At 39.9% G+C, this 130,108-nt stretch overlaps 6 protein-coding genes and 1 non-coding gene across 8 annotated transcripts; 3 read left to right on the top strand and 4 right to left on the bottom strand.

The window, feature by feature from the left end:
* Positions 1-17,980: 17,980 nt before the first annotated feature.
* Positions 17,981-18,053, bottom strand: Trnaf-gaa (transfer RNA phenylalanine (anticodon GAA)). Its single transcript has one exon. It is a non-coding gene; the product is annotated as a tRNA-Phe (tRNA).
* A 12,265-nt stretch (positions 18,054-30,318) lies between these two features.
* Positions 30,319-38,399, top strand: LOC131668124 (uncharacterized). Its single transcript, XM_058942009.1, has 3 exons — positions 30,319-30,524; positions 30,849-31,200; positions 31,895-38,399. Exons 1-3 carry the CDS (start codon positions 30,319-30,321, stop codon positions 32,147-32,149), a joined length of 813 nt encoding a protein of 270 aa, XP_058797992.1. The 3' UTR covers positions 32,150-38,399.
* A 404-nt stretch (positions 38,400-38,803) lies between these two features.
* LOC131668100 (large ribosomal subunit protein uL16m) lies at positions 38,804-54,456 on the bottom strand. Of its 2 annotated transcripts, none has more exons than XM_058941956.1 (6): positions 54,321-54,456; positions 40,301-40,381; positions 39,909-40,075; positions 39,711-39,839; positions 39,139-39,249; positions 38,804-39,069 (listed from the first exon to the last, which is right to left on the bottom strand). In XM_058941956.1, exons 2-6 carry the CDS (start codon positions 40,338-40,340, stop codon positions 38,854-38,856), a joined length of 663 nt encoding a protein of 220 aa, XP_058797939.1. In that variant the 5' UTR covers positions 40,341-40,381; positions 54,321-54,456; the 3' UTR covers positions 38,804-38,853. The 2 variants fall into 2 exon arrangements, with proteins under 2 accessions (XP_058797939.1, XP_058797938.1); XM_058941955.1 differs by lacking the exon at positions 54,321-54,456 and adding an exon at positions 40,465-40,622.
* On the top strand, positions 42,451-44,735 carry LOC131668099 (rRNA methyltransferase 3, mitochondrial-like). The gene is made up of 5 exons (XM_058941954.1): positions 42,451-42,587; positions 42,718-43,231; positions 43,311-43,552; positions 43,629-43,778; positions 43,865-44,735. The coding sequence occupies exons 2-5, from the start codon at positions 42,750-42,752 to the stop codon at positions 44,404-44,406; spliced, it is 1,416 nt and encodes a 471-aa protein (XP_058797937.1). The 5' UTR covers positions 42,451-42,587; positions 42,718-42,749; the 3' UTR covers positions 44,407-44,735.
* Positions 54,457-84,051: 29,595 nt separating the features above from the next.
* On the top strand, positions 84,052-89,055 carry LOC131668095 (7SK snRNA methylphosphate capping enzyme-like). Its single transcript, XM_058941949.1, has 5 exons — positions 84,052-84,210; positions 85,013-86,326; positions 86,488-86,706; positions 86,875-87,125; positions 87,488-89,055. Exons 2-5 carry the CDS (start codon positions 85,013-85,015, stop codon positions 87,714-87,716), a joined length of 2,013 nt encoding a protein of 670 aa, XP_058797932.1. The 5' UTR covers positions 84,052-84,210; the 3' UTR covers positions 87,717-89,055.
* A 180-nt stretch (positions 89,056-89,235) lies between these two features.
* LOC131668094 (echinoderm microtubule-associated protein-like CG42247) lies at positions 89,236-117,632 on the bottom strand. The gene is made up of 16 exons (XM_058941948.1): positions 116,979-117,632; positions 115,341-115,816; positions 114,485-114,662; positions 97,099-97,383; positions 96,635-96,751; positions 94,057-94,291; positions 93,327-93,622; positions 93,097-93,261; positions 92,926-93,021; positions 92,718-92,855; positions 92,386-92,646; positions 92,052-92,309; positions 91,817-91,979; positions 91,565-91,747; positions 91,391-91,486; positions 89,236-91,299 (listed from the first exon to the last, which is right to left on the bottom strand). Exons 1-16 carry the CDS (start codon positions 117,390-117,392, stop codon positions 91,031-91,033), a joined length of 3,630 nt encoding a protein of 1,209 aa, XP_058797931.1. The 5' UTR covers positions 117,393-117,632; the 3' UTR covers positions 89,236-91,030.
* An 8,059-nt stretch (positions 117,633-125,691) lies between these two features.
* LOC131668093 (muskelin) lies at positions 125,692-129,783 on the bottom strand. Its single transcript, XM_058941947.1, has 12 exons — positions 129,513-129,783; positions 129,202-129,271; positions 128,992-129,134; positions 128,719-128,923; positions 128,448-128,640; positions 128,118-128,353; positions 127,776-128,056; positions 127,524-127,692; positions 127,229-127,432; positions 126,962-127,153; positions 126,622-126,864; positions 125,692-126,546 (listed from the first exon to the last, which is right to left on the bottom strand). The coding sequence occupies exons 1-12, from the start codon at positions 129,620-129,622 to the stop codon at positions 126,322-126,324; spliced, it is 2,271 nt and encodes a 756-aa protein (XP_058797930.1). The 5' UTR covers positions 129,623-129,783; the 3' UTR covers positions 125,692-126,321.
* Positions 129,784-130,108: the final 325 nt, after the last annotated feature.

Here is a 130,108-nt window from a genome sequence, read left to right as displayed (position 1 = left end):
GTAGTTCACGAGCATACTATTTTATATCGTAATTTGTTAAAGGACGATGAAGTTATCTTACTTCGAAGTTTTTTTTTCGTCTCGCTATTTTCTTTTTCGTATTCTTTATATTTTTTTCACTTTTATTCAAAATCAAATCGATATTCATGATTCCAGTGTTCTAATTCTTGTAAAAATCGGTATAAGTGCTGGGAAAAAATCTCCTAATTTGGGTATCGGCAATACACTTATATTTTTCTTGCCACCAACATTTTCCAAAAGTTTACGTGTTGCATTTAAAGCATTCTATAAAAAATTTCAAATAATTGCAGAGAGTTGTATTTTTTTTATCGTACTGATCAGTTTTTTCAAACTCAAAGTTTTTGTTTTTTTTTTCTCAAAGTTTTTCTTTCCTTGTAACGCTTCTACCCGAGCCCCATTCCAAAAGACGATTTTGCCTTCATGATTTTTTTAACAGCGTATACTTTTAACAGCTGCTTTTTCACCTAAACTGCGCATCAGAACTATGAACAAGTTGCCAAGTTTTTTCAGCTAACACTCTATCTGCAGCATTTCTTGCTTAAATATTTTTATTTTTAGAGTAAGCCATGTTGTTATTTTTATATGCGGCATTTAAACTATTAATGTCGGAATCTTCCCAAGCCAACCGTTCATATAGCTTTCTTTTAAGTCCACGATACTGATAACCAGGTATGTGAACCTTAAAGGGTAGATTATTTATTAAGTTATTTAGCAAACTTTTTCCATTTTCTTCTTCTTGTTTTTTTTTTTCTGATAGACTGTCATTATTAGACGAGTGTTCTCTGACAAATGAGTTAATGTTTATAATATGAATATACGAATAATTTGTCTATAGTGCTAATATTCTTATATTCTACATGTGAAAAGTATAAAACATAATTACCGTCAGTGTTTATGACTTAACCACATACTTATACCTTGATAACATAAAACGTCAACAGTTGTAATAGCTGTCAGTACAAAAACTCAGTATACGGAGCATAGGATATCACATTTTATTACCGACTCTGATTCATCGAATCGATTGGAAACACAGGCACGGGGTATGGAGCATGCGGGGGAGTGCTCGATAGAGAAGCAGAAACGTCAGTAGAACCGCACGAGAGTCGCTAACGAAAGGACATGGGGCCGGAGGTATCGACCAGTTATTCAACCGATAAACTAGCATAGAGCCATTGGACCCCCCCCCCCCCCCCCCATATACCGAGTTGGTACGCTCATTAACCGTAATATTACCGACACTGGGGGTATGGGCCTGATCGATAAACCAGCAGGGCGATACCTCGGCCGATAAAGTAGCATCGACCTACAGGCTCAAAGGGACTGATAATGTTACCGAGTGTTTGTAAGGAATGAATCGAATACTGGTATGGTAAGTAGCTCAGATTCTCCATGCTCTATCTACTATAGATGTTTTCAACTATAAAATATAGTTTATTCAAATGGTACCTTCAAGCTTTATTGACATTTTAAACTTATTTGAAATTAAAACAAACCAGAAATGATTCAACCACTTGATTCAGAACAATTTCATTTGATTTTAGCAGTACTTGCTTTGACTGCGCTAAAAAATGAAAAAAAAAGAGAAATTGAATTAATCGCGAGAAAAATAAAATCTCTACGTCAAAGCAAAGTGCCTGCGAATTGTTCATTAAGGCTCGGTTAAATTAACGAAGTGCTGCGTGCTGAGGCACGTGGAATTATATTAAGCGAGTCAACTCACCTTTTCCTCGCAGTGGCCCGGAACGAAGCTAGCCGCAACACCTGCAACGAGAAAAAACGGGAGCATTGAATCAAGTGCTGAAAGAAGGGAAGGGAAAAAAAAAGAAGCTCATACTCCGCGAACAATGTAATCGTGACTAAAGGCAACGCCATTCTCTATCAATTTACTTGGCTTTTACCTTGCAGAACGAGGAGAGGATATAGCTTATAGTGTTTACAAGAGCTTTACTCCAGCGCCCCAGCAAAAGCGTTCCGGCTTTTTTCTTGTTCATTACATTCTCTCGCACAAACAACTTTGCATTCAACGAGCCGTCTTGCGCATAATTTTTGCTAATACTGCCTTTTAAGAAAACCATGGAGATAATTTCGTTATTAAAAGTTTGTATGCAAAGGGATCCTCCGATACCTTCTTTCATCGAGTTACCCATTTTGTGAAATATTTTTTAACTTTATGAAAAGAAGTAACAATTCAATTGACCCAAAAGTTTAAAACTTTTAAGTCCGTTCAATTAATTATCTGTTATAATACAACTTTTGATTATACAATCGTCTACTCGGCCGAAACTTCATTTTACTTTTGTCCGAGAGAAACCACTTTAATTTCTAGGTACCAGTGGTAGTGGACAATAATTTCATAACGTTAAATATTGTAGACACTTGCAGTCGAGGGAAAAAAAGGAATGTAAAGCCTAGGGGATTCGGTAGAAGCTTCTAGGCCGTAATCGTAATCTATCGAGCGAGTGAACTTTTGCATGCGGAACGAGGCAAGTTTCCGAGGGAATATGGCCTGGCTCGAAGCTCTCGTTAGGACCAGTTCTTAAGCGTTATTACGCCCGAATTGAGAGGGAGAGAGGGAGGGAGAGAGAGAAAGAGAGAGAGAGAGAAAAAGCTTCTTCTTCGTTATACTCATCGACACTCATTTTTTTCTTCGAGTTCTTAGTGTGATAATGGACGGTCCTTGAACACGCGAGTAGTTACACTTGGTTTTATTTATCGGAATGTATTTGTTGAAGTATTCAAATATATGAAAATGTTTTCTCTTATGTAAAATAATGTTTGAGATTCTTTATTTTCGATTCGCATACATGATTTATGAAGCAAAAACAGTTGTATTGACGATTAGTTCAATTGAAATCTGCATTCGTAAAACACATTTTAATTCGAGCGCAAATAGAACATAAAAAAAACGCACGTGGAAAAATTAAAATAAAAGCAGCGAAAGCTCAAAAAGTAACGCAGCTCAGCTTAAAACTGCATGAAAGTTAGGAATCGCGGTTCTCGGGCCCCGCGGGCTATTTGACCGCTCGCGCTCGGCTGTTTTAACAAGGAGCCATAGTGACATTTACACGCGTTGCGCGCCTAACGCCAAAGCAAGCGGCATACGGCACTGCAAGCGTTCACGATTGGCATACCTCGCGTGGTTTTTCGTGCTCCTCTGGGCGATATCGAGCATCTGTTGTTGTCGGCCACTCATTTCGGCTCGCGCGCTCTGCATACGTTTTCCCGTGGAAAATTCATTAGTTACCTTTTTGCGCACCCACCTCATATTTCGCGTGCACACTCGAGAACCGCTCGCACGTCGCTGTTTTGTTTTGTTTTTTTCTATTTTTTTTATCGCTGTGAAAGGTTGCACACACGCGCAATGTATACGGAATCGCCGTGCAGGTTATTCGCTTAATTAGCTTTACGTTTTTCATCGAGCTGAAAAAAGTATTCCGAGTCCGCAATACGATCAAGCGTATAACGAATTTGAAAATAAGCTAATTTGCGAATAAGATAATTAGTTTAAAATACCTACAGTGACAATAAATCATGCGGTAACGAGGGGAATCATCTGGATGTAAAGTAAATTTCCGCCTAATACATATGCGAAAGGATTCCTTTTGTAATAAGATCTTCTTATAATGACAGGAAACAACTTCGTACCAAAACTATTTTAAGTAAAATTAAATTCTTGGTATACGTGGTCGAACTGTAACATATTCTTGAATGATCAAATTAAATACTTAAAATCACAAATATAAACTAATAAACGTTCAGCCGGCCTATTCATCCATATTGCAGTTGATCACAACAGCAACTCAAACGTAACGAAAAAAAGAATTGTCAAGTGCATACGTATTGTTACCGTCAAATGACGAAAATTCCGCAGTACAGCAGAGCTCGGAACCGCTAACAATCAATGACTGGAATGATTGATCATGGCGTACAATGCACGCCTCAAAAGCATCACGCCAACACGTCAAAGTGTCGCCCCGGAAAACCACTTGACGCGTCAATGCCAAACGGCCGAGAGAGGATCGAAGCGGGATAAATCGCACGCGACAGCGAGAGAAAAGCTATATACATACAGGGCGAGGTGTTTAAACAACCGCAGCGCGCGGAATCCAAGAGACAAAGGCCCCGAGTACGTGCCGCGCGGGAGAGGTGAGAAATTGAAGGCGATGGCTCCGGTTCGAGCAAGCTGCGCCTACGCAGCACTTGTGCCGTTGGCAAGACTATTTGCGGTGCCCGCTATGATATTTCAACCAATTGAATATCGAGAACCAACCGGAAATAATTCTGTCTCTTGAGCTGCGTATATTAATAACAAAAGTATATTCAAAAATACTAAATCTACCCAAGCTAACAAAGCAATATCTAGAGTAGCAGTTATCGTTCCATTCAATTTCAGCGTATTGATAGCCTTGCATGAAAATATAAAAGTCGATTCGAGGGTAATGCAGAAAATATAGGGAGCACAAAATTAGCCGTCAAGCATTATATAAATTAGCAGGTGTCCGAAGCAACGTTCGAACACACCTGCAGCGAAGCAGAGAGAGAGAGAAAGAGACTTACGAGAACGACACACACATGCGTATAATACAGCTCGCTAAATCCACGCCATGATCGATGCAATCGACGCGGGCCTTGCGTGTCGCTGCGGCTGACGGAACGTCAAGCGTTTCCCTTCAACGGCTTTGCAAATTATTACAACGCTGACGTCGCCGACTTACCACCGATGATTTTGTTGGAAAATATTTATTTATTGACTTGTTTGGATTCGCTAATTATATAATTAATTTTTACCCGTTACTCAGTTTGTTTTGTGTTTCGCAACCATTTCAACAGTATACAAAGCTCAATTGATTTAAAATACTATGCAAAAAGTTATCAGATGAAGATAATCATAAAAAATCATCAGTCAATTAGAAAAAAATATGTCCCGGTTGTGTCAAAGATAGAAGTAACAGCGACTGTTATCAATTTTGAATAAAAAAAAAACTTGTCATTGATCTGAACCGCATCATTGTCACTGGAGAACTGGAATACCGCAGGTTATCAATTTATAACATGCTATACTAGGATGTGGATTTCAGCGGTTCGGTATAGCCTTATTCAGTTAGAATAACCAATCGGTCTATCAATTATTTTTATTTTAAACCCTTCTGCCGATGCTATTTGATAAACAAAATCTGTTAATAATAATAATCTCAAAATTGTCGACATTCTCATGCTCAGTTTTATTGTATTCTTAAATTGAAATTTGCCACACACTGCAATTTTAATTCAATACAATTATATAGTATATATACTGCAAGAAACAATGTTACCTACGTACTGAATATCCCGACAATCCCAAGCAGCAGATTGCTATTGTACATGCACGCATTATGAATATATATGCGTACCTATATATATGTATATATAAATGTATATCGAAATGGCGCGCATGGTCGAGTATAGATATATATAGGTGAATAGTTATCAAGTGGCATCGCTCTGGTTGCAGTGCGGAGCTCGGCGGCGCCGACAGATAGCCATCGGCGCTTTGCGCTCTATCATAATGCAAGATCGCCTCGCGATCGTTATCCCAAACGAAATATCCAAGGCGCATTGCAAAGCCGCGTTTTCGTCCTGGAAAACCTTAGCCAAGCAGCAGCAGCAGCAGCACCAGCCAGCAACTGGCCGAACGTATTAATGTGTTGCAATCCTCTTTCTCTCTCCCGCTCATTGGCTCCCTATCTCCCACTCTCCATTTTAGTAGGACGGTAAGCGTATTTACGAGACCTGCATGTATACCCATCGTTTTGCCGCGCGCCGTCGATTCCTGAAATTCATTGATGATCACACACTGCTCGTGCATTCCACGTGTATGTATACGTATACGTACTTTCCGCGTGCCCTGTTGTTTTCGCACGCTTCTCGCCGATTATTTCTCGCGACTTGCGACATTCAGGTTATTTCGCCAATAATTTTAAATCACCTTGGTCTCATCGCTAAACTCGCGTTCCGTAAACCCACACCGCTCTAGTAACATCTGACCTGCGAGTTGTATTTCAAATCTACATCAACAAATTCCTCCCTGCGCGCGTATATATACGAGTATATCCATTGAATTGGACGCGAAAGCATACGCACGAGACAATTAATCAACGAAATATTAGCACGGCAACGTCGGCCAAATCGAGAAAATCAATTCTCTCGCGAGCTAATCACGCCCAGCGAAGTCATAAATTGATGCGTCATCACAATTCAGCTCTACGGTTGTATCTATAGCACAGCTACACAGATATATGCGCGATTCGTATCGCGTATGGAACACGTGAAATCCCGCATAGCGCAGCGACGAGAGCTGCCGGATGATCGATCGCAGCGATTGCCCATTAAATTTATCGCAAACGAGAGAGCTTCCCAATTACGCCTCTCTGCCGCCGAAGCTTCTTATACGTGAACGCGAACGTGTTGCTGGATTCGACGTCTCCATTAACGTTGGAAAGCTTTGACGAGCTGCTCGCTCGCGACATTCTATGCGCTTGATTGACGGCTCGCTTGTTTGCTCGCGTCAATCGGGTTAATCATTTTTGATCGTCACGTTCTATACTCTCTTATTGATGTCATGCGGGATGTTATTCTTAAAAGTAGCTTTGATCATTTTGGCGCTGATGTGGTGACGGCAAGAAGGGCTGATGGATTTTTAATGTAGACTTAAGTGCTCAAGATCTGCATTCGTAATTTCAATTTACTTTGTTGTATGAAATTAAAATTTTTATGGATACATAAAATTAACACATCCATTAATGATATATTATGTGACAAGTATGCATTTTCAAAAAAGACTTGCTTGTCAATTAAATGGCACCTTTTTGTTACGTCAATTAATATACATTCTAATTGAAATCCGGTATCCTTTGAATCGAGAAGAATCGATTCAAAAGTAATGTAAAATTTCTCAAGGCCGTGTCTTAATTACGGAATAATAACGAAAATCAACCTACTTTTAAGCAAGCATCTCTGCTTTGTAACAGCTACTTTGATATTCATCAGAAAATCAAGTATCAATGGTGTGAGAAAAAGGAGCCCTAATAATAGTCCTCGCAGTTGATGCGTGATATAATTCATCAGATTGTAAGTATGAAATAACAATAAAACGAGGAAAAAGATAGTACCCAATGCATTTATTTCTTAGATAGTAATACTCAATAATTATGTTCACTGTAGAAGCCAAAGTTATATCAAAACAATTGATTTCTGAAGTTCTATTTGATAGCCCATCTCATATACAGTAATAATACATCACTTATATATATAAATAACTTTTTCTTTGTAAATAACTTCATGATCAAATTGCCGGTCGCACTGCGTGCAATGCGTGAGATTGCGTGTGTGCCCGTTTTGAAAACCAACGTATTTACGTGTCAGTAACCGGATCATCACTCCAGCTTATCACCTGGATATTCATCAGTGCGTTGGTGCAAGCGGATGGCTATAGAAAGGCTATAAAATAAACGGAACTCACCCGCGACGATGTAATACCATGTTTTACCGGCGAAAACGTTGTAGGTACAATTCGAAAGAGAAAAGAAGCTTGTTAATCAATAAACCTGATCTCCTTTAAATTTCGACCCACTTACACGTAAACTTTTGATTTTAATCTCATGAATGCAAGATACCTCCGGGCATAAAGGTCGATAATCACCGAAGGTTGAAAATGCGAAGAGCAAACCGTACGTGCGTCTTAACCGGTGAACTGTTTCGTGCAAGGTCTGCCAGCGGAAAATCGGATGTTGAATTTCACGTGCTCTACTCGGCTGTGACTGAAGACATAAGCTTCGTTAGGTTTTTTGGAAGACCAAGAGCGCCCACGTGCACTCACGCCATCTTTCAATATAATACACGTGAATCATGATTTTCATACATTGTCTTCGCGTTATGACGCCTCGATTTCTAGTAATTCGAGCCATCCAGCTCTTATGCTTGAGGAAGTGAGCGTTTCAGTGCTCAAGTTAGATTGATCACGACAGAGCTGATAATACGTGGAAATGATCTTTGGGAGTCGTTAAGGATTTAATCATTTACGTAGACGCTTGCGATGGAAAATCAAATTGAAACTTGCCTTTTTTTCATTCCTAACATATGCCGTGTCCATGTGACGAATGCAGTTTAACATCGTTTAGGAGAAAGAGATCCAGTGTGACAGCTGACAACCTTGTTACAAATATATTTAGGAAGTAGACTTTATTTCGAATCTCGTTGCTGCATATATATACAAATTTTAAAATTCATGGTGTCGCGTATATTAACGTTAATTAATTTCGTTGTAAAAATGATAATTCTGACTGAAATTAGAAAGTTGAATATCTATCGGACGAGCGAATCGTGAAATGAAAATGTAGTCCGAGCAATAGATGGATGCAAAAGTCCTGTTCTTAACATTTAATTTGAAAGAAAAAAATATACTCATACAAGACAGCGATGGTACAGTGGATAAGCCATTGAATTTAGAACGGGTACTATATCGATCTCGTGAATAAGATTGCGCGCGAGAAGGTGAACCGAAGATCGCGGTGCCTCGTAGGCGCGCGCAAGCGTGAAACGACGCAATCCGGAGTATATAATGCCCCGCGTGAAAGTGACTCGAAGATAATAATTATCGCGTGCGCCTGATGCTTCTACGGTTGATTCTACACCGTCTTGTTGTCTTGTCGATTTAAAGGATATATATATATATATATATATATATATATATATATGTGTGTGTGTGTGTGTGTGTGTGTGTGTGTGTGTGTGTGTGTGTGTGTGTGTGTGTGTGTGTGTGTGTGTGTGTGTTATTTTCTAGCATACTTATCTAAAGTTTTTGAAAGATCATATTTTAATTTACGAATTCTTGAAACTGTTAAAAGAATTAATTCGTTGAACGCGAAATGTCATTTATGACAATCACTGATTTTATCCATATAACTTTGTGTCAATGACGTTTTCGTTGGCGTATTTATTACTCACGGTCACTGCATCTATCGTCATTATCGTGAAACATTAGAACAATAATGACGACATAACATTGATCGTTTGTCGTATCGTGAAATCTTTAGTGACGCAACCGGAGGAATCAGGGAAAGGTTGAGATAGTGATATTATAAACTCATCTATGAATTTGATGGATACTGTAAAAATATTTATTTATTGATCAATATTTATGTTGTCCCCTTCAAAGTAATCCCCGTTAGATATAATACACTTGTGCCAGCGCTTTTTCCAATCATCGAAGCACTTTTAATAATCATTTTGAGGTATAGCCTTGAGTTCTTTCAGCGATGCAGTTTTTATCTCCTCAATCATTGAAAATCGATGTTCTTTCATGGGTTTCTAAAGTTTTAGGAAAAGAAAAAAGTCACTAGGAGCCAAATCCGGTGAATATGGAGGCTGAGGCATGACTTGTGGTCTTGATTTTGGCCAAAAAATCTCTCACAAGCAACGACGAATAAGCAGGTGTATTATCATGATGCAAAATCCACGAATTGTTTTTCCAAAGTTCCGGACGTTTTTTGCGTATTGCCTCTTGCAAACGACGCGAAACTTCAAGGTAGTACTCCTTATTGACCGTATGACCTTGTGGTAAGAATTCCTCATGAACTACGTCAGGGTAATCAAAGAAGACAGTGAGCAAAACCTTGACATTTCATCGAACTTAGCGTGCTTTTTTGGGTGTTGGCTTTTCTGGGGTCTTCCATTGGGACAATTGGACTTTAGTTTCGACATCATAACCACATACCCACGATTCATCACCAGTTATAATCCTTTTGAGAAAATCAGGATCTTCATTGACTTAATTCAACATCTCCTGAGCGATGGTCATGCGGTGGTTCTTTTCATCCAAATTAAGCAATTTTGGAACGAATTTCGCTGACACACGTCTCATGCTCAAAACATCTAAAAAAATATCATGGCATGAGCTAACCGATATACCAACATCTTCTGCAACTTCTCTGATGGTGATTTGACGATTTTTTAACACAATTTCTTTCACTGCTACAACGTTTCCATCTGTTGTTGATGTGCTGAGACGTCCAGGGCGAGGTTCGTCTTCAACATTCTCTCGGCCTTCTTGGAACAGCTTATACCACTTATACACATTTTTCTTATTGAGAGTAGACTCACCGTATGCAATTGTCAACATTTCAAGAGCTTTAGAGCACTGGATTCCATTTTTCACACAAAATTTAATGCAAACGCTTTGCTCTATTCTTTTCGATAGAAGAAAATCGCCGAGCACACCAGACACTTCTAACCTCTGACGCCTCTGCCAGAAAAACAAGACGTGCTATATAGTCAAAACTGAATATATGATCGTGGCGAGTATACCAACACAACAACAAAAATTCAAAACTTGAATGTACGTAGCCCGTAAAAATTGAAAAGTCACCTTACTTTTTCAACACCCTCGTACGCTCTTAGTTCGAAGTACAAAACTAGACTGCCTGCCTAAAGGAACGCAGCCCTTATATACCCGTTTGAGGGCGTCCACGAGGAGAAAAAGCGACAGAGGCACTTTTTGCAATTAGAGTCGTCACTTTCACTTTCTAAAAATGAGTTATAGGTTTTTAGAGTATCAATCAAAATTATAAATTGAAATCAGGATGGGGACTCACGTAGTTCCTATGTGCGATGCATTGCCATTAGGATCCCTCATCAGCGGGGTACTCGACAGTTGTTGCAATTACAATAACAGTAAAAAGAAGTACATCAGCAGCGATATGTATTTATCATCGATATTTATGCTCACAGCTCCTAACGACCAGGATAATCATAAAACTAAGATTAAAGCATCGAAAGGCGAAGCAAGAGCATCGAATTCCTCTCGTATCCCCCTTCCCTTCCCTTCCCTTCCCTTTCTCGATCAATCCTGAATCTCATAGAAACATCGCGCAGAGTGTAGAGGAAAGTTGTAGCACAAAGCACAAGCCCGACAATCGACGTAAGATCAGCGTCGGCAGGCGCATTGTCCGACTAAACTGGCGACGCTCGCGGCGTTTATAAGGTCATATTTTCTGGCCGCCGCAAGAAGACGTTCTCCGTTATGTTGGGCTGCGGCTTGCGAGGTCACGACGAGCGATCGACGGCCTCACCGTCGCGGCGCGATCCCCTTGACTTTTACCCGCGCGCGAGACAGCAGAGTGAGAGCGCGGCCGAGGATTTATACATTCATTTGTCGCACTCTCGCTCGCTCCAACGATATTATTATTATTCTTTTAAAATAGCGAATTCAACGCGAAACTTTACGATTTCAATGTTTCATCTTTGCGTATAAAGTAAGCTTCGCGCTTTTTTTCACGATCGTAAAACATATTCTCACGAATGGAAAAAACGTGTTATCCGTTCAATAAATCGACAAGTCATGTCGAACACTCGATACCTTTTTTCAACGTCTATATAACAAATAATATCTTTATTCGAAAGAGCCTATTGAAAGTTTTGGAAAAAAATATTTTTAATTATACGAAAAATAAATATCATGTATATATACATTAGCGTGGAAAGTGAAAGAGTCTCGCACTTATCCCACGGTCTAGACGAGAGATGAGAGGTGACGACGATGACGATGCCCGATGATCAGAGATGTATGGTAACGAGCTACGATGACGATGCATCGAGACACGATTGTTATAATAACTCGGATAACATCGGAGGGCCTATGTTGTCGACTTCATAATTCAATTTATTTCATCACGAAAAAATCAGTATGCTGTGACAGGGAAATTCGACTGAATGACGGGTGTTAACCGTAGAATGCCTGTTTCTCTTAAAATGAAAGTTTAACGAATATCGCATGAGTATTAAATTATATAAATACTTTTTCAAACAAATTTTGAGACTAGTCCACTGTGATTGCACTATTATAGTTTATTGAGTCATCAGCAGCTAACCGTTATCTGCAAATCTTCAATTCGTCATCATATCTCCTTGAATTCATTTAATCTTTAATGCAATTGCTTTTAAGCGTGGCTCCATTATATAAATCAAATAATATCTCAATGACAAAAAAAAAATTACATTGTCACAGCCGAGACATTATAAACACTCGTATATTTCACAATCGCAAACAAATGTGTTTTTATTGGTTTATTGAATAATGTATTACCTTCAAAACGTGATGAAGATTACGAAATTCAATGCGCCAATCAGGTAGCTTGCAATTAAAAGGAAAATACACGAAGCTCGTGTTGGATAAAACAGAAAAATTAATATTTACCTCCGTGACTTTCGGCTCGGTTTACCCGAATGAAAACGATTCCTCGCTTTCGATATCGAGGATTTTTCACTCAAGCGTCCTCTCCTCGCGACCCTATATATAACGCTCGGCTATATCTCGTTACTTAAAAGTTACGCAAACCCCCATAGACGGCAAATAAAATCATCTTCATAGACCTTCTCTTACATTCTACTCTCCCTTCATATTTGATTTTTTGAACGGTTTGAACGCGTTATTTATTTATCGTTAGGTAGGGAAAAGTGCATTTTTTTGCGAGCGTTGCTCAATGGTTTAACGGTAAATTTACTCCGTACATAGATTACTCATGTGCAAACGGTAAAATTCAGCGTGCAAACAGTGATTATTTGATCATTAGTAACAATTAAAGATTCGTGACGGATCAATTTGGAGCATCCACGGCGTGTACGTGTAAGTCATTACAAATCTCTCGCTTGCACAAAGCTTCAATTATTCATTGCGTAGTGTGCTCATAAACCTTTTACCCGAAAATATACATAATGGATTCATCCATATATGACAAACGTGCGGTAGGCAAAACACTTTGACATAAAAAAATAAGAAAGCAAATGAAAGCACTACAAAAATTTAATAATCGATAAGCCGAGGTTCACGATATTGAATCACCGAACGCAAAATGTAATCTGAGACGAAACTCCATACGCCGTGAGGAAGAAAAAGCTGTTTGATCAATGAATGCTGTTTGCGCTGTACGTTCTCTCCCTCTCTCTCTCTCTTTTCATTTTCTTGCTCGTTGAAGGATAGGAATGCATATACCGAAGGAAGCCTTTTTCCAATAGGCGCGCAGACAAGGATGAACTGATGAGACCGCATTACCGCGCCGTAGCTGCTTTCGCAAGCGCACGCGTAAATCAGGAAGCATCGTGCAGCTTCACCAACCGCCGCAACTGTCGGATAATGCATGAAGCGCGCTACATGTATATTCCTACGAAGAAGGAGAGGCGCAGCTCGATCTCGATGCTCGCGCGAGTAATAGGAGCATCGACACGTCTGACGTTGTGTTCACCGGAAAGAAGTTTCATTGTCACGGCATTCTATTTTACGCGTAGAGATCCCCTTTTGCCTCTGTGCATACGTGATGGATGAGTTTTGATATTCGCGGCTTACGTAATATCTCCTTGAAAAATATTATTCCTGCATATACGTCGGATAACATTATTCTTGAATTTTTGAACGGGAGGATAATGCACGAGGAGAAAATACTGTATATAATACCCCATTAAACAAATGTTCGTGCTTTATCTTAATTAGAAATGTACGTCGCTAAGCGTTCATTTTGAACAATCGGCATTTGCAAAGTCATTAAACGAAGACTCTTTGTTGCCCGTGCAGACAGCTAAATGAAAGAAAAAAATATTCGAGCACTCGCGGGTCGAAGCAGTAAAAAAACGTGGAAAATCCGTGTATCGTAGATAATACGATCAGCACCTTGCTCGCGGGTACACACCCAGACAAACAAAATTACCTCATTATCTCTTATTACTCTAGCGCGAGCTAAACATGGTAGCGGCGTCGATGAGAAAACGGCTTTATAAATAAAACAGCCAGTGACACGCGCCACTCAATTAAGCCGACAGTATCGCATTGTATACCGGTAGAAGAGAATAAGCCAGATACAAAGGGAGGTGACCTTTGCGCGATTTACCCCGATGTGGTAATACGGCTGAAGGTAGAGCGCAGCGCGCGCGTGTCGAAGAAATCTCGTGTCTGCTCGTCAATTATAAGCGCGCCTCCTCACCCACACGACTAAGAAAGCGAGAAAAAGGGAATTTCGCGGCCTTGACGAAGGCGCTCGCAATACAGTCGGCTTCTATTCTCCGTGTTTTCAATAGCTTTCAGATGCCCGGACTGTTGCACGGTAAAAAAAAAATAACAAAAGACCAATTGTTTCCGCCTAGCCGCTTATTAGAGGGAAACAGACTGCAGTTCGCCAGTGCGCGGAATCGAGCGATCTTCTGTTTACGGAAAGCCCATAAACGAGATTCGAGCTGACGAGGGCCTGTTGTTGTGTTTATCTTGTGAGTGTTTTTTTTCTATGGTAGAGAAAAAATATCGTGCAACGAGTATTGGTGGAGTGTATATAGGATTTTCATGATGCAAGATTCAATACAATACATATGTACCATTATAAACAAAAAGTAAAATTGTTCTCTTAAGAAAAATTTCTGATAACTACATGGAACGATTAGTTTTACTATAGTGCACTATTTAAGTATACTTAATTGATATAATACACTGATAGGGGGGAATATTTCGAAATCAAGAAACCATCCTACATAGGTATAAGCGTTACGACAATTAGTTAAAACGACAATTAGTAAGCCGAAGATTTATGCAACTCTATGGAAATACGCAACTTAATTTGTGCAAATGAGCAGGCACTTTTAATCCAAACCTTTCGTCAGTGAAATCCTGGAAAAAGATAAGGAAGCAACTTGACAAAAGAGAGGAATAACCGAGCGTTGACGAGTGAGCCAATTAAGTAAAATAAGTAAAAGAGAAAAAAAAGTAGTTTTGTACTGATCCGTATACGCAGAGAAGGGAAAGGAGATCGAGAGCTAGCCAAGTTTTCAGCCATTACTTAAAACAATCGCCTAGAGTCGTTGAAAAAGTTCGAAGAGTCAAGAGAAAAGTTCTCGCGGCTATGTCGGATAGTTAGCGCGCAAGCACTAAGAGCCAAGTTGCAGAGCGTAAGACGAGAAGATATCGTAATCTGTAAAATGGCCATCGGCCACCACTGCTGCGATGCGGTGCTCAAGCTAACGGCGCGAAAATTTGCGCGATCGATCGTACGATCCGATCGCTGAATAAGTGCTGTGTTGTCCCCCTGGCATCATTCCTTTTTTGCCTTTATTAAAGAGGTGTGAAGTGCTAGAATTGCAGCAGACTGCGCTGAGTTTTATTGGAGACCAATAAATTTTTGTAGGATCAAATCGCGCTCTATGAGTTCCAAGACTGCTCTTATAATTGAATTTCCAAAGAGATTGACATTCTTTCTTTATACGTTTTATTATGACATTTCTTCGTCGCTTTTATAATTGTAATTTTCGTTATTTTCAAGAATTATTTTCATTCCATTTCAATTTATCAGATATAAATTCTATGCATTAGAAATTCATTGAAGTAATTTTTAACACCTATTGCAACGAAGACCATTCATTATTTATTATTTCATTTATTTTATGATTCCAATGGCTCATGCCTAAATTATATATTCTTCGAAGTTCAATTTGCAATTTGATCATTTTGAATTAATTACTATTAGATTCTTTGTAATCAAAGAATAATGTAAATAATGTATGTATACACTGAAGCAATTTAACTGATTCAATCGCACCAGTGATATGCGTTACTTATTATTTGTGTTACATCAAAATTGCAGCTGCATATTTGACATGTTTTGATAAATTCAATCTGCCTAATTTTCTTTTATTCATTGGCTGTTTTCGACTAATTTCAATCCACAAAATGAGGAAAAGAATTTATTTGTCAGACCAATTAAAACAATTTGATTATACTTCAGAAAATTCATAATGTTATCCTCAAAACTATCAAATATCCGATACGATTATGTTTTTAAAATAATACGTTGGTTTTATTGGACGAAATTTCATTAAAAATTCACTAAATACTTCACTAGTAAAGCACTTTTCAGAACTCAAAACAGTAGTACAAGAATAGAAGACATTTACCCGCAGAATAAAAAAATCGTCGACCTTGTGCCACTACCGCAAGACAAGTAAAAATATTTTGCGAAAGAGCAACGAGCGGAAAAAATATATTGCCCGATTCATTCCACGTAGCAGACGTGCGTCTACGCGTACGCGCGTACAGCCGCACAAACACAGAAAGCTCTTACGCATAGGTTGCAAATAATTTCGAGGCGGAGTAAGAAAGAGCGAGAGACAAAGGTGAGCGCGGGCAGAAGCCGAGTTTCCCAATTTTCGTGCAATTCCATTATCGCGTTCTTGATCGTCACGGCACACGGAGCGCCCCTAAAAGAGAGAGAGAGAGAGAGAGAGAGAGAGATAGACCTACATTGTACCGAAACGAAATTTCCGGCGAGCATCCGTGTGCACTGCGTGTGCCGGCGGCGTAACTTAACCTTGAAATTAGCCATTAATCATTTAGCCAGTGATATTACAATGGGTCTCATTAGGCAATGATCAATAACAAAACAGAAAGAGAAATATCCACATGCGTTACTAATAGTTCCACGCGTGTTCTAGCTTCACTAAACTCGTGTATGATTTAATTTGTAGCATTTCAAGAGATTTCAAGGGAATATTATGAATGAATCTGTTCTAGATAGCCTTAATTGCCCCTTTACGATCTAACTTGGAATATGACGAGAGAAATACTAGCTACTTCATCCGCTTTGTAGAGTTAGTTTTCAACATCACATAAAGGCGGCTATGAAAATTTTCATGACACCTGTTCATCTTTACTCATACCTATTGAATAAAATTGCCGTGCTATTCCATTCAAAATATGTTTAAACAATAAGCTGCTTTCTGATACGTCCATAGTAGTTGCAAAGTATAGATGTTTGAATTTGATGAAATAATTTTTGCAAATTATCGGCTTTGAATGCTGTTTCATCCTAAATGTTCACAACACTTTCTAAATTATTCAACAGCGTATCCTCATGAGAGCTGCAATATCATAAAATTATTATCTCAAATAAACTATATCATTTCATCAAAATTCAATGCCAAAAATGAACTTTTTCCCGTCTTCACATATAAGCTGTTTATGAAAAAGTTAATACACATCAACTTTTGGACTCGAGCTTTACACTTTACTGGCATAACAATAAGTCACATCAACATCTCTCAATTTTTCAAAAGCTAAAACAATAATACTTACATAGCAAGAGGAATAGCTTGAAAATCATTGTTGCGATCGGGGCGCCAGCGCGAAGCCTGAAAAGAAATAACGAAACGTTAATAAAAACTTTCATACTTGCTGCGTACAATGATTTAAGTGGAAATCGTATCAAAAGTATGCCTCAAGTTGGATACTACAAACATATTGCAATCCGCCTTAAAAATGAGTCATAGTAATGCATTTTCTATGATAAATCACGAAAGATAAGTATTCTGCACTACCACACTTTTACTATTAAATGTTGAAGATGTCGGCAGAGTAAACGAATAAGAAAAAAAAAGAATTCGCAGCAGCTAAGAGAACAACCACGGAAAAATGTGACGCGACAGCTGTATAATATGATGTGTTGATATCGTTACAGAATATGGTTGACTTCCATTATCGTGAAAAAATTGAATTTGGTGACTTGGGTATACGGTGCAATAATTATGTTAATTTGAAAGTAGGGTGAACTGCAAGGTAAAATTTTACAACTTCGACTCGATAATGACATAATGTATTTTGCCTAAAGCACAAACATATTTTGAGAAACTAGAAGGTTGCTATAAGTTTTTTAAATTATTTTAATGGACAATATCATAAGAAAATTTTATTTTGTTACTTTTTAATTTTGAGAAAAAAGGACATTGGGCTATATTTTCCTACAAATTCAATAATCGATATCTAATAAAAAAGTAATATTTTTTCGATTGTTAACGATGAAATAAAAAGTCACTTTATTAAAACAATAACTCACTATATACTATAAATTGCACAACTAAAGAACAGAAGGAAAAAATTTAAAAAAAATTTGACAATTGCCGAAACCCGGGATTGAACCGGGGACATTTAGATCTTCAGTCTAACGCTCTCCCAACTGAGCTATTTCGGCTTGTCAAGTAGTTTGTTGCCGGCCTTACTTGGTGCTTGCCCCACCACACAATTGCTCCCTCTCTCGACATTCAGTGATGTTACGTGTACTTTCACGGGCTATTCCCCAGGCTAATTTCAGACTGTATCGCACGTGGCCTCCGTAACGGAAACATTGAGACGACAGTTTCTATATTGTTATATTCTGGATTATTATCACCTTGGTATTTAGTTTTCTCGCATATAAAATATATTGTAGCATCTTACATTATTCAATTTAGTAATTTTCGATTATCGAATTATTATTATTTATATGCAATCCAGTCATTGGTAATTCTCAAATAAATATTATCTCTAGAATTTACAACATTTAATTTATATAAAATAACGTTCCGTTTTTTCAAAGTTTCAACGTTAATTATAACACGTGTTTGATGAAGAAATTATCTCGATAACTGCACGCGCCGCAACCACATCGTTAATCCGTTTTAAAGCAATTCAATTATAATGCAGCGCATTATTTGAAAATACAAGTTGAGATATTAATAAAATCGATAACTGTAAGAACCAATAATTCGATTATTACGCAAGCAGTACATACGACTTTAAAGATCTAGTTAATAGTGCAACATTCCATATCATTTCCACCTAATCAAATTGATCTCATCAGCAGATACATACGTAATCTCGGAACTTCAATCTAGATCAAATTAATCATTCGCGCACATCAAACACATAACTAATCCATCGTATAGAGTGTAAAGACAGCCGCGAGGGACAAGCATGTATGCATGTATATATAGGTATAGGAAAGACGACATACGTGTACAGAGTTCGATGCCGGAATGCTTTAATATTTCACGGAAGACGAGCAGTCCCAGCGCCCGGCGCTAATTGAATTGCAGATTGCGCTCGGTCCGCTGGCTCGCTTAAGCGGCCGTTATACATGTTATATATACGCACACCAACAACTTACAAAATATGTCTTTCCCATTCCGTCTCTACAACCCTTCTCATTCTGTTTATCTTTGTGTGTGGTATAATGTTGCTTTTTAGAACTTGTTAGGAATGTTCCGCTTTTCGAATTTCGCTGCGTAATCATAACACTTGATGTGCTCACTGAATAGCCAAATTACAAGTAGAACATGCTCTGTAGCACAAGTGTGGTTGCCCATTTAATTGTGGATTATACGAAGATAATTGGATGTCATTGTGGAAAATAATAGTCATCTTTAGATCAATTTGTAGATCAACTTTTCGAGTTTAAAATATTACTAATGTTAGTTATGGAACTGTAAGTTCGGCTTTCCTCACAGTATCCAATAATACTGAATAAGGGCATCGACATCACCATTGATAGTAGTGGAAAAAATTATATACCGTCAGAACAGACTTACACTAGTACACTCGGTATCCTAACGAGGAGAAACTCGTTACCCTGTCGAAGAAAGGAGTAAGATCTACATTCTGAATACTTTTCCTCAATATTATAGCCATTAAAGTATCGATATAACGGAAATGTTTTGTATTTTTTTTTTTCATTTTTTTCAATATGCGTAAAAATCTACTTTTTATTGACTGCTTGTAATCTCACTGAATTTCATACCAAAGATCACAATGACGGCACGACCAAAATAAATGCCTGTGTCAAAATATTTTGAAAAAGAGAAGCAGTTTCCGCGATGGACGACAGGCCTTGTAAAAAGTACTTAGGAATGCACATTTGAAGATTAGAAGTATTAATGTATGCAACTTATAGTAACAATTATTACACAGAAGTATATCACCTTGAAACGGTTTATTTTTATTGTCTGCCTAAATAGCAAGTACTCGTAAGTAGCTTTAAGCATCGTCGAGAAAATTATCGTAATACAGAAAATTTACAGTGATTCACAAAGATATATTTATTTATAAATTCTCAGAGATCGGGATCAGCGCTCTTCACTTTACAATTGAATTGAGTAAGTCAATAATTTATTACGAAGTTTAACAAGAACCGAAGCGTTAAATGCGATAATGAAAGCTGTAATACTCTTATGCACGTGCACGTACACAAATCCAGTAATATAACACCAAGATGCGCGCGATATATACGATCAAAAGTGGTGACCGATAAGAGAAAGTCCTTCCTTGAAGCATCATTAAGATGATCGACGCATTAACGCTTGGAAACCCGTTTCTTGAACCCCACAAATCGCGTCGTTTATAGATAGCCATCACACATACAACAAGCTGGTGGTAATTCGTCGATGGGAAATCTTTTACATAATTGTCTTTTTTTCATAATTCGCTTTTGTATTTATTGCTGATAAATTAACGTCGAGTGCAATGAAAAAAAAATCTCTTCTTTACGTTGAATTTGCAGGGACGCGCGGTGCGATGACGAAACATAACTCCAGGCCTTTTTCACGCTGTTAAAAAGTTGATGGGGTAAACTGGCTTTTATCTAAGCGACCGCTAACTTTCCAGTTGTTAAATTTCTGAAGAAGCTTTGTGCGGCATTATTGTACCTCATTGAATCCTGATAATTAGATTTTAATTGATTGCCGCGTTACCAGGAAAAGCATGACAAATTGACGTGGCATCGGCAAAAATCTCACGACAAACTTTCGTAACTTGTTGAGTTATATCTAAAATTTGTGCTTTTCAACAGGAAAATTAACTCGGAAATCGTAAAAATATTTTCATTTAGAATATAGTTTCTAGTTCTGGTCATCGTTATGTTTTTGATGAAACGTTACAAGGTGCTGAATTTCAAATTGAATGGTAAAATGAATCTTTGAGAAAAATCAGCCGCTACATTTTACGAATCAGCAGTAAAAATCGAGAGTGCAATGCACTTCATAAATAATGGGATCCCATTGAAAAAATAATTTCAAGAGTTTGAGACATTAGCATACAGAAAATTAACATAAGAATCCAACAATAGCCACGATCTCGAGAGCATCCCAACAAATCTCTTTGTCAAAACAATGCACATAAGGCAAACCGCAGGACATATATAATATACGATATAGTAGCAGACCCCTTATATATGCATGATGTGATGCACTGTGCGTGGTGACGAGACGATGACGAATGGAGCATGGCTAGCGCGCGCGGGTGAAAGTGCGTGCATTTATAATGCAAAATGTGCAGCTGCGACGAAGATTCCGGAAAAGACTGCTTAGACGCTAATGCGTCGCGATAAATCCCGAAATTGCGAAGGGGCGGGAGAGGAGCGGGGAGCCGAAAGACTCCTCTTTGCGCGAGTGGGAGTTCGCATTAATTATGCGAGGAAAACAAGAATTTTATCCCGACAGAGAGAAGTGCAGCCCGGACTATTTGTTTGCTGCTCGACGTGAAAGTTTTGTTGTGCGTACTGCGATTCTGCCTAACGACGCTGAATTATTGCCGTTGAATTGCCAGCGATTATTCGCCGGCTCGATGCTGATTGAGATTAGGATTAATGTTGCATTATGAGCCGCAGAGATACACATACACCCGAACGTTTGATGGATAATGTTATTCGGAATGCTTATCGTATCGGCTCTCAGCTCTTCGTAGCTGTCGTGTAAAGAATTTGCGTAACAAATCATTTTTACGCACAGCGGTTTGACGCATCTTTCTCTCGTCCCCGTAACGCGGCCAAGCGTAATTTCAGTTGTACGTTTACGCAGGTGGCTTTGATTGAAAATTCTCATTACGCTTGTTTATCTAAACTTTGAGGAGGATGTGAAAGTTTTTGCCAAGGCGCCTTGACGATGCAGAATAATTACAAGAAGAAAATTATTATGCAAGTTGCGGAGTTTATTATCCCTGCCCATTAATTTTTCGGCGGACTTTCATGCATGCATAATATTCGTCTATAATTATTCAATTATTTATGTATTAAGTAGATACGACGAAAAAAAAGCGCCAGCATTTCGTGAGCGACATATTCATTCGAAGTGTGATGAAAGCTAGACTACGCTAAGAAAAATCAAAATTGCAGCACTAATTATAGAAATCAATATAGTTACTTTATTCCAAAATGTGCACTTGCGCAAAACTCTCTGCACGCTGGCGCGCATGCATGAACAACGTTCTTATTGACAAATCAGATATGCGCGTGGTCGAGTGGCAAACTCGTCGAGAATGTTCACCTTGTCAAACAATTCATATTGATCAATTGAAATCTGCGACGGGCGCAAACACAATGAGCATCGTCGCAATGCTCCACCATCAATCATGTAAAATGCCGCTCATTTCTCTCTCTCTCTCTCTAAATAGCCCTCCGAAGCAGCGTGCTCCGGATTCGTCGCCTACTACATACGGATATGTGCCGCGATTATTTCCGCGTTGACGCGTATACGCTCACGCGGAAAACGCGAGCTTATATTGCGCATACGCATGCACACACTCACGGTTATGTGCATTATAGTAGCTGTGCACTTTCAATGCGCGCGTGCGATGCCTTTCTAAGAGAAGTCAAGACGCGAGCGATTCCACTTGTAGCCTACTGTGTGTATATACTTATATTTCTTCTCTACAGTTGCGCGAAAAATACCGTGTGAAAAATAGGTGAACAGCGAACAGCAATCGCTCGCGGAGAAGCTTTAAAAGCTTCTTCGCGAGCGATTGTTCGCCTGTGGATACTTATATGTAAAGTTGGTAGGAGTTGAGATAAATTTTCCGTAAGGCATAAACGTTTGTAAGTAAATGTTCCAGGACAATAATGGTTATTTATAAAAGAATTGTCAATAGTAAATACCGAGTTCAATCCTTTCCACGTAAGTAGATGAATTGCGATATATGTTGTTAGTATATTTAAAAACATTTAATTTGTTCAATCAATAAACGAGCTAAATAGATAGTGTATTTCCAATATCTTAGTAAAAAAAGAATAATTGACATTGTTACCACGTTAAAGTTAATAAAAGCAAATAATTTAACGAAATTTATCAGCTGATTAAATTTACATACATAACGGAAAAACGAGCTGATTACCGTCCGCTTATAATTGCTCGTGCCTACCGCTAAAATTACAAAGTCAACTAATCGACACTCGCTCAATAGCGAAATTATGAGAGCCGTCGGGGCGGGCGCGCGCGCGTGTATCGTTAATTTTCCGGGGACTCCATCAAATGGACGGGGAATCGGTGATGTATCGGACGCGAGGCAAAACGAAATTAGCCCGATAAATTAAGGCACGCGGCACGGACGGTCGGCCGGTCGCGTGGTGCAACAGGCGCGTAATTGAAAGTGCAGAAATTATTCGTTTAACATAACTATGTATAGTCGCGTGGAGCACGTGGAAGAGGTCCGCGTAACCGAGCGCTTAATTAACGCGAGTGCAGCGCCCGCCACGACCGAACTTATAATGAACGAATCTCGCGGAACCCCTTTATTAACGCACACATCATGACATTGGGCGGAGGACAATTTTTCTCTTTTTTCTTTTTACCTTTAGAATGATATTTAATAGGAAAAAAATAGAGCAATTTTATTACCAAAAATAACACAGCCCTGTTAACGACTGTTATTATTATTAGTGTCGACACTATATTTTCAATGAGTGTTATGTTTCGACTAATATATTCAACTAACTTACTTTAAATAACAATAAACAACTGTACAAAAAATTTGCAAATTTCATTCTAGCTTTCGTCATGCCGTCGAAATTCTTGTGAATTTTGTTCTAAATACCGTTGTTTCAATATTGTGCAGCTGTGTGAATAAGAAAGACAAATAATAATTAAAAACGAGAGTTGCTAAACCGAGTGAAAAAGAAAAAAAAAACACAAGCTTCGCCACGGTGACGCCGACGCATTCGAGCTGGCATCGAGCAACAATGCTAGTAACTTTTTACACGCGTACAAGAGGAGGGATTCCCTCTTGTTTCTCATTATGGTTGTTGTAACGAAATCAGCAAGGTGCGTGCTTTACGTGCACTGCTCGACCAGCCGGATATTACAAAGAGTTGATCCTGAAGAAACGCCTAATTAACCTTCGAATCAAAGTTGTGACGCTGCGTTTCGGGATTTCTGTTTTTTTTTTTCTTTTTTAACAAGTAAAAAGCTGACTGGCTGTATAAAAAGTATAATCTTACTACACTACGGCTAAAGGAAGACCTATGGTATTATTTCGATTTTATTGGGCTTTTGCGTATTTCCGGAAGGCCCTCTCTTTTGAAATCCATGCAAATGCATACGATTTTGTAATTTTCAAGTTTAGTAACACGCGCACGCGCACGTGCTCGAAAACTCTATAATTTGCTTAATTATCAACATGGTCGTTGTGGTTTTCATTTTTGCGTCGAGCGTTCACATAAATTTTATAAATTTTAACCGACCTTAATTGAATTTGACTGAATCACTATAATCAGAACAAATAATGCAGTCATTTTATAAACTTGCTATATTTTTATTCGACAGGAACTGCTTAGTCGAGCACTGAAAGCAATGAAAATCAGATAATGAGTAAAAAGTAGAGGTATGTAGATCGCCCCTTTTAACGATCAAATTATTAGAAAGGTGGCGGTTTAACAAGCAAGAGTTTTACATCTATTTTTGTGAAACCCGAATTTTAATTTATACAATTTGTATACCACGGATAATTTTTTTTTTTTTTTTTATTTATTGCTATTAGGAACTACAGAGGTTATATAGCAAAGTACAAAGAAAGGAAATGGTGTGAGTATTTACAAGAGGAGTGTGTGCTTGTTTATCTTAAATTTCTAGCTTACATTCTATGAAGTACTGATACAGCGTTTTGTATATAAAAGGATTGGTATTACTAAGTACGTTTTTTACATCATTAAGCGGATTGACTTTTAATTTTTTTAGTTCCTTGGCTAGCTTTTTTCTTTGGTCTTTATAAATCGGACAGTGCCAGAGTATGTGGTCTAAGTCTTGATCAGCTGTTTCACATTCGCACGACGGGTCGTTTATGATGTTTATTCGGGCAAGTGAGGCACGAAGATTATAATGATTGGCTCTGCACCTGTTTATTGTTACGATGTTCGCTCTTTTTAGATTACAGTTATTGAACCAAGGTTTTCTGTTATTTGTATGGTAAAACATAAAATAATCGATTCCTTTTGTCAATCCTTTCTCTCTCACAGTGTTGTCTGTTTCTAAATATGATTCTGATTTAAATTTTTGTCTTAAGTCAGTGAAAGGTATGCAGATTGAAATATCAGGTGTATTGTGAGTTGCATCTTTAGCAAGTTGATCAACTTGTTCATTACCGCTGATTCCTATATGTGAAGGTATCCAGGTGAATCTAATTTTACTGTTATTTGTACTAATTTGGGAGAATTCTATTACCTTTTTTTTTATCTCATAGATAAATGAATTTGTTCTGATTTCGAAGTTCAGATGTTTGAGTTTTTCTAGTACACTACGGGAATCAGTGAGAATGACAATATTTTTATCGGTATTTTTTAGTGCTATATTGAGTGCGACTTTTATTGCTAGGCTTTCTGCGTATAAATAGATGCAATTTTGTGGATGCTTATTTTTGTTGATACATTTAACTGGCTAGAGAGGCAGGCTGCTCCAACTGATATGGCATCTACATTTTTACTACCATCGGTGTATATGGGTACTGCTTTTTTTTCTTGTAAGTATGAATTAATTAAGTTGTTGCAATTATGAGAATTTTTGAGTAGCTTTCCAAATTCGGTGTCTATATCAATGGCGGATGTAATTACATTATAGTCAGTCAGAAAACTGTTGAATTTAGATTTGATTTCGACAGTTGTTTTTAACGGATTGATATCATCTATGCAGTTAAGAAGTAGACTTTTCTTTTTATATTTTTTAAAATAGTAATATACTCTGTTGATAGTTTTACTTACAGGTAGGCTTGAGTTAGATATTACTTTGGATAAGTAGTTCATACATAGATACTTGGATCTGTCTTTGATGTACATAAGTTTGGACTCGGCTGTGAGGATATTGGTGGGGGTACTAATTCTGAAACCGAGGGCGAGACGAATTGCTGCATATTGGATGCGTTCAAGTATATTAATATCATTTGCTCTTTTTGAAAGGTATATGAAAGATGCAAAATCAATAATTGATCTAACGTATGATTTGTATACAGTGAGAAGAGTGCTGGGGTCCGCACCCCACCAAGTTCCTCGCACAAATTTAATAACATTGAGAGCTTTAAGAGATTTATTTTTTACATTTTCAATCTGGTGTCGAAAAGATAATTGATAGTCGAATATTATACCAAGATATCGTGCATATTCTTGTGAAATAAGAATATCATCGTCGAGCTCAATAGTAACATTTCCTGGTTCGATTTTTTGATTGTTAAAATGAATTAGAGCAGTTTTTTTTATCGATATTTCCAGACCTATTTCGTATAGATTATTTTTAATTATTTTTAAACTTTTTTGCATGAGCGAGGTACAGGATTTTAAACTTTTTCTTTTGATTAATAACATAATATCGTCTGCATATTTAGAAATAATAACAGACTTTGGAATATTTTTGGTAATTTTGGCTATATACAGATTGAACAGGAGGGGACTAAGGGGTCCACCTTGGGGTACGCCTTTATAAACTTTTCTATGAACATCTGTGTTTAGATTAGTATAAATAAGCCTTTCGTAATTAAGGTATTTTGCTAGTTTTATTACCTGAATTGGACACTTTATGTCTGCTAGTATTTGAAGTAAAATCTCTCCAACGACATTGTCATATGCGTTAGTTATGTCTATGTAGGCAGCAAGACAATGCTGATACTTTTTAAACCCTTCTTCAATATTTAGAGTTACCTGCGTAAGATTATCATGGCATGATTGACCTTTTCGAAATCCTGATTGGGTCTCTGGTAATAAGTTATTGCTTTCTAACCACCACTGCAGTCTATTTTTTATGATTATTTCAAAAAGTTTACATGTACAGGAAGATAAGGTGATTGGGCGAAAACTTTCACCATCTGGTTTTTTGATAAAGGATACAAAACAGTTTTTCCAAGCAGGTGGGAATTCACTTTTTGCAAATATTTCGTTAAAGATATCTAGTAGTATGAGTTTATATTTTATTGGTAATTTTTTTAGAATTTCGTAATCAACTCCGTCGAGGCCTGGAGAAGAACTATTGTCTCTAGAATCAAGTGCTAGATTAAATTCTGTAAACTGGAAAGGTGTACTGAAAAACTCGTTTTTCTCACATTTAGGGAGCCAATCAGGATTTGTTTCGGCCCATGGCGGACTAATTTTGTTTAACGCTATTTCTACTTTGTCTCTATTTGTGTCGTCAATATTGCTGGGAGATTTTACTTTTACATATTTATTTTTGAAGGTTTTCATAGTATTCCAGACATATGTTTTATTGGTTGTAAGGTTAATTTTTTCTACAAAGTTTTTGTAACATTCTCTTTTTTTGTGTTTGAAAATTCTTTTAGCGAGAGCGTTTTGTTTTTTGTAATTAATATAATCTTCTTCTTTTTTGGTATAGCACCATTTTTTAAAAGCAGCTTTTCGTATTCTTCGTGCTCTATTACAATCTTCGTCCCACCATTTTACTGGATTAGAGCGATTTTTGTTTTTGAAGTTTTTGGGCATTTGGGGAGTATTAGATATGATAGCTTTACTAATTAAATTAATAAAAAGTTCGTATTTACCGACAGCGGTTTGATCGCAAAAAGAATTTTCAAAAAATTGTTCATAGTTTTCTTCTAATAAATTATAGAATCCTTTCCAATCAGTTTTTTTAGTTTTAATTTTAAATGATTTTTTTTCATAAAAAGTTTTGTTAACCTTAAGAGTGAAAATTATTGGGAAGTGGTCTGATCCGTATGTTTCGTCATATACTCTAAGATTAGCAATTTTATCTGTAAGATTGAGAGTGGAGAGAATTAAGTCTAGATTCGATTTTTTACCTGTACTAGGATTTATTCTACTCTTAGATTCAGTATTATGAATAATTAGATTTTTTTTTTGGATGGAGTTCAGAAAACGTGAGCCGTTGGCATCATTGTGTTCACAGTTCCAATATAGGTGATGCACGTTGAAGTCTCCAGTGAACAGACAGTATGAATCATCTCTGATGTTATTAACCAAGTTATCCCATACTTCCTGTGAGAGAGACTGATTACCGGAAGGTGAACGGTAAACAGCTAAAATGTCTAATTTTGGAGTAGTGTTATGGACTTGAATTCCAGCTATTTCGTATTTATCCTCGTTAGGATCGTTAATTTGAATAAAGTCTGCGGTTAGGTGGTTTCTGACAAGAAAAAGAATACCACCTCCTCTTTCTTCTTCTCTATCTTTATTATATGCTTTAAAACCAGATATTTTGAGTACTTCTTCTATTGTTTGGTCAGTTGGTGGTGTTTTTAACCATGATTCGACGCATATAAAAATGTCTATTTTGTTTTCTTCGTCGTTAAGTATTTTAGGTAGTTCAGACGTGTGTTTATAAATACTTCGAGCGTTCCAAAAGAGTATTTTTAAGTCTTTAGCGTGTTGGATCATTATTAGAGTTAAGATTTAGGTACTGATGTTTGAGGTTCGTAGTTGTCTTTTTGATCTATGTACATATCTTCATCTTCTTCTTCTGTTTCTGAAATTTCACTAGAAAGTTGTTCTGTTGAATTTATAATTTGATTGATTTTATTTTTAACTTTTGTTAGTCTAGTTTTGGTTGGTGAGTGAGAAACTGAATCGTATGCTTTTTCAATTATAGCGGGTAAAACTGAGATGTCATTAACTATTTTTTTTGCTTCTACTTTCAGGTCAGCTATATTATTGTAACTTTTAATGAAGTTACAAAAAGTTGCAAAATCTATTGGCAAATTATTGGAACTAGTAAATATTTCAGCGGCCGGGTTTAAGGCTAATTGCAGATTTTCTAAAGTTTTTTGCCTTTTTTCTTCTGTGATTTTACGTATCTTCTTAAGTCTTTTTTCAACTTTGATTAGTTTTTTTGGTTTAATAAAACCATCGGCGTCATTAATTTGTTGGGTTGAATCACTAACAGTTCCATCTAGAGATTTGGAGCTGGCAGTATCTGACAGGGCTCTTTTGTTGCTATTTACTTCGTTTGGCGGTACGTTGAGAGATAATTTGGAACTTTCTATCTCTCTCAGTATATCTGTGGGTTTACTGGTCGAGTTGTTAATAATATCTGTGACGATTGGTATTGATGAGTTGTCGGTATTTTCTATACTGGGACGAATCTGAGCTCTTAAATCAATCTGCGTACACATTTTCGCGACGTGACCCGTTTGTTTACAAATGAAGCATAGAGTTGAACCTGTAGAGAGGAAAAGTCTGTATGTTATATCCTCAAAGCTTACTTGTATGCTTTCTGGAAGGCTGTTTATGTCTTCTTCTCTTATATAGACCTGTCTTCTGAGCGATAATATATGTGTTCTATTTGGCTTCGAAAAGCTAGCTTTGATGTCGGTTATCGGCGATTTTATTTTAATGTTTTTTTCTTCTAGCGTTTTAACTATTAATTCATCCGGTATGAAAGGCAACACGTTTGAGATAACTACGCGTTTATTGTTGTTTACATATGATCTGATTGTAAGAGTATGATCTTTAATTTTAAATGATTTATTTTTCACTTTATTAACTAATTCTTTACTTGATAGAAAAATTAGAAGTTTTTTAGAATGGTAATGTGATAGAACTCTTATATGACTTTCATGAAGTATTGTTGACAAACCGTCAACGTAATCATCATAGGTGAGACCTTCGATTGCGTCAATGGTTATTCCTTCGTATTTTGTTGGACGACTTTTATTAGCAGTAACTCTAGCGTAAGATTCGAGTGGGTTGTTCGATTCACTGTTGACTGTAACTTTGTTTGTAGAAATTGAGGTAGAAACTGGGCTCTCGATGTTGAAGGCCATTATGAGAAAGCGTGTACTCTTGAGCACACACTCACTCGCCCGTCGGCGACGATCACTATAAGTGCGTCACCTGTACTGTGTTGTCAATCACCCGTACACACGACCGAACTCGATGGGTGCTGAGCACCGACTGTGACAATCTTAGATAATGTAACGTTAAATCGATAAAATAATTACTTTCGATTGTCGCCTGTCTTTCATGTGTCAAATATTGAATTTCAAAAGTTGGCGCGGCTCAAATTTTCGGCGTATAGTTTAATATTTAACGATGCTTTTCTAAAAGCTTGGATCTTCTACTACAGTTTTCTTCATTTTTTAGAAAATTTAGTTCCGTAACACATCGACATGTAAAAAATGTTGAAACGTAACGAAATTTCCTTTAAAATCGGATACGCAAGGTCCGAGTTACGAGCAATCCGCTGGCAACCGAGCCGGAAGACGAGACGATGGACCTGGCAACGAGTTTCGACAACCCAAATCACGTGGAGCTACCGTCGGCAAACTTGCACACAAATAGCGCATCCTCGAATGAGCGCTCTGGGCCCATTGACTCAACCACCTACTGCAAGCGCGACAGAACGCCAAAAAGCTTCGCCAAGAAGCACCACCCCGGCAACAAACAGCTCACACCACCGACGTCGCAACGAAACGAGTTAGTATGATTTTCTTCCTTTGTTTTTTCCCGAATTTTAATTTTTTACGACGAGAAGCCTTTTCACCGAATAATCTGTTCACATTTCAAAGTTTTAATATTGTGCTGGCGCATGAATGAAAAGTGCGAATGAATTAAAACAAAAAACTTTTTCAATTACTCGAGTGGCATGTCGAGATAAACTTCGACTCGACTGTGTGTGATTGTAATATAAAATTTGACTCCCGAAAATTGCCGAACGCGCTTCAGTCGCAACTTATAATTATCAAACACCTCCAAGCTTATTTTGCCAACCGAATTTTATTGAAACGATGAAATTGTCAGCAATAACAACGTACCCCCACCGCTGCCACCGCACAAACCATCGCTGGCAAGCAGCAACGGCAACGACAACGGCAACGAGGATTACAAGCCACCTGTGCCGCCGCACCGCAACACCGGCGCAATGGCCCGGAATCCCGAAACACCAAAGCGTCGTCATCATCATCAGCGAGCGAACAGCAGCGGCGAGCACGTGAGCAGGCGACACGGCGAGTCTGGCAAATTGCATCACCACCATCGAAAATCAAGTCGCTCGAAGGCCGGCAGTAACAACGCCTCCTCGTCTGCAGGCTCGGCCGCGCCGGTTCACGACTTTTCTAAGGTCGCCGACAATGATAACGATGATTTCCTAGTGGTAAGTAGTCATTCAGTGATAGCTCCGTTACTCTCGCGCAAAGCTCGACGAGCCACTGATCTCTCAAGTATGTGCGTAAGTGGCGCTGGAAATTAGTTGGGCGGCAAATCGTCGCAAGTGCTTGGCTTGGAGAAACATCAAGCTACTGTATTATTTGCAGTGGGCCATGAAGTCGGCATACGGCTGGACAAGCACCAAAACGTGGGACGAGGAATTAGATAGACGATATTTGCGCAGGAAAGAGTTAAATCGTAACCCAAATTTAGAGAGGGAATGACGAATTGTAAACGAGTCGCCGTACGAGATCGTTCAAGTACAAAAAGTAAATTTATATGCAGCCCCAATAATGAGAATTCATCGTTCACTACATTTGCCACTTAGACGATCGCCAAAAACATTCATTGCTGTTAATCATGATGAATGCAGTCGTTGTAGCGCATAAGTCATTCTTATTTCAAAATGACAAATAATTTGATGTGAGGGCCCGATGTATAACATACAAATGCATTTTAGTATTCATAGATGTAATCTCAGATCCGCTATATCGAATTTTGTTTTTTTTTACCGTCATCTTCAGGCATTAGACAGTTTTTCTGATAAGATAGTTCTATAAGTCATAAAACATGCTTCCGATGCACGTGAAAATAAAACTCATCAATTAGCCAATGTATCAATCGGATTTTTCTTCTTTTAGCAGGTGCGCAACAAAGATCCGGAAATCCGCCACAAGCGAGGTCGGTCGCGGGAGATTAAGCGTGCCACGGTAGTTGGCAACCCAATGTTCTCGTCGTCATCCTCCAACTCGTCTCACGACGATCAAGCGTCCGAGGAGCAGCAGCAGAAATCGACGTCAGCCGCATCCGGTGCGGCCCTCGACGATCTCAATCTCGGCATGGATTACAATCAGATAATGCAGTATTTCGAGAACTTGAAAGAGTCGAACGCCTAGGGCAGGGGGGATGGCAGCCCCACAAGCAGCCGCCACCGCAAACGCAGCAGTCTACGCTTATTCTTCAGCTCGACGCAGCCCTGGCAGCCGGACACGGAGGCCGTGTAGACTCGTTTGCCTTAGGCACTCTCTGCATAAGACGTCGGACGTCGCACATTAGCGCCGAGCGTGGGCACAACTGTGAAAATCGCTTGATTGTTTGCCATTAGCTTGTCAAAGGCTTGTGCCTAATCCGAAAGAATTATTTATAAGATGTCTCTTGATTTTATAAGCTAACGTCAAACAACCAATTTATTTTTCCACCTCCGTGTACGTTCTGCGTCTGTATCCCTCGTCCGATGCTCTCTTAAATGTAAAGTCTCTTACAAACACTTTTGATTTGGAGGTTTTTTTAAGCCAGTGATTATCTCTCTAATTATTTTTATTCGAAGGAATTGGTTTTTGTTTGGTTCGTTCGCGCATCAATTAGCAAATATCGAGTTTTAGCAGACAGAGAAATTTTTTGTAAATAGTTTCAAAGATTGGCGTCTTATGTCTGCATTGCAGTTACTTTTGGTAGTGATGCACTTTTGACATAAAGAGAGTGTGATTTTTTGTGCTTTGTGCTTTAGAAAACCAGTGTGAGATGGAATTAGTGTATAAAGCATTAAGGAGATATACTCACGGTCCCGTGTACTCTTCCGGTTGCACACGCTGTAATTCTGACCAAAACTCTTAACGAAACTTAAAGAAAAACACGTTTAAACGTGACCAAAAAAAAGAAAAAAGCAGAAAATGAAAAACGTTTTTGATTTGAGTGCGAGCACAACGGAAGGCGTTCCTTGAGAATATATTTCTTGATGCGAGAGTGAGCAATAAAAAAAAGTTTAAAACGAGTCGCGGTGAATCGAACGGCAGCTGAGTGGCTAATTCAACTGTCGCGTGTTAATTATTATTCTAGTCAGCTTTGATAGCGCCATGCATAAAGAAGAAGAAAAAGGAAATTTTAAACGATAAGGAAGAATCAATGAATAAACGTAGTATTTGCATCGAGAAGATTTCACATGACACACGTAAACACACACGCGCATTTAATTGCATGCTCACGCTCTCAACGCAAATAAGTGTGTATATATATATATATATATATATACACACACTCACACACACACACATATACACATATACACATGTAAAATGCTAACCGAGACAGACTGAGTGGGTATTGCTTTTTTATGAAGAAGTATTTCTTTCTCAAGCGCATGTCTATAATACCATAATGCTATACTATAAACTAAGATTTAAGATCTTTTGTAAAGAAGAAAAAAATTTTAACTTGAGTCAGTTCAAATTAGCACAAATAACATAAACAACTTCTATTATTTTTATCGTTGTTTATTATTTTTTTTATTGTTGTATTGTTGTACAATATTTTGTCAAACTTCTATGCTGTATCAGTTTAATATCACCAAGTTTACTCACTATGTTTTTTATACACTTTATTCAGTAGCTTATTTATTTATTTGTGTATATTTTATCTTGATAAAGAGGTTACTAGCTGCTGCTTCTATCGAGAGCGATTGATATGATTGTATTAATAAATATTGATAATGTATATATAATTTGAATTTTAATGCAGCTGCGCATAATTAAGGTTATAATATTAAAAAAAGAAAGAAAACTTGTAGCGTGCTAATGTTAAATACAACTCAATACGTATGAATCAAGTCTACGATTTATATAATGGAGGTCGAGGCATAAAGAAGCGTAAACTTTTTCACATTGACGTTGCTATAAGAATGACTCGAAATCGTAACAAATGACGTGGATCACTTGTGTACTATAAGTTATAGTTCAAATTTAGGTCGACGTTGATGTCGGTTAAAATTCAATTATCAAGATTTCAATTTATCAAGAAATTTTTCTGTCTCTATAGCAAATACACAGTCATATTTTTATCTACGGGTCTCTACTGCTATAATTATTTATTTGTTTTATTCGAAAAGCAATAATTTAGTTTTGATGTTCTTTCTAGCCTTTATATGTTTTAATATTTTGTTTTATCTACACATAACATATGATGACATACATGACAGTATTGAAAGAAAAATAGTGTAGAAAAATTTCTTTTTGTTGGATTACATCATGCAGTAAATACAATACAACAAGGGGCTCGTGCACTAGACAGATGTAACCACAGAAATGTAGTATTTTTTCAACCACAATGAAATTTACAGATCAAAATTGCGAAATCAGTTAAAGCGAGTTGAGTATACAAATAATTTTATTGTGTAGTCATTCAATCAGTCATTTTATTTACACTTTGGTCAAAAGTGCCATATTCTGTGTCTGATAATGTTGATCGGAAGATTTTGATTGAAAGATATTCAAAGTGTATCAAGAAACATTATACTCGATTTATATGAGGTTGAGCAATGCTGTGCAATGCTCAATCGGAACTGCACTGCCGTTCATTCTGTTAAAACAAATAATAAATAAACCTTTCAAGATGATGCCGCTTTTTGAAAGAAACATGTTTTACTATAACTTAAAATTTCTTTTTTAAAACAATAGTCTAAATTTGTCAGTTACAAGGGTGGCTATACCTTTAAAATGCATGTAACACTCGTTCGATGATAGTGTATTACTCATATATATTATATAATCTACCATGCAATGTGGTATAAATTTTTTCTTTACAAGACTGTGTACATAACTATTTTGCATGCTACGCTCACGTACTTTGCAAGCAAGTTTATGAGAGAATACGCCAAAATTGATATATTTAATCTTATCGCAGCAACGTGTTCTAAAAAAATGAAACTAATTCTCAATTAGCCAACTCTAATAATTTGAAACTTCAATATTATCTGCTGTATGTATTAAAAAAAATACTTTTGTAACTGGAATGTTTGCGTTTAGACGAACTGCATTACTAGTTAATTACTTGAAAAATATGTCTTCCGCACTACTTACGATATTGAATTTTTCACATAAAATATTTTCCACTTATAGTTATTTGTGTTTATCTCTAAGCATACATTACGATCATATCTTATTTCATGCTTATTATGATTTCTCAAAAAGGAAAATAATTTTGCCAAGGTATTGATACCTGTAAGCGCGTTTTTGCACCGTAAATTAAACTCAGTACGTTAGAAGTAAAGATGCACGTTTAAATCAGGAGAATGAGTTTGTTTTTGTAAAATTCAACGAAGTCGATAACGCGAAACACGTAAGAATAAAAACAGTAGAAATGATAACAATAATCGTAGAACTGATGTATCATAATCTACGATAAAAGCGGTTGACGGGAAAACGAAAATAACAGTTAGATAGAGCAAAGCATTATTATAAATATATATTGACCCGCTATCCTTCCCAGAGTTGATTATTTTTGCGCAATGATAATATACGAGTGAGACGAATAAATAGTCGTAAATATACGCATAAGTATACAGCGGAAAATGTCTAAAAGTCTAAAGTGTCAGGAGCTGGTGACGGCGATAATTGAATCCCCGAATTACGTATTGAATTTTCGCTCTACGTAAGCTCATTTTGCATATCGTTAGCATGCCACCTGTGAGTTGTAAATGTCTCAATAGTCTTTCTACGTAATGTTTTTTCACGCACTGACTTTAGTATTTTCTGTACAAATCTTCAAGTCTTCTAGATATTTCATCGAGTACTTGCAAATACCTCTTTAATATTGAGATTATCCAATAAGCTGTTTATAATAGTTTGCAACGTATTACTTGAAAAGAAAAACGAGATGCTATAATGTTTTTGTCTGAGCGATTTATTCAATCATAAAAATAAATTAACTAAGTGATTCTGCGAAAACAATGGTTGAAAGTAAATTTTAAGGAAATCGTATATAGGAGATGAAAAGTTTGCATCAATATTTTAATTAAAAACTACTTTCATCGAAAACTGTAGCATGAAAGCGTGTATTTAGTAACACATTTTTATTCTACAAACGACCAATTTTATTGCAGTAGCTTATTCGTATGTGGCCATAATTTGCGAAAAAGAGTACATTTTGAAGAGTGCCGTTTTCATCACTCACATGATCGGAATTAAACGAATGAAACTAGTGTTGTTTGCCCCTAAGAATTTGTGAATTTTGCGTTGATATTGTTACAATTGATAAATATATTCGTTTAATTTTATATCCCGTAGATTCTTATACTTGTTATATTCTGTCTGTAGTATTTCTTAAATGTTCCTTATAGGCATTGGATTTAGTGCTGTTCCGATAATTTTACAAACGTTCAACCCGACCTTCGCACGATTTTCCACTAATTTGTATATGACTAATAGTTAAAAATAAGCTCGAACTTGCTTGAAGTAATAGCAGCACGAAGTCCGAAGACGTTCGGTTTTCTGCCTATATAGAACACATCGCTTACAAATTTCACAAGAGACAAATAAAACAAATGCGTTTCTATAGTTGAAAAAAATTATATAAATTATATATTATATATCATACACGAGACTCTAGTCCCGCAGCAAAAGCAGCAGCAGCAGCAAGTATCATGTGTGCGGCGTGACAATTTGTCCGTCCACCTATCCGCGCGATTTCATATACATATATTAAATGATAATGATACAAATGAAGGGAGAGCAGAAAGCGAAAGGTAGAAATAAGCGAATAAGTAACTTAAATGGTAGATTACAGTGTCGTTGTAGTCGCGCCTCTTTATGTTTCTGCTAATCGTAGCAAGTTGTACGACAACTCGTTATTATATATTTATGAAATGAGAAAATACGAATCCTCCTTTCGCTTAGTTGTACGTACCGCGACCTTCTGTAATTAGTTTCTTGCGTTAGCCTGTATTAATTATGATTACTAGATAAGTAATTGTATATTTTCGAGAATTGATTGAGTATTGTTTTATTTTTATCTTTCGTCACATGAAGATTAAAAAAAACTACGGATTACGTATGTTACTCAATGAGTAATGATTATTCTTAAGGATTTACCGTACAGTGAAATCTGAAAGAAACAAAAGGAAATGATTTTTATTCATTTATGACTTACCTCATGTTATCGTTACCTGCATTGCAACAAATTTTGAATAAAAGTTACATTGGATGGAATATATTTTTGTATAAAGTATGAAATATGAAGTGTAAATATAATTACTTTAAATATATATCATTTTATTGGAAGATTTATTGAGTAAAGAATACAAATGAGAATTTCATTCTACGGTATAATCCCTTCAAAACAATTGTATTTTAGCGCTTGTGTGGAGAGAAAGTATTTTCCACTGAAAATTAGATAAAAAAAGAACAAATATAAAGAATGAAACTGCAAAGTGGCAGTGAGCGTTGACAGCCTTGAATTATATCCTGACAAAGTAAAAAAGACATATCGTTACATGAATTTACGTAGCAAAAACAGATGTAATTTTCATTTTATCCATAAACAAATCTGCTCGCAAATAAATATGTGTTTAAAAGCTCTTGATCGTATAATATCGAGCCGACAAAGTAATTATCGATAAATAACTTGAAAACGAATCTATCATTGAAAATAAATATTAATTTTTAAAAAATTCTCAAAATAAATTTGATAATTACTTCGTTGACCTGAAGCTATCTGGTAAGAAGAGAAGAAAATTAAAGCACTTTAAAGGTCGCGTACGAATTTCCCCGTGTTCTTGTATCGACGCTCGATTCTTTGATATTATGAAAAAAAAGAGAATAATATTAAGAAGCTTAATAAGCAGCATATCGAGATGTGGAACTCGAGCGAGACGATAATAATTAAAAAAACAAGAGAAGACTAATTTAATCATTCCTCCGTCGCGATTCGTCGCGCGCATACCTAATACAAGTAAGCGAGAACAAAATAAATAATGAAACAAAATCAATAAATCTAAATAGCAACAATTATCGATATGCTATTACAATGCTCTGAGAATATTAATTTGTCGAAGACAGCGACGACGATGCTTGCGCTTCTCACTACTTCTATCCTCCTTTTTTGAATTTTTCGTTGTCGTTGAATAGTACAATTTTTAGTCTTCACACGAGTCATTGATCATCATCGTTGTCATTGTGCTACTACTTTAGTAAATGATGTATCGCCCGCATTAACCATTTAACTGTCGCCCATCGACTTCGTCGTCGTCGTTGTCGATGTCACTCGAATCGTCACTAAATATTAAGATACAACTATTGCCTACTCAATGTACAATATGTAGTATTTACCTGTTGTTACCACCGAACCGTCGTCAAAGATATATAAAATATTGTCATTGTATCATACGGTATTGTTTCATTTACAAACCTTTCCTAGTGGCACTTTCTGTTAAATATAATAGATCTCAATTTTTATATCTTATAGGGATTCAATTTATGTCAAATATTAATTGAGTTAAATAATTTGATAGGACATAACATCTTTGGATCGATTGCATCAGCGAACATTTTTACTTTCGTTAAAATTATCTATATCATTCAAATTCATCATGCAGGTAGTTTAATTAGCATATTTATATGTTAATTGAATTATAAGTTTAATTTTTCATTTATTACTTTAATTCATTTTTTAAATAATTATTTGTTAATTATTCAATAATATTAGATTTAGTGATGAAAAGAATTTGATGAAATAGAAGTTGAAAGGATGTAATTTATGAAGTTATACTTTGAGTTTGTCATAATTTTTTATTAACGCAATAATGTTTTTAAAAAAACAAGTATAAATCTGTCTATCTATGTTTGCCATACCAGTATTTGTCTAGTGGACTTATCCAGTTGTGACAACCACCAAGATTGTTTTGGATAATATATTTAAAAGTGAATGGATTTTCATTGTTATCTGCGAGATACTTTTCATCTTCATGAAGTTGGTTTAATGATTCTTGAGTAACTGCCATGGCTTTGAATGGTAACATATTAGCAATTGATTCTATTGCTTTTTTTACCTAAAAAATGAAGATTTCAGTAATGGTTTTTTTTAATTTGTTATGATAAAGATAAAAATTATAAATCACCTCATCATATTCTACTGGCCCTCCAACTTCTAATATAACTCTTCTAGCTCTTATGGGTGTTACATAATGATCAATTGCACCTTTTCCACCCCCCATTCGCTGTCCAGCTCCCTATTTAAGAATAAATTAAGTTTATTATCATCGATGCACTTCAAAAATAAACTATTTTCATCTATACACTTCAAAAATAAATTATTTTCATTAATTTCAAATAAATTTCTAACATAGTACTTTTAAAAGTGAAGGTGTTTGAAAGTAATTTTTCAACACTCCGTGCGGAAAGTGCGCTTTTCTCGCACGCTCGGCAAAAAACGTGCGTTGAAAATCGCACTTTCCACACGTCGTATTAAAAAATATGGTACGGCACATGTTCGGGAAAGAATTTCTTGTCTCGTGTACCTTTCCACCCCCGCTTCGCTCGGGCGTAAACGCCACACGAGACAAGGATCTATTTTCCCGCACTTGTATCGTAATGTACTATATTATTAACTTACTTTTTAAATCGCATTATGCGTTGTATACCTAATAAAATATTTTTCAAACCATATAAATATAGCTACACAAAATTATACCTTCTTTGTAACAGGTTGCCACGGTGGATCCACTCTATACAGTGAAAAAGCCTTATCAGGCAAGTATTTGTTTACAGTCCAACGCATCATTTCAAAATGATTCCATTTCAATCTACCACCAATCAATGCCTAGAGAAAATTAATTAAACTATAATACTAATTAAATGGAAATACATTTGATAAATAATTAACACGTACTATAACTCCATACTGTTTATGTATGAGTTTGTTCAAAACTGTTTCTTCACCCCTCATAAGTTTCAGTTTCTTTTGCATTTTAAATGGTTTCATTGTAGGAGGATATGTTGGGACTCTTGGATATATTGGCAGCTTTTTCCCTCGTGTATCAGGAGGTATTTCCAAATCTATGTAAAGATTATAAATCACACTTTATCACACTTATTGCATACATGTATTGATACATATTGATAATTTTATAATAAATTGGTCTTTTAATTATTCATTTAATTTCATTTAATAACTCATTTCAAGCCTAAATAAAACAATTAATAAATTAGAATAAATCAGTATAAATAAAAATAAAAATACAAAATGTTACACTTTTTGACAACACATCTATTGGTACTTACCATAAACTGGTGGAGGAGGAAAATATCTAAGTCCAGCCATTTGTACAGAAATTCCAAGAGGATTGGTGCATGATGGATTACCTAATAACATTCAAATATATTAATAAAACTAAACAATTAAATTAGTTTCTCCTAGAGTTGAAAGTTTACATTGAATCAGTCACCTGTTTGACAAAGACAAGACAATATTGTTCGAGAAAACATGTTAATGGCTTTCAAATAGGATATTCTAAGCTATTCATAAACTATCTTTTCAGAGTTTATATATGATTTCTAATGTTTTATTCTTAAACCACGGAAACTGTTCCGTGATACATTCGTTTAGCCGCTGATCACCTGAACAAGGTTATGTTATTTTCCATAGACTATGCGAGTGCAGTTGTTGCAGACGATATTTCACAATTTATATTCCGCGCGAGTATGAATTGGGTCTGATAAGAAATGTATAAAAATAAATAATTAACTCAAATAAAATATGCACAACTGATGCATGAATAGATATAAGATAAGTGTACCGATTCCCGACGATCATAGCAATCAATGTGTCAACTACGGGATCATTAAAGCTGTATAATGTTTTGAAATACCAAAGGAAAAAAAGTAATATCAATATTTTTTCAACGTATACTGCAGCACAGGTTTGATAGTTTATACGACCGAAGAAAAGAAAAAGAAGTCCAATTATTTGCGTTTGTTTCATGGTCGGTTAATGGTCTGAATGAAAAAGGTTGACGTACCAGTACCCGACCACTTTTACAATGTGTTAAATAAAAAAAATGTGTTAAATATAAATAGATTTGATATTTTTATGTAACAAAACAAGTTCAAATGGTTCTAAAAGAATCTATACAGTAGTATCAAACTAATTATTTTCTTAAATTATAGAAATTGATTAATTATAAAGTTAAAATTCGTATACTAGGTGGTCAGGCACTGGTGCACTCACCCTATTCCGCTCTTAAAATATCTTTCTAAGAGTATCTGGCAAGAAAAAAGAACTATTCCTTTGATGAATATATATGAAGCGCTACAAATATTCATCTTTGCTATTCAGCTTGATATTTTCATTTTATGACCTAAATTGCTATAATGACATTTTACAGTTTATTTTGAATAAGATAAATAACAAATTTGAATAAAAAGCTTAAATATAGCTGGTAAAAAACACAATATGAAGTTTTCTTTCAATTTTATGCAACTCCTCCGAAAAATTATTAATAAATAAAGTACTTGAGTAATTCACTGTATATCAATTATTATACATGAATTACTTACATTTAATTCAATGCATCTGCTGCAATTATTATACATTTGGAATTTCGCTATAGTGTATTTATGAAGATTAAAATAGTTTTTAATAAAGGCCATCAATATCGTTAAATTATATTTATAATTAACTTAAATAAGCATAGTGTAAAAAATTCAACACAAATTAAAGTGACTAGCGGAGGTCTAATAACGATTTTTAAATTTTTCTTAATGGCGGTGGTGTAAAATGTAGCCTATTATAATCATATCGTTATGAAACTTTTTCCATTTAGTACTCCGCTGCAATATGTTTTATATATCATCCTATATTGTACCATTTGTATATATTTTATTTATAATATAGCTTTCCATCGCGCTGGAATTTGTGCTTTGGACTGGTCGGAGTCATTTTTCAAAAAAATTATCTTTTCATATTTCGAATTTTCAAATTTTATTAGAAAAAGAAATTTCTCATTTTGGAAAATCTGGTTTTCAAATAAAAGATAAACAGATTTAAACGTCTTCGTTTTTTTAAATAAGCTCTTTAAATATTTAAATATTTTCTTAAATAAGCTCTCCTAAGATGATTTTCGATCACGGCAACGCTCAGAAAAGCGTGACAAACTAAAATTTTTCAAAAAGTAAGATGTCATGCAAACCGTTACTTCGTGGGGACTGTGATTGAGATTTTTTTGAAATAAAGAAAATTTGGATTATTTGAAACCTATTTGATGTACTTTAGAATAAAAACAGTTTTATGACGATATCCGTATTTAGGACAAATTTTATCACGTTCTTAAGGAAACTTCAAAATATCACTATTTAAAACGATTAAATTTTACGCGCGAGTTACGAGCGGATGCCGATTTGTCACGTGGTATAAGCACATGCGGTCGGCAATTGTAAGTTTGTATATTTTGAAGTGAACGTTTTCAATACATGTAAAAGAATTCATTCTTAGAACTGTGTGAATAATATGTGATTCTCGTAAATATCGCTAATTGAGAATAATACTGATGTTAAATTCATCAAGTGTACGGTAGGTACGAAACTAACATACCTATCAATCGATTCACATTCTTAATAATCTAACCTAAATGGATGTTTGGAAAGAGCAATTTAATTAATATTAATGAATTAATATTAATTCATTATTAATATTAATTCAGGGACTTATTCATTCATCCTTGACTATAAAAAAATGTTCAAAAGTTTTCAACTAACTGTGAGGAATTTGCGTGGCATAACTCATGCTGTCAGCCGCGAAACACTTTTAAACATTCAGACGAGAGGTTACAGTAGATTTCATCCTAGACATGCAACTATTGTTAACGAAGATGAACTTTTTGACGTCAATGTAAATAATATTGCTCCAAAGCAACCAAAGAAAATAAAATCCCGCTCGATAAGACAAAAAGCTCAAGATTATCAAAAAGAATTTGCTCATTTAGAGGAAGTAAACATTCCTAGAAGCAAAGATGGAGGCTACAATGAATTTGAAAGTTCAGATGACTTGGATGATGAACAATTTCAGACTGACTCTCAAAAAGTTGACTTGAAGAAAGCTAAAGTAAAGAAGTCTCAAAGTAAAAAGAAAAGTAACCAACATATCCAAGAGGAAGGTATGATTAGAGATAAGAAGGTGATTTACACAAAACTAGATGAAAATGATAAAATAGTTTCGTAAGTATTATAATCTGTGACTTCATAAATAATGAGTATTTGCAGTTTAAAGTATACAAATATTATTTCAAAAATATAGCTCTCTTATAATGAATCTGAAAACTAAAAAAGGAAGAAAGAAGCAAGATCAAATACTTGTAGAAGGAGTTCGTTTTATCAAAGATGCTGTAGAAGCTGGTCTACATCCTGAATTTATTATTTTTAGCAGATGGGAGGACGTAAAGAAAATTGATATTCCTTTAGACAACATAAAATGTTACAAAGTGCCATATCAATCGATTCAAATGTATTCAACTTTGACTACATCACCTGGTGTCATGGGTAAGTTTAACAAACTTAGTTTCTTTAATGTTTCAAGATCTCAATAAATACTTCTACTACTTTTATAAATTCACAGGAATATTTGATAAACCTAAGCCAAAATCCAAAGCTGAAAATTGTTTACCTATTACAATTATTTGTGATAATATTCGAGATCCTGGGAATATGGGTTCAATACTGAGAGCAGCTGCTGGAGTTGGATGTGATAAAGTAGTGTTAACAAAAGGTTTGTTTTTTTAGCTATGTAAATGGCATCTTTAATTTTGATATTGATCATGAAATATTGAAATACTAATTTACACCATTTTACAGGTTGCGTTGATTTTTGGGATAGTAAAGTTTTGCGGAGTGCAGCAGGAGCACATTTCAGAATACCTATTCATGGACCAATAGATTGGCCTGATATAAAATCATTGATAAAAGACCAAGTTAACGTTTTTGTAGCTGACAATAGCACTAATAACTTTGATGAGGATCCAACAGAATCTGAAGAAGATTTTGAAGAAATCATTGGTAAAGACATAGAAAATGATGATGAAAGAACAAAATCACAGAGAACTAATAATAAGCATAAAAGTAGACAAATTTCATTTATAAAACCTGATTTTCCTTTGGTTCCATACTATGCTGTAGATTATACACAACGAAATATAATTTTAATTGTTGGTGGTGAAACACACGGTATAAGCAAAGATTCTTACAACTTAGTAGCAGAATACAAAGGAATCAGAGTCAATGTTCCTTTAGATAATAAGATTGATAGCTTGAACGCAGGAATGGCATTGGGTGTTATTGCTTTTGAAATTAAGAGACAGTTTGCGCTTATTCAGCAAAAATTAAACAAATTGCCTTGAATTGAATTACGTTGATTTACCTTTCTTTTTGTAATAATTCAAATTTTTAATTTGATTCTTTTAAATACAATTCATATAATTTATGTAATTAATACATTTGTAATTGTTTATAGATTCGTTTGTAATCTTTTATAATGTTTATATTACGTTTCTTGATTTATCATGAAAGCCATTTTCAGTATTTTCTGAAAGGTGACAGCACTTGCTAAATCTAGTTTTCATATATGAAATGGACTTTTGTATAAACTCCCTACGGTGTTTATATTTAGATTGAATGAATTTGTAAAAATGTATTTGTACAAAAAAGTGCTTAAAATAGAGATTTAATTACTAAGAACAAACCTCATGATTTTCAAGTTCATTTTTACCTTTTTAGTTTTTTCAAAGATTTTATTTTTCATGTCTCGTCAAGTTTAATATTATAAATTTGTATAGTAATAAGAATTCGAGTGTGTATACAAAATACACACCAGGATCAACTAATTTATAATTATTCAAGATAACTCTTTCACTGCAACTGAATTGCTTTCATATATGATCATTATTAATGTGTAAATACTGATTGTCAAAGAGTGATAAAAGTGAAAGCTTCTGCCAACGAAACGTTTCAAAAACGAACTAATTAAAAAAAGGTGCATCATTTTTTCAGAATCATCTGAGAATTTCGGAACATCAAATTGTAAGTAAGAGAAAGCCGAGATGTTTCCAGCAAGAATCCTCATGCGTGTTCGATATTCTCGGTCCCATCGATTTTGGAAAGTAGTTTAATCGTGAAACCGTATTCCAGTTATATTATTCAGAGATATCCTTTGCGACGCGATGGGAATTCTTCATAGGCTCGTTTTGGAAGCGTATTCGTTTTCTCTTTCGTTTCTTCGTCAAGCTTTATTTTGAAAAATCTCATTCCGAGCTATTTAATTGTTGCTCTTTGAATAATTTTAATTCGTGTATTCGTATAATTTAGTGTAACGTATTATGCGCAGCCAATAGTAATAAAATTGCTGCAATCTTTCATATTCAAGTGTAAAGAAAAAAGTACATCTCGCGACGGATATTAATTCAGTTTGAAAGCCCACCAGTAAAGTGTGCGCCAACGAAAAGGCCCGTGAAGAAGCTTAGAAGGGCAAACATAACTTCCATGAAAAGAAGACGAATGCTCAACACGGAAGTCAGGGCACGAGCGATGAATTTTCAATTATCGGAAAGAAAAGCGCGGTAGGCATTGGTATCGTCAGCTCCAAGATGTAGAAGCTTATAGACGAATATAGAACGAGAGTCTGGTCGCGAGAAAAGGGGGATCGGAGTCGAGTTGGCTTTGCCTCGTCGTCGTGGTCGTCATCGCGTTGTACATATCGATTCCGGGGAAGACCGCACCCTGCTCAGCCGGTTTCTCTCTCTCTCTCTCTCTCTCTCTCTCTCTCTCTCTCTCTCTCTCCTCGTCGCCTCCTCGCCTCGCCTCGAGCGCGCACTCATCCCAATTCCTCTCGCATGGCGCGTCGTCGCGCGTTTCTCTCTTTTGCGCGCGTTCTTACATTGAATTTCACTGGGGGAAAATTTTTTCGATGGCGCGCAGAGATAACAGCTGTCGATTATGGCGAGAGAGAGCCGCGAATTCATACGTTTTTGCCCAAAATTGTTAAATTTTATTCACGATCGAAGAGACATAATTATATATTGTAATTCTGGCGACTTCTTTCAATTTTGGTCGTGGAATTGTCGATACGGTTCGTCCCAATTCACTGATTTGCTCGGAAGGTACCGGTAATTAATCAAACGTTTCGTCGAGTGTCCCATCGTCAACAGAACTTGGTAAGCGAAGGCAATTAGCCGTGACAGCGAAAGGAGAAAGAGAGCCCAGCCACCCCGAGAGCACGCCGCGCGTCTCGATATTTCACCTGCCTCCCCGCATTCGAGCGACACAACGCAGCTGCGGCAAATTAGGCTACTCGCGCTACGACGAAGGAAGCAAAAGCCAGCGCGCGTGCGCGCGCGATCGATCTCGCGCATGACGTATACCGAATCGCATGTCCCGCTAAAATAAAGTTAATTAATGAGCGCTCCCGTCGGAGCGCACACGCGACTTTATGCCTTAACGCGATTAAAAATTGAAATTCGCGCGGGCTCGTCTTTCGCCTGTTGTCTGCGTGCGTGTAGCCTCGTTTCGCGCTCACCCCTCTCCGTGCCTCGCCGGAGAGAAGGGCTGCAAATTGCAGTACGGCCAAAAGACTTTGCATTGGGCTTTTTACGAGCGAGTCGCGCACTGAAGACTAACTAGTCTAGTTGGTCGGATTTAATGAGCTTGCGGGCGACTGTATATAGGAGACGAGCGCGAGGCTTAATGGGATTGTGTGCAGTTATTTGCACAATTGTCTTTTTTTGCTTCTTCTTCTTCTTCTTCTTCTTCTTATTTTCTCTAACTGTTCGTTTTGGTGTCTCTTTTCGAGCCGACTGCACGTAGCCGAGGCGTGTTTAATATCGTTAATGCGATTTTTATGTCGGGGCGGTACACATCATTAATCCCCGATTCGAATGCCAGTGCGAGCAGTTGTCTCTTTTATTTTTCTTTTAATTAAATGAAAATCTTGTAGTAGCGTAGGCGCGTTAAACGACGAGGAAATAGAACCGAGGAGAGGAGACATTTCCGTGCAGGGACTCCCGAAGCACCGTGGCGCAAGAGTAGGTGTGGTGAAGGAGAAGCCCGAGCGTGCGCGCAAAAGTTGCAGGGGATGACGTCTACCCACGCCCCCCAGCCACAGCATCCCCCTCTCTGCCGATGGACCGACATCGCAAGCTCTCCAGCAAAATGGCGGCCCGATCTCGTGTCGTTCTCCGAGCTCTCGATGGAAAAAAAAGGCAGGGACGTTCTCGTTGTTCTTTCTCGATCCGCTCGCGTTAACGAACGTTACACCCCCGCGCCGCTTCGGCCGTGGAAAACCAGGCGCCGGCAAGAGGAAAGAAATAAAGAGAGCGTCGATTTTTCGACGTCCAAGATCGACAGCGACGCTTTCATAAATTTCAGCGATACGCTCGAGTGATTTAGCGCGATGGTTTCGCCGGCTTAATTAATCCCTCGATCCCGGCGGCGCTCGCGTCGAGCGAGAGTAATGAAAATGTCGAAGGTGCGAGCGAGAGCTATATTTCGTTCTCGTTTCGCGTTTGCCGTTATCGTGCGCTTCTCGATTAAAAACTTTCGAAAGCCAATTTTTCTCCCTCTCGCGCGCGCAGATTAATGATTCTCGCGTTGGCCGACACGCAATTTCACTCGGTATACATTCGTCGGCGCAGTTACGGGCCGGCGATACGCGGTCGATTGTAATCGCGCGCGGGCGCGCGGACTTTCGAAAAGCGAGCGCGGAGGAAGGAGAGCAGCGAAGCGGCCGCCCGCCGGTCGATGCGGTGACGTTGCGCGCCGCGCTTTACACGGCTCGTCGAGAGAGCAAAAAAGCTCGCGGAGATAGAGATAGCCGCGGCTGTTTACGCGGCCGGCGGCGCTGACCCGTGGCGCGCCCTCGTCATCGGCGTCGTCGTGCGCGGAAGAGCGCCGATAACCCCCCGGCGGCGGTTCGAGGACTCGCTCATCGCGCTCTCGTTATTTCTCGCTGTTTTTTTCCAGCTACCACGACCGCGCGCCATTTCTTTCGATTGCTCTCTCTCTCTCTCTCTCTCTCTCTCTCTCTCTCTCTCTCTCTCTCTCTCTTTCGCGATTTGCCAACCAGCAAATTATTTTTCAAGCCGCGCCTCGCGGTGCTGCGTCAGTTTCCGAGTTGAATTTACAAATTACCGCATCGCATATGCAACGCTATCTCGTTTTTTTCCTTTCTTTCCTATCTTCCCGTCGACTTATCGGGACCCATGGAACGTTTGGTTCCCAAAGTCAAACTGATAGGCGAACCCAGGCTGCATGCCATTCAAGCTGAAAACCCGTAGCTTCATCTGCGAAGATTCGAGTCTCGATTGGCTTGCTCGCGGCTTTCCCTCCTCGATCAGTTTGGATCCGCCGTCCATCTGCGTTCGTAACGCCCAATCGCAATCTCACGGCGTACGATCGTCGGGAAACGACGATGCCGGCGCTGGCGAGTCGGTGGTGCGAGCCGCAAATGTCCGCACAGCGGAAGAAGCTCGCGCGCGTCGACGCAGCATTGGCGTACACGGCGGGGGCATCAGGCGCGCAGCGGGAGAGGCCACGGTATCGACCACGACGGCGGGCTTCGTCGGGCTCATCCTCGCCGGCTCGATCCTGCGCGAGCTCGCCGACGAGAAGGATTCGGCATTACGAGTCAATCCGCGAGGAGCGCTCGCAGGATGTATATACGTGCGGCGTCGTCCGCGCGCCAACGCGCGTGTGCCTGCGTGCTAGCGGAAGCGAACGTATGTACGCGTGTGTGATGCTACCCGTTGAATATGTAGGCTCGCTTGGCCTTCGACCTCGCATATATGCTTGGTTATACATATTCAAATGGACGCGGGTTTTAATGCACGAACCTTCTTCCTATTATTATTATTGTTATTATTGTTATTATTATTTTTATTATTATTATCATTATTATTATTATTATTATTATTATTATTATTGTTCGTTTTCGATTGGGCGACTTTACGTTTCCTTGCTGTGAATTGGCGAAGGAGCAGGTATGCAGGACAACGCTGGAACGAAGGTTGCAAAATCGAGAGAAAGAAAGAAAAAAAAAATAATGGTCTCGCAGGTTTGGCTTTTCACGTGGGACGAACACGCGCGTGCCCGACTCACTCCTAATAATAGCTTTCAAAATCAAAACTACTCGCGTGCAAAATATATATATCGTTTGCGGCTACGATGGCGAAGCTTGCGAAATCGTTTTTACGCAATACGCGAAAACGTGGATGAGGTTTGCGGGGAAGAAAGCTGCGCTCTCGAATATCTTCCGTTGACAAGAGCGATAAAAATACAAATATTTCGACACACGAGCCGCACGTATAAGTCACTCGAGCAACATCTATTCGTGGACGATTGAGAAATCTACGTCTCGATATCGTCCATAAAACATGCAACATTGTCGTGCGCTAATCGGCAACTGCGGCAGCTGTTGGCGCGCTCGTTTACCGTTATCACAGCCGGGAGGCAGCTCGTTCTCGTCTCGGTCTTCCGAAGCCACGAAAACCGGCCATATCCTTCAAGGGTATGCCCAGCGTAGAGCGCATCTCGTAAACAACGATTAGACTTGGCGATGATTATGCCCCGACTCGGCGCGCTCGAATATGTATCACCTTGCATTTTGTTGCTCGTCGAGAATAAGCGTCGAAAAATGAATTCGATGCCCGACCGAGCGTGTAATAATGGGCGAAATGCGGAGTATTCAATTGAGCGCGACTGCAATTACGAGCAATCTTCGTTCGGATCTTCACCGCGGGGCTCGAAACGCTCGACTTTGAAAGGCTCGCCTCGTTGCGGGATCGCCACGAGGATCCACGCTGTAATCGCGTTAAATGGTTTATTTGCGTTTTTGCAGCCGCGAAAACAGTATCCCGGTGCAACCAAAGGAAAAAAAATCCTAATTAGACCAATATATCTCACGCTCGGTCGAGTAGCTCGTCAATCGAGACCAATTGCAGTCGACGCTCGTAAGGCGAATAGGCGAAAAATCAAAAGCCCAAGGCAGCAGACGTCGGCGCGGAGGCGCGCGTGCGAGCGAAAACGCAACGAGAGAGAGAGAGAGAGAGAGAGAGAAAAGGCGAGCGCTACGGAACGAAGGAAGGCGAAAAGGTGGACCAACCGGTCGGTCGCGAGCGGACTTGCGCGCGCCTTCGGTATATATAGCAGCGAGCGACGCCGCCGCCTGCCGTCTCCTCGGAGTCAACGAACCCGCGGAGTCCAAGTATTAAGCGCGCCGAGCGTGACACTGACCCCTCTCAAAGGGTAAACGCTCTTTCTCCGATTAATTTACGACCCGAGTCCATCGGTCGGCTTTTCCCGACAAGAAAAAAAAAGCCCTTTTCCCTGCGTGGCATTCCTTCCAACTTTATGTCCCATTGGATATTTACGCGTATGAGGGAAAAGCCCACGTATATGGCTTTCCTTGCTCGTCAACGGCTCTGTTTTTTTTTTTATCTTTCTTCGTGCGCGTTTGGGAATAGCGCGTATTTCACGTTTATACTTCGCGGAGCTTGAGAAAAATGCGTATAATGGCTTCTCTTTTTATTTTTTTCTTTGCAAAGCAGGTTGATTTTGCGATGCAAAGAGACTTGGGTGCATGTTTAGTGCGTGGCACGCTATACGAAAATCGCAAGCGAACAAGAGCCTCTGATAAGCAAGTGAGGCCAAAATTGATTTATTGCCCAAAGTTGGGAACCGACGTTCTCGATTCTTCTTTCAACGAGCAACGATCATTTGGGTACCAAGTTTCAGTTTTCAATGGCTGTACGCCTGTAAATCGATTAATGCTTGACAGTTTACTTGAACAACTGCTACACTGATATTAGTTTAATAATGGCTCATTATATGAAAGATATATCTCGTGAATTATTTCCGAAACGATTATTAACAATTTATTTACGTCCATATTTTATTTCAATGACGAATACGATGCGTCAAAGAAAAAAATTCACCGCTAATAAACTTATTTATCTAATTTACATCGCTGAATTTCATTGACTTTATGCCAGCGAACATATGTTACACTCAAGAAGCTTGATTCGAGAAAAAAATGTAAAACTTAGGAAAAAAAAATAGAATGGAGTCAATTATTCCGTCTACCGGTTTAAGCGCGAGCAAAAGGCGTTTAATTAATAAATGTGCGAACGCGAATTAATCGCGAGCGACCCGTGTTCGGAAATAAACGCCTATTGTATTCATCAGTAACACATAGATTGGTTCCATCGCGCATTGTCAGTCGCATTCGTCGCACGATTTGCAATAGTCGTCAGCTGAATTACACGAAAAGTAGTGTCTAAGCGACAGCGCGCGTGAATGCCAATCGGCGCAATGACGACGACCACGCTACGACGACGACAACGACGACGACGACGACGACGACGACGACGACGACGACGACGACGACGACGATCGCGCTGTTCGAGCGATTAGCATACAGAGGAAAAGAACGAAGAAAAACGGAGGATGAAAAGTCGGCATTAGCAAGTTAAAGATAGCGCCAAGTCACCGTCCACTCGATGCGCATACGAATGCAAAACTCAGTCCGTCGTCGCCCTAAGTATAGATATCCAGCCGTATAAAACTATACCGATACGCGCTCTTAATGAAACGAGCGCTATTGCGCCGCTGTCCTCGCGCATCGATTATACGAACGGAGCGGCGACGTCAATTGCGCGGCTCGTTTTCTTCTCGCCGCGACGTGAGCCCGATGATCGCGGTGGCGCCTTTTCTTTGAGAGAGGCGCGATATGGATCGTCCACGGTAAATCCGCGGCATTGCGGACAAACAGCGAACGACGTGTCGCTTGCGAGGCGAGCATCGGTCGTCGATCGTCGCGCTTGCGGCCAGCTCGTCTTCTCTCTCCGCGCGAAGGAGGAGGAGGAGGAGGAGGAGGAGGAGCAGGCGGCTGGAGGACGTATGTGCGAGCCGCCCTCCTCGTCGCGCAACGTAATTACCTTCGCATGCTGCGCCGCGAGAGCCCCGAAGGTGCCAGAGAGTCGGCTCGGGATTAACTTTTGACAGTTATAAGAGCGGTTATGTATGAGAGCCAACACTTGTTTCCTCCTTTATTTCGTTTCGGCCTCCGGCAAGTTGCTTCGTTAGTGAAGATTCAATTCTGATCTGGGAGAAAATTTGAGGCGCGCCTCGCCGTTGCACGGGCATACGCACGAGAAGTGCGCATTCGAAAAATAACAAGAAAATAAGCAGTTAGGTAGAAGGCGCTGCAGCGACAAAAGCGCGAAACAGTATATCGCGTGCGCGTTGCGGAGTTTGCGTATCCGATTGTGTATTCAAATGAACTTCGGAGAGCGAGCGACGCCTCTGCGGGCCGAGGCGAGCAGCACGGCATCGAAAAAAGTGCTTTGGCGCGAATTGCCGAGGAGGGAAAGCGTCGCGATCAACGGAACGACATAACGCGGGCGACAAAGGCGCGGCGGGAGCAGCCGCGCACAATGGCTCGGTCTTGGTCTATGCGTGCTGCGCGCAGAGAGAGAGAGAGAGAGAGAGAGAGAGATCGGTCTGGCCGATCGCCTTGGTCGATCGTATCGCATCGGCCATTTTCCATAAATACAAATGCAATGCTAATTCTATTGCCCGAAAATCGAAATGAACTCCGATGCCTCTTGGCAGAGACTTTCAAAGGGCTTATGAATAAATATTCAATTTGTCACCCTTTTCGCGTTCGTCCCTCTCTTTCTTTCTCTCTTCGTCATCCACTCTCGAGACAGCGAGGGACAAGAAAAATGTACTACTCCACGATATATGCGCTTGTGTACTCGGTCCCTCTTCTTGCCGGATTTCCTCGCGTAATTGAGTTTAACGGATCGAAAATTTATCTCCGCCGCTGCTGTTGCGGTTCAACCATGCTTATTTTTAATTTTTCAGCTGTCACTGCTCCGCAGCGAGCGCTGGGCTTCTCTTTCATTCTCGCGTCGGGCAAACACACATATACATCTATTCGGTTGCCATTGTCCTTGCAACATTTTCATTTTCCCAAGCGCTTTTCCAATTTCCATCGACGGCTGCTGCGCATGGAAGTGCATGAGTCATGGATGTTTGATCAAGCATGTGACGCACAGAGTATCGATGTCGATTTGACCTACTTAAAAGCATATTTCACCTCATTGCAACTGTTGAACTTTTAGTCGAATCGTATCGTCAACAGGAATGAAAAATATGTTTTGTTTTGACACGTGCGCGCACTGCGCGGATCTATATACCCTTTCGATCCAATTTCGAAAATGAAATTATTACTCGGTCTCCAAAGTTTCCATTTGACCACAAGACCACCGATAAATAATCATCGCTTTGCAAAGCGTCGGGGACACCGAATCTCATTTCTCGAAAAAACCGCAAAGCGAGATATCATAAGAAAAAGAAGAAGGCTCGAGATTGATGCGAAACGGCTTGCGCGCGAACGAGCGAAGGGAGAGAAAGAGGGAGAGAAAGAGAAAGAGAGTATGCGCCGTATATTTAGACGAGAGAACTATTCGACAAAGGTCTCCGGAGATCATCGTAAATTTGCAAGCTGTAATGAGTCAGCACGGATATTTCCAACATGCTAAATGTTTTATTTTTTCTTTCTTCCTTGCGTCGTGTGACAATGAATTCGATCTATTTCTTTCATACAGTTTGCCCTCGTGCAGCGAGGTGCTTCCGCTGAGCCTTGCGAATTAACATTCTTCGTTGTTTTTCGTTGACGCATTTTTTTGTTTTTTTTTTTATTTTCGTTTCGAGCTTGTTTATCACTTTTCCTTAAGAGCTTTACTCTGAAAAAATATCAACGTGAAAATGAAACTCGACGGTCTAATGAATTTTCGGTAGAGTCGTGATGAACCCGTATCACGAAGAGAACGCTCCAACGCCTTCATTCATCAAGTCTGAAATAATCCTTCATCATTGAGAGCAAGATAAAAAATGAGCGATTACGTTACAGCTGTTCTTTGTGTATACAAAGGGCCGATTAAGGTATAGATGATTGACAGTCGTAACGACCCCTTCTCCATCATTCGCACTCGTAATTTAGACAAACAATCCCATTCTCCATTAGCAGCGCGTAATAAAAGGAAATGCAACGAGCATTAAAATCTCTGCTCAGCCCTTCCGTCGACGGGAGCTTATTTTTCTGCTCCTCGTTCCCGTTAAAAATATCTCTCTTGAGCCCGTCGCGCGTACGGCATGTATTGGATATCCTGCGTGATAGTGTGCCGAATGATGGATGATTTTCAGGCGTGCAATGACAATTATTCATACGTAATGATTTATTGAATAAGTTAATATTTACATAAGGCAGCTTTGTGCACTAGTAGAAGCGATCGAAGCCACAATAACGGCGAACGCTTTAAAGGTCAGTTTTGCGCGAACCGAAGAAATGCCTAATCAATCTCTGGCCGTCCTTGAGAATCATATTCTTCTCGTTGGTGCACAACTTCTTGTACTCGATATTGACGGTGCTGCCGTGTTGTCTTCCCCTCTTAACGATACTCTCGATGCACTTTTGCAGTTGCTCGCTGTGTCGCAGGGACGACTCCGAGCCGGGCAAGCCGATGGACCTTTTCTCCTTCAGTTCGATGGCTTCGTCCATTTTCTCGAATCTAACGAGTCTCTGCACGAGCTCCCTCTTGACTTTGTCCTCCTCGAGCTTTGCCAGCCTGTTCTCTATCTCGGCGTTTTCCTTCTTCCATAAATCACGAAATCTTCGCAGATCGCCTTTGACTTCGTACATCTCCTCTTTCATCTGCCTCTGGCTTTCTCTTATTTTCGTCATGTCTCTAATTATCTTGCGCAGCATTTCTTTGATTTCCTTCAGCTCTGTCGTTACTGTCATTTTTTAAATAGCGCTGCTATATTTTTCTTGGAATTCAGCTCGAAAATATACGCACAGATAGATCGAATAGTCGCTCAACGATCAATTATAGTTCGGCTTCGTTGACATTCATCTCTATTGTTGTCTGCGAACCTGAAAGATTTAAAGTTCAAGCGTGAGCGTTATCAACGGATACCCCCTGTACGCATTCGAGCCGAGTGAGAACTAACGAACGTCGGACAGTCGAGGCGACTCCAAATCAAGTGCCGATCGATTAATTGCAAGCTCGATGCACGCAGCCACGTCATGAAATAAGCAAGCCCTCGCGAGCAGAAGCACGCAGCGTTCAACTGGCAGAGACTGCTCGGAGAGGGCGGCCCTCGGAGAAAGCAACGATCGCCCGGGTCGACTCGTGCACAATGGACTCACCTGGAAATCCAGCCATGCGCAATGCTCGAGGCTAGATTATCGAGTCGCTGCTGTGGCGCGCGCCGCTGGCTGCTCGATACCACCGTCGCGCCGTCCATCCCAAGTCCCGCGCGCGGGGGCGACATTCGCGCGAGCATTTCCCACAGCGCCGACCGAACGCACAGCAGGACGAACGGAAAGCAAGAGAGAAGGAGAGCGGCAGCTAATAATCTCTCGCGCTGGCTGTTGCCGCGCGGCGCACCCCCGACCCGGGCTAAATTGATTGAGCCGCGCCCTGCTGCTACTACCACTACTGACGCTACTGCTGGCGAGGGTGTTGGCACGGCCGACCGACGACGACGCCCCTTTTCGTCGTATTATAGGCGCTGCTGTCGTCGCTCGGCGAGCTCTCTTCGCTCTCTCCTTACCCCTCCCAAGGCACTCGCGTCGTCAACTCTGCTCGGAGATTTGCCGAGTTGGGCTCTAGCTCGCCGCATCTTTCCCGAGTGCCCGCTTGCTTTCACTTCAAATCATAACGGATGTCCTTTGGATACTGCGAATCGCTCGATTTTCAGCTGATTAGCCGCGTTCAAGGTTATAATCATTCGTGCCATTGCCATGTCCCTTTAATACATGTGTCTATTTTAATTCAATTTCACGTACAAATCAATACACGAGGAATCAAGCCGAGGATAGAATGTCAAGCTTCGCTCGAGGTAGAAGAAAACACACGCACATACGCGTACGTACAAAAAACGAGTTGAGCGAGCACCTGATGGTAAACACAAGAGTAGGTCGATTTGACAGACGATATACCAAGCGCAAACTGCCCCCACCTTATTTTTTGTTTGCTCGCTTCGGACGAGCTCGTTTAAAGTTGTACGCCGACTTTAGTCACGGCTAGCACAATGGAATTGTTGGCTCAACAAATTACAAAGCACCACGCGCGATGAAAAAAAAAAAAGAAAATTGACGAGAATATCGGCTATGAAAATAACTCTTTAACAAGCCAGGCATTTATCCGTAGAATGCAAGATCGCCTCGACCAAAAGATAGGCTGGCACTCTACCGGCAAAGTGTTGCTCGTTCGTTCGAGAGTTGTTTACTTATATCATCGCCAAGGTGTAAACGCTTGCATCACTGCCCGTTTTTACCTATATATAAACTCCAAATGGCTGTTTTTATTCGCGCGAGAACAAATAAGCTGATCACTCTAAACGCCATTTTTTCTTTCCACTTCGCAAAACATGTAAAACTTTTCTCAAGGTTTCGCGTAAAACTTCATTTTTTGCAATTCTAATACCGTGAATACGTAAGTTTTTTTGGGGGTTACACTCGTTCGCTTTGAATTTTAAATTCGCCAGTGCGTATGTATAACGCGATCTTGGAGCTTTCGTTCAGTACTTTAGTTAATTATCAGATAAATAACACGAAAGGAAAGATTTTTGCAGTGAGCAACGTGCATATGTATGTTTGATTTGATCGATGGATCAATCGGACGACCTACATTGCTCGCGATCAAATATTTTTCATTCGCTGCCTCTCAATGGTGCGTCTGTCGGATCGATCGATTCTTCGGATCAAAAGAAATTAACCCATTAACGTGTAAAAGTTGAACTTATCAAATATACAATATTTATTCTTGCTGTTTAGCTGAAATTCAATTTCCTTCTTTTTTGTTAAACTCTTCTTGCTTTCCGTTTGACTTGACGTATGAAAATAATCTTATTTAAAATTCGTAGTACTTTGCGTGACTTACATACATAGGTGAATAACTTACTGTACTGGTAGGAAGTTTAAAAATGTTTCTTAGACTTGCTGGGTAGCAACGGCACGTAAGAAACATTACAGGCATATATTTCAAAGTTAAATAGAAATAAAAGTTCAGCGATAATTACCATTCGGATATAAATGTAAACGCGTCCAAGAGAAAAAAAGCCGCGGGTTACGCGGGCACAAATTTAATCGTGCGACGGCACATGCCTGGCGCGCGGTCGCGAGCCGGTAGGTTCACGTGAAGCGCAGTAAAATAAAAAAAAAGCAAAGGGATGAACGCCGGCAAAGGGAGAGAAGAGGAAGAAGGTGCGTGGGCGAGACACGCCACGTGGTGTGCCGGGGAAGCATTACGAGTGGTCGTCGTCGTCGGCGGTCAACTCAACCCCGTGCTGAGAACCAGTCGGGGGGTTGTCGAACTCGGCAGAGGAAAGAAAGAAAGAAAGAAAGAAAGAAAGAAAGAAAGAAAGAAAGAAAGCTACGTTAATTAATAGACCAATGCTGCTGCTCCCTTTTTTCATTTGCTTCCTTCTGCCGAGACTCTTTAACCACCAGAAAATGTCTCTCTAATTGACTCGTACGTCTTTTTTTTCGGGGGTCACTTTTATTTTCATGCAGTTCACAGTTAAATCATACGCATCAGTTTGTTTAGTAATACATTCGTTTCACATTGAATCGACCTTGCTTGGCTTTACGATTCGATTGTAAAGGTCCGCTATGTGGAATTAGGAAAGTAAAAGGAAAGAACGAGTGTACGAATTCTCATTGGGTATTCATGAATATTTATAAAAAAGAAAAAAATAATACAAGGCTTTTGCATATAAGTTGGAGCGTCTAGCATTACCCGTAAAGATTAACATAATCTATAGGTACTTAAATGAAATTCTCGTGTAAAAGCTATATGGTATGTCGCACGAAAGACTTTCTGGTGGTTGCATAACGCGAGTTTAAAGGTTTTTATACAGTTTCACGTTGGAAGAACACAAGGCATTTTTGAATTCGCTTAATTAAATCAGCAAGTAATGCTTTGTCGGCTCGATCTAGACCGATCGCATGCACGTTCGATTCCTCATTATTAGGGAAAAAAGCTTAAATACTTTATGCAAACGAGCAGCTCGCCGATTAACGAGTATTATGAGATGGACATCGGCTTTTTGGTTTTTTGTTTATCTTTCTCGACGCGTACATTTGGCAACTCAGCCCATTTGGTTTTACGCTAATGCGAAAGTTGAAAGCATCGATTTTCCCGTAGCCGCGGGTCTTTCAAAAGATTCACACCGACTGCAACGCGCTAAAAAAAATAACTTTCTAAAAATGCAATATGGCAATCAAGCGAGCGAGGTGTTGTTCGAAAGAAAATGTATATGTCTTAACGGCAAAGTTTGCTCAGGTGGAGTAACATTTCGTACGTGTTCAAATGAAAATTCTAAGTTAGGCAGATGCTATTTACGGATGAATCGCATGATTTTCCTGTTAAATCAAATTCATGACTATGAATTTCAAGAGAAAAGGCATTTATTCTCGTTCAGTTTCAATATTTACGAAAATTTCTTAAGAGCTCCCTAAAAAAAAAAAAAATAGATCGATTTCGTAAAAAGCGATTGTCACTCATCGCACTACACTCCCACAAATAACCTGCCACGGAAACACGAGTATGCACTAAAATGCCGAAAATGCCCCTAATTTTCGTTAAGTGCAGCGCGCGCGCGCGTCTGCTGCGGGTTAATGCGGCGATGAGCTCCCACCTCGTCAAGCACACGTCAGCCGAAGCTGAAAATTGTGAACGTTCTCTCACTTTGGGGCGTAAGAGTCCTATTAATAGTTCTGGAAAGCTAAATTGTATTTTAGTCGTTGCCTTCGTTGACAACTCAACTTGCGCGCGCTCCGCTTAAAAATAAATCGAGATCTCTCTCTCTCTCTCTCTCTCTCTCTCTCTCTCTCTCTCTCTCATTTCGATTCCCCACTCACCCACAGCTCTTTTTCGAAATAAAATTAAAATATATATATATATATATATATATATATATATCCTCCAAGCAGAGGAACGTTCTCTCTCCCATCGTGTATGAAGCCGGATTTTCGAAAGACAGAGAGAGAGAGAGAGAGAGAGAGAGAGAGAGAGTCCGAGGCAGCACCTTGCCGAGTGACCTCCATGCGAGAGCAACGTTTTCAATATAGATCGAAGGTCGACGAACTTCTTCGAGCTTTGCCAATTTCGTATTGGGAGGGTCAACGAGGAAGATAAAGGCGAAAGTGCACGAGGTGCGATCTAGCCAAAGCAGGCGCACGCACACGCGCGCGCGCGCGTACACCGATTAATATTTGCTCAGAGAAACACTGTTGGGTTCAAGGTCGATACTTATAAGCCACGGCTAGACGCCCAACTGTGTTCCAGAGAGATTCACAAGCTGCCGCTGCCGCCGCTGTCTCGTTGCTCGAGGAATTTCTTTTGAACTGGTTTTTAAATATTTTTAATTTGTTTTTTTTTGTTCGACTTATGATGATGAATCTTATATTTCTCCTTGGCCAGGTGATTCTGATGGATTATGAAGATGTTCTGTTTTATTTATTAATCACGAGAACGTTGAAGCTGAGACCTGTATATTCTGATTATTCAATGAACGAACGCAATTCGTTTTTGCTTCACGATTACCTTCACCAATTATGTGTAATTTCCTTTTTCTTTTATCAATTTATAATCGTATGCATCACTAAATTAGCAAGAGACTAAAAATTCTACGGAAAAAAACGAGTCTCGTGATTTTTCAAGTGGAATGCATATTTAGAGCAATTATCTACGATTTCTGCTGAATTATTTATCATAAATTTGTTTCTCACGAACGCCCTATAATAATGCAATCATCCGACAGTTTTTTTTCAATACCGATCCAATAAAAATTCGTAATAAATCAAATAGCTCTTGCGGAATGGACAATAGAAAAGGAAAGAAATAAAAAAAAAATCGCTACGTCGGTTATTGTATGTAGCTAAAAATAACTCATGTGGTAGCCTTATAGCCGATCGCAATAATAGCTAGGAGACTACGAATATATTCGACGCATGCTTGAAGAGCAGAGCAGGACGGGTAGGAGTCTTACGCATGATCAGAGATGGTTTTGATATTGGAAAAAAAGCTGCTCATCGCGGATCGCCAACTTGCCAAACCAGCAGATTGAATGTCGCGCAACCATTTTGAAGTCTCGCGAAACTGGTTTCTTTACGGAAGATAAACTTCTAAGTGTAATACACTCACACGGGAGCAGCAGCGGCCGAACGCGCGCATGTGTGTGCGCGCGCGTGTGACACGCTTTTGGAATAAAATGCACAGCATGTTGAAAAAACTCAGTCGACTGTGCGGCTCGAATCGAAAGCGATAAATATTTCTGGACGCTTCTTTTGATTGATTGCGCATAGTGATTTTCATTCCGAAATCGCATTATAGGAGCTAACCCAACCCTATGCATCACGCGGGACTGACAATTATTTTAATTGTATGAAATCTCTAATCTCATTGGCGATCCTTCGATTATTGTATCGAATGATAATGGACTTGAAAATGAAATGCCATCTCGCACGAGAGTAACCGTAACATTTCATTAGCGCCGCACATCGAAATCCACATGTTATTCGCTGAAAACGTTTATATTCTCCATAATTTGCGGTTTATATATATATAAACTATCAGTTCGGTAGAGAGAGAGAGAGAGAGAGAGAGAATTGAAGCACGTGTGTCGCATAGCATAGAAGCAGCTGGTCAAACAACTCTGCTGCCGCTCGCTCGCTGCTCTTCAAAGTGAGAAGAGGAGCCGAGCTGGCGCGGGGCCCAGATCTTCTCTCCCCGAGGCCCAGCTCTCGACCGTCCGCTAATTTCCGCTCTTATCCAGGCGCGCTCGCTGCTTCCTTTTTCGCAGCCTGCGCGCGACGCATCGCGCGTGTAATTTCGCTGGGCGCGCTAAGCGCATTCGTACGAATGTTTCGGCTTGAAGTTCGGGACGGCATGTGCGAGGCGAACGATAAATTCCTGTGCGAGGCTGCAAGCATTCTTCTTCGCGCTCTCTCTCTCTCTCTCTCTCTCTCTCTCGCTGTAACTTATTTCATCTCTCTCCTTTCCTTTCGCCTTTTTTTTTCTTTTCTTCTCCTTTCGTTCAACATTCACATGCATTAACTGGCTTCTCCTCCTACTTTTATCTGCTTGCGCGCTCACGTGTTACGTTTTTAGCGCGGTGGAAGGAGAGAGAAAAGATTCCTATCTCGCTCTCCCGGCGCCTTTTTTTCTCCCTCTTGCTCGACGAATAATTTATGTATCATTCGCAACTCTCCGTCAAGTCCTCCTCTCATTTACGATTACTAGGTATCTTATCAATATTTCCAATATATGTTTATACCGACGAGTAACGTTTCTTTTTCTTATTCTTTTTTTATGCTTCTTCGTGAGTCAGGCGTGAAAAATTGCTCGAGCGATATCCGTTTTTTTTTTTTTTCTTTTTTTTTTGACGAGGGAGCAAAAAGAAAAAGCGTTCGAGATAATTTCGATCCCGATAGCGACGAGCGATGTGTGCGAGTACGCGTTGTTACCCTGTTACCAACAAGAAGCTTTTAATCATGTCATTTGTGAATGAACGATCAAGAATTGTTGATGTTAACAAGAGTTGGTTTTTCATTGGCGGACGTGGCCAAGTGGAGGAGAAGAGAAACGTTGGAGGTTCGCTGTGGGCGTACAAACGCACAACGATCGATAAGGAAGATCGCTGGTAGTGCTGGGGTTACTGTCGTAGACGCGCGGCAAATGAAACTCGGTAAAAGTGAACGAGAAGCTGCTTGTCGCCGAATTGTTCGCCGACGAGCGACCCGATTCGGGCAAACGTCGCGAAAGAGCGAGGGAGCAAAGAAGGCATGATCCTGTCGAAGCGCGAGCGCGCGCGAGGAAGGGGGAGGAGGAGGCACCGAAAAGTCGGCGCGGCTTCTCCTCTCGCTCTCTTGCGCCCGCGGTCGTCGTCGTCGCGCGCCGCATGCTGTTGCCAGGCGAGAATCGGCGGCCCGAAAAACGAGAGGCGCGCGCGCGCGCCGGGCGCACCAGCATCGAGAGCAACCGCGCCAAGTTCCTCGCGCCCGTCCCTCGTGGGCCTCGACTCTGCCAATGAGCGATCGCTGCGCGCTCGCCACGACGTGCGCTCGTCCGGACATTCGACGAACCGTCTTTCTCTCCGTTCGCTCGGCTTTCGGTTGGGCCGTCTCTCGGCGGGTGGCTTGCCGATGAATCTTCGCTAGAAACCGAAGCCTAGACGTTGGGAAGCACGTGCGCGCGCTCCGGAAACGCATTTCTTTTTCCATGCGCTCGCTCGACAAAGGCGAAAAACACGCGCTCTGCGCCGCGGAGTGTCTTCGCGTTCTTCTGTAACATTCCGGGGAATTAAAAAGGCATTTGTCACGCGGCGCCTCGAACACCATGAGCGCAAAGAGAGTGTACAGGTGCTACGCAAAGAAACACGAAGCCATGAGGCGAGGAACAAAAAGGAGGGAGGCGCGCGCGCGCATGCAGTCGTCGTGGCTTGTAAAGCGAGCGGGGGACTCGCGCGTGTACGTGTGGAGCCCGCACACTATGCCGCAGTACGAAAGTCATACGACGACGACGACGACGACGACGCTGAGGGACAAGTGCCTAGATAATCGCTAATACGCTGCCGCCGCAGCGCGTATGCACGACGACCGCGAGGAGAGAGATAAATCCAGCGGGCAAACACTTGTATTTGATTAGAACTGCCGTTTACTGTCGGGACCTCGCTGCCTCGTTTCCCCGTTATTATTTTTTTTATTTTTCGACTCAAATAACGTTTCGTCTTTTCGCCTTTTTTTTTTTTTATAAAGTCCTGTCGATTCGACTGCATCTGACCGAATTGCGATAGCAGCCGTGCTATTTTTAGAGCGCGACGGGATGTACTCGACTTTACATATACGCTGATAAAAGAATAATACTTTCGTGCGATGGAGCGACATTTTTATACCTTTTTCTCATAGACATTGAAATTTATACTTGGCTTTATATTTTTTTTCACGCAATGATAATTTGGTAAACGTTCGAGCTCTTTTCCTCGTTCGCTATCAAAGCCTTATACAGTCAACGTAAACGCTTTTCATGATTTATTAGCTTGAGGAAAAAATATCGTTCGGTTTTTTGGTGACACGGCGATGAACTTATGCGGTGTAGATACGTCGATGTTTTAATTTGCAACTCTAGATGTGATATTATTATGTAGCAATTAAGCATCCCAGCGTCGTGAACACAATGTAAAGCCAAGCTGCTATAGTTAAAGACACAATTAACGTACGTCACTTGAATTTCCAATGAATTCATCAGCCATGAAAAGGCAACGCACCTTTTTTAATGCAGTTTTCTTTTTCCGAACGACCGTATTCGATCATACGCGCGATTTTCTGGGGCGACATCTCGATGTCTCGGCAATGACGCGCGAGCGTGAAAAGGAAAACGATCGCAAGGCTTATATATACAGGGTACGTGAATTTTCCTTGAACGTGATGAGTCGCTTTGACCGACAGCGAAAAAAAAAGTGTACCTCGTCGTCGACTTTGACGAGTTTTATATCGAAGCGACGAAGCCGCTCGACGCACGGGTCACGAGTGATAAGATTAAGAAGCTCGCCGCTCGCTGTTATACATGCATACGGGAAAATTTGGCCTTCCAGAAACGTCGCAAACATTTTATTCCTGTTTGCTTATGCGCGCTTACTTTCTCGTTCGCCGGATAATCAGGCATTGAGAAATAAACGTTTCGCATCTCTAGTACGTGAAATCGATGTTTTAAGCGACTCGTCAGCGGGGCAACGTCCACGTTCAATTCGTCCCGAACAACCGGCTCGCGAAAATGCACGACCGAATAAGTCGTCCGATTTCTCTTGAGGATAAAATTAATTAAATTACGATTTGCAGGAATAATCGAGCCGCGGAACCACTCGTTCGCCATCAGCCGAGCTATTTCAAAGACATCGAGATATCTTTGCGGCGGGATCGTGCTTGCAAACTTGGCTAGCTCGTTGACTTTATAACGCGTAGTCTGCGAGTAGTTTTTGAAGCCGCTAACTTCGTAATTCATTGTAATCGCGCCGACCCTTTCGATCCTCCTTCTCTTGCAAAACGTCTTCTTTGTCAGCTCTCGCAGGCAGTACGTGACTTTTTGTTATTTCCTCGAGAACCATTTTGTCAGCAGTATGTAAAACGGGCGAAAATGTACGTTCGTAACGACATAAAATAACCGAGTGTATATATTTTAATCTTGGAAACAACGATCGTAACGATCATCGCGCTGACAATGAACGCTCCTGACGCTCCTCCATTGTTTTCACTTTTTGCAACAAAGACGAGGAAATAAGAAAGGAATCGCTTTTAAACAGCTGGCTATTAGCAAAACAGCGCGCGCGGACTATCAAAGTAATAAGAATCATTTGTTTGATACAACAAGAGTTATTGCATTGAATCATCATGTGAATCATATTATAAATATCTTTTCTCCCGCGATAGAAACGAAACTTTCGTTAGCTTCAATTATTGTTGCGAAGCGAAACGATGACTCAGAAATGCGTTAACACGTGCTTTCGAGAGACGTCGGTAAATCGCGGCAGAAAAGTCGATTTGAAAAAAAAAAAAAAAATAAAGAAGTGTCGGCCTTTCAATTAGCATGAGGAACTTCCGGCAATAACGAAAAAGCCACAAGAGAGCAAACAACGAAAAGCTGGATGCGCGCAGCGCGGCGAAGGATGCGCCGCAGACGCGCCGCACAAAGCAAGCGAGACAGAGAAAATATATACAAGCACGTGCAGAAAGGAAGAAAGGTCGAGATCGATCGCCGAAGGTCTTTTTGAAAAACCGAGGTGGCTGATTCATCGCCCGTTCCAGACGGATTGACCTCTCCTCTCTCTCTCTCTCTCTTACCACGTTGTTTCCTCGCAACAAGTTGCAATGGAAATCGATCCGCACATGCACTATGTACATTTTGAGGCTGATTGAGCGCGCGACGTTGCTTGCTCGCCACCAAGCGAATGTTTTCCTCTAGACCTGTTCCTATTCGTCTTCCAGCCAACATTCCGTTTCTTTGGGTGAACGATATCTACTTTTCGCTTGTCTACAATTCACGAAACAAGCTGAAAATTGAAGGAAATGTCAAAGCGACGGATTGCAAAGTGGCTTGGCTACGAGTATTTTTTTGAATAAACGTAAATTGATCGTTGCTATGAAAATTTCAATTGGCAACTAGTGGTATCCCGATGGCTCACACAGTGGATAGCCTCAACTACAAATTTCCATTTCTGACGTGTTGCCCAAGGAAATAATTTGCATTGAAAAATGCCTTTGACGGAAACGTCCGTAATAATTGGCAACGCTACGAAGTAATGCTAATGTGCTCGCAGAAATTTTTCAATCTCAGCTGGCGTCAGCGTCGCGGAGCTTCGATTAAACAACAAAGCCTATAGCAGTGGAATGCGCGGCAAGCTTAAAAATTGAAGAAAAGGCGAAGGGGACGTGCGCGCGTGCACAAATAAATCGGCGCTCGATAAACACGTTGAACGTTAGGCGAAGCTGACGCGCGCGGCCGATAAATCGAACGGCAAGGCCTGGCGAATAAACGCGATGAGCTGCAGCAGCAGCAGCAGCAGCAGCAGCAGCAGCAGCAGCGGCGCGGAAAGTGTGCGACGGGCGATCGCGTGCGCGCTCCTCGCCGCAAAACCGCACGACTTCTGTATTCTATTTCTGGGCTCGCGCGCGAGGAAAAGTAATGCGACCGAGCCGTGAGCTCGATCGTCAACAGAAAACCGAAGGGCAATGTGACTTGCCGAAGAATGTTTCTTTATTTTGGAATTCCACTGCGAGCACAATGTGGGCCATCGGGCCTTTTGCGTTCGTCATTGAACTAAACGAGAAGAGCAACAATCAGAGTCTGCTCGTGGAAGCGGAGCATTTCTTTTCTGGGCGTGCGTCGCGCGAGGGGACGGTTAATTGTTGCTTTATTACAAAGTCGAGCACCGTCGCGCTTTTACTTTCAAATACACGCGCACCGTCCGATTCTCAGCCGTGGCATAATGAGCCGTGACGTCAGTGTGTAAGCGAACGGCATTGATTCGCCTTTTTCTCTCTCTTTTTGCATAAATAGAACCACGAGCAGTTTGCAGCTGCCGCTTTCTCGATGAGGAAACTTTTGCTCATCATCCTCGTAATACAATGCTTCAATTATTTTTTGTTCTGTCTCGTGGGCTGCAATTTTTCCCTATTCTAAATTGTAAAGCGTATACAAAAGTCCCACACACACTGCCTACGTATATTGTTTTTCTAACGGTGGAACGACAATTTATCGCGCTCGCATACTCACTCGAGATAAAATTGCCGGTGCTGATTAGCCACGGTTGCAATGTGATAATATTCGTAATTATTCAAGTTACCTTTGCAAAGTGAAATTGTGCCGAAGACAATTGTCTGTCGTGCCGCGTAATATTCTTTTTTTAACAGTAAGAATATGACATGCAAGTTCATTGAGAGGTCGCTTATCAGAGCGTTTCACTACCGAGCATGCAAAAGCGTTCATTACGAAATGTCTACGCCAAGTTAAATATGCAAAACCGAATGTTAGGCTTCCGCGAGGCGAATGTCGAAGCAGCCGATGAAAAAGTGCGGGGCGCGCGCCAAGAGTTGAGCATGTGCTGGGGCAGGACCGACGCAGAGGTTTTTCCCACGAGGGTCCGAGGCTAAGAAAAATCGGTCTGGCTCTCCGCGCGACAATGGGCCACTGGCAGCTAAGGTACGCGCACACTTGGCATGTGGGCCGCACGTGTGTGCGTAAGTCCGTTGCATCTTTGGATGAAAAGAAGCTACAAAAAGCATTGCTCGACCTCCCCTTTTCTTCCGTTCCCCTCCCCTCGCACGCATATAGTCTTTCAACCCTGCGCTGCTGCTGCTGCTGCTGCTGCTGCTGCATGACGACCCTAAAACCGGAGACTTACCTACATGTACACTATTTCGTCGCATACAAGTGTGCTGCTGCTGCTTCTTTGTACTGCACGTCTCGCTGGGTGCTTCTTTCGTCTCCCAGCTTCGTGCGTGCTCCGGTTTTTTTTCTTTCTGCTCCAAGGAAGCAGATTTTGCTGATGAATTTATTATTTTTCGATGTACTGGCTTTTTATTTGTTCCGACGGATGAACTCTTATTTCGAGAAAAGAGTAACAACAGTTTTCTCTGCAATCACGTCAAACTTTAAATAAATGGAATGGATTGTAAAAATTTACACATACGCGCATCAAAATGAAGTAAGTAGGTTTGATAAGTCATTAATGTTTCTAAATCTAGAAAGTTATAAACGAAAAGATGAGATTCATATGATGATGATGTTCGAGGCAATTAAAGGACTTTCAAATTATTACTAAAATAATTTTATTCAACGAATATTTATGAAAAATAATGACACCAATTTAAATAAAATACAAATAATTAGTGAGCAGTGCAAGGAAGACATCGAGAATAGGAGAAAGTCAAAAACAACATCAATTTTTGAAAAATAAAAGCTGAATGTCTTGTCGCTTGGCAGCAGAATTAGCAGCAGCAGGGTGTCGGCTCTCTCTAGTCGGCGAAAGCAGAGTCGACGTCGAGAAGAAGCACGCCATGTGCGTCGAAGTAGAACCCAAGTAAAGGCAGTGTATATAGCAGATATATGTGGGCCGATGCACTCAAATTGCAAACTGCACACGCTGCCGCTTTCCGGGATTCGCCTGGAATTCCAAGAGGACGCGACGACCAGTTTTCTCTCTTTCTCGTACTTAGCAGTACAAAGTTTCTCTTTCTCTGTCGATCTGGCGTCTGGCGGAATTTTCGGACCGTGTATTCTCCATTGCAGTCTTCCGTCTTTATACCGAATCAGTCTTACGTGCAATGTACAATGTCGTATTTTTCGAGCGAGACTGATGCACCTTTTTTTAGCGTCATTCTTCATTACAGTTTTTCTAACGCCAACCGAAATTAATTATCACAGAATAAATGCTAATAATTAAAATGAAAAGATACAGCGGTAGCTACACTGTTTACTGTGATGTCTCTCTATTCCTCAATGTCTGGAAATATGTACGTTAAAAGTATGGACGGTAATTAACATTATGCACGTATTATTAGAGAAAAAAAACAACATGCCATATCATAAATCCGGTACGTAAGTACGGCAATGTCAAATGAAAAAAATGAAGAAGGTAAATGACTAGAAAATCGTAATAAATCAGTACATTTCACGCAACATAAAGCGTATAAGAAGAGCGTGCATGAAAATAATGAAAACAGAGCTAATAAAACGCAAATTCGCGGCGGGCAAAATTGTGTATCCTAATGACCGAGCGATTTACGTTGAGCGAGTTTCGTTTGGCCGGCGAGAGCGGCAAGAAAAAGCAAAGTAATGAGGAGAGAAATAATAAAGAACACACGGCGTGCAATTTAAGAATAACACGCGAGCGCGCGGCAAGAATTCAACGAGAGGATCATCGGCGGACAATTGGGCTTTTTATTAAAACGTTCCGTACGCGTAGTTTCGCCAAACGCAGTGCGCGCGCACGCGAGCCAATTAACACATACGCGCGCGTACACACGCGCACACACCGGTAGCGAGGTTTAAACTTACGCCAAGGAGAGAAAGCCACGATGGGCACAGCTCGACGACTTCAGCCGTTCTTCTCTCTCCTGTTCGCCGCTCAACAACTCTGCCGTTCTGCATTCGTTTCCCGATTAATCGTTGTATTCTCTAATAAAATTCAGGATACTGGTTACACGGAGCGCCGTGCAAACCGGCAGAACAGAGTCGTGATTACATACTCGCATAAAGCACCGCCCCGAAGTATCATTCTAATGACGGTTTCGAGGCTTAATTTCTAGTATTATGTGGGCCGTACCTATTCATTTGTGAAGGTTTCTGCAACACTCATTTCCGACACAAGTGTCAAGACTTGATTGCGCGGATGCTGATACATATAACGTTGCCTGTCGTTCCTTACCTTTTTTTTTTTTCGCACGCCAGCGCTATTTCTATCTTTAAACTGTTAAACGCAGCGATTACTTCACGCAATGCGAATTTTTGTCGGATTTAACGTAACTTTTGAGCGTAAATTTATTTGCAACGTAAAACAGATTTACAAGTAGAACATAATTTTCAAAATACTGCAAAACTTGACGAAACCTTGGACACACATGCCTCGAGGAATTTCACATTTACGAGTATTTCACGTACAACGTTAAAAAAATATATAATATTGCAATTTATTGATAATACGTTAATTCCAGCTCGAAGCGCGGAATATCTCACAATATTTTTAATATCATGAATTCTATTAGAAGGCTTATTACAGTGCAGCACGCGAGAAGATTGCGATTTATTCGTCTTTTTTTCCGCGATGAATTATTGCCAACCACACACACTCGCGCGAAAAAAAAAAAAAAAAAAAAAAAAAAACAGTTCCAACAAATCTACAACATATAAAGTAAAGTTGCAATTAAACGTGGCAGAAAAAAAAATGTATCTTAATTGCTATACCGTATCGCAACTCCCGCGCGCGTATGTATAGTGAAACGCAGTGAGCGCAGCGCGGAGAGTTAAATTGAGGATAGACTCTCGCGCGAGTACAGCGAAGTCAACGCACGCAAAAAGAAACGACGAACAAAACCCTTTCGTGCGCGCGCAGCGGCTAATCCTTTCGCTCGCCGAGTACCTGCTCTTTTTAAGCAGTCGCGTCAGTTGGCGCGACGCGTCAACTGTTTAGAATTCTATCTGCGCCAGCAGTAGCAGCTCTGGCTTTATATTTAGAAAGAAGGCACGCGTGCGCGCGCGCGCGTATGCAACGCTCATAAATCAAAAGGGAAATCTCGCAATGTACCTGCAAAAGCTGGTCGGCTGACAAAACGTTTGCCGATACTACTTGCGCACGTTGAGGGTTGTTGTCTTTGCCTTGGTATACTCTCGCGAGTAGTGGATGAAAGTTCTCCGTGTTTGAGCCAATTTAATATCTATCCTTTGTTAAGACTATGTATGTTTCTCTCTCTCTTTCTCGTAGTGCGGGTAGGCAGACACAACTTTTACAATTTCCGCACGCATGAGAATCGTAAATTAAAAAGTGAAATTATAACGTTCGGCGTCAGAGCTGCTTTCTTTCTACCAGTTATTTTTCTTTTACAGTTTCGCAGATCGCTATATAGATACATAAAATCGTCGATGAAAAAACTAATGAAATAAATTAATTCCAAGTCTTACATATTCTCCGACAACTTTCTCCACGCGCCTCGCGAAAGATCGTGATCAGAATCGACAGGCCGCTCAATCAAAAATTATCTAAACGAATATATCAGTGCTACAGTTATTTTTCCAAATTATTGCGTGGGTACTGAGAAGTAGCCGAATGACATGTTAATTATCTCATTCGAGAGAGTGAGAGAGCTTATCGCTCATTATCAGCCACACATGTTGACTATGTTTTTTCTTTTGGTTTATTATCGGTAACAAAGCTGCTCGAATGTTTAATTTACAGGAACGCTCTGCGGTAATGTGTGCCTTATGTAACCGTTTTCGATTTCGGCATCCCGGCGATATAAACGCGAAGAGGCACGCTCTTATCAAGTCGCAAACGAGTAAAACTCTCGATCGTTTCGAAATGCGCTGAAATAAATTACAATTTCATAATTTTTTTTTCTTCTTTCTTTCCTTTTTCATCGATCGCAGATATTTGCCGTCCTCGCCAACGTATTGACAATGCGATAGCACTCCTAACAGGCGCGCGCAGATCGCTCGTTAATTGTACAGTAGCTCGAATGACAAGGTGATAAACGCTATCAATCGAATGCAATTACAAAAGAGCATAGTCAATCGCGAATATTACAACACACAGGAGTCGCGCACTCTCTACTTGCGAAAGATGTATCAGCAGGCGGGCGCGATGAATATTCATCCCACGTTGAACTCGGAACTCTGACGACATCTTTACCTGACAGTATTAGAAAATTCAAATGTAATCTAATGCTGCCCGGTAAGATGTGAACAGACACTCCTCACGATGAAATCAAGACGAATTCTTCCTTTCTTTGCCTTGTTTATCATCTGTCCTCTTGAGTCAAGAATCTTGATAAAACATATTTCGTCGTCGTTGAGAGATAAAAAAAAAAGTAGATCTAGCGGGTGACTAGCTCGCGCGCGAACCTGCTGGTTACAAAATCGGAGCGAGAATTTTTCCGCTGGCGGTGTGGGTTAAGTATCGTGATTATTCACATATTAGAGTTACTTCTCTATCAAATGTCACGCGCGAAAGAGGATTTCGCGTGCGGGTTGCTAGCACCAGACACTTTAAAAAAAAAATTGACAAGTCTTGCGTTGTTTGTTGCCAACAAGGCGTTCGCTCTCCAGGCTGAAAAAAGAAAGATTGAGCAGCAGCGCGCGACTCAAATTGCAATAGTACAGTGCAAGTTATAAAGAACGTACTTTTTTGTTAATTACCAAAAGTGCGCGCTGTTTTATCATTGAGAACGCGTAGGGAGGGAAAAAAGCGGGCACACTTGGCGCGTGAATCGCACCGTTGATTGTGCATTCAAAAATAGCCGTGCACATATGCACGCGCACACACACAAGAGGGTATATCCTGGCAAATAGAGAAGTAGGGGGCATCGTTGAAAAGCTCGAGGAGGCAGGTGCACATTGCTGCAGAACGGGAGAGAGAGAGAGAGAGCCATTCATCCGCCTTGGAGCTTCTCTCTTTTTTTTTCTCTCTCCCTACTATAACGTACAACCGGCAAAGCCGTTTTATGCCCCTAACCTCTTTCACGGGTTCTTTCTCTGCCTGTACGCTACCGGCCGTTCGACAATATCCCCCCCCCCTCTCTCGCTCTCTCGATAAGCAGTCATGTGCGGACATTTGGAGACAGATAAGATTACGCGTTGCGACAGACGAACGTTTGATAAAAAAGAATTTTTTTTTATATACTTTTGACCGCAACTTTTCCACTCTCCGCTGCGCGCACGTTACGTAATTCGGAAACGATAACAAAATCTATTCTATTCTTTGCTCTCTCGTTTGCTTACACGTGTCTATTCAAATGCATAATTATCATAATGAACAAATAAGACGACTACTAAGCTTCAGAGCTAAAAAAAGACGAGACTATTACAAAAAAAGTAACAGTTGGAGCTGCTGCTGCACACCAAAACAATCGGCGCCAATGTCGCCAAATATGGCGCGACCTTACCGGGAACTGAGAGAGCGAGAAAGAGAGCACTCTAATTAGTCCATCGAGTTTCAAGGTTCTATCACGTGGAGGCAACCAAGTTGCACCATCATCGCTAGATCTATGATATGTTGTTCTCTCGGTATAAAAAATCCATCAATAATAATTTTTTTCTGCAGCGAAACGAGATATTTAAGAATATCTAATCTACCGCTGTTTTCTCTCCCACGATTTTTTCTAATTGTACGCGCATAGTATCACTTAATTTAATATTTACTGATTAACCTCCCGCTAAGTCGCGATAAGATGAGTGGAAAGTGTGAGAGGCGGACGAGGAAGCCCAAAAAACGCTCAAAATGGCCGCGACGCTGTGGAGCCTCTTCACTTTGGCGAAGGAAGTAAAAAAAATTATCCGTATGTGTGCGAGTGTGGGGGCGACCACGAGAAGCTAAGCGCTACTGGTAGGAATTCAAAAATAGCTCGGGGGCTCCCAATATCGTTCTGTTGAAGCAGAAAAGAAATATCGAAACTCGAGATTTACTGGACAAGAGATTTCAACGGTTGCAAAACCCGCTTTCAAGTTTTCGTTTAATTTATCCGCCAGAAAATAAAATAATTGATCTTAGGATGGAAAATTTTTACAAGATTTAATGTAATAAATTCCCGATTATAACGCGTCTTTGTAATTATAAATTACCTCGCTTACAAATAAAAAAAAAAAAAATAAAAAACAACGAAAAGGAAAAAAACGTAAACGAAAAAAAAAAAAAAAAAAATGAAAAAAGACGAAAAACCCATTTACGTAACGCACTCGCATAAGAACCATCCTCCCTGAGAAGAAAAAAATCTCAGCGAAGAGAAAAAAAAATATAAAAAGAAGAGATTCATACCTGAGAACGAAGAAGGTTGATTGCGAGAAACGCGTGTTGCGGCACTGACCGGCAAGGCACGAGGAACGTCGTTGAGGTTGGCTCTTTTTTTTTTGTATATAAGAGGGGCCGATTAATTGGGCTATACGTATCTCGAGAAATATATATGTAGGAACTGACCGCGTGGCAAGAGAAGAGAAGACACTGAATTCACTCGCGATTGGAGGTGTGCGCCACCGCGAAGAGCAGCACGTTTGCACGAGCCGGAGGCTGCCGAGCAACTGGAAAGATCGACGGGCGAGCCAGCAAGTCGGGACTCGCCGGCTCTCTCTCTCTCTCTCTCTCTCTCTCTCTCTCTCTCTCTCTCTCTCCTCTCTCTCTCTCTCTCTCTCTCTCACTCTCCTCTCTTTTTCCCCTACCCCACGTCACCGTCGTCGCCGCCGCCGCTGACGAAGACGGCCAAGTGCGTATTGCCGCCGTAGTGTGCGTCGACCGACCTTCCCTGTGAAACTGAGTGGGGGCACGAAAAAAGTGAGAGTAGGGATGTCGGTTTAGTAGAAGCGGGGCCAGATAAAGATGATAATGAAATTGAGAGAGAGAGAGAGAGAGAGAGAGAGAGAGAGAGAGAGAGAGAGAGAGAGAGAGAGAGACAGGCAGAGGTGGAACCAGCTTATTAGTTGATGATAGACACGAAATGTGTATAGGGAGATGACTATGCGTGCATGTATGTAAGTATTTTTCATCGGTTTGGTAACAATTTGGAGCATTCTTTTGTAGCATGGTCATGAATTTTTTGTTGTTATTTTTGGTGTGTGTGCGTGCGAGTGTATACACGCAAGTCCTTGACATATCACAACATCGACTCCAAAACATATCCTGACATTCTATGATATATAGGACAATGTCAAATATGATTCCGACAGAACTAATTGGAAATTTTAGAAAACCGGCACAACGTTGCTAAAAATTTGTTTCATATAGATTCTAATTATTCAAGTTTATATTCTTGCCTTGACAGACTTTGACTTTTTGATTTAAAAATAATTCTAATTAAAAAAATTAAGATACTCAGGCAAGAATCAAATGCCTAATGAAAGTTCAGAAATAGTTTTTCTTTTCGGAAGAAGAAAAGAGCATACTCACTAGAAGAAGTGCGTGCATTTCTAAAAACAAATCTTTACGTGAGAGAGAGAGAGAGAGAGAGAGAGAGAGAGAGAGAGAGAGAGAGAGAGAGAGAGAGAGAGAGAGAGAGAGAGAGAGACAGACAGAGAGAGAACCAGTTTTTACTTCACGAGACTTCAAATCCCCAACAAAAGCGCGAAACCTGACAAGCAGCCGAAGGCCGCCGTAACCATTCCCCCCTTTCTTTTTTCACCGTAGTAGGGAAGTTTCACTTCACCGCTACGCCTGAGTGACATATAACTAGTACGTAATGATGGGAGGAACAGGGACGAGTGGACTTCTTTTTTGGCCTTAATCTAATAGCTATGTGTGTGTTTATATAAAACAAACCCTTTTACTTGGCGTGCAGGGCTTTAATTATTTTCCGTGTTGATTAAGCAATTTGCGGCGAAACACATTTGAACTGACAAACAAGTTTACTCGACCGCGGTAGTTTTGGACAGAAAATCGATGATCCGTTCAAAATAGGAAGAGAGAGAGAGAGAGAGAGAGAGAGAGAGAGAGAGAGAGAGAGAGAGAGAGAGAATACAAGATTTGTCGAGAGCTGTTTCTCTCGTCGCGTAACGATGACGCGTGAGAAATTGAGCTGCGTGCGCGTGCAATGGATTGTAATGCAGTCATCGTGATTGGGCTGATTGAACACGTCGCGGCTCGTTAGCGCGTTTTGGTAGTGATTTAATGCCGGTGCATTATAGTTGAGCGACGATCGATTAAGAAATCACTTTTGCGCTAGTTAAATTTTTACGCGCTAATCTTTACGCTTCCCACACGCGTCGACAGAGAACCGGCTCGTTAGCTTTTTGTTCTCGTGGCGCCTTCACCGAATTACGCTACGTTATGCGAAAAGGGAACGCTCACCATTGAAATATTAAAGCAGCCCGACAAATCACTGTTTTGTGCTCCATCGATGTTATACGTATAATCGCGGCCGGCGAGAAGGAATCGATATTAAGGAAACCCGGACATCGAAGAGAGGGAATCGATCGCCTACTCGTTGTATAAAGCCGTACACGGTGTCAATTTGTTCTCCTATCCCGCATCATGAGAGCCTTTCAGTACTGCTGCCTCGGGAAATTTGATGCGTGACCGTACAGGGACAACGACTATTTCGCGTGATAAGTCGCGCATAGATTATTAATGTTTTTCAAAAGAGGTAGGACAGTGCGAATATTCACGAAAATATTCGTGAACACACGTCGCGATGTGCGAACACTTTCTTTCCATATTTTTGTAGTGAAATAAAAATCGAACAAGATTCCTCGACGTCGACCTCATCTTTTTACGTAATCGCGTCGAGCACACTCGAACATACGGCGCGACACATTAATAATCTTATCGAGTGCCCGAAGGAAGGAGCGAGCGACGACCTCGGCGACCCTCTCCGGATATTTTCCTGCTCTTCGTTTCATTTTTTTTTTCTCTCTGTAAACTAATTCGCGCGAAGTATCTGTAGCACGATGCCAATAAAGTTGTGGATCATGTTACGGAGCAGCTCTGATTTCTACTGATTTTTTAGATAAGAAATAGCATGTAATCGCAATTTTACATTGCTATAAGAAAAGTCAAAGAGAAAAAGATCCCATCGAAGTATACGTATTTAGTTATATTATTGTTGTCAAAAGATCTGTAAGGCAGTTTGTATCACGACGCTTATATTTTGGAATTTCACGAAGAATTTTATGAATTCAAGGTTAATATCTTTCGATGCCTTGAAGTAACGGAGCGCTTACTGCGATCGTGCTTCGAATGAAAATACATATATTTGTAAGTGTCATATTAATTAATGAGAAGGAAATTATCGAGCTTCAACAAGCCGTTCGATCATAACTATATTTATTTTTGCTGTGCAATGTATGGAATGAGTGACGATGTGAAATAGATACTATTAAGAAACCACATGAATTTGTTTACTTATTTATTGAGGTATTCAGAAACACTAGACAGAGGAAAGAAATTTGAAATGAGAAAATGTATCAATTTCGATTGTTTAGATTGTTGAACATGAACAATGTCAGCGTTAAATATACACTCAATTTAATAAAAATATGAATGAGCATTTTTCAAAACTGAATAATCTACAAGAACAGCCCGAAGAATAGGCGCCAGGAAGAATTTTTTAGAAGTTCGTTACTATTCATTTGCATCCAAGTTTACACAAAAGTCGGTTTAAACAGCTCTAATTATACGACCAGAAAGTCAACCTTTTTCTTTGCAGTGTGCTGAGACATAAGCGAACAAAAGCAAAGAAAGGAAAATTTACGACGAGCTTTTGACCGCGTATAAAAGAGGTGGTTGTCTGTCTCGCAAGATACATTTGAACATCTGATACGACGAGAAAGAGAGCGAAGGAATGTCCTGTGGGAAAGTCAACTCGGTCGGGAGACCAAGCACGCAAGTCAGCGGGAGACGATGTTGATGGAAATTCATGCGTAGAAAATTTTTCGTATGCGCATGGCCGGCAAAAGGATAATTAGACAACACTTTTGTCGGGGCCCCGAGTCTAACGTGTGTCGCTCCCGTTTGAATGCATAATTCTTATTGTTCGCTCGGTGCCTGAATATTCCAACGGGGAATGCGGTATATCGTCACTTTTATTTGGCCAGATAAGACGGCAAAAGTTTGGATTTGGTCGGCCTCATATGAACTTGGCCGTGCGCGTCGCGATGAAAATGAGCCTTGAATTATTCAGAAAGGCGAGCCTGGCGAAACGCGATAAATAGGTGAATGCTAATGTGTCTCGTCAATGTTTATTGATTCAAAAAAATAATAATAATTAACTATTAGGAATACCACCGATCGTTCGCGTGGTACCGTTTCACAAGCGACAACGTAAAGCAATGGTCGACGTCGGAATAATAATAAAAAAAAAACAATTGCTCAATGACGCGTGAAGTAATCGCGCGCTTTGCAAAAGCAACAAGCGGCTCGCGCGAATCAGCGCAAAAGCTCTCGGAATACCCACGTGCGAGGCAACAACGAAAAAAGGCGCAAAGTGCAGCGCGTTAAATAGAGTCGACGCGCGACAGATACCGGGAGAATGTTGCTTTCGATGCGCCTGCGACATACCACGTCACGCGACGTCGCTACCCGACGACGACGATTTGGACGCCGCTTGTACGTCGTCGCGACGAGCGAGGAAGAGAGAAAGCCGTTGTGTTTAAAACAAAAGGTACATAACAAGAGAAGGCTTTGAAGCCATTTCGTCTGTCTGCTCTTGTATGGTTCGTCTGTTCTCGTCAATCAAAATTTGCAGGATATTTAAAAAAAGAATGTACATTATACGGCTAGTCGATAGACTTTGCGTGCGCGTGCATAATCATTTGCCTCTGGGAACAAACACTTCGTCTCCTGGGTGTACGTATTGGAAAATTTACGAGCGACTCGAAATTTGCAGGTCGAATGGATGGGACCGGCAAGAGAGATGGAATTGCGCAATGGTAATTTGTAAGAGGGACAGCAGCAGCAGCAGCAGCAGCAGCAGCAGCAGCAGCAGCAGCAGCAGCAGCAGCAGGCTTAACATGCGGACATTGTCTCGTTCGGCTTTCTCCAACCTTGAAGTTCAGACAGGGGTGCGACCGCCGAGTGTGTATATTACGTAACGGAGGTTTCCCTCCGTAACATGCAGCAGCTCAAGTCTAACGTACTTTTTGGCGAACTTTCTCTAGCCTTCGAGTCAGCTGCAACAGATGCGAGATTATAGCTTCCACGAAGAGATTAGGAAACAGATCGTTGGATAACGATGGGCTGACTTTTAGAAATGATTCACGAAATTCCAGAAAATATACAGTTACAAAGTCCAAACTGGCGAGAGAGAGAGAGAGGATAAAAAAACATTCATAACTAGGTCACGCGAGCGTCCGAAGGAAAACAAGAAAAATAAAGTAGGGAAGAAGAGATGCCAGCATGGTTACGTCGGAATTGCACTTTTATGGCCTTTTAGAGTGATCCCCGGTCCCTGGCGGCGGTCGAAATGCTCGGACGACGAGTGGGCACGAGAAGCTTAGGGACTGTTGGTCGGTCCCCTTAAATGAAACACGTGGTCAAGAACAACTACATGGAAGAGAGAAAGAGAAGAAGAATGGCTCGAGGATGCGCCGATATATACATATATACCTTTTTCTTTGAAGGAGAACCTTTTTTCTTAGGGGGTGTGGTGACCGCATGTCATCTATCCGCCGGACTTTCTAGCGAATCGTTTGGCGCGGGCGCCTACGCTCCACGTGTGCTGTTAGTTTATCAAGCTTACCGTTTGTAAACATTCCTTAAACGCAACTGCGTTCGGACGGCTCATTTGTAAAATGAAAGATAGCTCCGCGCAAAATTATACGCGAGCGAGACACTTCTGCGAACGCTGTATGCGGCCACGTAATATAGAGAGCCCGCGAATAACGATATTCCTTCTATTTCACATGCGCCATACAACAACAGCTGAGATTACGGGAGATTGACAGCAGCGCGCGTAGTCCGAAATAATTTTTACATCTAAAAATAACGCGCTGCGCAAGCTAAAACGCAAAAAAAGAATAAAAGAAAAAAGGAATCGGTTACACGCGCGCAAAAGGCGCGAGTGCACTGGAAAATCGGGCGAAGGGCAATCGCCGATAACCCCTCGGAGAGCGAAGAAGCGATAACGCGCAGTAGCCTTTATTTATCTGCGCCTCTCAGAAACAGACACGGATAAGCGCGTGGTATCGGTGGAAGCTTATAATTCAAATCGGTTTCATCATACGCACAATTATACACACTCGTGCTCACTCTCATACGCACGCGCGCGCCGGGGTTTCCCCATGCTCGCTTCGTTTGTCAATCCCAATTTTCATTTCAGCATTTTTTTCAATATCATTTTTCAAATCACATTTTCAAATCACATTTTCAAATCACATTTTCAAATTATTCGTTTCCATTGGTGATACGAAATGTCTGCTTAATTTTCTCACAACTTCTATTCGATGTATGTTTTTTAAATGATATTAGTACCTCAACGTGCATATGTTTATCATTTTAATCAAGTTTTAAATAGTGTCGATACCTCGACATATAATAGTGATATACGTTATTAAAAATAATTCTTTCGTTGCGTACTTTAATTCTGTACTATACTTTCAACATTTTCAGTTAACAATGTATTGAGGATGGGGGGGGGGGGGGTTTCTCGCTGCTCGGTTCCCTCTCCAAACCCCGAAAAACAAATTTAAACGAAGGCAATAGGAGGGGCAAATGAAGTGCAAAAACGGGACAAAAAAGGACAGAATAGACAAAAAGGGGTAAATATGGGTGCACCAGATGAAACAATAGGGCTTATCCACTCGTGTATACGCGCGTGCATCGGCAGGCGTTTTACTGTAATTTGCGAATAGCCACTCTTTCTTTCGCTACATTCTGCTTCTATTTTACGCGCCTTAGTTTTTAAAAATAAACGTGATTTTTTTTCCCTTCTTCGCGCTGGTACGCGCTTGTTTATCCGATTTACGTAATGGACTTATTTACGAAGTCGCGTTTTCGCGCTCGATTGATCGCGCGCTCAGCTTCTGCAATATGAAAAATCGTGGCTTGACGTAATGTCTATCTTCATTTTTACCGCGAGATATCTGCACCGGAAAATAACATTTAGATAATAAAAGAGGAAGAGAAAAAATGAAATAGAAACGTGGCTAATGGGAAATGATTTGGCGCTGAAACGAGAACACACTTCGGCGTTGACAACGCGTGTACAATGTGAAAGAGATGGCTGCCTCTTTCTCGGGGTCGCCGTGTCCGCTTACGTCACACCGACGACGACGACCCGGTGACCCTATCGAATTCGCGCTAGGGTGAATTTACATCGCGATTTTCAAATGTTGCGAGTGTATAGGTATTTGCTAATATACTTGTTTATATTAAGACTTTACACGAGGAAACATAGTAAAGGATAATAATTAATCATCGATATATTTATGTATAAAAATGAGCAATCGCAAAGCATATTACCATTGCTGGTAAAAAAACACGCATTTATAGTGTCACGTGGACAAATACAATGCAACCACGTAACTGTAAAATAATTACGGGAACTTCTTTTTTCTCCAGTGTTGGAATTAAAAATATTTTTTTTAATCTTCTATGCAATTATTTCAAGTTTTCGGAAAATACTGTGTTGATTAAAAATATTTATAAATCAGTTGGAAACCAAATATTTATACAATAGTTTCTGAAAACATATTTGAAATTTTTGAAAAGCTACGTAATTAGTACGATAGTAGACAAAATAATCATATTTTTTAACACCGTTATACAACCGTCCGATTAATATGAAAAAAATAGTCAAAATATTTAAACTAGCAACTAAACAAAAATTATTGAATATGAGAAAAGTGCATTTTATGCAAATATAGACAAGAAAAAACGTGGTTACGCGGGTCGCGAAAGCGAGGTTATGCAAGTCGTCCGCGCGAAACTTCTCGATGCACACGATTCGACTATATTTAATAAAACGCGAAAGATTTACACTAACCTGATTGTATTCATTAAAAGTTGCGGAAAAATCCGGAACTCCAAAGGATCCTTTACGTGAAAAATAGCGCCTGGTCTCTCGCGTGTCGACCGCATGCGTTTGCCGCTATATGAGAGAAGTAGGAGCACATGTCGATGGCGCGCCACCCGTTGCCGACGGCCTCTTCCGCTTTTGCGCAACAACTTTTGCGCAGCTCCCCGCGCAGTCTATTTTTCATCAGAAAGCGCGCTAAATCTTTGGAATTTTAATCTGTTACTTTTTTGGTCGAATGTTAGAAACATTTATGATTTTTGAGTTTTTGAGAGAGTTTTTTTGTTATTGAAGCTACGATTTTTGGGTTGTAATTTGAAAAATGTTTGAAGACCCGGAAAAGGAAGTGTCGAAAGTGAAGAGAAAGACTTGAATCGGTAACGTCTGTCCGGCTGGCAGATTATTCACGGAAAGTAATCATGGTGACATCTAGTAGTTCAGAAACTAAACTTTTATCAACAATTAGTTTGTTATTGATAGATGGTATTTCGAAACAAGTGTTACCGTTTGGTGTTAATCCATATCACACTTTAATATACATATGTGTGTGTGTGTGTGTGTCTGTGTATATGTATATATATGTATATATGATAAATATTGAAGTTTATTGAAAAATGAGCATATTATAATTTTTTTTATAATTGTGCAGTTCAGCAAACATAAAATAATCATAAATTTTGTTGAATAGGTTAATAGCAAAATAATATTTATTTATAAAGTATGTGTTGAACTAATGTACGTTCTAATTTTTTTGTGTCACGCCAGCGAGCATTTAAGACGAGGAGCAATAATCACTTTGACGCTAACCATCTTTGCTATATGAAAAAAGGTGTTTAGCCAAATCTGCAGCTGTCTGCTACACGTCCAACTTAATTTCGATTATTCTTTTAACTTTGTATTATAAATAAATATGAGTAACGGTTACAGACCATTATACACATTTATTTTACAGTTTTTCTAACAGAAAACCGTTTTATTCTATATGTGAATGAGAAACTTCAGGTTACATTCTATGAGCAACGCGAAGTAGCGATCTTTCAAACGCTTAGCAATAAGAAGGTAACGACAGCCAAGGATCGTAGCCAAAACATAGGGACGGACGCATGCCTATGGAGAGAAAAGATTCGACAAATTCAGTGGCTACGCTTTGAAGAGTCAATAGGTTAATTTTCAAAAAGCCTTAAGTATCTATATTATACTTAGTATTCACATTATACAATTTTATAATAAATTCACGGAATCACAAATATATCGTATCTCATTTTATTAATAAAAAGTGTTTTCTACATATGCTGATCTGTTTTTCAGTTAGACCTTCGCTATATTATTTTATTTTGCTCAAACTTGATCAAAGTCAAAAGTAAAAGCTAATAATCTTGAAAAACATTCACGGTTTTCAAGCTAATAATATTGAAAACCATACTCCGACAATTTTGTTTTATGAAATCCCGATTTGCATAGCACAACGATATGCAAAGTGAATATCACCATAGAACTACGTCTATCACTTAAATTTATGTTTTAATACGATAAAGAAGATGACAGACGTGTTCTTTATACACACACGTCCACGCACGAGATTATTTTCTTATAAGAAACAAGCAGTGTGCAACGGTTTAAAGTAACAGCATTTTCCTCTATATAAGTTCAGATGCAAAGAACTGTTTGACATGGTAAATAGAAAAACAAAACAAAATCGGAGTATCAATGTCGGCAGTATATGAATCGATTAGAAGTGGTAAACCTGGAAAAGTAAATAAAGGAATGCTTTAAAACGGCACTGCGACTTTTATGTACCCATTTCATGACAACAGACGGGTAAGCGATTCCCAAGAGTCCTTGCTGAGACCTTTCAGGATTTTTCGCACATACGTACATACACACACACACACACACACACACACACACACACACACACACACACACACACACACACACACACACATATATAGCTACGACCTACACGTGGTAGATACACAGACTATGTACATACATGTGAGTTATAATAGCTTGTCCACTGCAGGTTGCTGTTACTGCGGGAGCTCTTTCTAAATTTGCAGTACCCGTGACGATGAAAACTTGAAGCATAGTCAGAACATAACTTATTTTCGTCTCACCCCGTGTAAAAAGTTTTTCGTCGTTTAGCGAAATTGTGACAAGTATGTTTGGTTGAATGTTTTCAAAAAAAACATTTGACAACCATATGTACGTAATCAACTTCGTAATATTTTGAACTTATATATAACTTCGTCTGCATTCAAATTTAGCAAAGGCATTTCAAATTTTTTGGCTTCACGGCTTCAATCACATAAAACAATAAAGAAGGTATATATCTCTTTCAGAATGAAAACTCGCTAATTAAATAATATTCATATTACATTGGATCGTTGCACAATCTTTCAAAACGTTTTACAATAATTTTATGAGAGTGTAAATATCATTTTTATAGAAACCGTATTTGCTTAAAAGACATCTTCCATAGTTTCATAAATTAGTATAAGTTACAGTGTTAATATTACGAAGAGAAAAATGTAGATTAAGGACTTTTTATCATTCGTTCTCGTAGGCTAATTTTACGCACGGGCACACGTGCTAAACAGTTAAGCTTGTAAAAAATAGTCAACGTGTTAGGCGTTTTGCTCTACACACTAGAAACTACTTCAGGTGACTGAGAGTGCAACTATTCGCGAAGCGCCCCGCGCACTGTACTTGTCTTCGCTGCTCCATTTCAAGAATAGATAATTTTAGTTTCTATGCAATATTGTCCATAACTACGTCAAATTAGCGCGAATTTGTATCCATATTGTCATTGCTGGGACAAAGAATAGCTTAATAGTTATTTTGAATAAGCACAATTTGCCAATAGTATGCAAATAAAAGGATATTTGAATAATTATTTGGATCCTAATGTGTATAAATAATTGACAATGAATGTAATTATCGCAATCATTGGTTACGAATTTCCCCAAGCAGGCAGCGCTGAATGCAGGAGCTACTGCGAGTTCGCGCAGGTTTAATATCTCTCTCGTGTACGTATAGGCAAGCAACCGCGCAGCACGATCCACGGAAACGCGTGCGAGAGAGAGAGAGAGAAAGGGCGGGAGGGAAGGAGGGAGAGAGAGAGAGAGAGAGAGACAGAGAAAGAGAGAGAGAGAGAGAGAGAGATGGGGCGCTCGCGTATCGCCATGTCGCGTGTATATCGTGTGTCGCTTGGCGGCGCAGCAGCACAAGTCTAGAAGCAAGCAACGGCTTCGCTTGGGCAAAGAGAGTTCCCTGGAATAGCGTAAAAGCTAAGCCGCGCCCAAGACGATCTAGTAGCTAAATCGAGCACCTAGCATCTTGCAAGAAGGCTTACTGAAGCTTGAGGCTGGCATTTTTGGTAAGTAAAGCTAACAAAACTGGCATTTTTTCCACAAAATACGGACTACTAAGCCATAGCTACGGGAGCTGGCTGAGCTGCCTACCCGTAAACTTTGAACTGCGCATGCACCGTACCGCGAGATTTAAAAATTTTTTTACTTTGTTCGCACTAAAGATTTAGTCATTCTTGTCGTTCACGTCTTGCAATTTAGGTATTGATACGAATCTTTATCTACTTCCTATCGATTAATTTACGATCTTTAGAGACTGTTTTAATACATACTGATGATTTTGTGGAATAATTATTAATAATATCCTTGCAAAGTATTAATAACACTTTGGTAATGAACTTTCTGATTCTTTTTCTATTTTTATTTATATTTGGATGATAACAAAGTTCCATCAATTAAGGTCAGCAATATGTTCTTTTGAAATTATTAAATTGAAATATTTTCTGTTATTTAAAATATAATTTTGAAAATTTATTATTGGCCATGAAAATAGATATTTAAAAATGAAATTTAGGTTAATAAAATATAAAAAACCAACCAATCATTTGGTAATTAAATATAAATTTAAATTCCAATATTTACAGTCGTTATTTGCATCTCACATAAAAAGTATTATTATAATAAATAATTATATGTATAAATTATGCACTTTTATTGATACTAATAGAATATAATTATACAGTTATAAATTATTACTTTTGCTGAATTGAAGATTTGAAAAGATAACCAAACTGCACATTCTAAATAAATTGTTATTAATACAAGAAATAAATGCATTTACCAGTTATTGATATATTTTTCAATTTTTAGATGATAATGTCATCAGCAACTCTAGATCACCCTTTGAAGATGGGTAACAAAATTAAAAAAGGAAATGAAAATACAAAGGCTGACAGAATTTCTAATGCAACACATAAAAAGCATAAAGAAGACAAGCGGCATCTTAAGTTTAATCGGAAACGTATTCAAAATTTTACTGGAAATGGTAAATTCTGCCCACCATATAAGCGTAGAAAAAAGGAGAGCTTCATTACTCCTACAAAATTCTTGCTTGGTGGTAGTATCAATGATCCGCTAAATTTAAACAGTATGCAAGATGAGGAAGTAAACAGAGCAATGAATGCTGTCACTCCAAAATCAAGTCCTCTACCAACTCCAAAACATAGGAAAGAAGCTATCGAAGTAATTATTCCACCAAATCCAAGTGATCCTTTAAATCTCAATAATTTGAATGACGATGACTATGAAAAAAGACTCATGTCTCCAGTGAAAAAGAATGGAAAAAAGAGAAATAGAGTTAGAAACAGAAAGAAGTCATTGGTTTCATTAGCTGTTGATTCAAACAAATCAGAAGAAATAAAAACAAATCAATTAATTTCAGTTGAAGACATTCAAGTCACACAAAAAGTTGAAGAAAATATTGATAAAGAACAACCTCAGAAATTTAATTTAACACTACCAAAATCTCTTTCTGAAGAAACTGAAAGACCAAAAGAAGAGCCAACTATAAAAGAACCAAAACTGAAGTTAAAAATCAAATGTTTGGATGAAATAAAAGATAAAAGAATGAGGAAATTAGATATTAAGGATAAGATTGTTAGCCCAGTAATACCTCAACCAGGTGCATGGAAGTCAAGACCCCAGTATCGACCAAATCATCATCATGATAAAAAGAAAAAACATCAAAAGCAACCAAATTTCAAAGATAAAAATGCTAAATTTCAGTATGGGAATTACAATCAATACTATGGATACAGAAACCATCAGGAAAGAGATACAAGACTAACAGTATTCTCTCAGAGAACAGAACTTTTTTATCAAAAAGATGTGTTGGATGTTGGTTGTAATATAGGTCACATTACGCTTTCAATTGCAAGAGACTTTGGTGCAACAAGTGTTACTGGACTTGATATTGACAAAAAATTAATTGGTATTGCAAGGAAAAACATTAAGCATTATGTTATTTGTGCTCAATCTCCAGCACAAACTGACGATAGAAATCATAAAAATGATACTAATATCTTCCCAACTTCAATGCTAATTAACTATGGACCGATAGATATACCTGGTTTTGAAAATCCCAATAAACACAAGGGTTTTCCTTATAATGTTACATTTGTTCAGGTAATCATTGGTTTCTAATTTCATAAATTATTTTTAATTAAATAATTTATTTTGAAGTTAAGGAATAATTTTTTAAATTATATTAAATATATTAATTATTATATTAATTATATTAATTATAAATTTTATCATTATGCACAAATATTATTTTGATTTTACAGGGAAATTATGTGGTGGATGATGATCTTTTATCTACAAATCAGATGCATCAGTTTGATACCATCTTATGTTTATCTGTAACAAAGTGGATACATTTAAACTTTGGTGATGCTGGACTAAAAAGATGTTTTAAGAGAATGTACGCACAACTAAAACCAGGTGGAGTTTTGGTTCTTGAACCTCAAAATTGGAGTAGTTACACAAAAAAGAAAACGTTAACTGTACGTAAAAACTGCTATCTTATTATAAACTGATAAAAAATGTTAATATTGTGAATCTCTTTTACTTAAAATTTTTTAATGAATCAAAATGTAATTATTAAAAGGAAATTTCATAAAACTGAAGATTTTTATATTCAACAAAAACTAATAAATAAATCAATGTTACAGGAAAAAATTTACAAAAACTTTCATGCTATTAAGTTGAAGCCGCCAATGTTTACGAAGTACTTGTTGTCAGACGTTGGTTTCCTGACATGTGAGGTGGTTTCAGTGCCGCCTCATCCATCGAAAGGTTTCCGGAGACCAATTTACCTTTACACAAAATCCTACGTGATATTAAGCCCAGAGTCACCACTGCCAACATTGTCAGAATTAGGTGCCTCAGTGAAATCAACAGACCAAGAGATGGAAAATTCAGGGTTAGATAATATTTTATATTAAATTAGTACTGATGGTTTCATTGGCATGTGCATTTTTGTATTTCTTGTTAGTTGATAAGACTTTGATGCAAGATAAATATTGATTGTGGTTATCTTCACTGCGAATTGCTAGTTAAATGTATTTTACTTGTTACATCAGGTTAAAAGTAATTTTGAGATAATAGTATAAATACCCTTATTAATAGATATTTTTATGATTATTATGATTAGATTAACAAAACAACTAATGAACCGTAATTAAATCATAAGCCAATAATAATTTAATAATCTCAGTCGATTTTTGAAATAATATTTAAAAAGAAAGAATTAATATATGAGCTAATTTTTAATTTAACTTTCAGCGTCGTAAAGCCATTTATTAAGTTAAAAAGGAAGGGACAGGAATTCTCACCTCTGTCACCAACATACATTCCTGTGTTTCCCGTGGAGTCGAAGTTCATAAGTGAGCATCTCGATAATGATCAAAATTCGAAGATTGACTCGGAAGACAGAAGATTGTCCGAAGAATCTCAAGAACAAGAAGACAATGAGGCAAGTCAAACTCCCAAACCACAAGAAGATAAAACATGAGCTACTTGAAGATAATGACAGCGGAGTCTACGATACCACCAAGCCTCGTTTTCACAAGAGTCATAATAATTATATAGTCTTTCAAAGAGTCGCGTGTAAATGAGCATTTCTTTTTACTTCGAAAAGAAAGACTAATTTGGATATGTAATTTGTAAAAAAATAAGTATACATAGTACAGTTAAGAGACTTTAAAGGGTAAAGTAATCAACCGTAAGAGAGAATTTCTATGATTCCTGGCGACACGTTAAAGCGTTTTTGAAGGTAGCGAAGTCTCGGAAATGGTTTCGCTTTTCGAGGCGCACTTTTTTCATGTTCAATAAAAAAGAAAAAGTTATAGTAAGTAATAAATAGTTAACAGTGTAAATGATAATAAAAAGAACAACATGCGATTTGTTCATAATGTAACTTCGGTGGACTGGTTATTTCATCACTTAACGCATCACTTTTCTTTTTTCATTTCGTATCCATTGCTTTATTTTGCAAGAATTGAAACATTCCTTGTGGATAATATTCTGTTTTACCAACTACTACTCTATTCTTTATTATAATTTCCTTTTATAATTCATGAAATATTAGTGCATCGTTTGAGTTGTAACGTGTGTGAAAAGTTTATGCGTCTCTGCGACGGTGGAGTTTTCTTTATTTTTTCATTTCGTTTTCAATGAGCTACCTGCGTTGACCTGCAACAGCTTGTACTTCTACATCTGAAGATGGGTGCGTCGGTGGAAAGAACAGGATTGAGCGATATATACTTCGAGGTACTCGTAGCTAAGTGATTCTTTATACCTGAATAAAATTCTTAATTTGAGATTAAATGTATGCAAGTAAATATGAATTATACACATCTCATCAGCATGAATAGTCATTGTTGTGTAGACATCAATCGATAAAATTAATACATTAATAAATTATTAAATTAAGTCGATAATAATGAAGTGTACAAATTTGTTTACCTTTAGTAAAATACCACACATTCCTGTTCTTTATTTCTCCAGAAAAATGAGCGATGAAGAACGCGGACGAAATTGTACTGCTTTAGTCTGTTTATGACTAACAAAAGTATTATGTTAATTTTCAAGGCTAGTATCAATATGCTTACATCACTAATAAAACGAGGCGCCAGCGCCTCTTATTCAAGTACATAATTGATTCTTTTTCATCTTTGTAGCAAAGTCACCCTAATGTCTTTGATAATAATTTCATTTTGATTGTTCAAAATATTGAATATTTTTGTCAGTGAATGTACTCTTGACTTATATTTTTAAGAGTATTACGCTATGATTTCACAAATACAAAGTATTGGTATCTATAACATAATAAATACCCCAATTTTTGTTTGTGAAATCGTTTACATAGTAGAATAATATACAATGATGATATAGTGAATATCTTTATATCTGATAGCAATATAAGACGATTTCAAAAGAATTTTATTTAAGACTAATGCAATTACATTTCATTCTTGCGTGATAACGATATTACTAAAAAAAGTTTGAAGCAATGATCAGAAGAGACTTTATCTTGCAAAGCTTTTCGGACAAGAAATTCTTATCTAGAATCGAAAATTGTGCATACGGAAACTGAACTGTTTATTTTTTTGTACATTGAGTTATGTGATAAATTTATCGGTATTAATTATTGTATTATAAATTTGATTATTTTATGATTTCTTTCTCAGAATTTTGTGTTTACGATAAATTTATATTTATAAAGAATAAATCGTTGTATCAACCTAATCATATTTATGCTTTCTATGTTTAATTTTTCTTTCATATAGATTAAGTTATAATAAATTTGCAGAAATAAGTCCAATAACGTTAAACAATATTTCACACTTCAAAAAGTTGGAGTACTCTATATTTTTTTACCTATTCACATATAATTACGACACGACGTAATTATGCATTTAAAAAAATGTTACCGTTTTACTTTTCGACAATCAACAGATTTATTTACTTATAAAATATAGCAAAAACTGTATCCTATATAACTATATATTATATCACTACGAACTCGTTCATAAAGTTCCTTGCCATACTATTTATACGACATATTGCTTCACAGTGAGTTATAGTGATGATCTTTGAGAAGTCTCGACCTACAGATAAAATTGCATTGTTCGTTGTATATGAGACCATAAGAAAACAGCTCTACCAAATATTTTTGGCATTAAAGGCATTAGGGTGAGGTTGCGCCTGCATTGATAAAATATTCGAACTCGACGAAGGTGAAACTTCGAACGACGCAAACGAAGTGATACCAGCAAATAAAAAGAGAAAATGATACTTTCCTGTGCGTACACATGTAGGAATATATACGATATACATGTATCGTAGATGTACGACATTGTATGTATATTGAGTGAGTATCGGCAGGTTGAGTGTCGTTCGAAGTTCCCGTATACAATAATATTTCGTAAATCAATGCTGGCAGACGAACCATGGCAGGTAAGTTGTGAGGGGCCTTCCGAGGAGGAGCTCGATTCAAAAGAGAGACGCAGTAAACGTTTTTTTGTCCTACATTTCTTCATGCAATTACTTTCTACACGATTTTTTGGTCGCTTCGTGCTGGCTCTAAGATGTATATATTTTTTGTTTCAAAGTTGCCGCTTACAAATTCTACTATTCGATATAAGATTATATCCTTTAAAAATATCGTATTTTTTTATCTTATATTCAAAAAATACTCAATTTGCCGCTTGCAGGCAAATTCAGCGATATCAATTTCGTACGCTATATATTTAGACTTCTGCGTTTCTTTACTATATTCTTGTTTCCTATAAAAAGACGATGTTGTATCTTTTTATTCGGCGTCACATATCTTCTTTGATTTAACTCAACGCCTTTGTCGACCAATTATAACTAAACTTTGATAAGAAACGTCATTTCCTTTTAACAGTCTAATTGCTTAATTAATAAGTTGAAATCAACAATTATTATATATACAAAATGAATATAGGACAGAAACAATCGAGTGTTTAACGTTAAATCGATTGCTATAACAGACAACAAAGTTACACTTGACTTTGCCGCTCTAACTCATGACACATTCAGAAAAATAACTGCATGAAACAATAGAAATATAATTTTTTTTTCACGACAGCAAAATCAACACCTCTGTGCACAAAATAATCCCTAAGAATCCCTTAACGATTCCTTCTCGCCAATATCTGCTTCAAATCATCAGCCTGTTAGAGAACAAACCACAGTCCCTCATCATGGCCCATTAGGATGGAAGAAAGCTCGAAAGAAAAACGTTTACTGCGCGCTAATGATGATGGGTGACGCGGCTGGTGGACTGTGGTAGTCTTCCGGTTATTCATCGACGAGCTCCCAGAGCATAAGTGCGGCATCGGTGCCGCCGACGGACACCACGTTCTGGTCGTTGTACAAGAAGCGCGAGCACGCCACGAGCGAGCTGTAGACCTTCTCTTCGACGTATTCGGCCTTGGCCGAGGTGCACGGGTAACGGAATAGCCGCAGGTAGCCTTCGGCGTCGCCGCTCACCAGCATGTCGTGCGCCGCCGAGCGCGACGACGTCGTCACCACCGTTGTCAGTGGGTAGTAACGATTGTTCCACATCCCTGCGAAAATTTCGCTTGGTTTGATACTGCATCAAGGGCGGACAGGGGGGGGGGGTTGCTTCGAGTGGTTGCGAATGGGCCGTTTTCTTACCAGATACGAGGTACCCAACTGTGCAGTTATGCGTGTACCACTTGACGTCTTTCATTATCAAAGGACTCTTTTCCGAAGACAAAGCCTTCACATCCCCTGTTGGACAAAGAAACATTTGATTATTCATCTGGAATGATCGAGTGATCGTGTTCAGTTGTAGACCATGAGACTCACAGAACACAAGATCGTAATCTTGAGTGACGGTCTGCAAGAAACGACTGTCGGAGCTCCAATCGAGCTGCACAAGTGGCTGAGTCCCTCGGATCTTGTTGCTCTTCTTGTAAGAGAATCCATCCCTGGACACTCTGAACAAGTAAATGCTGCCATTCTGCGAGCCCATGGCAAGCATTTCTCCAGCTACAGCGACAAATCATTAGGTTTGCACGTCAATGCCTGAAATCGATCGTGCAACTTGGCTGAACTTACTGGGATTGTAACCGATGCAAGATAGCGGCGAGCCGCACACTCTTAGCGTGGCCACGGCAGCGCCGGTGTCGGCCGCGAGAACCAGGAGGTGGCCTTCGGATGATCCCGCGGCGAGCGCCACGCCGAACGGGTGGAATGCAATGCAGATGCATTCGAATCCAACCTGCGGCGACCAATTCGTCAGTCCTCGAATGGTCAATCTTTGGAATCTTTGGAAAAGCGCGCGCTCGTTTACCTGCGTAGTCCACAGGAGCTTGTGCCGCCTCCAGAGAGCGATATTTTTGTCATGACCAGCAGTAGCAAAAACTTCGTCGTCAGGATGGACGGCAAGACCCCAGAGTTGCCTGCCGTGACCGAAGACCACTTGGTTGAAGCGTCGCTGAAGCGAACCTTCGAGTATGATGTTACGGGTAGTGCCAACGTAAATGTTGCCGTCGTTGCGGCCTGGGCGCTGCGGATAAATGCTTCGCACGCCGCCGGCTGATTCTGGAAGCTGAACCATTGGTCTATTTTAGAATCCGTGTCGAATATAGTAACAGTCCGCGAGGTCTTTCGGCGAGCAGGCGAACCTTCGTGTCCGTGATGCGTTTGTAATTCTGAAGCGAGTCCCAAGCAGCGATTTTGCGATCCTTTTCGCCGCCAGATAACAAAGTTCCTTCGGACAGCATCACCAGAGAACTGATCCCTTTGTTGTGGGCTTCGAATTCCATCCTTATGAAATATGCTCCATCCGCGTCGACGGAATAAACAGTGATGAAACCGTCGCTGTCGGCCGTGACAACGTCGCCATCTTGCTCGAACTGAATGCTCGTAACGTGTGTCCTCGACGGCTGTAGAATCGCGCAAGATACTTTTTAGCCTGGTGCACGCACGCACGTAAAGCTTGCTTTTGCATACTTACGGGTTTGATAATATCGGTTCTCTCGAAAAACCCGTCTTTCCTGCGATTCCAGAACGTTAAGTGACCTTTGCCATGCGTGATCAGAAGATTGTCATCCAGCGGATGGAAAGCGGCACCTGTCAAGTCCTCTTGCAGTGTCTGTCAAATAGAATTTGCAAATTGTGAACGATCGCTGCAGATGAACGCGAGAGCGATGGAGTTAACTTACGGCAACTTTCCCAAGCAAGTGTCCCCATTGCCACTGCCAAACGGAAAGAATAGCCTCTCTACCAGCGTCAACTACCAACACGTAACTTCCACCATTCTGTCAAACGAAATTGCGCGTATAATTACCGAATGATAAGGCATTGAGTCAGCAGCGTATAAAAAACGCGGATACCAATTGTGAGAAAGCCAATGCAGAGACTCCCATTTGAAACTCGGTCATGCCGAAAACGTAGAGTGTGAGAAGAGTCTCCGTCGACCAAATTCTCACGTGAGGTTGAGCTTTTCTGTGTCTTCCCGCTCGCTGACCAGACGCAACTAACTCCCTGCTTGGGTGAACCTGCCAACGACAAAGCTCATCAATGATCCTGTTCCTTGCGCCTCGAAAGTTCACGGCTAACTTGCCTCCATGCACGTAATATCTTCGGTGTGTCCGATGTAATGCCTCTGTGAATTCTCCTCACGATCGTAAAGTACAGCGACAGCCGCCACGTAATACAACAACTCTCCGCTTGGTAAAACCCAAAGATTACGCCGCGTGTCCGTGCCTCGGTAGCCGTATACCCATTCCAGCTGCAACTTCTTGTCGGGTGGCGAATTATCTACTGGCGGTAGGTGGGACGGCGGATAGAACGAACGTCGAAGACCGCGGATCGTCACTCGAGCAGGCTCTTCTCGTAAAACTTCTACTACGCTGTAATCTGCGAATAAATAATCAACGGATTTTGCTTTCGTGTTTTCATGTTCACGTGATTTTTCTTTCAAAGTCGACGCAGTTATAGTCGCGTGTTGTTTGCATTGATTTTGCTTTTTTTTTTCTCGCACGCACAGTAACCCAAGTGTTTAATCGTGAAAATCCGACTAGGTATGAGAACTAACGTCATTTCATTTGATAATGGGGTGCTTTTCGTTGGAAAAATGAATATGACGATTTCTGACATTGAAAGCCATTAATACACCTTTTTTTAATATCTCACATATGTATCTAAACGGCTATACATCACAAATGTCAACTTTAAAATCGAATATTTTCCACAGTAGCTTACACGCGAAGGTAAATAAAAATATTTGAACAGGCCCTTGCGAGGTATCGATCAAGTAGAGTATTATTTGGCAGAAATAATGTCTGACTTACCATTGACTCTAACCACTTCGGACTCGGGAGCATAAAGCGAGCGCGGCCTGCTTTTGCTACGAGCTCGTCGCTGTCTTCCACTGACATCTTCGACAACAGTCGGCGGTCCCCTACTGCGTGACCTCCTTGCTGGTGAACCAACCACTGATGCCACACCACCGCCGCCACTTCCTGTGCTCAGGTAAAACGTATCCACGTCGGCGAACTCGTTACGCAATTGGGAGAAGCTTCGCACCTAGGCGATCAAGAAGAAATTTATGTTTTTAACGAGTAAACGTATTTTCTTTTATATTTTCAATCTCTTAATTACTTTAATATTTTTTTACAGGGCATATCTTCGCGTTTATTATTATTGCCTGATTTTTCGAGAATTTTAATATAAATATCGGAATTTTTACATTTGTTTGTATTGGTTTTCGCCTCTTTAAACGGAATAGAACGAATAATGATAAATCGAGAAATGAATCAGTGCCGATCCCATCGAATAAAGAAAAATTAGAAGTCCACATTTATCGCACGACAGAGTGAAAAATAACTTTCGAATCACTTAATTACTTTCACACAACGAAAGTGAAATAAACTACTCAGAGTTGTTAATAGGCATTCGGCATAGTTAAAGTTTGCTGACGCAAAGTAAAACGCATGTTAGTGACGCAGTTTGCAGAAAGAACGGTACCAAGCTAACAAAGAGGCGCATCAGTGGCGAAGGGCATCATAAAACCAGACGCATGTAGGTGACTTTAAGGCGCTATCCGCTACTACGCCAGGTGAGCGAGTAAGCGAAAATTGCAGAGTTTTGAATTTGAAATTCATATGCGGTCGTGACCTGAAAAAAACCTTACTCGCCGCTGAGGATCTCCGACCTTTTCCTCGCTCTCTCTCTCTCTCTCTCTCTCTCTCTCTCTCTCTCTTTCTCTATGATATACGTATAACGAGGCCGAGAATGTATATATATAAGTACACGCGTGATATGTCGATCGAAATTTTTCGGGCGGAGGAAAAATTACCGCGTCATTTTTACGTCAGATCTGTGCATGCGATTAAAGTCGCGTGATATCAAGCAAACACTTCGAAGGCTACGTACGAGCTGCGAAGACGGGAGAAAGGGGATGTGCACGCGTGGCTACTTTTAACGATTCTTCTCTTCGACGCCAGCGCAAATTAACGGTATTTCGGAAGTTGTTACGTTTCTTTCCTTTTACCGGGCGTTCGGGATTTGGCGCAACAACCATTGTATCTCTCGAATCTTTTATCAATGATTGGATTGTAGATCCGATCAAATGTCACAAATGTTTCGTATAAGGTAACTTCATCGACCGGTAAAAGATTGGCGAGCATTTAAATTTATGAAACAAGCCGATCGGCGCGAAGTCGTTCGCGACCTTATTACGTCTCGCGCGGTGAAACGCGCGCGTGTCTTTCTCGCGTTTTCGCATCAGGCATGCATATTTATGGGCTAGGCGCGGGCATTTTTATAAGGCAGCATGAATAACCGACACAACTTGGCTTGACTTTTGATATATTTTTTTTTCTTCTCTGATGTAGGCTGCTTTTTTCAGCTGTAATTTTCAAGTTGCTCTCGCGATGATAAAGATCTAACGGGAAATGCCGGGTGATTTGATTTTATGTACGTATCGATCGATAGCAACTGATTTTAATTACGTAAATCGAAAGTATGAATTTTTGGAACTCGTCGCAGACCGTAGATTCTCGTGAAGAAAGAAAAATTGAAAACTCCACTTGGCACGCTAAGGACAAAAATTCGAGATGGAACTGAAAGCTGGGAGCCGCTTATACTCGACAGTGCTGACAGTTGTGCCAAAGAGTCACGATGCGGGGATGGCAGTCATGCTCGATCCTCGCGACGCACGAGCAATAAAAAGCGTCGAGCGAGCGTGCCCCGCGCTTATTATTTTACAAAGCCGTAATTCAAAAAGCGCGATAAATTCATCGCGAGCTCCGCCGCTAATTACAACGGTGAACGAGGTTAACCGCTTGGGCGCGATGTATTCTCTCTCGCGCGCGCCAGCGAAATTTATTCATTACAACGGCGCAGGAAAGGATATAAACAAGTCGCGATCGAGCGTGCTCGCGACGGACGAATTGAACGGCAGCGTTACGTAACTGTCGCGCGCGCATGATGCATCGCCAAAGTTGCGTGTACACCTATATCTGCTCTGGCGAGAGCTCGCCACGTCTCGAAATTGCCAGTTTTGCTATCGCGAAATTCATTCATACGAATGGTAATCGAAATTTCGAATTGGCATGGAAGCGAGAAAATTGTTACATCGGACGAGGTCGGGGTGAGAAAAAAAGGGTGTTTTTGCCGCAGACAACGAGCCACGGCGTTTCGTGCGCGTGGCTCGACGTCGTATGCAAAGCGACAGCCCTGACTTCTTTATTGCGTAGCTGAAAAGTCTTGCGAGAAAATGTTCTTTTTTTCCTTTTGTTGCCTTCGACGCGAGTCCAAGACTTGCGAGCCGGAATTCGCAGTAGGCAAATACGTCGCGTGCACGTGCTTCCTCTTGCACGACCAAGCCGTTCACTCTGAATTAATACAAATGTCTTGTATCCCTACCTCTTGTCCCGACACTGTGAACATTCTTTTGGCTCCATTCATTTTCAGCACTTGGCCCAAATCCTCGAGGACCTCTTCGAAGGGCTGCGATGTGCGCAAGTTCAGCAATACTCGGCACTGTAGTCAACAAAAACACCAGTCACATTGGCAATGAATCGCGTAGTAAAGCTACATAGCGCACTTTACGGCATATATATACATGAATGAGTTTTAGGTGACAAATGGATAGGCTACGTGCTGGCCAACGCTCGGAACGATGTTATCGTTTACGTTGACATTGCGATAACATCGATACGATCGCGTTCGAAGGCCAATTAACTCTGTGAAAATGTCCATTTGGCGCGCGGGGCGAGAGCCGATATAAATTCAAGGTGAGAGAAAGAAAGCAAGAAACAGAGCGCGCCGTAAGCACGTGTAAATTGCTGGAATGGCGGTGTCGTATCGGTTGATTTGCTCGGGCGAACCTGCACGGTGTGATCGAGATTGTTGACGATGCGGATAACGCGTCCGGACGAAGGCTTGCCAGCGGCCCCGGCGGCAGGCACCTCGTCGCTGATCGAGGCTTTCCTGCTAAGACTGGCGACGGCCGGTGTGCTGCGACTTTGCCAGCCACCGAGGCCTCCGCCGCCGGCTGGCCCGCTGCCGGCGGCTATGCTGCCCGACCGGCCGCCACCACCGCCACCACCACCGCCACCAACCGGACCCGAAGATGCGTACCACTGATTGCTCTTCTTGCCGTAACTCGCCGGCTGAAATGAAGAAATGTGAAAACGTTTATGTGAGTCGCAAAACGTGGGAAAGACATATTTCACAGTCGTGTTCCTTTCGATTCTTCTTGTCTGTTTAGCAAATGAGTTTCGTACGGGTCGACTCGGAAAGATTATTCATGGCGCCGTGTACTGTAAAGTATCGATGTCTGACTACAATTGATTTGAATGAAAAAATTGTCAATCAGGAAATATATTTGCAGAGGCGACGTCGCGTAAAAGCAGCGGAAAAAAATTAAAACGAATCAGAGCGACCGAGGGCTGTGTGACTATGTCAGACGGATTTCGAGGTCGAGTGCGTCGGAATAGCGAGCAAATAGAGAGCGTCGTCGGCTGATTTCGAGGGGGGTAGTATAGAGAGTGGTTTCGAGTAGAGGGTGATTTGGATGCAGACTCTAGCCTAGATTGCACACACACGCACACACATTCACGGGGTTCTCGTTCTACTTCTCCGTATTTCTCCTTTGCTAGCCTAGTTTGCCCTCTCAAGACTTATGTCCTGCGCGCAGGTGGAATTGAAATTGCTGGAAAGGCCGCTCTTTTCATAGTTGACTATGACGTGTCGACGCGACGACCAAGTCGCTCGTAATCCCACGTAACTCTGTAATGGCTCGCCGTGGGAGAACGATTCGTTCGCGAACACGGCCTTCGTCGGCTCGCGCGGGCACAAGCATGTCATTCGTGAATTTCTACCTGCATCATGTCGGCCGGCAAAGAGATGACCTCGAACGAGTCGCTCATCAACACGACGAAGGCCGAGTGCTGGCCTGGACTATGATCGTTCCGTTCGTCGTAACTGCGCTCCTGCTCGACGTCCTCGTCGTCGTCGTCGTCGTCCTCCTCCTCCTCCTCCTCCTCTTCTTCCTCCTCGTACTCGTCCTGCTGCGAGAGCTGCTGCGAGTCGAAGGAGGCGCGTGGCAACGACAGCGAACTCTTGCGTCTGCTGCCGAGTATCGGGGCAGCTCCTGCTATAGCGCTGCGCCGATGTAAGCGGGGGGCGCTTGAGCTCGCGACGCTCAGGACGGATGAACGCCGTCGGCGATCCAAATCGAAGGTTGTCGAGGCCTCAGGGCCCGAGTCCGAGCGGCAAGACGAGCTCGTCGGCGACTCAATGGTTGACCAGCCTGACTAAGCTTGCGACAAGCTTTGTCACTGCGGCTTACCACTCGACACCTCTCTTGCAGCTTTTCTTCCTCTTGCCGACTGGACTTGCGCGAGAATAATTGTTGCTGCTCGTCGCATCGGATAGCTTCACCTTCGTACACCAGACACGTCCGTTTTCAGTTTATTTCACCGCGCTTTTTTGCTTGGGAGCTTGCTCGATTTTTTTATCTTAAATTAAATGGCAATCGGTGCGCGCTTGATGATTAATCGATTCGCCTTGCTCTGCAGTCCGACAAAAGCGAACGTCTTTTATTTTGTGTGGACGTATTTTTGTCACACAGTTGTAACCAATGCCAGCTCGATAAAGCTTGCAATAACGAACTTTTTCATGGCGGTTCGATTGCGCGCTCGAGTACGCTAGATTTACCTGAATCTATACCTTGAATCGTGAAAAATATTTTTGTATTTCGACACGTTGGAAAAGGTTGGCTTGGAAGCAAAGGAAAGAATGATTAAAAATCGAGCAATCTCGAAAACTCCCAGTGATCCAAGACTAATAGTAACTGCAGGCTCATACCTTCCGTTGATCGGAGAAGCAGTCGCGCTCGACCGGTCACCTTAATGACTACGCGATTGACGACATTCTCGTCTGCCGTCGTGGAGTATGTGGAACCGAGTGGGCGCGTGCCGCGTGAAAATAATCTCGGAGACTAATCCATTCGGCCGCAAGCGAGCAACGGCCAGCAGCTCATTCGCGGCTGGTATCACGAGCGCGGCTAATCTGGCCGGTCGCTGCTGCACATCTATCTTCCGACTGCTCTTTTCCACGGCTCATTCTTCGTTTGCCGATCTTCATCTGCGCGCCTCCTCTTTCCCGGAGGGCACTTTGTGCCGCGAAACAATCGAGTTGCCAGCGAACGCTCGTGTGCAAACAAAAAAAAAACAAAAAACGCGGTGACCAGTCGAAAGCAGGGAGAGCGCGCGCGTTGGACGGTGGTCCTCGATCGACTAGTGCGGCGCACTTTCGCACTCTGTGTCTCTCGGCGGGCCGCGGAGAGTTGAGAAAGGGGGTCGAGCGCCCGGAAAAAGGGGGCCACTACACGCCGAAGAGAGCTTTCGCCGTCCCCACCACCAGCACTCCTCTCTCTCTCTCTCTCTCTCTCTCTCTCTCTCTCTCTCTCTCTCTCTCTCTCTGTATATGACGTTTGCCATCCCACCCTTCTTCACCTCTTCACTGTTATATACTGACAGACGCGATTTCCGAGCTTGATCTTCAAGGCCAGGCGACTAGTAGTTTTCTTCTTCTTCGTCTTTATCATTTGTTGCATTAATGCATGATGCTTTCTTTTCTTCTTCGTTTGCATTTTCATGACTTATTTCTTTCTTTTTTTTAGGGGGTGATTTTTCACTTGCGTTGAAGTCTAAATTACTTTCGGCTTTCGGCAGGCGAAGGTGCAATGAGCCTAAGAAATAAAATATCCTCAGCCCACGGTATTCGAGGATGAAGTGACAGATGCGCATGGACGTCCGACCGAAATCGGACTCGCGCCACTTGCGCCGGAGAAGCCATTTCTGACGTAGGCGCGACGGCAAACCAAGAAAGAAAAAGCTGGCACTCGCGAAAAGAGCACAGCTGAGTTGGCTCGAGGGGGGGTAATGAAGTTTGCACTGCTGTCGTGTGTTGTAAACTGGCAGCTGCGCGCTCTGGACATAGAGCGCGAGCGCGCGTGTGGGTGTGTGTGGTTTATAGAACGCGCGGCCCGATTATGCATGCTAATGGACTGCTCGCCCGTGTGCTCGAACACGAGAGCTGGCGTGGCACGTCACTACACTGCAGATCGCCCGAACACGTTCGATTTCCACGTTCTAGAAGCATTCTACAGACAGACACCTGTCTATATATGCACGTCTGAATATGTGTTATGCCGTTGCGTCTATCTCGTCATTTTTCTCCCCTGAGTGACCTACTGTTCGCTAGCCGCTGTCGTGGACTTCTAGTTTCAGAGGCTGCGTCGTTCCCCTTGGAAAAATGGAAGTAATTTATGCTTATCGAGATGTCAAATATTATTAAGTGCAGCACCTATAACAAGTACCGCGAAATCATATTTCATCACTGATTCGGATCGTGGACAATAAATTTCAGTGAACTTTTCATACCCACAAACCGCTTCATGCGATTTTCTAGTGCACGCAGTAAACCATAAAACATGTAATTTTAGATTGCATGCTTATCTCAGCCAAGACTGTTGTTTAAATAAAACGAATGCCATCGTTCCGATACCTCGAAACATTTGTCACAGATTGCAAAGCACAAAGAATCCATTCCATCGTTTCAACGAGAAAGGAAAAAGTGGCAGGTGCAAAATGTAGATTGGCACGCGCGTGTGAATGTCTGTGTGTGGCACAAAAGATCCACGCGATTCGATACTCAAGAGAGAGAAAGAGAGAGAGAGAGAGAGAGAGAGAGAGAGAGAGTGGCCCGCGCCAAAACTGGGATCGGCTACTACTTGCAGCTATTTCGTTCAATTAACCTAATAGGATTTGTGCTAATGCAAAAATCGAGGTCTGCGAGTCGTTCGAATGGCCCTCTTTTTCTCATTAAGGGTATGGCTTCCGTGATTTACAGACAAGGATCTTTTTTTTCGATCTCGTTATAGTGATTGAAGTCTTATTTTTGTATTCGTCTTTCGAGAGATCGATCGTTTCCATTAAATCTTTATAGATCGTATTAATTTTTTGCTTCAATTCGCGATACTTGTACGGCTGACAGAAACCATACAGAAAGACAGAGGTAATTTCTGATTAGAAAGGATTGGATATGAACTTGCTTCATTTATTATCGGTTCGAACAAACGAATCATTATTGATAACAAATTAACGTTAAGAAAGGCAGCGAAAGTACACGAACGATCGAACTTGCGATAACATCTGCTTTGTAAAAAAATTGACTTTGTCTCCACGAAAGAGAGAAAGAGGCAGGTGATTGAGCGTTTCGGGGGCAAATAGGCGCGCCAATCGATCTACGTACCCCGCCTCTTAAGAATGAAGGATGATCGCGTCGTTAATCAACGTCGATTAGCATTTCCAGGCAATGCAGTGAAGAATTTCAGCTGCATCGTATTTGCCAAATTATGCAAAAGAAACATTACATCCGAAGATAAGATTATTAAATACATGTTAATTGTTTTCTCGATTATGAGAAATAATAAGAACGTAGCGGGCTTTGAAGGTATACGACGATTGGCAAAATCAAGTTGCATGTATGTTTTCCAAAGCTGCAAATCACTCGGTGAATAATTGTATTTTGTATGCTACGTTCAACTTTGGCGACATTTCATTAAGTGAAATTTATGCATGCATTCTGGGCTTGACGTCATTAAAGCTTCGGAATTGATTGCGAGTGGTTGAACTGAGTATTGTGCAATGCTTCTGCGACGTAGCTTTCGTTTGAGTGATACCTGCATTTCTGATATTTAATCGATTTATCGCTTTGATGCATAGTTGTATTATTATTATGATTTCTTCGTTGGCTGAACGTGTCTTAACTTATAAAACTCGCTTACCCAAGCTACTCAACGAGCTTGATAAATCTGCCGTTGTAACGATCTGCGCTAATTACGATTCTGACAGACTGTCAGCTGTTTCAATCTTTCCATTGGAAATCTACTATCAACTAATTGGATCAAACACGTGCGCCAGGTTCTTCAACCACTAGCCACCAGAAGGAAAAGAAAAAGTAATTTGTGAAAAGTCCGTGAACCCACGGAGCAATCTGATTAGTCGGAGAATCACGCCCCCGGGGCCGACGAGTGAAAAAGGCATCGCTTCGATCTTGGATATGTTCCGTCGCCGAGCCCAGCAGCAGCAGCAGCAGCAGTAGTCGGGCCAAGCTTTTGTTTGTCGTGTCGACCTTGAAGGAGTACGTGTGTGGCATGCATAGGCTCGTTTCCAGCCGTGAATCAACACACGCAGGGTCAAGGTCGACGGGTGAGCTCGCGATCACGCCCCCTTTTCGTAGTCGTACGTGCATTTCGATTTCAGCTGCCTTTTACCGCCGCTGTCGCACTTTTGAATGCGCGCGCCAGCAGCGCTGTACTTGTATTCTTGCCAAACGGCCGAACCGTCGCACGACCTCTACAACCTTTAACCCTTTCGATCGCCCTTTTATTCGGCAGGCGGAAGGAGCATTGGGAGATTACTTCTTGCTGACGACAGTACAATGGAAGAGACCGGCTCGTAGCTTCCCGACTGTTTACCTATTCTTTTATCTTCTTCTTTTTTTTCTCGTGGGAGGTTGGGGACTCGTAAAAAATAAGGGTTCACACGAAAATACACATTTTTCAAGACTTTTCTTTTCGTACGCTAGCCTTCAAATGACAGTGGAATCGCAGAAAGTTTCTATTTTTTACGACTGGAAATTTCCATGTCAGTTGCACGTACTGTCTAGTTCACGACTAACATCTCAAGGATTTTTTTTTCATAACTGACTTGTTAACGCTTCACTTAACTATGGACATCTGCTATTCTCATTTCTTTTCGAAATTGCTCCATGTTTATCTTTGAGATCGTTGTTCCATATTTATGTATTTTGCACACGCTCGTAAGTATTCTTTTGAATCCTTCAGGAAAACATACCTTCTACACCGGACGATAGCCATTAATTCAACCACAAATTTACGAAAGTCATAATTTCGCAAGTGAGTACAGTAGCAAGTGTGTAATTGCATAGAGTCTCGTGAAAATGCCAATAGCATTCTTTTTCCATAGAAATCAACACACACGCAGTTTATAAATATTTATTTGATTATGTACGGAAGTCGTTGATAACAAAATACATAGTATCACTATTGAAAGAGAATTATAACCAAGGCTAATTTTTCAGTTCTAATCTTCTTGGACTTTTAGCATGATAAACTACGCACATAGTCTTCACAGCAAATCAGGTCAGTAAGAAAGACAGCTGTCAACCATGAAGCTTACATCGCTTCAAAACAGATGCTTATCACCGAAGAAATCGACGAAATCGTCGCTGATGGAAAAAAAGAAAGGGAACGAGTCCCGAAAATTGCTCGCCGTCAGCTTCGCCATCACGCGCGATACTGCACTTCGTCATCATCTTCGATGTCGTGAAGAAAAGTGGAGTCCTAGTTTTCTCGACTGTATAATGACACAAGCCTACGTCGGCCCAGCGCAGAAATGTAATCACACCGTCATGCGAGCCGGCGAACATTGACGGATACTTTTGCGTTTTTCCAAGCCAGCAAGCATTTGCTGTTAATTCTCCTCGGATTTGCATGCTCGCGGCTGACGCGAAACTGCGTCACTCCTTTTTCGTTTGCACTATTTATCAACGTAGTAGGAGCGAGCGTACCTTACAGATCATGTTGGATATCAACTTTTTGTTCTTCTTTCAGCGTTGACTTTGGCAATATTCCGAACGTAAAAGCGAGTAGAGTGTTGATATAGGAAATACGTAAAACGTGAAAAAAAAATCATTTGTGCAATTTCGACTCAATCAATTGGCAAATAAAAATTATTCGTATATAACATAAGGCACTTAGTTAGATGTGTTAATCCATCACGATCGATCCGTCATGCAGAATTCGAGTATTAACATTAAAAGCACAATTGATAACAGAGTCATTGTTGTATATGAAGTGGTCATGCGATGCATGAAAAAAAGCAGCTCGACCCGCGTAACTAGTAGAGTTATACCAACTTCCACGCTAAGGCTTTTCGCAAGTAAATCCCTTAAAGCAACAGCCAATTACTTAGTGGACTATAAACAATGACAATCTCTCATTAGGAAAACGTCACCTTATTCCTTCTTTATTCAACTCGCAATTGTGCCACGAGCAAAAAATGAGGAATTCTCAAGGAATAAACGAGTCTCGCGTGTATGCAAAACTGTCTCAGATATCGAGAAACGGAGAAGGAAACAGAAGTGGCTTTAATGGACTTTGATTGATCGTTAAAGGGGACGCTGATATCTGGCTTTCTCAATCTCGCACACACGGAGCTTTCAAACGAAAGGCGCGTGTGTGTTTTGTATTGCTACTACTTTGCATATCGTCGCGCGCGGATGTGGTAATTACGCGCTGCGTGACAGGTAAAAAGTTAGTCGTGTGTGTATAGCCCGCGCACGTGAGTTTGTACTTTGAGCGAACGCGAGGTCGATCTTGAGGTGACTGGCCCACATTACAAACCCCTTGAATTGCTCCTTCTCTTTTTCCTTTCAAGCTGTCTGTGACGCGTTTTCTTTGATACTCGCTCCATTAATTTTGCACTCGAGGGAAAGAGAAAAAAAAAATTATTCGCGAATCTTTGATAACGCCGCGTCTTATCTTTGCGGTGGCTCGAGCACGATTTTCTTTGAAAACTTTATCTTGAATACATAATGCAGAAATAAGCACTTGAGTGTTCGGAAAAAATGGAGCATAAAAGTTAATTATTTTAACTGCTTTTTTTGGAACTCCTTTATAATCTTGTATGCAGAAGTGAAAAAAAAGTGAAATTACCTTGCGATCGTTCACGAACAATGTTGTATTTTAATTATCGCGACGTAGATTTTTGCCTGGAAGCCTTTCACGAAAAACTAACTTTAGCTTCGTTTTGAGAAGGCCGTTATTTCAAATCAATTCGTTAGCGATAAAAGTATTTTATTCATCGGCCGAAAGTATACGGGAACGGTTGGTTTTTCTTTGAGAAAGGTGCACGTGGCGCGTACTCTTCGACGCCATTTTGTAGTAGTACGAGCCACAAGTGCCAAGGCGTTCGCATGGGAAACGAGGGCAATACGGATAAATAAAGGGCGCATCGCGTCGTCAACGCGATGAGGCATCGATGTCTCCGCGACCGACGGGGCGGAGCACTCGTGCACGTGTGCGCACTCGAGCATCGCGCTTCCTGCCCATCCGTCTCTGATGTACCGCGCCCGTAGGCGGAAAACGGCTATCTAGCCTGTGCACCCGATCTCGATTGATCTTTGAGACTTTCTCTCGTCGTCGACGACGAGCGTGCCTTGATGCTCACCGGAAGTCAGTTGAAAGTCGCGAAAGATCGTCGGCCAGGTATTGCGAGGCTGCTAAATTCAACGTGATCACGGAGAAATCGCAAGAATGGCTTGGAACTCGGAGAGCGCTACTTCGAACGCAATAAATTTTCGCGAAACATGCTCTCAATAAGCGCACTAAATTCAAGGGAAAAGGGGTAAGCGAAAGACATATCGAGGTCTAGATTGAACAAGTCAGCCACGTCGAGCGCGTATACACTATCAATTTACACAATATGCAGTCACGAATTGACGATTAAATTTTTCCATGCTCGGCTGAGACACACACAGCACAGCACCTGTGCATGCTCGAGTGCCGTGCTCTCGCAGCGTAATTGGCATCGTTACCCCCGATGCTTGTCGGCAAGCCGATCACTACGGAAACTCAATGCACTTTCGCGAATATGACCTTTTTTTGCATTCGCGGACTGGGCAAAGCAGCGTAGTTGATTGTCATTATAGGTCGGTGCACACTAATGGCGCTTGGCTTTGAAGAGAATGGGAGAGGTCAGCCGCTGTGCATAAGTGTTGACTGGATGATGGATCATCGCCAAAGCTATCATTTTCGCGTTTGAAATTCGATTCGTGGATTGACGCGGGTCGGCATAGTTTTGCCGGAATATCGCGCCGACATGAAGCTCAAAAAGGCACGTTACGACGGTGCCGCACTTGCCGCCAGTCTATTGGCTTTCATCCGTTGCCGGGCGTAATCTACAAACGCCATCTCGCCACGATCGAAAAGAATGGTAATTCAACGATATCGTGTGCTCCCGTAGAAAGTGAATGAATCATCGGCATCACGCTAATCGTGTTCTGTGTTCAGTCTATCTTCGCCAAGTAAAAATCTACAGCCGTATAGTCGGCCATTCGTCTTCCTTGAACTCGACCGTTACTGCTTAAACCTATTTCCGTTGGCGCGTTAAGAATTACAACCGGGCCAGTAACCAATGGGATTATAACGTGAACGACAGACGGATGACAAATTACCATTGTAACTATAAGCTCTATACATATTTGTCGTTCGTTTACTTGTTGGAAGCTAATATTCTACAAAATTAATGTACGTGAGCAAGCGTCTTATTTCGAATGTAAAATAAATTATTTTTCAATCAATAAATTATAATGATTTTTACTTAGTTACTAAAATTTCATTTTATAAACATGCTGAATATTAAAATAATAAAATATTCTCATTCTGTGCGTGTAATAGATCAATTAATTCAATTTCACTCTACTTTTACATTAGTACATTTTCTTTAACAAAGCTAAAACAACTAGTTTTTCAAATAGGTCTACCACGTAGTTTATTTATTCTATCAGATATCAATAGTAAAATTATACATATCTTATTTTATACATATCAATTAGAATTTAAAAGTTTTGTTACTGTTGATAAAAAGTTTTTCACCAAGTATAAGTACTGAACAATCACATTTACATAAGCTTTGAAGCTTTTAAAAATATAGGTAAAAAGATTATATCAACCACGTGTCAATGGTTTAACTAAGAAATTTTTATTATTTTACTGCTTTTATTCTATTCCATAAGGAGAATAGAATACAACGTTCAACTGTACCTAAAACAGTTTTTAATTTAGAAAATATTCATATTTTAGATACACAGAAAGTTTGATTATCATAAATGAATGTGAAATGAATAAAATTCGATATTGAAGTTGGTTGAATTATAGATTTTGATCATTTGTTATTCAACATTTTATGATTGAAATAGCACATATGTTTCCACTTCGAGAATGCGAAAAAATAAAAAAAAATGTCTAAAAATGTTTAAAAAATAAGCCTTTGAATAATTTTATGAACTATTTTACAAGTTAAAATTTTTTTAGTCTTCGGTTGCAGAGATCTGCCAAATTATAGGTTGTGATTGTTGTTGACCGACTAAAGGTAATTTCCGTAATAATTTTTTGCGTATAATTCGAGTTCGAAGTCGGAGTTTATCCATCACATCAGACTTTCGAGATATCCTAATTTGAAATGGCGAAAAAAGCGGATTTTTGGTATATTTGATGTTCTGTAAGATCGCGAAATTTTTTTTTCTGAAAATAAATTAATAGCAGGTTTGAGAGTTTGAGATTATAGCCTCACAAGTTAGAGGGCTCGAGGGCTAAGAAAATTAGAGTTTAGAAATCTGTCGTTACAATGTACTGTATTTTAATACTGTCATAAAATTGCTGAAATACTTAACTTCAATCTACGACATCGAGATAAAATAAAGATAACTGTAATCCAAAAAATAGATTTTGAAGAGTAAGACTTGTGCTTTCAAAAGGTTTGGTCTGTTTTCAGAAAAAAACATTTTTTTACGGGGCTATAGAATTTCAAATATAGCAAAAAACCACTCTATTGCTATTTTAGGTGAGGATATCTAAAAAATCTAACGCGATGGACAAATTCTGACTTCGAATTCGGATTCTATGCAAAAAATTACTTCGGAAACGATTCTTAATTAGTCAACAACAAAACCATATAGATCTGGGCTATTTATCAGAATAACACTTCATGCCGATTATATGTGCACTGCAGTGATTTTAACTATTCTTTAGTGAGCGCTAGAACATACGAAAGTTCTCCTGGTGTTGGAAAAAGCATCCAAGTAACTCGTCTAATCGTTGATAAAGAAGTTTACAGATCAATCAGATTCCTCCTGATTGTTAACAATCAAATTCCAAGTGAAAATAAGAACCAACTTTCGAAGATACGAAAACTTATTAAATTCGTAGAAAAATGATGAAGATGACAGCTGACGAAATAATCAAGAAAAGAGCAAAGATAGCAATTGAAGGAGTCAATTATAATTATGTCATTATTCATTTAAAAAACGAAAACCATGCTTATCGATACATTGTTCACATTTATGAAAAGAGTCATAAGCAAGAATGTTTTTTATAACGAGAAAATATGAATCTTTAGGTGTGTTTTATTGCTCCAGGTATATGTCATTTATCGTTTTACAATTTTATGAAACGATATCATTTACTCGACTCGAATTTTTATTTATTTACTCGCCAATGGCGATAAATACTATTACTGGAGCTTAATAATTATAAATTAATTTAATCAGTTATTGAGTTGAACTTATTTTTAAAAACTATCTTTGTGGCTTATGTATTTATTTTCGAACATATTTATTTCTAACTATTTTTTGGTAATCGGACACGTATTACAAAGTTTTTATGATCCTTTCAAGTTTTAATGTTTAGCTTCAGTAGTATGTAGTAGTTTGAAATCATCTACGGGTGGTAAAACAGAAAACTTCCAATTATTGAACAATCAATATTTGCATATTGAAATCCTGTTAAATTTATGACATGTCAAAGGATTCTCATCGAGATGTAATACACATTTACAGAATAATTTCGAAAAAAATAAAATTCAAAGCACAACTTTTACGATTAAACAAGATTTTCAATCGTTTTATTTTGTTATTAATATTGCGTTGAACTCCAATTTGAAGTAAAGAAGCATCTGATTATTTCGAAAAAATGGTCGGTCAGTCAGGACTGGCTTTACTTGTTAAAAAACAGATTAAGAGATTTTCTTTGAAAGCATGCAATTAAGATATGCAAAAAAGTCCGTAAGAGTAGTCGATTAAAATCTCCAAAGCAGTAACTATATAGCTTGACGATTAAAGTCAGGAAAGAAAGAGAAGAAACCATTCGCGGTACGTATCGCGTTGGCCTGCATATGTGCAGGCGAGTGGGTGTACGGCGCGACTCATTAGCGGAGAGAGGGAGGCAGCGAACCGCGCGCGGAAGTGGCGTTTGTAATTCATAATACGCAGCGCGATATGTTGCGCAGGTTCGTGCACGCGCGCGCGATCGATCGCTCGCGCGGCCCGAGAAATCTGCGAGAAAGCAGCGGAGCGCTTCGATCGTACGTCGTGTGTCACGACAGCCGCGCGACGTTCTTTCACGGAGGAAGAGTTAAGAGCGACGCGCTCGTACTGCTGCGCGACGCGGACAGCGGGAGAGCAGTCGAAACGTGGTAGATCGAGCAAATGGAATGTTTCGTCGAGCGGCTCGTTTGAATGCGAAATCACCTCGTACGCGTTACGTCCGTCGCGAGTGGGAGGGAGGACGATAAGTTGCTTCTTGGAGGTCGCCTTTTTTCCTTTTTTATTCGTGATTTCTTTGCGGTTACAATTCATATTTGGAATTTGGGGGCGAGGGAGTGTTCATCTCGAACGCTCGCCAAATGTGTTTTTAATTCGTTCCACTCGTCAAGTCATTTTAGACCAGATGCTTTCGTCCAAAATCTTGTTGCAAAGTAACATGCAAGCAAGTTATTCCCAATGGCGACAGTCGCTATTTATTTATTTACTTATCGACGAACATCAAGCTCGGAGAGGAAAAATAATCGGATCGAAGAAACGATCCAACGAGGGAGATAAGGCGGATAGAAGAGAGTTGGAAAGGAGCGTTAGTTGGTTTAAATATCGATCGGCTTTTACTAAGGCGCTAGTCGCTGAGCTGACCGCCCGACGGTCAATGAGATACGGTCCTTCCGGCAACCTCCCCTCTCCCTTACACTCATACTACGGCCGGGCCTCCTTCGCTCCGGAAGTCGCGCCGACCTCGCTCACCGCCGTGATTCATATGCCACCAAAGTCGCCTCTCTCTCTCTCTCCCTCTCACTGTGTGCGCGATGAAAATTATTGACGATTGCCCACAGCTGCGCCCCACCCCTCCGTCGCTACGCATTGAGTCTCAGGATTGATTGAACGTCAAATTATTCGTCTTTTCGCTGGTTGGTGACGAACGCTCGATGGCACGAGCAGCCAAGAAGGAACAGCTTGAAAAACTTGCACGTAACGGGGGGTGGGGATGCAAGACACACGAAGAACAATATTGCGGCTCGCGTGCGTGACACACGCTGCAACGCACGCCGCAATTTACAATGGAGGCGAAACAGAAGAAAATGAAACGGAGCAGAGCGGCGAGCTATCCGCGCGCACGTACACCGCCGTGGCAGTTTTGCGGCGCGGCGCAATTTCCATACGTAATCGGCCCCCGCGAAGTAGATAAAACACGAAATTATGCGTATGCCGCCGCCAAATCGCCAATTCCGACGTGATATTATGCTAAGGAAGCACGCCAGCGAACACGACACGTCCGTCGCGTGAGCGACGGGAGAGACGCGCGCTCGCCGGCGCGAGGAGCAGCGAGCGCTGGTCATCGTTATTACCGACTTCGCCGTTCCGCATAATTTCCGCGGCTGCGTTGCAGTGGTCGCGATCGCGGCCGGGCGGCGTTGCGAATGCTTTATTAGCTGCCGGCCGATCTACTTGTACCAATGCTGACGCGTCGGATGATCGATCGATCGCTTTTCGAAGGAGAACACTAATATTCTCGCTTCGAGATGTGGATTTCGAAGCTTGTGACAATTCTCACTTTGCTAATTAAATTCTCGGTGTATTATGGCTTCACGCTCAAACTAAATACTACTCCATTACACTTTAGTCGTGGTGTGCATTACTCGAATACAGTTGAGTTATACAAATTAAACAATTTGTTTTTCGAGCATTTCTACGATATATTTAAGGACCGATGTTTGTTCGCTCGATTAAAATGAACTATTAAGAAATTGACGGTAGACGTTGATAGAGAAACAAAGTGCGCCAACGAGCACCCAACCGCATCAGTACATAGCTCAGCATGGAGTGACACGAGGTTAGAGACCCGCGTTCGGGGGGTGTGCACGCCTCTCTCTCTCGCTCCTTCCCCAGTCGTTGTGGCGCGCAGCTCGACGCGCAAACTCGACGCTAGTCCAGCCAATAGCCGAGTCGTAGCCACCCCACCTAAGTCTCCCGCGACCACGTGCTGCTGCGTATAAACACGAGGGTCGGGGACGTTGCGTCTATTCCCTCTACCATGCTATTGCCTTTCATCCAGAATTTTCCACGAGCACGTGTTACTTGCGATTCATTATTCCTTTCCTTTTTCTTCTTTTGCGAGTGCATGGCACGATGATTTGTGGTAGAGGGTGTGTCTGATGAGGATTCGTGCTATTTTCCGTTGTTGTCCACGCGGATGTATGCGCGCTTGGTCGTATTTGTAGTTTTTTCCAGCCAAGTAATGCAGACGAATTATCTTTGCTGAGTTTAAAGAGTCGTATGAAAACGTTAGTAGAAGGAATGCGCATACGAAATTAATAATTTAACCAGTTACCAGCGACTTTCATTACGTGAATTCGTTCTTTTTTTTTTATTTTATGCGTTCGCTGTTATTTTTCACGTAATAACAGCTATAAGCTAGAAAAACATCGCAGTTTCCGCTTGCAGTTCACCCCTACTCGTTATTCAAAATTATTCACTTTCTTCATCAGGCCAATAGAATAAATCTAGACTTCGATAACTACTGCGTTCAAAACTTCATCGTAAATAATAGTATAACTGGGCTACTGGTCATAAACAACAAATAGAAAGATTCAGAGCGATTAATGTGAACAGTCGCCGTAAATCTTGAGGAAGCGTTTTAACTCGAATCGCACTTGTTTATTATTTCTCGAATGGCTTTCTAATGCTTTACGGTTATCACTTTTGGCGAACAAATGACTTTACTTTGTAGAAGTGCTGTTGCATAACTTTGTATTGTTGCGTATTTTTGTAGAATTTATGTTAGTGGGTTAAAATTGGAAAAAATGAAGATCTGTTACCTTAATGATCAAATTTCATAATCTACGAAAGAGCATTTTTTTATCTGGTTGCGAATGTTAAAAGCAAAATATATATAATTAGAATGTTTTCATTCAAGGCTCGTTGCAATTATGCGACAATTTTTATCGATTACAATGGAGCGCTTAGCATGTAAAAGACCGATTTCATCACATCGTAAATACCATAAATGCACTATCTAAAATTAAAAGCGAATCGTGATTAAGCTATGTACGTTGAATTAATTGCATCAAAAATAGAGCCGATATTAACCTTGCAAAATAATCATCCGAGATCCCACGACGTTTTGTATACAAACGAAAATAGAACATTATGGAAGCTTTGCATATTCATGAGTCTTCTAGCAGAAAATTTTCTTGTTTGCATTATTTTTGAAGGAAAAAAAATAAAAAAAATTAGCATTTTGCAGCAGCGTGCGCTCGTAACGTTACGTTTTTCGGTCATGTGTTTAGCTTCTGTTTGCGATGGTAAGCGAACTAAAAATAACAATCTACGTTCTCTCTTTACCGGTAAAGCACCGTACGCATAAAGAGTGCAGGAAAGCATACTCGTAAGGGTCCACTTTCACACATATGCTTTCGCATACGTCTAGATAAAGCCGAGCAGCACCGAGGCGAGCGAGCGATCGGCGTGATGAACGACGATTCGTCAAGCGCACGGAGCGCGATGTAGGAGTCGAACACCGCGAGCCGAAGAGAATAAAAGGGAATCGTTCGTAGCCGAGATTCAATCTAGAGGAGCTCGGCGGAGGGGAGCGCGCGCGTATCGTTATGGCGCGCTAGCGCAAACACACGTGTGCATACGCAGACGCAAGCTAGAGAGTGGACGTTGCGTGCGCCGCCACTGGACACGACTCGTGTGATCTGGGCCAGATACACGCAAGCCGCTCGCTCGACTCCTTCTCTCGCTCCCTTTCGCGCCGTGTAGACGCCGTTATTGTACACCCCTTTCCTGAACAGCGTCCCGCTTTCTTTCTTACTGACTCACTTTCGTCGGCCGATTCCCGCGCACTTTTCTTTTCTCTGTTTATGACGCTCGACCCTCGCTGTTCAATTTTTAAGCTGCCTTGACTTCTGTCGAATGGCTTCTGTCAATATCTACACGCATATTTGTATCGAAACATATTATTTCTTGAAATTATTTTTCATCACATTCTGTTGCTTTCGTTTCATCTGCCATGAAGAAACATTGACCTTGGGGACAATTATTTTTCATCACTTGGCACTGAAGGTTAAGAACAATTTTAAATGTTTGTAATTAGATTATTTTGATGCATTGATCGATTATACCAATGTTTGAAAGCGTTCAAATTTTAATTAATCTTAAAGGTATTTCAATGTGATAGTAGACAAAAAACTCGACAACACTTGATAGTTGTGTACCGGAACCTTGTAATATTTACAACCAATAATATATACCATGAAACTAAGCTATTCAATTGTAGAAATGAGGGTTAATAAGGGACCGACTAAGAGGCGTCATTATCGTTAACCCGATCAAATGAAAATTGTAATGGCATTCGTAGGACGAAAAAAGAATCCCAGAATCTCGCTTGACCCGAAAAGACAAGGAACAACAGGCGTGAATCAAAGAGAGCACGGGGGCACTTATAAATATTTATTATTAACGACAGAGAAATTTTACTAATGGGGAGGTATTCGCGTGGTGGCGACGATTATTAAAACGATCGTCGCTCGATAAGTATGGCCTACTTTTACTTGACTCTCGCAGGCGATTATTTCGAGCTTAGTATATCACACGGGGGTTCTTACACTCTCTTTCTCCGTATGTGAATTGAGAGTCGGCCGATCTTTCCACCTGCCGTTCTGCCGTGACCCTGATTTTTTTTCTCACTTTTGCTTTAATTTATTCCGATTGCCAACTTTGATGCTCTGCTCGGTTTCTGCCGCTCGCCACGCTTTCAGCGTTCGTTATTGCCGCCGCAAAGAAAAAGTACGTTTGGCCTTCACACCAAAGGGTCTTGATTCGAAATTACCATGTGTGTATATTTAATGAAAAAAAGAAAGGCTTATGCTGCAACTGCAGAAATGAAACAAAGAGAGAAAAAAAGAAAGCGGCTCGCTGCGGCACGCATCTCACGCGAGAAGTAGCGTACGAGCACTCGACCTTGATGCGTCAACCGGTCGTGGGGCGCACGACAGCAAGTGAGTTTAGTCGACCCAATTGATGAGCAAGCATTAGGTGCGTGCGACCCCCTTAACGAGCCCGGGTTACCTTAAAAGTTTTGTAGCTGGAGACGACGTAAGATGCACCGTCTTCGAGCTCGTCGAGGCTGATCTTACGATCGCCATCCATTGAGAAAATGTGCCTGGCGCCTCTTGGCAGATCCAGTCGTAGCGAGAGGCGGTCGAGCAACGCCTCCAGTGAGTTGATATCTCTGCCCGGCTTGAACCTGCAGGCGATCGATAGATTTAGATAGATTTAGTATTCGTGCGGGAGAGGTGAAAATTGTGTACGCGGCGTTTCATATTCTTTTGTCTTTCGATTGGATACACTTTTTGTCGGCGATCGATGGATAACAAAAGTATCGCGGCCAATTGGCGAACTCGATGTTTTAATTCACTTCGATGAAAGCTAAATCACTGAAGCGCGAAGGAAGGAGATGTTCCTGCGTATAATTGGCCGCTGAGGTAAGCTCTCGATAAAACTAGTGAAATAAAGATGATCACAGTCAAAAGGCCCGTTGAGGAGTAGGCAAAGCGATCGAGAAAGACTAGAAATCCATCGGCGACATTGTAGTAGTTGATCTTTAGCCTAACGGCAAATACTGATTGCGGTATTAAGCAAGCTTTTCTTCTGTTTCGCGGGCGAAGGCGACACGTGTTCAAAGCTTCGTCGCGTCACTCGCAAATGTCAGCGAAAGTCGTCTTGCTTTATAAAACGGAAAAAATCCATGCGCTATTTACATCGTTAAAAGAGCTGTGACTGGAGCGGGGCGCCGCATAGGCACACATACAGGTACGATCGGCATTGATTTTTTCTCATTAGCCCGAGTGGCGAGAAAGTGGCTCGCGCTGCAGGGTAAAGGTAAAGCAGAGGATGCGAGGCTCGAGAAGGTTAGGACGCGTACCTGAACTCGACGCCGGGGAAGTAGGGATCGCCATTCCTGTAGAAGGTGACCCGCCTGGCTCGCCAGTAACCAAGGTTGTTGTAGCGCGAGGGCGGCTGGATAGGCGGCTGGTGATGGTGGTGCTCGTGACGGCTCCTGGGCCTGCTGCTGCTGGCGGCGGCGACGGCCTGCTCCTGCTCCGGGGGCGGCATGCGGGGACTGGAGGGTCTGCTCTGCCTCATGCTCCAGAAGCCGCCGCCTACCAGCCCCCTACCATTGGCCTGCTGCTGCGGCTGCTGCTCCTTGCCCGCGCCGCCTCCCCCCAGCGTCGCGGCCACCTCGTCGTCCTCCTCCTCGTCGTCGTCCTCCTCCTCCTCCTCCTCCAGGCTGCCGCCGGCGCTGTGGTTGCCGCCGCCGCCGCCGCCGCCACCGCTGCCGCTCTCGTCCTCCTCCGCCGCCGCCCCTGGCGCTGCCGCGGCTGCGCCCTTAGCGCCCTCCTACCACCAGCAGCGCGCGGTGCCGTTAGCACGCCCTGGGCTGGCTGTGTGCGGGCCGCCAGGGGAGGCACGCCACCGACGATTTATAGGCCGCGGGACAGCGGACTTTGTGCGCCGCCGCCGGGCTTGCCGGCTGGACGCCCAAGTCGATTGCCGTCGCAGACTTTTGGCGATGTGTACGCGCTTCGATCCGAATCAGACGCGCGATCGCCGGTTTCATCTTTATGCGCGTTCTACTTCCTTCGCATCGCAATTCTTTAAAACAATGCATTTTTTTTGTCTTTTTTTGTAGATTAATTCGAGCGATTGTTGTTTTTCTGTGAATCCTTCATTAAGAAAGAATCTATTGATTTTGTTACCTTTACGATACTCGAAAAAACCGGATTGATCAAGATAAATGCAGTGTCTGACCGAACTCTGATCTTATCTACTAGTCCGTATGATTCAATATTTGTTCTCGGCAAAATGCATGTTTGGTCGAATGTAAAATTTATCTACAAGATTATTGTAATCTATTGGGTCCAGATGTAGAGGAATATTGAGGAAAATATGGTTTCCTAAAGAAAATCAAGTGCAGCTCCATAGCGATACGCACGATTTAAATGAAAAAAATACCATGCGATAAAAGCCTTTAAGTGATTCTGTCTAACAATGATACAAATAATTTATTATATATTTATTGCATTTTTGTAACGAATTCTGTGGACAGATAAATATTTTTCAAACAGATACCTTTAGCGAGAGTAAAGATAAATTACCATCGAGTTTAATGCAAACAACGACTTAGTTAAAAAAAATCGAAAGGAAATAGAAAATTCATCTTATTTCTTTTATAGATACGTTGTATATAAAAATATTGTCACACTTTCCAGTCGACAACGGAAAAGCGTATTGAAAGGATTTGAGCAACAATTAGAAAAAGAAAATTAACATGGTTATAAAAATTAAATTTCAAATTAGATGAATGAACTTGGAATAAAGTCTCGAGAAAATATTACTGATAGTTTGTCTTACTCTATTCTCTTCCTCAAGATTCAAGTAGAAATGTCGAAACACAGGCAAGCAATTAATAAAGAAAAAAAAAGAGCGGAAAGGGGTCTGAGCAGTGGACACCTGAGTAAAAAAGCTGCCTGGCGAAACGTAACGGTTGCAAAGCACTGACCTGAAAGTCATCGTCGTCGTCGCGACGGCGATTATTGGCAAGAACAGCGCGTCTGTGCGTCTGGGGCGAGAGGGCCATCTGTCCGTTGCTATTAATCATGGCAGCGGCTGGCTTGCTGCTGTTGTTGTTGATTTGTCTGTTGGGCGAGGCAGGCGGCAGTTGCTGCTGCTGCGGCTGCATGCTGGTCATCGACGCGCCGGCAAAGTTAGCGGCGGCGGTGGTGGTGGTGGTGGTGGTGGTGGTGGTGGTGGTGGTGGTGGCGGTGGCAATGGCCAGGGGCTTCGGCGAGTCGTCGTTGCGCGGCGCGGTGGCTGCTTCCGGCGGCGCCGTCGAACTCAGCCCGGGTGTATTGCCCTCGCTGCTACTCGTACGCGCTGCTGCTCCGTTCTGCTGCTGGGCGCGAGCCGAGAGCATGTTACTCTCCTCCTTCGCGGCCTTCTCCGACTCTCCGCCCACGTTGCTCGCCGTTTTGGTATTGTTCTTTGTCTGTCTCGGGGGCTCGTCTTTTATCCTCGTCTTCGTCGCAGCTAGCTGACGTCGAATACTCCTCGCGGTACTTCCACTTTCTTTTTGTCCTTGCCTCTACTTTCTTGCTTTCGTTTTCATCGTTCAACTCGCTGCTAACATCCTTGCAAATCTGTTCGAGATCGCCGCAGTACGTTTCTTTTTTCTCATAATAATTGATTTGGCTTGCAGTAAGATTATTATGTGAGCCGTAACTTTTCAAAAAAAATACTAAAACAGAAAGATTATTTAACATTAGTCACTTTCAACGAACAATGTTCGGTCTTCTTGATAATAATATCCACTCTATTAAGGTTTTTTACTCTTACAGACTATTCGTGAATATTCAGCATTGATTGACGTATGGTATAAACGTTGCGTAAAACAAACAACGTTGGGATAGATACTTCATTAACAACAACAACGCGTCATAGCAATTCCTTCTTCAGGTCTAAGAACAAAAAGTAATAGAGCTCTACAGTAGAGAAGTAAGTAAGCTGATTGCAGTTAAGCATTATTGTAACGTGCGTTAAGTCTATGTTACGAAAAACGTTATTGATTACCTCTTATTCTTTGGTCCGAAGAACGAGTTACATTGCAACTTTGAAACGTCACAAGTGATTATAATTTACTCTATTGAATAATAATAATAATTATATATTTCCGACACTCCGTGCGTGCGTGGGGACTTGACTTTACGCATCCTTGATGAATCAAGCATGTATGAAAACTCGTCCCACGCACGCAGTATCGAAAAATAAAGTTAGCTGAAAAGGCCGTGCAAGGCTCAAATCATACTCTCGCACTAGTATCGAAATGTACTAAATTGGATTTTGATATTCGTTTGGTGTCTGACCCTTCATTTAGTGGTACTACTTATAATCATCAAAGATATTTAATTTTTTTAAACACTAAAACTCCAAAATTTTCATAAGAAGCGCGAAAAAATTGAAATGTTGAACATCAAAAAATTCATATATTAACGATTTCTTCTTACGAAATGAACCCACAATTTTTACAGCATCATGATAAGCGGGATATTAGAGTTCTAAGCTGAAGAGCCATCAAAGCAGCATAAAAATTTGATTGATTCACAATCAAAAATCTTAGTGAAACGTGAATGTACTCAAGGAATAAGCTATGAAAATGCATGCGTATTTAGATTTCAATATATTTTTTTCTTAGTTCATCTACTGCAGCTCTTCTATATCATTGATTAAATCAGAATCTTTTTTTGAAAGTATAAAAATAAAGAAGATTTGGTGGCACACAAGTAGAAGCTTTTATACACGATTCTTAAATTTACGTAACGATCTGGCGCATTCCCTTACTCTTTAGATTAACTTTACTGATCCATTGTAGAGATATATTGAAGCTGAGAATCCTGTGGCTATTCAAAAGCGAAATCGATTAATAGATAAGTATCAGCATTCTTGCATATCGGTGCGCAAATATAGAGTACTAACATTTATGGATAAGATTATAATGAAAGAGGCGAGAACTTTTCAAATTGCTGTTCATTTGTTTTTCTTTCTTCAAACACGGTTATTAGATTGTTGTTGCGATGTGAGATTGCGGGCATATCAATTTTAGGTCACCGTCAAACGTTCTTGAAGTATTGCATGATTACGCTGGTCACGAATTTTCGAGAACGATACGATACAGTATAAGACGTTTACATGTACACAAGCCGTGCATTATATCAATCAAATATATTTAACTTTTCATTTTGTTTCACCTCATCTCTGATCGAATATTCAAGATAAAGATAATGTTTATTTCAATATAAATATACTATTTTTGTCTTTGTTGAAGGGATCTGGATACGAGAAGAGGACTACGCAAATTGTATGCTAATTACTGTTTGCAAATATTTTCTTCGAACTCGTAAGAATCTTTGGTATTGCGAGTGTTTCAAGGACTGCGCAAAATAATTGAATTATTTAAACTACATTTTCGGAAACATAGTTCGCGTTAAGCGTTTATTTGTAAAGCAAATAAGTAGATGATGAAAGGAAACAAAATAATTTTTTCCAAGTTTTTGCATATCTTTGTAACTTATTATGCATAGTTATTATTTGTTTTTGTAAATCATAACGTTTAAAAAAATAATTATAGTGCCCCGAGCGATCGCCTCATTTGCCATGGGTAATAATCTGGACGTAAAACCAACTAAACATTTTGCTAAAAATATCTGAACGTATAAGTACATATTTATTTGAAATGAAAAATTTTCTGATAATGAAATTTTGTTCTCTTAATTTGCACACACATTATTTTAGTTCTACAGCATTTATATCGACTTTAAAAGAAATACGCTGATGTATAATGCAATTCTTATTACAGCAATTCATCATGAGACATTCGCTCGTAAGTTAATTACTGATATGGATAACACGACATCGCTTCATTTTTCATTCCTATTACACTGAACTGTGAGCACTGTTTAACATACGTAGGTCTATATTTCCTGAATTTTGCATCTCCGTTTTGAGTTTCAATCTCAAATAAACGAAACACTTTTAAATCTAATCAACATTAGACTATCTTATAAATGTATTGCGATGAAAAAAAAATATTTATACCTGCCTAGTCGTCATCAGGCCAATTTTAATTGCGAATGAAAATAAAATGTTTACTTGAATGATCACCTCACAATTCCATCGCTCGGGCGAGAAAGAACGACAGTCGCGAAGCGTATGCAGCATGCAGAAGCGAACAAAGGATCGCAATTGTGCAAGAAAAAAAATGCGCGTACTCACCAGCGGCGTTAAAGCTCGCGAGGCACTCCTCCGCATGAAACTGTTCACCGCAAGCTCGCAATCGCGGGCTTCTCGCGGTCGGCAATTTGCTCCCACCTCCTTAACTCGCAAACCTCCCCTCTCGCACTTTTTCTTCCTCTCGCTCTCGCGATGGGCTCGAAACTGGCGAGAAATCCGGCCCCGAGAGAGCGGAGATGCGGGCGAGAAGGCGAAAAAGCACGACGGACGTTCAGACGAAGAAGTAGAGCTTGTGGTCGCAGATAATGTACTTGTGAACGATGTGAATGGTTTTGGCAATGAGCACGAGAACGAAGAGTATAGTGATGACCATGGCGCAGGAAGGGAAGGTTGCACAGGCGCAAGAGATCGTTCACCTCGGTCGCTCGGTCGCTCGGATCGCATGGATTATTCATTGACGCGAGCGCGACACTTGGGTCTATGGCCTGCGGCTACCTCGGCGAAGGGCTTTCTGCGACGACCGCGTCCGCGTGTGTCCTTCGACTATGCCGTCCGGACGTGGAGTGCGCGCGTCGAGGCTGCCCGCTGCTCTTTGCCGCTGTATACTACCGAGGAGCGTCGCGCGCAAGCGAGCTCTGGTTAGTTGGTGAACCGCACCCTCAGACGCGCTTAGACCGTAGCCGTTGAACTTGTTGCACGGCCAACGGTTGCGATGTATCATCGAGCTCTTGTTGCTGTTACTGTGGTTACCCACGAACGAGCCTCTATGCTCCTTACGCGCATCGAACGTAGACGCTGAGTCTTTCTCACTCCAAGCTTTCGCTGATCTGCGTGGGGAGCTCAAAGAGCTTTTTCAATTTTATGTGAATGCGGTCTGGGCTCATGATTTTTGTCCGTTTTCATTTTTTATGCAGAAGCTCTTGATCGCGCCAGATGTCTGTTACAACAAGCTTGTTTGTCCTTATTGCCGGGTCCTTGCTACACGCAAATCCAACCAAGCTCAAGCTCGAAATTAATGAAAAGAGTTTTTAAGTAAGCTATACGTGGTTGCTTTCGTTTATTTGCAATGAAAAACCAATTGTCCTCGTTAGATACCTCTCGCGATATCATTTCAACGAGTTAGTTTCTATATGCATTATTAATAGCGCCATTTCCATCTTTTGGATGATTCATTTCTCGAGATCGACGGCGTCATGACACGCAAGCTATAAAAAAGAAATATCCCCGACGAGCGTCGTATTATTATCATAAACGTGCTTTTATTTCGTATTATTGAGAAAAATGAAAAATTTCATCGGCATGTGGCCCCAAGTACACAAAGGCAATTGAAACTTTTCTTTCTCGCAATGAAAAGTCAAGAGGCTGAACATTACAAAGCACAGAAGTGCAACTTCAGACACATTGCCAAGGTGAACCAACGTCGAGATTCAAGTAAGCAATTGCTCTTCACCGTGATTGCAGGTGTTCTTAATCGAACGACCTCAAAATCTAGCAAAATCTAGCTCATTTGCCTGCACGACCAGTTTAACGTATTCCTGCTATATCTAACTGGATCTGCCTCTCGTCAACTTGCTACTTACATTCCAATATGAACGATAAATGTTGGAATTGTAGTTGAAAAACAAGCCACTACTTCAAGTCGTTCAGTTTAATTGTTACTGTGCTGGATTAGATAGCCTCGTATTCGATGCCGAAAGACTATGGAAGTGTCACGGTTAAGACCAATGTTCCTTGCCGACAAATTAACGAGCCGAGATTGCGCACATTTTTATTAAAGTAATTTTTACTGCTATTTAAGAGTCACCTAGATTATGGAAATGATGTTAAACGACGGCTCAGTGGAATATTAGGGGAAATGGTGTTTTGAAACAAGAAGGCTTACTCGAGAAAAATCAAGTCGGAAACAGCCGGCAATTGCGTTTTGTCGTGTGTGTGTGTGTGTGTGTGCGTGTGTGTGTGTCTGTGTCTATGTGTGTGTCGGCTGGAGCTCTAGATGCAAAGTATCATTATAGTTGTCGTTGAAATTCGTGACGCTGCATTTTGAGTCTCGATGTGAAATGCTGCTCAGAGACCACCACGGTAGGGTGATAAAAATCTAAATTAAATATGCACTGACTAAGGACTAATTATATATGCGAAGCATTTGGAGTGTTTACGTCAATGAAAAATGATTCTACGAAATGTGTAAAGTAACGTCGAAAGTTTACGGGTAAAAAACTAATTTACAGAATTACGTTTGTGCAATTTCTTATAGAATCTGCTCAAAAAAGAAGCACAACAATTTAAAAATAGTAGATTCATCGCTGGAGGAAATAAATATATAAGACACATTAAGGCCAGCGTGGCTGAAATAAAACGGCAAAAACAAAGCCGTAAGCGCAGGTGGCCGCCGAAATCTCAAGCGCCTAATCGCAAGCCACATTTCATTGCATCATCGTGGATCCAATCGCGAGCTCTAGGCTCGCAAGCTCGCTGAAAGCTTGCGCGCTGACGGCGGCTGCGGCTCCGCCTCGGCGACAGTCGTCGCGTGTCCGGCTCTCCCTCGCTGGAGGCTAGGGGCGAGGGCGGAGGGAAGGAGAGCTTTCAAGCCGATGGCTCGGCTTCCGCTGCGCCCAGCATAATGGCCGACGTGCTGCTGCTACTGGTTGCAACGATCGAAGTTGCCACTTGCCTTAATTGATGCGCCTTACTATTTCTTTATTTCTCTCTTTCTTTCCAAGACGACTTGCTTTTCAGGCCACTATTTTTTCCTCTTCTAATTATATGTTGAGCTTCAAAAAGGAAGCAATTATTTGTTCCTCATGATTTATCATATCAGTGATTAGAGTAATATTTAAAATATATCTATGCAAACATATTCAAGTAAATTCAAAAATTATATATAGTTTCAAGCATATTATCATTAATTAATGAAATATTCCAATTTCTTAATATCCTTAAAACTGTATTGAACGAGAAAACTATAATTTAGTTGAGGTATCGATTAATTAAATAATGAAGCCAAATTTCGTAGCTTTTTTTATTAAAAAGAGCAAAACTATCGTTATATATTATAACGAAAAAGTCAAGATTTATGAATAAAATAATTTATGTGTGTTTGTGAAGAAAATTTCGACACCAGCTTCTTTACTTGAATAAATCAATAGATTTTTTGAAGCTTTGAATTATATCATTCTAATTCTTTCTCACCTCTTTTAACTTGACATCGTTGTAAGACAAAAAATGAAGAGGAAGTAATATCAGAAGTCGAGCTGTACGCGTACTTATGAAGAAGTCGCAAGATGAACAAACGGTGCAGGATCGCTGAGGCTAATTTTTCTTGAGTTTAGCGAGTGAACGTTTAACGTTTCCACTTGTGTAAATAAGTGTGTATATGTTTAGAAGTAACGGATAACTGATTGATGAAAATAAAAGATATTTTGCGTACACAAACGTAGTCTGTACGTTGAATTACGTTTTTCACGAAAGAACTTATAACCTTAAGCTTTTTTTATGCCTTGATCCCTCTCCAATCTATTACTAATTTAATCTATGAAAATGTAAAGTTTCTACGAAAACTTCTATATAGCTTCTTGAATTTCAATTAGTAACATATCTAAACATGCCAATGACATTTCATGGAATTGACTTGCTTGATAGATTTTGATTAAATTGAAATGAAACAATTATCGATCGAAACAGGTAGCATTTACATTACTGGGTTTAATTGAATTGCTTTCAATAATTCTCTCAGCTAAACTAAAAAGACTTTGATTTCAATATTATTCATCTAGTTATTGATTTCCGGGACTCACCTTATTCAATTTATTATATTTCAATTGCAAAGTTATCCTAATCAATTTCTATTCAAGTTTTTATCAAAAAATTGTTAATTCACATAGTAAAATACAACTAACATGCTATCGCTTATAATACCCTCTAGTTAAATTGATTCAAAGGCTCCAGAAATATGCGTGAAATTTTTATCTAACATAAATGGCTTGTCCAATAGACGTACACGCTCAAACAATTGCATGCGATCAGAATACACAAAGGTAAATTTTGACGTTACTTACTTTGGATTCACAAGTTGCCATTGCCGTTAGTCTTTTCTTTCGTCAGCCATCGATACGACCACGAGTCGTACACCAATTCACAACTATGTTCGATTGAAACCATTGAGAGTAGACCCTTAATTGGAATATTCGGGAATACAATTTTTTCGAGTGATGAAATCCGCTAGTGGAAGCAAATGGAAAACGTAGCTGTGTTAGATTTTGCTCTAGAAAATACCACGATAAATATACCGAATAATTATTTATAGGAACGGCAATAATGGAATTTGAAGAGCAAGTCGCTTGGTTTCGGAGACAGCAAAAAAGACGTGATTTTCGAAAACATTCTTATTTATTTACATACATTTTTACAAAATTCTTTTATTTATACAGTAAACGAGGTACCAAGTAAATATATGTTGTATCAAGAATATTATAACTAAAGATTGTAGTCATACCATTTTCTGTCGAGTATGAAATGATAATATTTTTAATTTCAAATTACTATCGCCCATTATGACCATTTACAACGACCATGGATGTCACAATCTAGCTAAAATACCCCATTCACTATGCTTTCAACTTATGCATTGATAATCGGAGAAATACAAAACCTATGACTCTCTTAAAAAATATAACTTTCCACCGTTTTCTCGATGTCGTTTATCTCAGATTCGAAGACAGATAGTATAAGCAAGTTTTATAGAAAATAAATTTTTTAGACTATGGTTGATTGTGTCTCATTGCATTAACCATTTTATTCTCTTACTTGCTAATAAACAATTAGACAATTTATAGAGAAACGCTATTCCTGATCTATCTATTTGAAATATTACTTACAATACAAATGTTGCATGCATTTCTCTTCGTGACGCACGTCTTTCTCAAATTGAAATGAAATAGTCACAGGTAAATTTCATTAATAACAGTACTTACGATTTTCGAAAATTTTAAATTTCATAGACTTTTTGGTTATTATTTTCAAGAACACAATATTACCTAAACAAATGGAACGCAGAAAAAAGCTTGAGATTTTAAATAAGATCAACATGGAAGATTATTGGTACATTGCAATACATTAAACTTAACGTTTTGTTCATAAAAAATATATTTACAATCTTTCAAAATCTTATATTAGAGTACTAATTTAATTACTATTTTTGGATAAAAAATATAAAATGGCACATCATAATCACCCCCATTTACATAAGTATAAATATTTACAATTTAAATCATCACTTTTGCTAAATACTATATTCAGTTATTTATAAAATCACAATTTAGGAAATGGTAATGATTTTCATCAATGCGCTATATAAAATTGGTATTGCAAACAAGCAAAACTTGATTAGTATAACTTAGAAAAAAGAGCTTAATGCTTGGTAAAAAACGTAAATAATTATAATTATAATATAATATAATTATAAAACATTTTTTTTTGTTATAAATATTAAAAATGTTCTATAAGCAAAAGATTCTCAAGCTTTTTTCTAGATAAAAATTCCAATATTTATTCAATAACAAAACTTCAGTAAATTTTGACTATAATAAATATGAATCTAGTAAAGCTATTATTACGAAGTAAATCAGTACGATTAATAAAATACATCTTAAATCACCATAAATGAAAAAAATAAGACAACAGAAATCACAATTAGTAATCGACTGTCATGTAAAACTAAATGTGTGTATTACTTATCGTTCATCATAAAAAATACAACTTTCAGTTACAAATTACTTTCAAGCACTTGAATAAGAAAAGAGAGAACTTTCTATGGGAAATATTTCTAGACAAAATGTAAAATATTTAATTGATATTTAATTCATCTTTTCCAATATTGTTGCACGAAACTATATTATTTTATCTAAAAGACAATATTTTTTTAAAACTATTAATTATGAGGAAGAAATATTTTGAAAAAATAATTAACATATAAAGTTTATAGTTCTTGCTTAACGTTCGGGTCATTGTCCACATTGATTTTTTTCAGTATAAAAATTTCTTTATCCTACCCAAAGTAAAAAAGTGCATGTAAACAGATTAAGTGTCATTCTAATCAAGTCAATAAATAACTACTGAATCCCTTATAAAGGCAAAAGATCGATTAGATTTGCTCTTGGCTGAGTTAACGATTCCGGAAAGAATTCTGATAACTTGTCATACAGTTCAATTCGACGACTGTGGATTTTTCGAGCAACAGGATCATCTGAATTTATACTTAGAAAATTATTAGTACCTTCATTATTTTGCATTGATTCATCTCCAAAGTCGGTTGATTCACGGAAGAGAAGAGATGCTAACATTTGAAACTATAGTTTTGAAAAATATAAAAGCAATAAGTTAAATGATGTTGATATCTTTAAAAATAAAACTTTTATTCTTACCTCGTTTCTTTGTTCTTTATCTTCATGATCGATTATTTCTGAAACATTGGTTTGTAGGTACTGTAAAGCTGCAATACTATTACTCATGGCTAGCTCTTCAAATTTATGTTTTCTTATTATTAATTTACATTTCTTTAAAATTTGATCATGTGACGGTTTACACAGTTGTAATTGCCAAAAATCGTCAAGTCTTAGTTTTGGTAGACAAGCACGTCCTGGATTACCTCCAAACAAATAATGCACCTAAAAATAGCAACAGCATGACAGCTTATTGACTTGAATAGAGGATTATATTTTTTATTATTTTGAAAATTTTTAATTTAAAAGTAAAAATTATTACTTTTCTAATATGATCGTAAACCAACTGGTGAGCAAAACGAGGACAAGGTTCGTAATTTTCCATTTTTCTCCAGTACTTTTCTCCTGTATTTTCATTACGATAAATACATGACCATTTGTTGGTATCTATTTTGTAAATCCAGAAGGAATTCTGCACATTTTCATCTCGCTTGTCTTTGTCTTTGCTCAAACCCTGAAAAGAGGTTTTAATTAGAATAAAATTTATATTTACGTAAATATAGTGGATTCTTCATTATTATCAAATTACAGATAAAACATAGATTTCCCCAAGTTCTGGATCTATCGTTGCACGCTGAGTAAATCCAGCTGCAGGAATATGAGTGGAATTGTCGTTTCCAAAGTCACTCCAGTTGATACCGTCAAAGTCATTAATATCCACTTGATATGTAAAAAAGTCATTCAAATATTCATTGCCTCTTTGTCCTGCAAATATGTACAACTTTCTAGACCCCTAAATTTCAATGTAAATTTTTATTAGTGAAATCCTTTTTATGATAAATTAACATTCAATAAATTCATTCCGTGAACAAAATTGATTTTACAGGGTGAAATAGCATAGAGTGTCCCACTCTCGATCTGACAAGTGGTACACCTTGAATATGTGATCTGAAAATATCACATGCAAGTATTTTCCAAGTATCCGTAGGAACATGGTAAGAATAGAGGCCAGAAAAGACCAATTCATTAGAATTTGATGTATTGTCTTCATTGCTAAAAAATTGAAATAGGAAGTCAAAAATAATACTAGTAAATAAATATAACATATGGTTATTCCTTTGAATATGAAAAATTACCTTTGCGTGGGTATAAGTACACGACCTCCAAAAACGTATATTGTTCTCTTATCAACATCCATCAACATTTGATGATCAAAGATAAGTTCAGGACCACCTACAGCTGCGGTATCTTCTGATATAAGTGTCCACTCATTAGATTCAATATTATATACATAAAAATCATTCTTTAAATTTTCTGGAAGTCTGTGCTGAGTGTCAAGGTATCTCCCCAAGGTGAATATTTGACGCTTTTCTGGATCCAAACACATTTTGTGACACGAACGTGCATTGGGACCACCCTTAACATAAAATATGAAATGCATATATTACAAATATCACAATTTTATTAGTATTACTTACAATCTGTGATGTATCTTTGCAAATTAAAGACCATGTTGAAGAATTTATGTTATAAGCCCACAAATCTGCAAGATCTTCATGGCCATTCCATCCACCAAAAAGATACAAAACTTCTGCTGCAGGGTCTAAAACCATTTGATGACCTCCTCTCATACCAGGTTTTGGGTCTGGTGATAACATTTTCGTCCATAATACTTGGTATGATTGAGCATTTATGTATTCATTCAAAATTCCTTCTATATTTAAAAAAATAAATATAAAGCAAAGTACTTTTTAAAACATACATTAGTTGAAAAATAATTATACTTATTATTTAAAGTTAAACCTTACTTTCAACAGCATCTGTAATAAACTTTTCAGCCTGAACATAATCTCCTTTAACAACAAGTACATCATATAATTCTGATAATATTGGATTTTCCAACTGAACACCTGTATACTTTTGAAGTGTTTCAAATATTTCTTGTTGTTGATACTTCCGAAAGTGTTTCATACACAGCCTCACAATCTCTTTTTGTTGATACTATATGCAAAAAGATAATCACAACTATAACAAATGTCAAATCTCTTGCCAATTAATAAATTAATTCATGTTATTCACCATGTTCAGCCAATCAATGCTAGGTTTAACTATTTTAAAACTATCAGTCCCAGTAAGTTGAACATACCAAAGTGAATAATTCATACTTCTCCCCCATGATTGTAACAAAACAATTTTTATGTACCTTACAGGAAAATAATTCTCTAGATTTCCAACTGTACACTTAAGTTCAAAAGTTTCTGGCATTGAATTATATTTCAAATCACTAAAATAATCAGAATTAAGAATACTTTAAATTAATTTAACAATATGTATTACCAACAATAAAATTACCCTGTTAAAAGCTCCATCATGTGTTCTGGTTCAAGGCCTCCATGTATTTTAAATTTTCTAACAGAGCATATAGGCACTTTTTCAGATTTGCCGAATGTTATATTTCGAACAATGGAAGGTTGTAAAAGTTTGAGAATAACGAACTACAGCAAAACAGAAATTTAATAATTTTAATAATTTAATAACAAATTTTCTTTTATATAATATTACCTGAGGATGGTTGTCATTGGCAGTTAACCAACAAGATTTTTCATCTTTTGGTTTGTCAGTGATAATATTTCTAAAAAAGATTTTATATCATTAAAACAAGGTTGAAAAAAAATATTAAACAAATAAAAACCGCACGATTACAACTGATGTAACATTTTAATATTTTATGAAATATAATATAAAGTATTGTGGTAAAAAAGTAACCAATATAGGTTATAAAATTATTTCTATGGTACAGAAAGAAAAGGCAAAGTTAACACCATCGGTTTTTCCATTTGGTGAAATAAGAAGAAATGCCCATAAGTACTCACTCAGGCGTAAATGTTGAGGAATAGCTGGAACACTTAAAAATGCTATATTCTAAGACTTTTTGGAAGTCACTTTCTTCATTTGACGCCATGTTTATATCTGTTGAATACATAGACGTATAAAAGATAGATGCTAATGCTAGGTTATGAAATTGTCCGTGAGAGTGAGAGAGATAGCAACAAATAGTAGAAAGCTTTCTAGCCAACGCTTATTTATGTGGCAACAGCCAATAAGACTAGACCGTCGACCAGGAAGAGACAGAAGCTTCTTATTATGTGTTGTTATCTCTTACTCTCGCGGACGATTCCGTAAGGCCCTCGCTACATATGCGCATACGCGCGCGTACGAGGGCGTACATACAAACGCGTACAAATCGCTAAAAATTTTGATAGTGCCAACAACAGAAAATTACTACTATTCCTCGCATGCCCCAAACGAACACACTTACTCCCGGAACAAACGTATCATAACGCTGTATTATTGAAGGTTATGATACGTTTGTTCCGGGAGTAAGTGTGTTCGTTTGGGGCATGCGAGGAATAGTAGTAACTTTCTGTTGTTGGCACTATCAAAATTTTTAGCGATTTGTACGCGTTTG

This window comes from Phymastichus coffea, unplaced genomic scaffold, assembly GCF_024137745.1.
Source record: "Phymastichus coffea isolate CEN01 unplaced genomic scaffold, Cenicafe_Pcof_1.1 PCOF00074, whole genome shotgun sequence".
Lineage (NCBI taxonomy): Eukaryota > Metazoa > Arthropoda > Insecta > Hymenoptera > Eulophidae > Phymastichus > Phymastichus coffea.
Note: the sequence above shows the minus strand (reverse complement) of the source record. Positions and strands in the feature narration are given on the sequence as shown.

Bases quoted from the DNA above. Each gene is read 5' to 3' on its own strand.
- LOC131668124 (XM_058942009.1), top strand. From the start codon at position 30,319: ATGGACCTGGCAACGAGTTTCGACAACCCAAATCACGTGGAGCTACCG. The intron at 30,525-30,848 runs GTTAGTATGATT...TGAAATTGTCAG, and splicing joins CCGACGTCGCAACGAAACGA to CAATAACAACGTACCCCCAC. The intron at 31,201-31,894 runs GTAAGTAGTCAT...TTCTTCTTTTAG, and splicing joins ATAACGATGATTTCCTAGTG to CAGGTGCGCAACAAAGATCC.
- LOC131668100 (XM_058941955.1), bottom strand. From the start codon at position 40,504: ATGTTTTCTCGAACAATATTGTCTTGTCTTTGTCAAACAG. The intron at 39,840-39,908 runs GTACGTGTTAAT...AATTTTCTCTAG, and splicing joins ATAAACAGTATGGAGTTATA to GCATTGATTGGTGGTAGATT. The intron at 39,070-39,138 runs GTGATTTATAAT...TTCATTTTTTAG, and splicing joins GGCCAGTAGAATATGATGAG to GTAAAAAAAGCAATAGAATC.
- LOC131668099 (XM_058941954.1), top strand. From the start codon at position 42,750: ATGTTCAAAAGTTTTCAACTAACTGTGAGGAATTTGCGTGGCATAACT. The intron at 43,232-43,310 runs GTAAGTATTATA...TCAAAAATATAG, and splicing joins GAAAATGATAAAATAGTTTC to CTCTCTTATAATGAATCTGA. The intron at 43,779-43,864 runs GTTTGTTTTTTT...ACCATTTTACAG, and splicing joins TAAAGTAGTGTTAACAAAAG to GTTGCGTTGATTTTTGGGAT.
- LOC131668095 (XM_058941949.1), top strand. From the start codon at position 85,013: ATGATAATGTCATCAGCAACTCTAGATCACCCTTTGAAGATGGGTAAC. The intron at 86,327-86,487 runs GTAATCATTGGT...TTGATTTTACAG, and splicing joins ATAATGTTACATTTGTTCAG to GGAAATTATGTGGTGGATGA. The intron at 86,707-86,874 runs GTACGTAAAAAC...TCAATGTTACAG, and splicing joins CAAAAAAGAAAACGTTAACT to GAAAAAATTTACAAAAACTT.
- LOC131668094 (XM_058941948.1), bottom strand. From the start codon at position 117,392: ATGCTCTCGGCTCGCGCCCAGCAGCAGAACGGAGCAGCAGCGCGTACG. The intron at 115,817-116,978 runs GTCAGTGCTTTG...TGCTGGTGGTAG, and splicing joins ACGACGACGATGACTTTCAG to GAGGGCGCTAAGGGCGCAGC. The intron at 97,384-114,484 runs GTAACCCGGGCT...TCTTCATTTCAG, and splicing joins CCAGCTACAAAACTTTTAAG to CCGGCGAGTTACGGCAAGAA.
- LOC131668093 (XM_058941947.1), bottom strand. From the start codon at position 129,622: ATGTATTCAACAGATATAAACATGGCGTCAAATGAAGAAAGTGACTTC. The intron at 128,057-128,117 runs GTAAGTAATACT...TTTTATGTTAAG, and splicing joins GCAAAGATACATCACAGATT to GGTGGTCCCAATGCACGTTC. The intron at 126,865-126,961 runs GTAATAATTTTT...TGCTATTTTTAG, and splicing joins TTTACGATCATATTAGAAAA to GTGCATTATTTGTTTGGAGG.